The 119,751-nt window shown below is 36.2% G+C and overlaps 7 protein-coding genes and 4 long non-coding RNA genes across 14 annotated transcripts; 5 read left to right on the top strand and 6 right to left on the bottom strand.

The window, feature by feature from the left end:
* Positions 1-6,631: 6,631 nt before the first annotated feature.
* On the bottom strand, positions 6,632-17,091 carry LOC145233626 (fas-binding factor 1 homolog). Its single transcript, XM_080098391.1, has 24 exons — positions 16,966-17,091; positions 16,824-16,895; positions 16,607-16,699; positions 16,295-16,397; positions 15,877-16,023; positions 15,539-15,644; positions 15,343-15,461; positions 14,987-15,122; positions 14,816-14,877; positions 14,632-14,737; positions 14,157-14,211; positions 13,862-13,992; positions 13,104-13,285; positions 12,320-12,498; positions 11,766-11,929; positions 11,425-11,550; positions 10,438-10,577; positions 10,289-10,364; positions 9,874-9,934; positions 9,710-9,814; positions 9,053-9,415; positions 8,380-8,517; positions 7,520-7,717; positions 6,632-7,376 (listed from the first exon to the last, which is right to left on the bottom strand). The coding sequence occupies exons 1-24, from the start codon at positions 16,966-16,968 to the stop codon at positions 7,299-7,301; spliced, it is 2,943 nt and encodes a 980-aa protein (XP_079954517.1). The 5' UTR covers positions 16,969-17,091; the 3' UTR covers positions 6,632-7,298.
* A 679-nt stretch (positions 17,092-17,770) lies between these two features.
* Positions 17,771-40,847, top strand: LOC145232067 (uncharacterized). Of its 2 annotated transcripts, none has more exons than XM_080096569.1 (30): positions 17,771-17,974; positions 19,838-19,962; positions 20,500-20,577; positions 20,734-20,784; positions 20,928-21,002; positions 21,210-21,300; positions 21,456-21,594; positions 22,305-22,447; positions 22,814-22,932; positions 23,254-23,399; positions 25,502-26,093; positions 26,785-26,865; positions 27,270-27,409; positions 27,865-28,014; positions 28,596-28,942; positions 29,730-30,031; positions 30,308-30,592; positions 31,189-31,505; positions 32,013-32,186; positions 32,875-33,070; positions 34,178-34,321; positions 34,767-34,910; positions 34,968-35,034; positions 35,759-35,905; positions 36,398-36,461; positions 37,247-37,390; positions 37,638-37,777; positions 38,400-38,512; positions 38,838-39,007; positions 40,565-40,847. In XM_080096569.1, exons 1-29 carry the CDS (start codon positions 17,863-17,865, stop codon positions 38,976-38,978), a joined length of 4,767 nt encoding a protein of 1,588 aa, XP_079952695.1. In that variant the 5' UTR covers positions 17,771-17,862; the 3' UTR covers positions 38,979-39,007; positions 40,565-40,847. The 2 variants fall into 2 exon arrangements, with proteins under 2 accessions (XP_079952695.1, XP_079952693.1); XM_080096567.1 differs by having other exon boundaries at positions 21,432-21,594.
* A 153-nt stretch (positions 40,848-41,000) lies between these two features.
* Positions 41,001-46,840, bottom strand: LOC145232068 (protein phosphatase 1A-like). The gene is made up of 5 exons (XM_080096570.1): positions 45,895-46,840; positions 45,703-45,820; positions 44,798-44,921; positions 43,498-43,615; positions 41,001-42,442 (listed from the first exon to the last, which is right to left on the bottom strand). The coding sequence occupies exons 1-5, from the start codon at positions 46,729-46,731 to the stop codon at positions 42,425-42,427; spliced, it is 1,215 nt and encodes a 404-aa protein (XP_079952696.1). The 5' UTR covers positions 46,732-46,840; the 3' UTR covers positions 41,001-42,424.
* Positions 46,841-51,687: 4,847 nt separating this feature from the next.
* LOC145233734 (beta-secretase 1-like) lies at positions 51,688-58,129 on the bottom strand. The gene is made up of 9 exons (XM_080098508.1): positions 57,942-58,129; positions 57,567-57,852; positions 57,145-57,381; positions 55,933-56,111; positions 54,102-54,303; positions 53,800-53,973; positions 53,214-53,378; positions 52,811-52,906; positions 51,688-52,345 (listed from the first exon to the last, which is right to left on the bottom strand). The coding sequence occupies exons 2-9, from the start codon at positions 57,798-57,800 to the stop codon at positions 52,196-52,198; spliced, it is 1,437 nt and encodes a 478-aa protein (XP_079954634.1). The 5' UTR covers positions 57,801-57,852; positions 57,942-58,129; the 3' UTR covers positions 51,688-52,195.
* A 4,132-nt stretch (positions 58,130-62,261) lies between these two features.
* On the top strand, positions 62,262-65,229 carry LOC145233953 (tripeptidyl-peptidase 2-like). The gene is made up of 4 exons (XM_080098717.1): positions 62,262-62,447; positions 63,504-63,625; positions 63,992-64,111; positions 64,181-65,229. The coding sequence occupies exons 2-4, from the start codon at positions 63,599-63,601 to the stop codon at positions 64,268-64,270; spliced, it is 237 nt and encodes a 78-aa protein (XP_079954843.1). The 5' UTR covers positions 62,262-62,447; positions 63,504-63,598; the 3' UTR covers positions 64,271-65,229.
* Positions 65,230-65,436: 207 nt separating this feature from the next.
* LOC145233952 (uncharacterized) lies at positions 65,437-68,147 on the bottom strand. Its single transcript, XM_080098716.1, has 5 exons — positions 67,855-68,147; positions 67,494-67,541; positions 66,837-66,994; positions 66,389-66,554; positions 65,437-65,951 (listed from the first exon to the last, which is right to left on the bottom strand). Exons 1-5 carry the CDS (start codon positions 67,897-67,899, stop codon positions 65,667-65,669), a joined length of 702 nt encoding a protein of 233 aa, XP_079954842.1. The 5' UTR covers positions 67,900-68,147; the 3' UTR covers positions 65,437-65,666.
* Positions 68,148-71,690: 3,543 nt separating this feature from the next.
* LOC145234112 (uncharacterized) lies at positions 71,691-73,203 on the top strand. The gene is made up of 2 exons (XR_013861275.1): positions 71,691-72,167; positions 72,392-73,203. It is a non-coding gene; the product is annotated as an uncharacterized LOC145234112 (long non-coding RNA).
* A 1,011-nt stretch (positions 73,204-74,214) lies between these two features.
* LOC145234675 (uncharacterized) lies at positions 74,215-75,809 on the bottom strand. The gene is made up of 2 exons (XR_013861316.1): positions 75,251-75,809; positions 74,215-75,026 (listed from the first exon to the last, which is right to left on the bottom strand). It is a non-coding gene; the product is annotated as an uncharacterized LOC145234675 (long non-coding RNA).
* A 1,860-nt stretch (positions 75,810-77,669) lies between these two features.
* On the top strand, positions 77,670-106,122 carry LOC145232018 (SLIT-ROBO Rho GTPase-activating protein 1-like). Of its 3 annotated transcripts, none has more exons than XM_080096506.1 (24): positions 77,670-77,895; positions 84,961-85,147; positions 86,196-86,367; positions 87,029-87,166; positions 87,365-87,463; positions 88,433-88,561; positions 89,107-89,255; positions 89,682-89,859; positions 90,317-90,541; positions 93,266-93,350; positions 93,560-93,590; positions 95,518-95,545; positions 96,360-96,464; positions 97,246-97,414; positions 97,642-97,747; positions 98,294-98,426; positions 100,051-100,249; positions 100,772-100,958; positions 101,408-101,515; positions 101,847-101,980; positions 102,454-102,677; positions 103,260-103,316; positions 104,513-104,630; positions 105,058-106,122. In XM_080096506.1, the coding sequence occupies exons 1-24, from the start codon at positions 77,844-77,846 to the stop codon at positions 105,426-105,428; spliced, it is 3,384 nt and encodes a 1,127-aa protein (XP_079952632.1). In that variant the 5' UTR covers positions 77,670-77,843; the 3' UTR covers positions 105,429-106,122. The 3 variants fall into 3 exon arrangements, with proteins under 3 accessions (XP_079952632.1, XP_079952629.1, XP_079952631.1); XM_080096503.1 differs by lacking the exon at positions 95,518-95,545 and adding an exon at positions 94,608-94,737; XM_080096505.1 differs by lacking the exons at positions 95,518-95,545; positions 103,260-103,316 and adding an exon at positions 94,608-94,737.
* A 1,418-nt stretch (positions 106,123-107,540) lies between these two features.
* On the top strand, positions 107,541-110,289 carry LOC145233673 (uncharacterized). The gene is made up of 2 exons (XR_013861156.1): positions 107,541-107,617; positions 108,430-110,289. It is a non-coding gene; the product is annotated as an uncharacterized LOC145233673 (long non-coding RNA).
* Positions 110,290-116,043: 5,754 nt separating this feature from the next.
* On the bottom strand, positions 116,044-118,092 carry LOC145233674 (uncharacterized). Its single transcript, XR_013861157.1, has 2 exons — positions 117,140-118,092; positions 116,044-116,188 (listed from the first exon to the last, which is right to left on the bottom strand). It is a non-coding gene; the product is annotated as an uncharacterized LOC145233674 (long non-coding RNA).
* Between the last annotated feature and the right edge of the window lie 1,659 nt (positions 118,093-119,751).

Genomic DNA, 119,751 nt, shown 5'->3' with positions numbered 1-119,751 from the left:
CGAATTTAGAACAGAATACGTCACAATGATACAATGTGGTAAAAATGATCTTGAATCCAATGACGTGTGACCTAGCTTCCTGGGAAATTATAAAGAAGTAAAAGTGAAGAAAAAACTTTCAAACTGCCCCAAAATGGCCAATTACCATCTTTTTGCCACCTGTCCAAGGCAATAGCCTTCCTTGATGTTAGTTAACTGCGACAAGTTAAAGCAAAAATGTGGCAACACTTTTTACCACAAGAAGCAGCAAGGCCAAAAACAATAAACAGAACAGAAAATAAGTCGCGTTTAAACGTTTGTTTGCGACCTTTTTCCGCTTGTAAAAGTCAAATCGCTTTGACCACTGGCTAAGCTGCAATAATAGCTCACGCGTTCAGGATATTTTGTCACAATCGTGCAAAACGGTAGAACGGCCTGCTGAAAGTTGTGTACAGTGATTGGTATAATTGGGAATGGAATTTACAGCCTTGTTTCACGCGATGGAAGGATTTTGTGACGCATTTTTACGCTCATGCATGACGTTTGCTACTTAAGATGTCAAAAAAAGTATTTTTAGCTACATAAGGGGTAAATTTCGCAGCTCAATTATTGTAAAATGCTGTCATGCTATACCCAAACTCAATGCAATTATTTCCAGTTATTTTCTCAGTACAGATTTTTGCGGCCCTGCATTGCAACCATAAAATATGCACAAACAGGAGCTGCTGATTTTTTACAAGGTAATTACCGGAAATATATACTTCATGCACTTCACAATGGTGCACAGATTAAAGAGTCAATTTATTTTCCTGGTCCATCAATCATAAGGAGAGTCGCGTGGCAAAAAGATCTAATCGCAATCGAATGTTTTCAGGTTACACTTGTACAAAAACAGCCTTAACACATGTACACTAACTCTTAAAACAACAACGGCCTGATCTCGTGTTTATTTGGATAACAGAGGCCATTATTTCGTCACAGCGTGCTCGCTCGAGCGTGAAAATAGCAACAAATAGTAAAAACATGAAAGTCCGTTACATTTTTCAATCTGTATTTGCAAATTTTGTATCGCTTTATATAGGTAATGCCAGTTTGCAAAATCAAAACAGTTGCGTTTATAAATACACGCTTGCATTTTGTTGTGACAAACTTATAGTCAACTTTGCAAGCTTATAGCCTATACCTCTCAGGAAAGTACATCAATACAAACAAAATCTAATAAATAACTTAATAAATAACCCACTAGTGTTGTGAGGTCAAAACAGGGGTCAAACAACATTGTATATCTAATTTAATTCACTGGTAGGAAAGAAATAACATCAAATTGTTTTGTTTTCGTATTAAAGTGAAACAAACACTTCGTTCTAAAGCAACAATCCAAAGACCTTCACAACATTTTGACGTCATAGACGATCAGTTCACAATTAGATGAAGTTGTTTTGATAAACCTGTGAGCTTCCTTTATTGATAATATACAATGATGATTGGCAGGTTTGAACTCTTTGCAGACGAACCACTGTATTTTTAGCTCACTCAGGAAAAATTTGGTTTCAATAATAATTAGATTTACAAAATTTTTCTTAACAGTTATTTTTTATATTATTTTTTGTGGTTGAACTTAAACGAGCGGCGTTTTGTTGAAATTCATTTTAAATGTGTGTTCTGGACGCATTGCAAAATGTCAATTATTATCAGAAATTGCTGGTAACATTATAGATAGATTCCCAAATGAAAGTTATCCAACTATAACACCTTTCATTTATCCTCAGCAGGTCTTTAAATGTTCACACAAAAATATCAAGCAAAATATTTCCAAAACAAAAAGTGACATTGCACATTAAATGATATCATCAGTTGGTAAGAAGTTGGAGTGACTAGAAAATTGACGAGGTTAATTTTGACGAGTCGGGCAGGCGTTTTTTGATGAGATAACATCAAGTTCGAGCAGCAGACCTCGGCATAACTCATCGTTGTTGATATCGTGTTACTCATGCCCGTTAGCAAAGCCACCTGCCGTAGTTTCCTTCTTGTTCGCCGTCCTTTGTAAAAAAACGTTTCTTGGACCACAAACGGGTTTGGACGAAGCAACCGATATAGGGGTATTTCCCTCAATAAGTCTGCCGGCTTGGGCAATTTAATTTTTCTACGCAGTTCAGGTTGCAACGATTGAAACTTGTCGTCTATTGTTACATACCAAACATTCCAAGTTTGGTCAGTAAATAGCATAACTATCATTAGATGATCGTGTAGTGTTTGCAAATTACATTTTCTGCATCGAAAAAAACTTAAAAACTTAATAAAGAATATTATGACCCAAATAGACGTAAAAAGAGGCATGCTTTATAATTCGAACGTTTCGGCAAACGCTTATGCCATCATCAGTGATATGAGTGGCCACATCAGTTACTACCGTTTATAACTCCCTGAGTCGCATGAAAGATGGATAAAAGGTGAAAAAAACGAAACAAAAATCTTTCGATTTTGCGTGAAAATTGCTACCCCAAATTCCTAACCTTTCATTAAACCGGGTGCGATGCTGTCTTGGTGATGTATAAATGGGCATTGTCGCGAATAACACAGTTTGTCAATTAACGTCGGCGCTTTTTATTTCACTCGCCAAGGCGCTGTCACGTGATGTCGCATCCCGGGGCTGATAAGAAATCAACCAATGACGTTTGGTCTAGCATTTCGTCCTATGCTGATTGGCATCGCGCGTCATATACACAAATGACAATGCTCATTATTACATCATTTAGCCATGCAATGACGCCATAGTCATAAAAATCGCGTTTTCAGTGAATAATCACTTCGTTTGATGCGCTTGGCGCTTGTGGCATTGTGATGTCATATTTAGCCTCATTCCAAATTATTTCAAAGTGGAAAAAGGCCGGAATAAGATAGTGGAAAAAAGCTGCTTTTTACGTTAATTAATGATGTGTTTTTACTAAATTTCGATCAATTTAGTTGAACTTTATTGTCAATGTTATATAACTGCGTTATTGTCTCCATAGTAACAAAACACTGATGTACCATACAAACAACGCGCACAAATTATTTCACAGCCCAAAATTTCAAGGCGTCACTGCGACCCGCAGCAGAAACCCCAAACTTACAATTGTGACATCACAATGCTTAAGCTCAGTGCGATTTTATCGTGTGAATGGAGGTAAAGTTGCAGCGGTGTAAGGTGATAGGGCAGTTAGAGGGAATCGAATCGTTATTACTTGCCACGCAAGAAGCCTTCAGGGCGAAAGCACCACTAGCGTGAAACTTTGCAGCATTTACTTTCCACGTTTATTTACTTCACCTTGAATGAGAATGTCGAAATATATAAGATCAATAACAAACGTAATTAAATTTACAAAGAATCGATAAAAAATGTATCTATCGTTTTTATGTGACACTTGTTTCGCACCTTTTTTATCAATCTTTTACGTGACTTAAGTGGATATAAACAGGTGTAACTGATGAGGCCCTTCATATCACTGATGATGGCATGGGCATTTGCCGAAACGCTTGAACAATATAGCATGTCGCTTTTTACGTCTATTTGGGCCGTTATTTTCATATTTGTTTTTCTGTTTCAAGCTGTTTTTATTGTTTCACATTTTTAATGACTACGCGAATAGTTATGTTGAAGTAAAACTGTCCCGTTAGCTAAAAATATTAACCAAAATGTATTGGGAACTACTGGTTAATATCCATTAACCACGACATTATGACAAACTTATTTTCAGTTCCATGCTGTTATCATGGGTTTACGTTAACAGCCCTTGACCAAAAAAGATTGGAAAAGACCGGTTTGTAACGAAAAAACACGGGCCCAAAGTATAGTCCCATTTACAAACATATAGTTAAGGTTGCCTTACAGTTTACAGAAAACAAGAAAACGACAGTTTAAGGTGGGCAGAAACCGGCTTGAAAACACCGTACCTTCTGTCCTTGCTACAGCGAGCTTTGGTGTCGTTTTCAGTCAGTTTCAACAATTCTGATTAAGAAATCGAATACATGGCCCCGCCCAAACCCAGCCGTGCTCCCTATCTCGACATGTAAGGGCCGCCCCTTCTAACAAGAATTTCATTGCTCCACAATACACTGCTTGTGATGTAAAGTCTTGGGGCCGACAAACCATTTCGACTCCCAACTGTCTTTACACAAAACAGTTCAATGAAAGGCCTGCGCACGACCTAATCAGTTTTCTATCACATTTTGCCCTCCCTCGTAGCTCGGCTGCGGCGAATAATTGAAAAAGTTGATCTTTAGCACCACCTAGTGTCTGTTCTGGCGACTGTTTGGGAAATCGAATTCGTGAACAGACTTAAACCATGTGAAGGAGATGTTATAAACTACAAGTCATCATGAAAAACATTTTCCGTTTTGCGCAATTTAAATAAGTAATAAGTGCGTCGGACGTGGGAAATAAATTGCAAGAGGCAACTAAAAAATAGTTGATTAGGTTGAAAAGTTGATAAACATTACATGAAGGATCTTTCCCGCGAAGATTAGGCATTATATGCCGACGATCACTGATTATATGTGTAATTTTCTGGAGAATAATTGACAAAGCAACAGTGCTTCTTAAAATCAGATTCTATTCGAATAAGAGCGACAGATGATGCCCATATGGGTGATATAAATATCGTTTTACACTATTTGTTGACAGATTCTGATTTGGAAGCGCTGTTGCTTCGTCAAATATTCCTACAAGTTGACAAAAGGGTATCAATTAACAATTTTTGCTTTTAATATGAGTTTTAAGGTATCATATCCTGTTTAGAAATAAAAGCAGTTTCCTTGAAAACCAATATATAACAACCGCGCTAAAAAGTAATTTGAAAATAACGGCCGCAAAAATTAAACTGAGCTAACTTTTTAGAATTTCATGAAATTGTTGCCGTCGCTTTGAACCGCAAAACGGAAACCCCTTTACCCTTTACCTATGGGTGACAGGGATCTGTTAGCGAAGAATGAGCTGTCGGGTGAGTTTACCCATGAGGCAAAGTGATTCACCCATGGGTGGAAACAATTCGCATGTTTTGTCGAACCCCGAAAAATCGTTACCCACTTTATGCCTCCGGGCGCCACGCGCCAGACGGTTGGGGCTACATTTGTGGGTAAATGGGGCAGAACGGGGGTGGTTTTGTGTCGGACCCCGGGTGAAAAGAATAGGAAGTGTTAAAAATAATGCGAAAAAATAATCTGGCGCCATTTCAATTTTATTTACACTCGCGCGAGAAAAGTGTTGAATAGCAATTAATACATTTTTCGTAAAATATCTCACAACGACTCTTTTGCAAGCTTGTGGATCTTTCGTGGTCTAAATTGGTTTCTAATTTACAATAACCACACTTTCAAGTTTAATTATCTTTTAACACAAAGTTTTAAAAAAGTTTAAGACTATAGAAAAATTATAATTTTTTTATTTGATGTTTTATCTTGTGGTTTGAAATATGTATACCACGATATTCACCGACAGATTTCGTTAGGAAATTGTTGTCTATTCTTAAGACTACAGAAATAAAATAAAAAAGTAAATAAAAAGTTTAAAGCAGATAAAAGTTTGAATGAATTTGCGCAAGGCATTTTGTAGTACAAAAAATGTATAAAGTCAGTTTTCTACATTGCCTCAATTAGCCTACCAACTTTTTTCTCATAAAATCTCAATACAATTTCATGAGTTTGGAAACGATTGTTTCAAGGATGAAATCAGTTAGCTTTAGTATCAAGAACAAATATATTTTGCTTATGCAATCATCTTCAGTGTCTAAAAAGGCAACACAGAAGGAATTACGATTTTATGATTTTATGCTTCTAATAGCTCCAACAAGAAATCGATTCAAAACAACGTTAAGAAATTTGTCTCCAAATTGGGGAACACCTTGAAACGTGACATGTCACGGGACAAAACGCAACCAGGCAACTTTCGACTGCTGTCGAAAGTTTTCAGCTCATCTAACTGTCACGGGTGGCTTTTTCATTTCAATCGTATCGGCGCCCACTCGAATCGCGTTCAATTCTGGAACATTATCAATCGACGCCCGTCATTTGTCTCTACGCGATGGACAATCGAACACCGCGCAATGATGTTCCTTTATTCGCCCCTGAGCCCCTCATTCTATCGTCGGGCCCCTATTCCAAGCGCGAAAGTACCAATATCGCGCCCCCTAAACGATCTTATTGTCACGTCACAATTGTCATTTCCCGTTGACGGATTGTTTGTTTTCGTTGCCAGTTTGGCGACTGTGACGGAATAAAGGCGCGTGTCACACGTAAGTTTTCTATTCATTCCAGCGAGAATCTCTACTTATTGCGACAAACAAGCGTCCGTTTGAGCGACAATTTACCCGCTGCGACGGTTTTTAACGGAAAGTTGCCGAACTTTTTGACGGAAAGACCGTTGAGAATTTTCCACGAAGCGTTTTGCGTGAACTTTTTCAACCAATGCTGAAAAAAATATTTTAATTCAGATATTAAATATTAGTGAACGATTTTGCTATATTTATGAGTGTTGGACATTTGGTGACGTTATACATACGGGACATTTGATGACGTCACACACTTGGATATTTTATGACGTCATATAAACAGGGGCAGATTCCTGCTGCTGCTACACGTTATGCAATCTAAGTTTGTCTTTATAAATCCGAAAAACTAAAATGTTTATTTATTTATTTCCAAACACAATAGCGATGTATAGACGCAGGTAGAAGGCCAATTCACAGTGATGTAACAAACATAACACAATGTGTACTGTGACACAACAATGACCTGAATCAATCCGGAATTAGGCACTCAGATTTTTCCATTACTTCAGCCTAAACCGTACGTTTTGGGGATGTTATCCTTTTTTGCAATAATAACAATGTAAATACAGATTTCGCAATATTACATGTATAAAATAAAAAGAGTGAAACAAAAATATTTTTACCAACACATTTCTCTTTGGTGTCACCTAGCGGTTAAGGTACATTGTTAGAATCCTTCTTGTTTACTCACAAAATTACCATGACCTAACCCTTTCAACAATGCTACAACTTTGCCATAAGTCTTCTGAACAAAACAAATGTTTCCCGAAGTCTTTTTTGTAAACATTGTTTCCAATAAGTTTAATGACGATTATAACGACCTAAATAAACAAAAAAATCATTACCTTAGGCTTAGGTCATGGTAAACTTTTAAACAGATATAGTGTCCGCCTATACTGTTTTATTGTTTCCAATACTTTGAGGTAACTATAAGAATTTAATCAGATTTGAAAAAAATGGTCAAAACTGAATGAAAGATCAGGGAAGCACTGTATGGTATAGAAGGATTAAGACTCAAGTCTTTATTCCGTGGTAAGGAGAACGTTTGAGTGTTTCCAGGAAAAATTCTTCGTCCTCCAGAAAATCCCGATCCTACATAAAACAAAAAAAAAAACACTTTCTGGTCTCTCTTTTAGTCACTTGGTGACGCGCAAGGGCTATACATGGTCGTGACGTCAAAAATTAAACACAACAACTTTTATTACGTCACAGTAAGGCAGATTTTTTAGACTTACTTTGTCTGCTGCATGTTTCCATAGCACCGCGTTTGCGTCAGCGGTGGGCACGACTGGCGTCACAGAAGCACTGAGTTTTACCGGCGTGACGTCATACTGCTGACGTTGCTCTGACGCAATGGGGGACGCCCCTGGATTTGTAGTTCGTTGTGTAAATCGAGGCGCGTCTAAACGTTCGTGAACTAAAAGCTTTCGTTCCTGGAAACGAATGAACTTTAGTGAAATGCAACCACTACGTTTTTTCCACACTTATAATAAAAGTTGTACAATAAAGAAATATAAATTCATAGGTTGGTATTTGACATGTTTTAAACCTAAATTATAACGTAATCGAATAATTGCACATTATTTTCGTAGATTTCCTGACAAAAAAGGAAAAAAAGTGCCATTGCAAAATTTTTGCACAACAATCGTATTGAATTTAAATATTGTTCAATTTTGTTGACTTAAAAAATCCCAGTAAATTGTGGGAATCATTCCTTATTATATTGCAATTTCGTAACGATTTTAACCTTTCATATCATATGCCACAAATTTGGAAACATTTATTTCCAGGTTAAAAACAGTAAACCACGGTTAAACCGGATTCAGTTAATCCGGATCTTCGCCTAATTCGAACAAAACTTAAGGTACAAATGATTTGTAATGTGGTACGACTTGAACTAAGCCACATTGGTTAATCCAGATCTTCGCCTAATCCGGATAATTTTTTTGGCCAAACGGGTCCAGATTAACCGAGGGTTTACTTTTGCGCAGCCCGACAAGCAATTTGACCAATGACATCTACATGAAGCAATAATACTACATAAATCGTGTGGAAACATGAAAATTAAATGTCACACGAAATTTAGCACACGTACTTCGGCCAGTAATTGGCGCTGTCGAGCAAGCTCCTGAGATTGTGCGTGGATGTCACTCAAGCGTGACTGGTGTTCCCTCTCGATACGCTTGGCTTCCTGCAACGCTCGACTGCTTTCTGCGATTTTCTCAGCGTGGTGCTGTTGAAAAAAAATGTTTCGTTCCTTGTTTGGGTATCATTAATTGCTCAGCTTAATCTAATAGTATCTGTTATGTGTACTTATACAAAAATTGCACTGGTTTCCTTTTATTTGATTCTTTCTTTTTATATCTTTGAGATGAATATACATTCATAACTGGGATGAGCCCTGAAGCGTCCATGCAGACCAGCGATCATGGCACGCTCATATATAAATCACAGTAAGCCAGGCCTATTAAATGCTATACACCGAAACAGCCGGTCACCAAGCACTCCCATATGGCAAGGCACAGACTAGAAAACTGCGGTGGGATTCGAACGAACCCACCACAGGAGCCGGGACTCCTTGGTGAACGGCTGATTTGGATGACAACTTCAATGTGTCTGGCGTACTATATTTAGACTGATAATGTCATTTGATAATTGTGGCGAAATTGACATTTTGATACATTGTCTAAAAACTTCAGCTGTTTTGAGAGCTTTAATATTTCTGATATGTCATATTTTAAATGATAAAAAAAAAAAAATATTCCAACCTCCTGTTGTTCTTTGACATCTTTTTCCATCTTCATCACCACCTGTCTCCGCTCCTCCAGCTCCCTCTCCTCCTTCCTCATCAAATCGCTCTTCCGATCCGACTCCGACTTTTCAGCATTCAACCTCGCCTCCAGTGCAGACATACGTTCCGACCTTCCAGCTAACGAAGCCCGCTCTCGTGCGAGCTCTTCCGCCGCGTTTCGACGCTCAACCTCCCGCTGCGACATTCGTTCCGACTCGGCCGCTCTAGCTTCCTCCAATGCACGAGCCGTTGCTCGCATCTCTTCGTCTTTCCTTGCAAAACGGTCTCTCTCTTCGCGAGCTTCTCGCTGAAACGCTTGCTGAAGCTCCAACGCTTCGTTCTGTAACGAATATACGGTTTTTATTTGGAATTTTGGGGGGAAAAAGAAAACTAGGTATGTGAAGTCTGCAAGAGAAATTATGTAAGTAGACCCACAAAAATATTTTTAGTTTGTCTTTTTTTGTATCAGATTTTAGAAAATATAAGCCATACAACCAGACCAGTGCTTGGTAGAGTTACTAACACCTTAATTCACGACAGACCCACGCGCTGAAATATTTAATTTAGCAGTTAAAGAGGGATAAAGCTAGGAAAGAAAAATTTTGAAGTTTTTTTTTAACCATAAAAATCTTACATGGGCCTTTCTGCTTTGCTCTCTCTCAAGCGCCACCTGCTGAAACATCTGTCTTTTCTCGCTTTCCAACGAAGCTTGGGCAACCTGAAGTTTGTTTTGCTCCACCTAGCGGGAAAACACGTCGTCAAAACCATTATTGATTGACACAAGAAAAATGAACCCACCTGCATCGCGTATTGTAGTTCCTCGAATTTTCTGTTAATTTCACTCGCGACCACTTCCATTCTGTAAAAGATGATAAAGTAAATCAGAGTATGCCCGACTTATTAAAGTCTGGTGCACTATGATGTGTGTGTGCCGTGAGCGCTGGTCTGCATTAACGCCTTAGGACTGACCCAACTATTGAATTTATGTTTATCTTAACAGATGATAAAATAGTAAGTAGGATTGCTTTAGGATCACAAGGTTGAGGGTTCGAATCCGGTCTCAATCTATAAAGCGTAAAATACCAAAAGTGACCTTTTTGGTAACCCGCCTCAATAAAAAACGCAACCCGCAACTAGGGATAAAAACCCGCGACTCGATATCGAAAACCAGAAATAGTAAAAAAGAAGAAAAATGCCAACATGAAGCACAAACCTTGTTGCGGTTTGCTGTAGCACAGTGTGCGACTCAGCGTTGCTTCTTTGCATTGCTTGCATCTGCGCTTGAATCGCTGTAGAACATAAACCAATATATCAGTTTCTAGACTTGTACGAATGTTGTTGATGCCATAAATAAACACTCACTCGCTTGCATCTTGTTACTGGAGGTTGCCATGGTTTCGGATTGCTGAGTAATGACGTGAAACGCTGAGTCATACTTCGCCGCGAGTTTCTGCAACAGCTGGATGGCGCTGTCGAGCTTTTCCGTGGTTTCACCAACATTTCTATAGATAGTGGTGCCTTTATCGCCATTTTGAATAACTCGAATTGAAACAAAAGAATTGTAATAACTTAACGTTAAACATGCTAACCTGTAAGACAGTAAATGTGACTTTTTTGATCAATGCTTGTATTTTTTTAATGTAAGACAGTGGTTCCCAACCTTTTTTTAACGCGACCCAAATACTTACCAAAATTTCGTTAAGTGTTTTTTCGCGACCCATGGACATGTTATTTTAATTGTATTTTTATCTGTAAATTAAGAAAGCTTTTTGAAAATTGCTACGTCAGTTTAGCAAATCAATAAGCTTATGACGAACAAATGCTGTTGTTTTTTTCGACCAAACATTTTCATTCAGCCCGAACTAGGAGCTGAATCGAAGCATTATTAGCCAGACAACGATCAACTGTGAAGTGATGGAATTATAATTGGGCAACAATTTAAAGTATTGGGAAATATTAAAATAACGCCACAAGCCGAAGTCAAAAAGTAGATGCTCATACTGTCACTAAAACAGGCGACCCAACAGAATGTTCAGGCGACCCAACTTTGGGTCGCGACCCATAGGTTGGGAAACACTGATGTATGGATTGTGGTCTCATTTTGTTTTACATTTTTTTTCGTATTTATGTCGATTTACAAAGTGTGTAGCCTCTACGTTAATAGTTTTAGTTGGAGGGCCTTATTACATGCAAGTACTTTATGTGTTCAATGCATTTGCTCGTTTATTTACCACCCAACAACTAACAAACGATATGAACGTGTTCCTGCCTTTTATAACAATTTTGTATGTTTAGCATTGAAATTGTTGGTGCAGTTGAATGAAAAAAAATGTTCTACTTTAAACACACCTGGTGATCTGAGAAGAGTTCTTTATAGTGTCGATTTCTTGAGCGTGTGTCTTCTTCAATCTTGTCATCTGCAAATCATAATCGTGTCTGGTTTCTTCCAGCGCTTTCAGATGAAACTCGCGCAATCTGCATACAAAAAAACAATAATTTAGATAAACAATTTACGTTCAAATTTCAGCCTCGCCCCTAATCAGGAATTGCCAGATAAATTTTCCCGCGTAAAATTTCCCGTGTGTCGACTTTGTCAAATTGAGCACACATATGAAACTGCAAAACGGGTCAAAGTGATTTGGAGAAGCCAATCTGGGCAATACCAAGTCCTCCCAAAAGAGTTTCATTACCTTTTGATTTCATCCTGTTCGGCGAGGTCCCTCCCAGCCGCTTCTCTCGCATGCTCACGTGACTGCTCTCTCACTGCGTCCAACCTCGCCGCATAGGATTCTTTGATACTCTCCAGCTCTCGTTCTGAGCGATTGCGAACCTCGGCCAGTGAATGTTGCAGCAACTGCAAGAATGACCTTGATTACAATTGTTTCTAATCTGGCAGACTTTACTTGAATTTAAGAAGCGTGTGCAAAACAAAACTTTGCTCTCGGTTACTTAAGGCGAAGTTAGAACTTGGGTTACTTAAGGTCAGGAAAAAACTCGGGCAACGTAAGGTCACGATAAAACAGGGGTTTCTTTATCTCACGCCAAAGTTTACACGAGGTAAATATAAATTGAACGGTTACTTGAGGTCAAGATCACGCAGGGGTTACTTGAGGTCAAAATCACGCAGGGGTTACTTGAGGTCAAAACAAAGTTGGAGTTTAGTTAGGCTTTTGTCAAGACGTTAGGTAAAGACAGTAAAGGTTACTCGAGGTCAACATGAAGGTGAGGTTACTTGGTGTCATACCTCAACCCTTCCATCATAAGTCTGTTGAGTCAGCTCCAAGTCGGCGCGAAAACCGAGCTGGGTTTCATGCAAGAGCGCCCTCATGTGTTCGAGTTGAGATTCGAGAGATTGAATTTTTGTGTTTGAGGTCGAGGATACTTGTCTGGTGGGCTGACTCCCAGCAGATGGTAGCTGGATATCTAAAACAAAGTTATAAACGATACCTTGAAGATTAAAAACGACGTGTTGCTCTCTGCGTTTCTAGAATTTTGATTAGAAGTCTTGGCGTTTATTTTCTTTGCCCTTATCATGTCGTCGTTGCGGTTTTTCGTTTTGTTTATTGTGATTTTTTTTACTTTTAGAGGATTATTACCCGGATGAAGGCGACCTGAATAGGATCAATTTTATAAACCTAAAACAGAAGGACTTAATGATTGTTCAAGGCGTCAAAGTCAATGTGTTGTGGGTCTTTTGTGATCAATCCTACATTGAGTTGCCAAAATGATCGACTGTTTCGCGCCTTGTGCTCACAAGGTTGTAGGTTCTAATCCCATCTCAGTCACTTGTGTTTTTCTCAACAAAAATCTTAAACTGCATTGCTCTAACCCAAAAGACCTAATGGTTGCACTAAAATGATGGCACAAATTAGAAAAAAATCCCGAAAAGTCAATGATTCAACTGACTTGTAACAAACAGGCAGCTCGACGGCGGACTCATTGTGAGCTTAACGCATTCAGGTGTTGCCCGCCCATCCAAATGAAACGAACAAATACAAAGTTTAAATTTAAAATGACAATCAGCCAACCTCGTGCATCGAAATTTCGAATGGGAATTTTTTCTCTCCGTGGTTGAGTGATTGTGACATCATCATGATTACGTGATCGGGTTGGCGTTCGGTTTACTTGTTTTGGAGTGGAGGATTCGAGTTCGTCAAGTATATTTGCCTCCGAAACATGTTGAGATAGCTTTGCTGGTGTAGAAGGCTTGCTACAATAACAAAAATAATAATTGCAACTTATAATTACTAAATCATCTTTCTTTTCATTTTTTTGTGATACTTTTTGTATTTTTTAATTGGTACTACTAGAATTGAAATAAAATCGTCGATGTGTTTGTGCTGCACCCTTTCTTTCGGCGCCTGAAACTATCCAACAGGGTATCTTTTCCTATTGAACCCCACCCTCTTTCCCTAACACGGGTGGTTAGCTTTTAGGTCCCAACTCAACTGGTTCTACCAACGTTGCCCCCCAGTCTCGATGTCCCAATGCACCAACCTCACCCTCTATGTGAGTCCCTGCCATACAACGCTTGTAGAAACGGTGTAGCTGCAGCGCGTTTACAATCTACCCACCAATTGTGCCCTCTAATTGGTTGCACTTTATAACGTCTCAACGTTGCGCAGCTATTTCCTGCTTAGTGAATATTTTTGCTCAACTGTGTTGCTACGATTTGTTTCACCCCGCGAAATAAACTCAACTCAACTTTTTTTTAGAAATTTGTGGCCTTGAAAAATAGCTTTGGCTCAAAATAAGGCAAACACAAAAGTATAAAATTGAGTCCAACCTTGAGGGTTCTTGTACAGGGGCTGAAACTGCTGGTGATAATGGGGTAACCAGGGGTGGTGAACGGAACCTCGGTGGTTTCCCTTTTGCTGGAAGTGGATCCTCTGATGTAACAGAATCATTGTCTTCTCCCTGTTATTGAAATACATTTAATGCAGGATATATATTATGCACAACAAACAGTCCAAATAGCAAGCACAAAATATCTACCAGAAAGCCCTTTTCAAAAAGTATTGCAAAGCTTGCAAGTAATGTACAGATATTGTTAAGGTTTTTTGTTTTTTGGGTGGGTATACCTTGACAAGCGAATCTGCCTTTCTTGGTCTTCGGCTTACAGGAGTCGTTGCAGGTCTAAAACATCATTTTACAACATTTGCCTTTTTAATACAAAGAGCAAGCAATACTGATTAATTACATCAGGGTATAAATTGCAGTACTCCAGCTGTTGACCAAATTTGTTTGAAATAGCATTAAAATGTACAAGGGCAACATAAAAGTTTAGTGTTTGGTTGAATGTGGGAAATTTGTGGAGTAAAAAATGAAACATCAGTAACTGACCACACAGCATTGAATAATATACCTAAATTTAAACTGTAGTTTATAGATTAACTTTAACCATAGTTTGTCATTAGGTATGGAAATCTTCTAAATTTTTAATTAATTACACATTCCAATTAATTGCAAAAAAAGCTTGGCAAACAGGTGTAATTATCCCTTTGTCTGTACACAGTTAAACATAATTTATGTCATGGTGTAGATCGAATACCTTACCTTGGTTTGTCACTAAGAACAGAATCCAAATCAACTTCATCGCCAAGTCCAAGAAAATCAACCGACTTTGATTTTTCCTTAGCAGATGGGGTGGACTGTGGTCGATCTAAGAAAATATATGTTCAATGAAAAAACAAATATGTTGACCAATCAAGCAAAAACTTTCGCCATTAAAAAAGTTTACCGAAAGAAGTCTCTGAATTTGCACCATTGTCGGCCAAGAAATCAAAGAAATTATCTTTTTTCCTGCACACAAAAATAATTCAAAACATTATCATAATATTTAGCAACTTCCACAAAATACATCTATGATGGTTTTTAACAGAACTTCAAGAAAACACTGAATACAACCTACTTTGCATCACTTATTGGTTTTTGTCTTCGACCAGGAGTTCCCCCAGTACTGGAAGGTTGATATCCACCAAAAGAAACATCATCTTGTTGTGCAGGTTTAGGACTAGCTTTGGGAACTTGCTTAGCTTGGAAAGAATCTAAAATGATGGGAAAACAATGTCCAAAATGACCTTGAAATATCAACAAAATATAACATTCCACATCAGTTGTTCTTAAGGTGGCCCAGACATCTAATAGCCATTTTTTGTGAAAAAAACAAGTCAATATTATGGTAAACTTATGTGCATATTAGGGTAAAAACTTCAAGAAATGCTGTTCTACAACTTTGATTGTTGGGAATAGTGCTGTTTACCCAACCTTTTAAGAAGTTGCCATCTTTATCAAACAATGTTTTTCGTGGTTTCTCTTCTGTTTTTTTCTCTACAGGTTTCGTTGCAAGTAAATCATCTAATCGTGAGTGACTGTCATTTTCAGTTCTGCAGTAAACATATTTGTTTAATTGTCTGATCTGTTAAACACTATGATTTCTATTTTTAGTATTTGAAATGCTTACAGTTGTTTCGATGGCTTCTTTTCATCATCAAGCCCAAGAGCATCAAACACATCACTATCAGCATCAGCAAACATTGCTTCCTCAACTTCAACGGATGCTTTCTCCACTGCAAGGAACATTTCATTACACATAATCTCCTAAAACAGAGTCTAACCTCCAAAAATCAATCAATGGTCACTTAAGTACAGATGAATCCAGTCAATCTTATACTCAATTTGCCAAGCTTTTTTGCAATTAACTGGACAATGTTTTTATCAAATGGCTGAGTTTTACAGTCTCTTTTTAATCAAACAGATTATGCAACTAACCAATATGTGATTAACAATATTCCTTTGTACCTGGTTTTAACTTTTTGGGTTTTTCATTCTTTAGTGTTTCCTTGATGGGTGCAACCTTCCTTTTAGGAGGTTCATATTGAAAAGAACCATCATCATCAGAAAGAAGATCTCCCAAAGGGTCATCCAGGTCAAAATCAAGATCATCGTCTGTGATTTGTTAAAAAAAAATTAACAAACAAATTATTTCCTTTCAAGTTTTAGCATTTATTTCCACAAAATCACAGTTGTGTGAATAAACAGCGCAATAGCCATAAAATCCAATTTATTTGCATGAGCTTGTGTCTGTTTGTCATATAATGTCATATGCACTTAAACACAAAATGGCATAAAAATGATATAAAGGCAAATTTTACAATTAAATGTCGCATAGATTTACATACTCCTAGTGAAAATTAACCAAACTTTTAAAAAGCTTTACCCTTTTCTTCTTTTTTAGCATCTAGGAAACTATCATCATGAAAACTGACTCTTTTCTTCTCCCCAAATGTTGATTTCTTTATAGAACTTAAACTTGAATTCAACTGTAATATAAAATAGTAAATCAATGAACAACTGAAAGTCTTTTGGGCAGCTGAATACCAGATTTTTTTACTTGTTAATTTCACCAAAATCAGAACTGACTTTAAGAAAGCATTACACCAAAACCTTTAGTAAGCTATGTTTTGTAAGCTATTTGTCTTATTGATTTGTAATGGTTTTAAGTCCTTTGAATGTTAGTGTATTTATTTACCTGGTTGTTTTCTTTTGGTTTTACAACCCCTAAATCATCTGTTTTCTTTGACTTTTTACCCCCAAATAATTCTGCATCCAAATCATCCATATCCTAAATGCAAAAATAACTTACACAAAATGTAACATGCCATACTAGTCTGCATCAAACTTGACTTTCAAATTGCTACATGTTTTCATAGCATACAAAAATATCTTGAAAGACCAAAATTTATTACCTTTAGTGAATCAAGCAGAGCTTGAGGATCGGCATCTGACAATTGCATTGAACTTTCTTCATCACTACTATCCTGTAAAAAATGTAAAATGATACAATCACTTACAATTTGCCACCAGAAAATAAAGCAAAATAAATCTTACCATTATGTATCCAATAAATGTCAGTTTTCTGCGAACTTAAAGGGAATTAAACCACCAAATTGTCTTTCAGAAGTAAACAATTTTTCAGTTATAAATGTACAAAAAAGTTTGAGTTGTTTTTCCCTAAAAAATATAGAAAATATTGAAATAAAAGTTGTTAAAATCCAAAGTTACCGGTTAAACATTTGTTGACAATCGTTCCGCATCACTGGCGTCGTTTAGGTCACGCTTCGAAAGTCAAAAAATAGAAACAATTTACAAAATATGATTTTCTAATTTGTAATGAAAACTCCTCTTTGTAGTCAAGTAAAATGTTAAAAGTGCAATTGGTTTTTTAAAACAAAAAAAATTATCAGTTGCAACCAGAAAAAAATGGACGGTTGATAATGTTTTGATTTTTGTAAGTTATGAGATGTGAGAATATGAACACGCGAACCGCGGGAGATTTTTGACGCTTTTCCGTTTTGTTTGTGGCGTACTTTTTGTAATTCGAAAGTGATTGCGCGACTTATGTAATGTCTTTGCTCTCAATACTTTTGTCTCGTTTAAGGATGTCAAAAATTCAACCTATAGGGTAGATAATTAGATATTTCATATGTGTTAAAAATATTTGTAAGATAACTTTTGTCGGTTTTGTTTACAATAATGATTCAGAAAAAACAATGTTTTCGATTGTTTAAAAATAACATGTAGAAGATATTTTCCAAAAAAAATTTGTTAACTTGTTTAGCAGAAAAGTCGTGTGCCTTACTTAAATGTGTAAAATTATTTGTACAAAGTTACAAACCACTGTGACGATTTCTAATTTCTGTAGTGTTATGCTTAACATTTTGTTACAGTAAAAGTTATTTATACTAACTACTATGATAAAAATACCCTGTTAGTGAACTATATGCAATGGATGAGCCTTCATGTTCTCATTCTACACCGAAACAGTCCTCAGCGAATGTTAATACACGAACTCAAGAAAAGAATCCTGATGAAAAAGAGACAAGCTCATCATCTGAAGGTTTGAATAGTTTCTTACTTTGGTCTTTATTTGAACTGGTCTATTGAAGATGTATTTGCTACTGATTTACTGTACAACATGTCCTTACAACCTTGCTTTGCTGTTTTTTTTAACAATGTTATGACTTTTTGCTATATTCCTGGCCTGCACGTATGACAGCAGACATTTTTTTGTAAATGCACCCAGAAAATTGGTATGAAAGACATTTAACTGCTTGTCCACTTTATTACTTGCTTTTCATTCGCTCATGCTCCCCCTAGATCCCACATTGGATTTTATGGCACATTTCGCCGAGATCTCGGGTGTGCACGAAGAATTTTCAGGTGTGCAAGTGTGCGCGAAGAAATTTTAAGGTGTGCACGAACCAGTTAGGTGTGCACCTCGACAAAAAAAGCTAACCGATTTACAAATATTTAACAAAATCTCAAAATAACTGTCAAATGCAATTGCGCCACTGGTTAACTAATGTAAAACGAAAATTTGGAAGGCAAATTTTTTTCTTAAAGGGAACAAACACACCAGGTGTTGCAACCTAAAAAATGTCTCAAGTGTGCAATCAAACTTGAAAAAAATAGTCTTGGGTGTGCACTGCCATACTATCTATACTGGCCTAGATCCCGTCGGGAGCCGTCATATTCTGCAGACTGGCCTTATCTAATGTATCGACTATTTTTTTTCTAGTTTTTAATAGGGTTGGGCATTTAACCGGTCAAATAAAATCTGGTCAATTGACCGGTCAAATACTGGTCAAATTGGTCAAATATCGGTCAAATACTATACACCCTATTAAATTGCATTTTAAGTTAAAAGTTGTAAGTTAAATCTTCTTATAAACCATAAGTAATGGAAATATAGGTTTCAACTCATGTAAATTTGTTTGTGAAATAGGAAATGTTCAGTTTATATTATATTATAGACTTTTCGACTGTTTGCATACTTTATTTCATCAATGGCCCCACCTGTGTCACTGTAATTTTCATTCAGTAATCACATTTGTGAACTGGATTCTCATACTATTCTTTATACATCAGATTAAAGTCTAATTTTGACTGAGATTTAACTGCAAAACTCGCTTATCCTGCTTAAAGTCGTAATTTATTTGGTTGTCACATCTCCATTCATGAAAAAATATATATATACAAAAGCTTGGTATGTACACAGTTTATCCCAATAAGTACTGACCTGTAACTCATCCACAAAAATCTTTTCAGAACAATTATAAACTAAATATATAGCTACAAACAATTTTAGAATCAACTATAGAAAAAAGGACTGTAGACCTACAAGTTTACACAGATGCTTTAAATTACTAAGATTTTTTATATGTCAGTGCAACATTTGCAAAATGCTCAAATATATATATACTAATGAACTAACTTCCCCTCATGGACATATCACACTCGATTTTAATTAAGATAAAACGGTGCTAGAAGTGATCCATGTTTTTTAATTGCATTGTAAACCTTGCAAAGTTTGCCATAATGTAAATCAGATCTTAATTTAAAATAAAAAGTATCTCCTAATTGTTTTGGCATTCATTTCAAATGAACAAAACACATCTATATTGGCTTTAAAAGCACTTTAAAATGTGCTAAAAATGTTTAAAATTGAAAATAGTATTTGACCGCTTAAATAAAGTGCTGTCAATTGACCGGCTTGCCAACCCTAGTTTTTAATTCTGCGGCACTTGCAATATCAAGTTTATTCCCAATATTCCTAAGCAAGTTCAGTTTTGCAAAGTCAGAACATGTGCGAAAATATTTTTTCCTAATTGAACATATTTAGTCATGCCTTTATGGAAGCGATTGTATTGTTTAATCACACTGGATAAGATGATTAAATTTTTAATTTATTTGCACAAAGATGAAGTTCTTAAAATGGATGAAGCCCAAAAAGCTGCACTGCAAGCTTTAAAAATTGATGAACATCTTGAAGATAGATTGAAGAAGCATGGAGTAAATAGAAGAAATGTGAAAACTATTATCCATGTAGGTGTAAATGTTCCTACTAAAGTTAACTTATGTGCAACTTATTAAAATACTTTTCCTGAATCTTGTGATAATAACATTTTATTTAAGGCTCTCATTGTCAACGGGTTAATTTGGGGGACTGAAACGGTATTTCTCCAGCGGTTTCCCAAAATTTGGACTTGCAAATATGGCTATTTTTTGGTATTTAAATGAAACACTTGCGGTCTCTTAAAACTACTTAGCGGTCACCCAAACCAAACCTTAAAAAAAACCTGTCCAAGTTTGTTAAATGAAGTTTTAGTAAAACAAATTGTGGTTTATGACTAAGGTCGATTTGACAATCTATGACTAAAAGCTGTTAAATGCATCATAAGCAACTGACATATTCCATTTCAAACTTGGCACACCATCAAGCCTGTATATCCAGTTAGTAGTGCACCAACCTTATGTACAAAGCATCGTTGTTTTTGAACCCGCCAACAGCTGGACAGCTTTAATTGGGCCAATACCTAGTACAAGCATAGAGTGGTACGAAAATCTTGCTCTGTTTTGCAGGAACTGCTTAATGATGAAAATGTCAAAAACATCTTAAAAGCTAGCATGGAAGGTGATAGTGTTCCCCAAGGTTTGCCTGTAAGCATCTGTTTTTTACAACTTTTGGTTTCTAAAATACTCAAAAATAAAGTTCCATTCATCTTCTATGTTGATCCAGTGAAATATAATTTTGTCCAGTTTACAATTTTACTTTAAAAATTGCATAGTTTTCGATTGACTTTTTTGGTTTTTAAGGAAGCCAAGAACCTTCGCTCCAAGTTGAAGAAGGTTACAGAAAAGAAAGTGGTAAGTGTGAATGTCTTTCATGCCATATTATGTTTTGACTTACGTTGCGTTTTGAACTGGGCAACACAATTTTCAGATTTGAAGCGAAAATTAACTTAAATGTCACAACCTGTTCACAAGTAAAACTGTTGTACAATTTTCAGGCTCCCTCGTTCACTGAACTTGAGTTTCCTGATGAGGAAGAAGAAGAGGATGAAGAATATAATCCTGAACTTGAGGTAATTACCAATGTAAAAAAGTTTATGTTTAACTCAATGTTTTATCATGATATTCAACTCATCATAATTTTTGACTCGTTTTGTTGATCACAATGTTTGCCTCCTTGGTTCATTATGATGTTTGCTACATTGGTTCATCATGATTCTCAACTCATTCATTCATCATGAGTTTATCATGATTTTCAATTAAAGATCTGTTTTGAGCAGGAAAATACCTTGGATACTGAGGATTGCATGTCACAAGATACATTGACCTCTCATGCTGACCTTGACTCATCACTTGAAGAAATAGAGAAAGGTTTGTAAATTTGTTTTACATTTTTGAGGTTTTTCTTTACTGGGATATCGGCTATGAACAATTTTTCAGCAAATTGCACAATTTTGTGATGAACTGCAGCTAAAAATCCTAATTTTGGTTTGTTAATTAAGTGAAAGACACCATCACTGTAACAGGTGACAGCGGCCTTATGATGACTCCTTCAAATTCATTTCTGAGCGATCTCAATCAGATTGATTCTGAATTAATGGCTATCGATGAAAATGTAAGGCAATCCATGTTAAATGACGATGAGATAATTGCACAAAGAACAAGGTAACATTGCAAACATTATGTCAATGTGGGTGTTTGCCAAAGTTTTGCCAAACGCCTTCATTATAGATATTGTATCTATCATGTTACTTAAAGTTTAGGTGTTATTTTGATTTTTTTAACAAAGGACCCACTTCTTGAGCATTTTTTACTTGTAGGTGGACCGTACACACCTTGATATTTTATCTAGTTACTGGAATATGCAATTATATGGAATGTTTTCTAGAATAGACTAAAGATACAGGATTTGCATGCAAAAGATTGGAATTTTTAATTAACTAGAATCAGTGATATTAAAATAAAAGTTGGAGGCAGACTCTAAAAAGTCCTAATTTATCAGTTTATTTAGTTTGCTTTGTTTATATTTGTGTCGATAGTCCAGTAAATTAGAGCAGTGGTTCCCAAACCTTTAATGATGCAACTCAAATACTGTTTTCGCACCCCATATTTACTAGTTTGGTGAAAAAGTTTATTGTAAAACTGGAAACTTTTCGAAAATTTTGGGTTTAAACACGAAGAAATAGAAAATATTAAGTTTATACTTTAGTTACAAAAACATGAGACCTAAAATAATATAGTTATCCATAGTCTGGAAAACACTGTATCAGAGAATATTACTTAATGATGTGTTAAGTGAGCTGCGTAAAGGTTTTCATTGTGCAAAACATTCAGTACAACCATCCTTAACAATTGTTTTGCAATGGCTTTTGTAGGTCAAAGCATTCTTTAATGGACATTGCTCTTGTGGAGATTGAGACAGCATTCAAACCACCTGATGTTACTGAAGATATGTACGTACCATCAGGAGATACAGATTGGCACAAGTGGCTAGCAGAACTTATGATGGATGAAGGAAGTATGTTTGTGATATTCTTGAACTATCTAGCTTGATTGAACCAAAAAAAGAATCAGACCATTAAGCAAAACATACTTGGGAAATTTGTAAACAAAAAACAGAAACTAAAATTTAAAAAATTAACGTATTACAAAGTATTCCTTTTTACCAGCTAGTTTGGGCCAAACCAATGTGAAATTTGCACTGTCTGCAGCTTGTGCAGGCAGTATTTTACCATTTATTTATTTTACTGTATGTTGATAATTAGGTGGTTGTATTGTGGTTTAACAGGACATTGATAGTTACTGTGTTATCAACATGTAGACAAAACCACCACACTTTCAATATTTCTGGACAATTGTCATTTATGTTTTTGTATTTTTTCAGTCGTGAACAAAGCAAATGTTACTGAGGAAGATGACAAGGAATTTGATCCTGATTATAATTTTGTTGGATCAGAAGTTGATGATGTCGTTGAACCTGAAGATCTACGAGATGATCCTGCTGTAAGTAATGATTGAAGAATGTTGTACGCAAAATTATATGCAACAGGAGCTTATATACATATCTACTATGGTCCTTGGTGAATTAGGGACCATGTATGCTGAAACACCAGAATAACATGGATTACGCTGTAAGGTGTAAACTGATATAATAACTCTAACTCCATTTTTTTTTCTTGCTTTGTATAATTATAGTTAAAACTGTTTGTGCCTTTTAAAAAATTAGAATTTATGTCTAAAATCAAACATGTTTAATCTGCACATAAAGCTCTAATAACACTTTTATTTACGCAGTTCTCACGTCTTACTATGATTTGTTTGCAGACCCGAATCTCAAAGAAAGAAGTCCAAGAATTGCTGGAATTATTAGAGGTTCCAGCGATTGATTACAAGGGTCAATGTTTGGCCCCAACTCCTACCACACCCCCCAAAGAAACCCCACGCTCATCCAACAAGCAAGTTACTTTCATGTGGGTTTAAATTTCATTTTTTATTATGATCAACTTCTTGTATGGAGCATAAATCCTCGTTTTCCCTTGTACAGTGACCATCCCCCAGCAAGTCAATATCTTTTTTATGGGTCCCCTTCCCTGAAGGGGACACATATTGTTTTTGTCCGTATTTATTTTTTCTTTTTTCTGTCTAACGCTGGCTTGTGAGACGCGTTTGGTCAAGAAAGAGTGCTCCAAATTTATTCAAATTTACAGAGATGTTAGTTATTAATCCAAATTTGATCCTCCTGAAGTTTGACCCCGATTGACCAAGCGGTTCACCCGCAGGCCACTGACTAAGTACAGCATCTTGGAGTTTCATGCTTTGTTGTTTGGTGCAATGTAAAGTTTTTTAAAGAATTTTGTGTCTTTTTTTCGGATTCACCCATTTTTTACCCTTTAAACCCCGAAATAAACGGTTTTAGTTTTAAGGCAGAAATACATGCCCTATGGTGCAGAAAAATTTGAAAAAGTTAACAATTGTTTAAGCAGGATATTCGTTTAGTATTGAAAATTTTGCCAGTTACCTTTACAGCCCACAATATGTGTACGCTTTCAGTCTGATATAAGTCCCAGATAAAGATATAAGGGAGGAATTCACTGGTTTACGATTAAGGCGGCAGAGCGGGGGATGCTCAGCTTGACGTCTGGACAGACGTTTTACGAGACAGTCGTTTCGGTGATTAGTAATCAGCTGTTTTTTTGTGCAGCAATGCTGTGTCGTTTTATTGAGTTATCACGCGCATTTTCAGTTTTGGCGCAGGTTTTACACCTGAGACGTAATTCGAACTCGATAAACGTACTTCGGTTTCGTTTATGTCAGGCAAAACATCGTTGATCAACATAAATATGAAATTTAATAAACAACTTTTTCGAACGCCGCGATAAATGGTCTTTAAATTCTCGTTGTTAGCTTGGCCGTCTCATAACCATGGGTCACTAAAGGTCAACTTGTAGGCATTACAACACCGTTACGAATTTTTCGTCATAACGTATCTTCTTTATTTTTGACAAATCAATTCAAGAATCAGTACTTAAGTCATGTATAAATTAGGCCGAACGGTATTGTTGAACACTAAGGACTGCATGCTATTAAAAACAGTGTCAAAAGGTCATTAAACGGTCGTTTTTGCGAAACAAAGTTAAGTGAAAAACAGGTTGTTATGTATACCTTTGTAGCAAACGACTTTTTTTATATAGTGTCTAATACAACAGTTAAGGCTTTCTAGGAAAATTTGTGTTTAAAAACTGAACTTGAACCACAATATCAAGGTCAAAGCAAGAGATTAAATTGAATGTATTTTCCCCGTTCTTTTTTCACTGATTTTTTGTAATTATATGACAATAATGATGCTAAAAGAATATGGAAAAGAACTTTTAAAGTTAAGTTTATGCCTTGTCCTTAAGAATATAAAAATATAGGTTTACTGTAAATCCGCATAAACACGTGTGTGGGGACCCATTCGTTTTTGCTTGCAAAAACAATCATGTATGTAGATAAAATTGTGTACAGTGTAGTAAATTGATAAATATCGTATAGAATATATAAAATGGAAGTATATCAGAAAGCCACTTTTCTAGTTTATTGAGGGCTTTGTCTTTGCTTAAACGCATTGTCTTTTGTTTAAACCATGATATTTGCAATTAAAGACATTTTTAAGTGAAACCAAGTGTCTTGAACTCACCTTTTTGTGTTGATAAGACTTATATATCACCACTTGGGGGACACATGGCTTTACGAAGCACAAAATTTAAGTGGCATATGGCAGGAACTTGGCAAGCCTGACCCATATAGAGACTTAAAAGACCTAATCGGGATTTAATTAAGTGGCATTCATTATTTTAACATTTTAACAAACTATGAACATCTTCATTACCGGACTGTATAAAACACCAACACAGCACGTTATATGAACAGAAAGTAGGAATCTTGAAAAAAGTAAGTCCAACTTTTGACGAAAAAAGTTTGTTTGCAAAGCACAATATATAGGAAAATAATTTGTTAGTTGTACCATTTTAGTTTTACTTTAAACTCTACAAATCCCAAATGTTACCAACTAGAAAACAATGCTTTTTTGCAGGGACGAGAATGAATCACAAGCGAGAGCATTAAGTGACGCAGGAACTTCAGTCAAACAACATTTACAGATACTGAAACACCAAAAGACACAATCACAAACTAAACTGAATCCGCAAAATCAAAATCCAAACTTCATACAACAACCTTCAATGGTCAACTTTAATATATCAACCGCAGACATACAAATGGCCCAGCCATCATCACTGACACAAACTGTGCCCCAAATATCAACAGACCAAGTTTACCAGCACCAGCAAGTAGTTGGGCTTAACAAACAAGCGTTGGGGGAGCAATCGACCCCCCACGCAACACTAGTGACTCAACCGATGTCAGCTGAGGTTGTTAATCAACCTTTGGGGGTGCATTTGACCCCCCAAGCTACTATTGTTCAAGTTCCTCAGCAACAGATTGCAGTTGAGCTCCAGCAACAGACAATGGGGGTGCATTCGACCCCCCAACCTATGGTGCTGCAAGTAATGCCACAACCTGCAAATGTTCAAGTCATGCAAACGCAAATGCAAACCAATAATGCATTTAATTTCACCGCGAAACAGAAATATGAATTGGATCTTCAGATAAGACAACATGTCCAGGTAAAATTCGTGTTTCTAATTGATGTCAATTGTGGGTAATGCATTGTATCTTCCAAAATAGTGTTTTTTAACCTTTTTTGTCTGGTGGCCTATTTTAGAAACCCAACAGAACTTTGTTGTGCTGTGTTAATCATAAGTTTAAGATAGTTACTTTAAATTTTGTTGCCAATATAAATACATTACCTTTTTATTGTTTATTAACAGCCTTTGCGACATCTAGTAAAGTTGCAAAAGATCCACAGGTCATTAAGCAATGCGTAAAATATGTGGTCATTTAATCCTAGTAAATTGATTTTGGGAATCATTCCCTATTCTGTTATCATTGTTGGAACGATTTCCACCTTTCATAATATATATATATCATAAGTTTCGAAACAGTTGTTTCAAGGCAAAAAATAGTTAGCTTTCGTAAAGGACAAATATATTTCACTTATGCATATGTGCAGTGGTGGAATTCAGCTGGTTCGCACCGGTTCTATAGAACCGTCTCACAAAATTTTTTGAGATCAGCTAACCGGTTAGCATTACTATTTACTGTCGATGGACTTTTTGTAACAGAACCAGCTGAAAAATATGACTTTTGTGATAGAACACTCTGACAAAAGATTTGAATACCACCACTGCCTATGTACCGTTACCAAATTTGTAAATAATGTGGGGGTAATTTACACATAATTTTTTTTTGTTACAGCTATTGTCACAGGTAAACTTGTTGTGTCGAAATGCCGAATCATTTTCCTCGATTGTGCATGACACACATGCCCTGCTAAAGGTGGGTATGAAAAGTTTAATTCTAAGTAGTGTTTAAAATATGTTTGTTGATATTCGAAGCATGCAATGCCATTAAGTCTGCTCTCTGATATTAAAATACTGATATACTGATATACTGATTTGTAAGTGAATTGTTAACAGGCCACACAGAAACGATACATTATGTCAGTGATTCTTAAACTGTGTATGTGTGGGGGCCCATTAGATTATGCTTGCAGAAACAATTATGTTATAAAGTGCCCGGAAAAAGATAGGAACCCAATGAAATGTAGGTGCCAAATATATATCCATTATAAATATAGTAAATGGTATATGTGATACATCGTTAAATATGATGTAGTACAGTATATACAAACTGGCAATATATAGGAAAACCACTATTCTAGTTTTATGTTTTATCTACAGGAACTGCAACAATTGGGGGAATACAACAGAAAAGCAATGAATATTTACAAGTCTTCTTTTGATGTTTGTGGCTTAAACGAAGCACTGAATATTGCAAAACAGGAGATTGATAAAAGTGAACCTGTTACAAGATTAACTAAGTATGTGCAAATCGGTTGACGCACTATTATTCCATGCACAAATAGGTGTTTAATTTTTTTTCTGATACCACTAAATGCAACATTGGTTGTTAATGCTTTTGAGTTGAGTTAAGTTTATTTCGCTTGGTGAAAGAACACATAGCGACACAATTACACTGAACAATCACCAATCCGGAAATAGCTGCACAACTTTAAAACGTCGTGAAGCGCAAAATAGTAAATGACACAATTGGTGGATCATGATTAAACGCACTGCAACTATACACTGTATAATGAAGCGTTATGTGGCAGGAGCTCACCAGAAAGTGAGTTCGGTGCACTGTGGCTATATCCTAGCAATCATATTTAACAGCCTGTTGCGAAACGTTAAGACGCAATGGGGCGCTGAAAAGTGGATGCCACAATTGGTGGATCATGATTAAATGCTATGTTTTTGTGTTAAATGTGTATTGCAGATATGAAAGACAAAAGGGATTGCTACCTCTACCACGGAATATCGCCACAGTGATTGCAAGCAGTGGTGTTTTTCAGTTCAGCCAACTTTTACCGACGTCGGCTGCAACTTACGACCTTTCAAGACTCACTTTTATAACCCCTGAAGATAAGTGAGTGCTTTGCCCACTATATAATGAACTGAACAATGTTTAAAAAATTATGTGAAGTGTGATTTGTTTTTACTGTTTATTGGTGGCTATATTGGTTTCAGGTATTTGCTTGTCAAAGTTACTGAACTTTATTGTGTTTGTCCTAAATCAGCGATTGAATGGAATACAAAAAAATCTATTTAACCACATAATTAATGTAATTGCATGGGGATCGTAAGTCCTGATTGAGTTATTTGTGAAGAAAATAAACTTTTAAAAATTAAAATCCATTGTCTGCTAGTTTTGTAGCTTTCCGATGTCCCTTACGTCAGCAACAGTGTATTGAACTATACAGGCCCCGGAAGTACGCATTTTTCCACCATCTAACACATTAGGAAACATTCAAAGAAAGTGATGCTCAGCACCGGGTTCTGGCTCGGCTTGGCCCATCCCTATTGTTTAACATTTTGAGCATAGCAGATCCCAGTTTTGATCCATCCTGGTGTGAAACGCAAAGTATTTACGAGCACTATACATACGAAACATAAAAATATGCGTTGAATATGAAGCAGGACCTAATACGTTTGTGTTTTCATTTGCAGTCTTCTTGTGTTGGGCTTGGCTCAGATGGAAGGCCACCAAGTTCCGTGGCATATTTTAATCCACCAGTACATGATGCCGACTAAACAACCTGAACAAATCAAGTTGCGTGTCTCGAATGCTAACAGTGGTCACTATCGTCCTGATCACCCGATTAGACTCTTCCGAAGAGGCGGAAAGCTACCTTTTGTACCGCCTCTGATCTTACCGGATGCGGGTCCTGGAACAAACACTCCATGCATGATTTATTTGGATAAATGCAAGGCACCGGATTGGCTGGTTTTTCTTCAAAATGAACATCAGTCTATTCAGAATAACGCATTGCCATTAAATCAATCTGGATCCATAGGTAAGTTATAAGTAAATAATATTTTAAATCAGTGATGTTTGTTCATTTTTAATGCAAATTAAAACATTGCCAAATATGGCTATTGTGTATCACCCAATTGCAACTTAGGGGTTTATCTACTTATCACCGTTCATGATGTAAGTTTCAGTAGTTCTGGAAAATTTTATTCCAGCCTGTACGATTGAGACCTTATTGGTTATAACCAGTGGTGGGATTCAAATTTTTTGTCAGCCGGTTCTATCACAAAAGTCATATTTTTCAGCCGGTTCTGTTACAAAAGTCCATTGACAGTAACCAGTAATCCTAACCGGTTCGCTGATCTCATAAAATTTCGTGAGACGGTTCTATAGAATGGGTGCGAACCGGCTGAATCCCACCACTGGTTATAACAGTGTGCACTGTCTCTTTTGGGAATAAATGCTACGGATGAGCCAAAACTGCCAATGTTCTGTTTGGTTCAATAAACATTCAATAAACCATGCTAGTTTTGTAGCTATCCAAGGTCCCTTACATAACCTGCGGTGTCATAAGCAGTACAGGCCACAGAAATATGTTTTTCACCATCCAATGCATTAAAAATATCGACATTTTTGTCCTTGCCTATCCTTTCGTACACTAGTCTCATATGTTACCAGATCATGAATTTGCAAATTTCATGCTCGGGTCAGTATATGCAACTGCTTGACCAAGTACTTGGGTTGGTTTGGCTGGGCTTGGCCCATCACAGGGTTTTATAAACAGACACAGAATTGTGTTATCAGGCTTATAACTTTCTATTATATTTCAGTTACAGTCCCCAGCACTCCGTCAACACCAAATCCAGGCAAAGTTTCTACAACAAGTCTCTCTCAAACAACACTCCCACCTAGTGTTGGGATCGTGCCAGTGAGTATTGCCATTTCACCACAAGTTGTCCAACTGACTCCAACCAGTAACGCCGCAATGAAGCGTTCGCCTCTACTTACAAAAACTCCATCTGCTAAACTTGCAACGAATGTGAAGAAACGTTTTTCGCCAAAGAGAGAATCTGAGAGGAAGAATAGTGGAAGGGCTTCCAAACAACCTAGACTGAACCCAGATGCAAAAAAGGTTTGGATAGTGTTTGAAGTTGAAACGATTTTTGTTTTTAGGATTATAGTAAAACAATCAACAACATTTCATTAAATGGTAATAATTCTGTATCTATTTTCCTGAAAGGTAGTGTTCTTTTTTTAATTTTTTATGTCTAGTCAGGCTTTCTTTACTGAAACTGGCTTTTTTCAAGAGTGGTTCAAATGTATTTAAATTTCCTTGTGTCAAAAAAATGCTAACCCAAAGTTCTACAAACATTGGTTAATGATTATCTTATGTGCTCTTTAATTGCAGAAAGAACAATCACGTCCAAAGCTATCATCATCTGCAAGTAACCAGACTCCAAAAACTGTTACCACCACAAACACAACGACAGTAGGAGCTACTACACACACATCATCTACAGCAACACAAGTCTTTACAGTAAACATTACCTCAGCTAAAGCCAAGCAACTTTCTGAGAACAAAGGAAAGGAGCCACAGCAGACAAATGAAAACCCATCAGTTGTGCTTGTGGACAAAACTGTTCAAAACAGTGCAGAGGTCAGCTTGGAATCTGAAGCAACCACGTCGAAAATGGTAAAATCCGTGTTGGTGCGAACTACCAGTGTTTTGTTTTGCTCAAGGTTGCAAAGTTAGTCTTTTTCAACAAAAGAATCCATTCAAATTTTTTTGACTTCAACCAAAGTGTTACCCATTTTTTAAAATGCTGTTTCTTTAACAAAACTGGTCAAAAGTCAAGGTTGTTAAATGTATTTCGGTTCAGGCTCAACAATATTCATTTGAAACCTACTCTGAAAAAACCTAACTTAAAAAGAGTGACTCTACTGACTTGGAAGTGCTTTGTTAAGTTCAACCAATATGCAACTTAAATTAACGTTTTGCACCACAAAACATGAATGTGTTTATAGTGTTCAGGAAAAAGTTAATAGTGTATTATTGGCAAACGAGACACACAACAATTATTGCTAAAATAATATGAGTTGCTTTTAACATATTATTGATATTTGTCAAAAATGTAATTGAAAATTTTAGTGATTAATACTTAGTCTAAATTTTACATAATTTCTACTGAAATTTTTAACAAGAATTTTAGTGAATGTAATTTTTGCCTTGTTTTATTCAAACACTACCGTTAAGCGTACAACAAAGAAATATTACAATTTCGTTTTCAGGATACAAATAACACGAATCCTGATCCGGATGAAATCCATGATGCAGATGATGAAGGAATGACGGAAGATGATGAATTTGATGACATGGAGGACACAGAGGAAGATGAGGCTCCTGCAAAGTCCTCAGGAGGAAAAGAAGATCTTCATAGTGATGAGGACACATTAACTGAAGAAGACATGGCTGAAGAGGAGAGATGCGAAGAGAAGAAGACGAAAAAGGTGGATGATAAAGATTCAAGATGGAGAGAAAACCGAAGAGTAAGATGGAAAAATCGATCTTTCAAAAAATCTAAGAAGCTTGGGGGAAGATTACACAGGTGAGCAGATCAGAAGACTAATTTTATGGATTCACTTTCCTGGACAAACACTTTTTGTGTGAAGGGTGGCGTATATTAAGGATGGCCCGAGCAGAGCCAGAACCCGAGTACTCGGTACCGAGCATCGATGTTTTTGATGCTCGGTGCTCGGCCAAGCAGTTGCACAAACTGACCTGAGCATTAGATTTGCATATTCATGCCCTGCTAACATACGAAACTAGTGTTTGAAAGGGTGTCCAAGAACAAAAAGGACTGTTATTCAGGCGAATAAACTCGGCACACCGACGTGCGGTATATCACTAGTTGTTATAACTATGATATGAATAAATTCATACTGGGATCAGCCCTGAAGCTTCCATGCTACCAGCGATCACGGCACACTCATATATAAATCACACTCACATTACTCGCGATCCCCAACTTCGAAGCTGACATGTGCATACTAGGCAGGCAACAGTGCTTGTGGTTCGACTTTCGACGGGTTTACCTTGCTTTCTTATGTTGCAGACTACATCCCGGTTTAGCCGGTAAAAAAGCTCGCATCGCTGATGAAGATAATTTGAGCAGGAATTTAAGGAAATCGGCTGAAAACATCCGATTACTGGAAGAAGACACGATTGTTCAACTCGATCCAAGCAGAGTGGAAAAAGAAATGTTATTTGCACAAGGATATCTTAAAAAGTAGGTTGGATGGTTGGTATTTGAAAAGGTCAACTTATTCTATTACCTTATTCAAACAGAAAAGATAAAAAATATAATTTATAAACATTGATAAACGTAAGCATAAACAATAAACATATATACACAGTGTTTAGCATACACAAGCCTCAAAAGGTCGCCCAGCCACAAGTGGATTAAACAGATTAATTTGAAGTAGAACCAAATTGCCATGTGTACAAAATCAGTCACACATCAAAAACGCAAGATAAATAAATTTTATCGGGAAACAAAAATATTCAGAAAAAAGAAAACAATTTAGAAAACACTCAAACTAACACATGTCTGCCCATGTACATTGTGAATATATGTTACACGCTTTTAGCTGTTGCTGTTATTGCCAAATTGTTAACATCACTGTCGATTTGCCAACTCCAAAGCGGTTGTACAATTTTGTCACATATTAGAATTAGGACATTAGTTACAGGGGCTGTCAGCGGACCCAAAACCGACAGTTAAGTCCCAAAACCCGACCCGAATTCGAAATTTTAATTAGGCCCAAAAGGCCTAGTGTAAAGTCAGACCCGATTTAATCCCGTTTTATTTTAACTTAAAAATCCTGAAAACCGGTCTACCTATGATCTATTTTGTCCTACAACGAAAACAATCTTGATGTAATTTGATAAGGTTTTAATATCTTATTGTTTTTCAGAATGGAAGAAGCGTTGAAAGATCATCCTGATGTTTTGGTGAAAATCCTTGAAATCCTCTGTCAATTTGACACCGATTCGAGCCAGTCGCCTTCCTCACTCTTCTTACGCTTATCAGAAATTCTCCACCCATGGCCGACTCTTCTTAAGGGCTTTGCGCCTTTCCTGCTCCCCGAACAAGCACATGCTTGCGGCCTGGTGGGTTGATGAATGTTAACATTTTTGTGATTTTTTTTGTTCAGAAAGGGACGATCTGTGGATATGTGATTTTTATATTTCCAATTGACCTTTATAATTTATACCCTAAATATAATTTTGGTCCAAGTAATAAACGGTAACGACTGATTGTTTTAAAGTTTTATTCGAATAATGAACTGACTTAACCAGCATAAGGCGAATATTTATCGACTTTTTCTTTTTCTTTTTATGATGTCGTAACTTAAAATGTAGCAAATTACGTTTAAATCAGAAACTCCAACGTGATTCAGCCATAATTGCTATAATGATTTAATTATGTTTAGTAAGCCGCTAATGACTGGTTGTCACTACGATTGTGTGTCTTCTAATGACAAACATAAAACAAAAATGTAAAAATATAATTACTGCCCCAATACAAGCGATTTCGGTTTATCGCATATTCAAGTAACCAAGCTATTTCGCAATTGGTGAGGGCCGCACCTTTATATTACACAAATTGATTTTACTTTGTTTCAGACCAAACACGCTTATGTTATGCTAACAGCTACCAGTGAAATTTGCAAGTCATATCTGATGCATTGTTAGGTCGCTGTAAAGCAGGGGTGGGCAACCTTTGTTACTGTAGGGCCACTTATAAATGTCAAAATTGGATCGCGGGCCGCACATGTGCATAACACAAAGTGATTTTGCTTTGTTTCATACCAAATATGCTTAACTACAAGTATAATTTGTTTTTGATTCTAGCCACATTTTGCCAGATCGCAGAAAAAACTAGCATCAGGCGCATTAATCAGCTCAAAATATGTAATAATTGGACTCGTTTACCGGTACTTTTGAAATCCAAGCGTCTCTGCGGGCCGCACATCCTTTCATGAAGGACCGCATGCGGCCCGAGTGCCGCAGGTTGTCCGCCCCTGCTGTAAAGTAATACGGAAAGCATTGATCTGCTCTGAAACAAAAAAGCGTTGTAGTAACACAGTTTACCCGCCATATCTCATAAAATCAAAGCTTTCTGGGTAGACCCTTCGGTATGCAATACATCAAATTTGCTGTCAACAGGATGCAATAAGGCGTATTTATATTTAACCCACAAGTTTTCGTCGACAGCTTCCAGAGCAGCAAGTCTACGCTCGAGCTCGCAAGTTTCTTCGTCAATTGGAGATTCGGTTCCAAGACAACCCTCCCCATTTGAACCGGATCCTAAACGCTTTCCATGCAGTGGCTGAAGGCTCCATACACACTGAACAAGAGGTGGGGAGGAGTTGTAAAAATCTTATTTCAGTAGATTTAATTCAAAAAACACGAGCACATTCGTTCATACGGTATCCAGTAAACCTCGGTAATTCCGGATTTTCGCCTAATTTGGACAAAATGTGAGGTACAAATGATTTGTAATGTGGTAAGACTTGAACTAATAGACATCGATTAATCCGAATCGTCACCTAATCCGGACATTTTTTGGTCCAAACGGGTCCGGATTAACCGATATTTTGCCTTAACAGCATCACCAGTAACTCATTTAAATCAAAAATTAGAAACAAAGAAAATATATTTATAAACTAATAATCTGGACTAACCAATTAAGGTTTAACTGTATCTGTATTATCAATATTTTAGATTGTTAAAATTTTGCTCCTGTTTAATGTTTAGAACGTGTTTTCTTACTGTCTTTAACTTACAGCTTGGGTATGTTTAGATGAAAAGGGTAATAATGAGCTTACTCAAATCGGATCCATATCTACAAGAACAATTCTTAATGTTTTTTGATGATGAGAGACCTCCAGAAAGCAGGCTGCACGGAGACTACGAAGAAGTGATTTGGAGCGACGACCTTCTCAAGGTCAAACACCCTAAAAATAAAAATAAAATGTTTTTTAACTGTGTGATATTTTTTCAGGATGCGGGAAATCCAGTTGAGCATGTTTATATCCCATCAGCTGAGGGTCAGGAAAGCCTCGAGGAAGGTATGATGTTCAATACAAGTTTATAGGGATAACCTGACATGTTCTGTTGAATGCTGTCTTTGTGCTGGGTTCCGTTTTTCCCTGTTTCCGTTTATCCTTTTCCGTCCGGAATGGTCATCACTCATGAAACATGTCTCTTGTACAATTATATGTCAATTTTCATGATTGTAAGCTGGTGTTTTCGGGACAGGTTCGTGCTCAAGTTGGACCAAATCCAGGCCCGACTTTACACTTCGCATTTTCACCAACTTTTGGGCCTATTTAGGCTATTTTTATTGGCCCTAGCTTTCGGGCTTGTACTTTTGGGCTTGGTTTCGGATTAAGGCTTAAGTTTACATAAAACAAGCTTGGCATTTTTAAACAACAAAATCGCTTTAGATTTGCTTACGACTCTGGTTAAATGTGTGATTGGTGCACCGCATTTTTATTCGGAAGGTTGGAGGTTCGAGTCCCGTTCGAGTTCTACCTTCCATTTATCTCGGCAAAAAACTTGTGTGGCATTGTCGAACCCGTTGTTGGTTCTATTTGATTTTTAATATGGAACTGATAATACGAATATTATTCCGCCGTTTTTCTTCCTACCTTTTTGTTTCCTACCAACAGTTTTAACCCATTAAACACTAAACAGTGATGGTCATTTTAATAGTTCAATACTAAAAAAAATATTTTTTGATTTTAACTAAAATGTTTTAGTTTTAACATTTCAACATTTTTTATCACTTAGCTCATGTTGATGAAGCTCCGAAAAGTCCTCCAAGCCACAGAACGCGGGTTAAACAGACAGATGTGAATTTCAACACTGAAAAAGAAAACTTGGATCCACAACAAAATGAAACCATCGTAGACGTTGCACCAGCTGCTACACAGAATGGTAAGTAACATTGGTATGTTATAAAACTGCAGTGCTCAATTTTTTCGACCGAGCAGTTATGAAGTCACACAAACGTATATGACGTAACAATTATGTACCGCCCGTATTCTGTTTGTTAAAGTTAATCTGTTTATGATTGTGTATTTAATCGCCAGGTTTTAAAACTAAAACGTATTGATTCCCTATCTCTTAATTCGTGGCCGAAGACTTTTTTTTATCGTTGTACATAGTTCAGGATAAACTTCTGCCGTGGGTTTGAATCCCACCGCAGGCTTGATTTTCTCGCTTACGACATAAGAGAGTTGTAATTTGGACAGGGCTTTCCGTGTCAGGTTTGGGCTTGAATAAAACAGGCTTGATTCGGGTTTGACTTTACACTCGGCAAAAATGTGCCACTTTTTTATCGAAAAATCTGGTTCAGGTCGGGTTTCTGTCACATATTACTTCTGGAAGGACTGATATACTGTGATCGGTGTTTGTTTTGTTGTTCAGACCGCGCATGGGAAGAAGCTGCAAGATCGGAAGTTGAAAGTGAAGAAGACGTGGAGGAATTAGAGTAAGTTGTAATGCGAGATAGATGGAACGGGACCAATTACGTGTTCTCAAATTTGTTTGTAGCAATGCATAAATATGTATGAAGTGGTCCTTCATAAGCAATCGATATGTGGATTTCTGTATATTTGACTTAAAGGGTTTTCGGGCTTAAATTATAATATAACGGGCCCGATTTAGCCTTAACTTTACGCTCATAACTTCCATGCTTATTTCGGGTTTTGTTTGAAAAAATCGGTTTGAAAAAAAAATCGTGAGCCTGCTTTCAACACTAGTTTAACGACGACTAACAATTTCTACTTGTAAACATGATGTATTGATCGCACAAAGAATAGTCATTTTAAAACTGATCCTATAAGAACATTTTTTGTGACACAAGTCAAACGCGGTTCCGTTTTATTATACGTTCTGGAACGTCATTTTTTGAAGCATGTTTTTTTCACTAGTTTTTTTTTTTTAATGGATAAATCTGTATCAAGCGTCCCTTTAAGAAATTAATAGTTTGTTTTATAATTTTTTCAAAAAGTATAAAAAAGTGCATAATTTATGTTTATTGTTTAACACAGGTCGCAAGTCGGGTCTGGTTCGGGTTTGAGTACTATTACAACATGCTTGATTCGGGCCTAACTTTACACACATGTGTCATTTATGCAGCAATTTCCCAACTTTCGTGCCTAATTCGGGCTTTGTTTAAAAAAATCGGGTTAGGCCCAAGTTTCAAACCCGTTGCAATTCTAGTTTAACCACAACTGACAATTCCCGCTTGTAAATACGAGTTATTTTTCACAGCCGCATAGAACATCCAGCACCGGCATTATGCCTTCCATCTGACATAGGAGTGATATCAGAAGACGCGCTGTCGTGCAGTCCATTCAAACGTCACACTACTGCTGTTTCGCCCAAATCTACACACCAGCAAGTTACCATAGACAGGTTTGTACTGCACCGAACGTTTCTAAGTTGTAGTTATCGCTTGCTTAAACCCACGACAGGATACTATAGAAATGTAACAAGAACGAAATTGCCTTTGCTCTGTTTCGATCTTTTGTTAGCTGAATTTAAGTTAAAAGCACTGTTTTATTATTGATATTATTTACAGTCATTGTTCGACATGGGTTTTACAAAAACAAAAAATTCATGCTCTCCTAACTTAATCTCCCAATAATTTGTCCCCGCACAGACCGAAAACACCCACAAACACTTTGGAGCACCACGAGACGATATCCCTTCCGGATGGTGGCACCCGCGAGTCACAGTCCTCATCTTTAGGTTCTAATTTACCCAGCACTCCAACCGGATCACCGAGAAAGGACGTTCCATGTAAGATGAATTTTGTGGTGACATTTTTTTGTTGTTGTCGGTTTTGTACTTGATTTAAAGAGATATATATATTCTGACTAAATCTAGGAAACTGTCTGTACGATTAGAAAGAAAAAGATTAGTAAGCTGCACACTGTTTCGACCAAAAAGGTTTTATCTGTGCGGCTGGTGGCAAGATAATGACCGTGTAGACCAGTTTAGCCACATTACCGCACACGTACATAAGACACACACAAAAATGTAAGAACCTGTGGGCTAGTGGACCCCAAAGGGGAAGGAATTTACTATAATTTTTACATGTGGTTTGTAAATAGACACTTCAGCTCTGCAAATATAACCTGAGAAGTTGATGACCCAATTTTAAATGATCTGAGTTTGGTTTAGCATCAACTATGTAGTATATTAGGGAGGAATGAAAATGTTTTGAAGTTTCGAGTGAGGAATTCGTCGATAAAGGCTGGGAACCACTGCTAGAGATGGATTGTTTTATTGATTACGGATGTTATAACGATTTAAAAAAATATTTTCCAGATGTGTTTAAAATACACAAGCTTTTTTGTGTGTAGTGTTAATGCCTTTACCCCACATACAAAAGCAATTTAAAATGTTTGCATCTTTGCAGTACGTCAAACGAAAGAAAAAAGCAATGAAGAGCAACCTTGGGCGAGAGAGGACGATGCTATATTGCTGAGTGTCTGTAAAGAGCTTGGACCTTGTAAAGAAGCCTTTAAAAAGGTAAGTCGCCTTTAACGCTTTTCAGAGCTGTTGCTTTATATTCCATTGCAATAGGAATTGTACGGTTGCCATGAAGACTGTCATGCCGAAAATGTATTTAAGCGTTTAGAGTACTTTTTGAAATGCTTGGAATAATTTTTGTACGATAAATGTTATTGTAGCAACATCTAGGGACTTCTTTCAAGGGTGACGTCCAAATAGATTTGGATTCATTATGCTTCATCCACCTATCGACGGCATAAATGAAAATATATTTGGGTATAAAGTACATTTAAAAAGATCTTCAATTTAATGAAAATCTGTTTTTTTGTTTCGTTATGTATAGGCGTCAGAACTACTGAAGCGTGATGACACCGAGTCTCGTTTCGGACACTTAATGTCGCTGTTGGCCGGCGACGATCTGACCGATGACACCGACACTGCTAGCCAGGACGAGAGCGACGAAAGCGATTCTGCCGATAGTTGATTAGCCCAACACAGGTTTTCCCCGTCAAAGTCAGTTTCACAGTCAAAAAGTTTTTATATTATTTATTCTTTTAAGTCAGTAGTTCTCAACCTTATACGGATCGCGTACCACCCCACTTTTCTATCGCTGAGAAGCAATAACAGAGTTATAAGTCGGGCCGGGTTCGGGCTTAGGGTTTCTACAAACAAACGGGTCTGACTTCACACTCTGTGTCAGTATTTTTCTTGAATAAATTTAACTAGCTTAGTACAGTGGTGAGATTCAATTTTTTATCAGCCGGTTCTATCACAAAAGTCATACTTTTCAGCCGTTTCTGTAACAAAAAGTCCATGACAGTAACCAGCAATGCTAACCGGTTCGCTGATCTCATAATAGTTCGTGAGACGGTTCTATAGAACCGGTGCGAACCGGCTGAATCCCACCACTGGCTTAGCTAGTTGCTGGACCTGACCTAATGTCAAACAGCCCTTAAACGCCTTGTTCAAGTCCGATTGTCTATTGCAGCGGTTCTTAACCGTTTTTTGTCCACGCCCCCCTAAGGTGTTTGTCGGGCACTTCACGCCCCCCTGAAACAGGCAAAAAACGACACTTTTTTTCGAACACATGCAGCAATGGAACTACCAGAAGTTTTCGTTGCCTATTTTGTAAACCAGGGATCACCTAATTACGGCCCGGGGGCGTTAATGATTGTGCAAACATTCATATAATACATTTCAGTAATAATTTTACCTGGTCTAACAGGATAACAAGGCATAAGTATCACCCAAAAGCAGTTTGTTATGTCACATACAAAAGCAAAGAACAGTAATTGTGTGCGAACAATTGCCTTTTTAGTTCTTTGTGGCTATGAATAAGTTGGTATGTGGCACTTCGATATTTTGCATAATGCATAATAATTTTACAATTAAACAGCGGCACAATCTGAATACAAATAAGATCGTAGTAAGACATGGACCCTTTGCAGTCTCGTCAAAATCGCCTAGCGAGTGCCAGTTTGGGAGAGGCTGCTTCAGGGCTTGTAACCGATGTGGCTCTTGAGCGTGATTATGAAAATTATCCGGCCCGCAGTTAAAAAATTTCGTGACCCCTGTTCTAACTGACAAACTAAAAACTTTGGCACGTAAGTCACTATTCAAAATTTGTGTTACGCCATAAGGTATTGCATCAAAATATTCGTTTCTTTTTAAAAACGTTTGTGCTCGCAAACAATACACTACACTTGCAAAATTAATTTTAGGTGTAAGTGAGTCCGAAATTAAATAAATTTGTTTATTTAACTTTTGGCTCACGTCCCCTTTGGAAATGTCTGGCGCCCCCCTGGTTAAAAACCACTGGTCTATTGTATTTGTTGTCTTGGTCTTTCGTGGGCTTGTCAATCAAACTTTCGGGCTTCTCAAAAACGAACCAGATTTGGGTCAGGTTTCGGGCTTGTACTTTCGAGTTCGGGCTCCAATTTCAGGCCCGTTTTCAACTCTGAGCAATGGACTTTATCAGAAAAGAAATTTCTGCAATGAACTAAATTTGTTGAAACATCTGCAATATAATATCCTAATATTTTGAATCGTTAAATTGATTTTTTTTTTCAGGTAAAAATGACCACTTAGTCACTCAATTGGCGACTGCATTGAGCTATTGAATCAGAGACTTGTGTTTAATGGGTCTTTCGTACTACGAGCCTCTTCACATATTTTCACGAAATATTGAAATACTGCCAGATTTTATTTCGTTTTCACTGTGTTTTGTCTTTGATTTTTTACCTTTTACGAAACATTTCGTAAATCGTACATTTTTCCAATACAGAAAATGTTGCAGCTCCTCGCAAATGAACAAGGCAAAATGTTTGCCGCAATTGCTGCTTGAATAACATGATTTTTTATGCTTGCCAAAACAGGTGCACACAGACCTTCGCCTGGCTTAGTTTCCATTCATGAAGAGATTTTGCTTTCATCTCTACGCTCTGCTATCGTGTGTTTGTTGCACATTTTTTGCGTTTTTTGACAAAACTCTAGTAGAACAAGCGGGCAACATCGTGTTTTTCTATTGTTGGCGATTTTAAACGTTTAAAAAAACGAAAAAAAAAGCATTTTTCAAATCACGCGTCACACACAAAACACACACGCACACTAAAAAGAATTACGTTTTTGCCCAGCGCAAAGAAAGACAATCGCATTTAACCAAAAAAAACAAGACTACACGACAAAAAGACGAGCTGACGTCATCGTGTCTCCAGCTGCTCCATATGACGTCACAGGCGACAAATTATGATGACGTCGTGGAACGGGAAAATAAAGAAATTGGCCTGCCAAGTGCGTATGACGTCATATAAATCGCCCAAAAGTGCGTGAGAAACAACAAGCAGGTCATGTGGAAAACATGAAAACAACTGAGTCATGCTTTTATCGACAAAAACGCTGAGTCAACCAGGCGTGTCACGTGGTTGGGGCAATCCGAGTTTGAACTGAACAAAAGTTCACGTTGGTCGCGTGATATAACAAAGCATTAAGCGAGTTCATTTTGTGCAACTGACTGCTAAAGTGGATTATATATGCACGACTAGAGACCAAGGAAATGGCTTTGTGGTTGAAAACAGAGCACATCGTTGCTTGCTTTTCGCAAAATTCATGTTTACAATGAAATATCGCTGCAAAGAAAATATGAACAAAGCCAAACCTGGTATCACAGTTAACAAATTTCACAAGAAAACGTCAAAAAACGTCAGCCACTTCATCATTCATATGTTGAAATTCGCAGATAATAGAGCTCTATATATTCTACTACATTTGATTGAGGAATAAAAGCAGTGTTTCCCAATAAAAAAGGGGCGCGAAAATTAGGGTGAAGCACTAGCGAGGGGGGGCTACTACGGATGGTTAAAGATGTGAATTTACTGTGAAATATTTTCATTGGTTGTTGAGCTGCACCAAAGCGAACAAATTAATCACCAAGCATTTTGCATTAAGAGATGCTTGGAATTGTAAATGTAATACATCAGTTTTTTCACAAGTACACATTTTTATTGCTGTTGACCAGAAATCATTGTAATACTATTACATGCTGAGTTGGCATATTGACATGCGGACTTATCAAGCAGAAAATCTATTAGAGAGGGTGGCATCATTGTGGAACAAACAAAACAGTGTTTTCCAGTGCTTAACAAGGTTTTGCGCTGAACAGAATCACATCTGGTGGGCAACACTGAATCAAAATGCACATTGGAAAGGATAGAAACAACAGCAATGGCCCAGGTGCATTTGGTTGCTAATTCCCCGACCCATTGAACTTCATCGTCCTTTATGGTGGTTACTAAGAAACATGGAACGCATGACGTGACACACTAGAGGGCGCAAGAAAGCAACATAGCTGAAGATTTTTTATGAGACAGGAGACGAAGTGTTTCTTCGATGTCCGAGTTTATCTTGAAAGAAAACTGCCGCAGAGTTTCCGTTTTACACTCCAGACTCAGACTGAAAAGAAAAAAATTATTTAGGACGCCAATTCTTCAAAGTGAGCCTATGTTTTTCCAAGTGGTGCTTGCAAATAGAAGGGGGTGCTAGACAATATATAGGCAGGTGCATAGGTAGATGAGATTTTGGCACTTAGAGAAAGTTATACCAGGCCCGTTTAGACCAAAAAATTTGTCCGGATCAAGCTAAGTCTGGATAACTGATGTCAACTAGTTAAGCCGTACCAGATCACAAATCATTTGTACTTGTCCAAATTAGGCGAAGATCTGGTACGGCTTATTAACCAAGGTTTACTTTATGTATATCTGTTTATCTGCCTAACATAAGGCAATTTGGCAAAACATTTTTATAAAAATGGCCACTAACATCAAATCCAAACTTGATAAACTGGTATCAGTGTTTGCACCTAATGCATTATGAAGTTTTTCTATTAGGAAGGGATTTTAAAATTAACGCTGCTTTAAGGGGATTGTACAGAAAAGAGTCTCTTTGTACAGAAAAGAGTCTCTTCTCCACCAGGCAAACTGGACAATAGAAAATAAACTAGTGATGGGACGGGTACCCGGTACTCAGTATTGATGGTATCGAATGATTTCAGTGGTATTGATACTCATACTCGGTATCAAAATTTTTTGTCTCAGTTTTCGATACCAACGTGCGAGTACCGAAGGTCGATTTACACCAAAAGAATATATAAGCAACTTTATGCCAATATTTGCTTCGGACAGCACAAAATTGGAAAAAAGTCCTGCCAGGTTAGGTATATTTTTTTCACTATCGTATGGAGATTACATTTTTCTGCATGTGTGTGTGCACGCCTGTACCCCGGCCAACTAAGTACAACACTATACTTAAGTACTCGGTAATCGTACTCAGTATCGAAGGTATATACATGTGGTACTCGTACTCGGTATCAGTACTCGCTTCAAAACTTGGTATTGTCCCATCACTAAAATAAACCAACCACTTATGTGTGTGAATAATAGAGAGATTAGTTGACTGAAAGCATATATAAGATACTGGAAAGTTTGGCATGGCAAAACCTTTTCACCTACCTCCATAGGGACAGAGCTGTTCTGGTCAATTTTGTTGCTGATTTCGGATTCGTCGTTACCTGACATCGATTCATCTTCAGGACAAAATTCTTTGTAGACTTTCTCGAGGAATGTCCGTCTACAAAATTATCACATTACTTATTTTAGCAAAAACCATCATCCCAAAATTTTATGCTAAACCATGTTCAATGCCACAAAACACAATTAATTTTTTGCTAAACCAGGCTAAAATGGAAATTTGCCTGAAAGCTTGAAAGGCTATGAAACACAATTAATTGGTCTATTTTTATCTGATAATAATTCAACATTAGTATGAAAACAAATCTTACACGTTGTTGCTAATATACACCAACTGTGTCATTCAAAAACCTTTTTATTGTGTTTTTTCTCCTTAGCACTTACGATTTACAGTCAGAATGAGCCCTAAAACTTAACATGCTCTAGGGTAAAAAAAAGGTAAAAAATCTACTCAAACATGTCATTACATGGTAATAACCTCAACACATTAATTTATTGTGCTTAAAATAAACGTTTTGATGGTTCATAATCTAGCCACAGTTTTATTTGCGAATGAAACGGGTAAATGATTAATCCAACAAACAGTACCTTTATACACACAGTGCAAATTTGTGCTTTCTTTTCATACCAAATTTTCATTCACTAAAATTGGTCAACTTTTTATACCGCAAGCTGTGGTGAAAATCTGAATGTGTTTCTTTACAACTTCTGGAAACTACTGTTGTGCTTATTGAACAACACAACAGACGATGTTTACAAAGTGGAGGTTTTGAACTTTGAATTGAATGCCACGAGACAAATTTACAACATGGTGTTTGCCATTTGCACAATGATGGGATATCCTCGCATGGTCATGAAATGCAAGTCTAGGTGGTGTTATTCTATACCCCAAAGGTTACAAAATATTACCATTGTTCATTGTGTAACTGATATGCCACGATATTACACATACTTTGTGACATAATGAACTTTCTAAATTTTACAGTGATAAATTGCTTTATGTACTCAAATATAAAAACTGTCCAAATTTTCCAATTCAGACTTCGTTAAAAAAATTCACCCATTTTGGAGGGCTAGTGAGGTAAATAGTGGGGCTCTTGAGTAGCACATCTACATAGCGATGTCTACCATCTGTGAAAGTTTTATCCAAATCCATCAAAAATTTCATACCAAAAATGCATGGACAAATTTCATTGCCAAAAAAGTGAAATCAAGATGCTTCGCCTTTAGGGAAGGCGAACTAGAATAATTCATATAAATGTGAAAGAGGTTTAAAACATACTTAGCGTATATTCCACCACCAGGGGGCAGGCCAACAATCTTTTCCTCTTGACTCATTATAGCTTGTAGGGCATAGGAGAAATCCAACGGTTCGCCTCTGGAGGTCTTAGGGTCTTCGCAAGCCTCTGTACAAATGGAAAATCACAGATACAGAAAATCAATACAACAAGGATTTATCTTGTGCTTAAACCTTAATGTGATTGCCCATCAACAAAATTATTTGTAATCAGTGCTTGGGATATGGGTTCTTAAACCAGGGGTAAAATTGCTTCGAAGTCTGGCATACTTGGGAGATAAATATAAAAAAGCTTTTGACAGTCCTTGGACAGACAATTTACCAAGTAACTTTGGCTATTTAGCATTCAATACCAGTTTGTTACCTGAAAAGCCAAACATATCTTTTGTTTTGACAATTTTACAGCCTTGGTTTGATATGAAATGAAACAATCAACACCAATTTTTGCATTGTATTTGTTCCTTGCATTGCCAAAGCCCAATTTTTCCAAATGCTAATGTTCTAACTCAAATTTATATTGTGTCAATGAAATAACTTATAAGCAACTTGAAAATTATGGAAAAAATAAAAAAGTTAACTAAACGCTGACCAGAAATTAAAAACAATACCTCATCAAAATGCTTTGACATATATATACACTTTAAATGTGAAGCATAAATAAACAAACATAAAAAATGGCTACTTGACATCAACACATGTATTTTAGATATATATATACTTAATAGTTAGTTTTCAGTACAGATAAAATGTCACTTTACTGAACATAGTTTAAACAATAAAAATAATAATTATCACCAATTACAGTTAATATCCAACAAACCAGTTGCACTAATACCATGACTCTGTCAGCATAATCATACAGCCACTATTGAATCCATCACATACTGTACCTTTCATCATTCCTCTTAATTGTTCTTCTAGTTTCATTTCTTGTTCCTGAGCTTGCTCATTGGGTTTGGGAATGGCAGGAAGTCCAAGAAGAACTAGAGTCATATTGTCTCTGCTTCCCTATAAATCAAAACTTATGTAGATTAGTGACTAGTCCAAGCTTTTATCCTAGTAAAAACTACAATTAATTTTACCTTGTTTAAACTCATATCCACAACATCATTACATATTGATGTCAAGTCATCAGTGATAGCCAGTCTTGATGAGATATACTGAACCAGCTCTTCGTTCGAGGAAACATCAAAAATTCCATCACATGCAAGAACCAAAAACTCATCCTCTTTTGTACTCCGGTCAATGTCCGTAATGTCAGGTTCCGGTGACACTAACTGTTCTGTTGGGCCTTTGTCCTCTACATTTTTGTACTCGTAATCACCTAAAGCTCGAGAAACTGCAAGAGAACCGTTGACTCTCTGTATCATGACACTGCCACCTGCTTTTTGAATTCTATCTCTCTCTTGTGGATTACTTGGCTTGTGGTCTGCAGTGGCAAATTGAACAGCTGAATTGCGACAAAGCAGTCCACGCGAGTCGCCGCAGTTGATGAAGTAGTACCGTTTAGGGGAAATTAGTACACAAACAGACGTGGAGCCGCTGCGATCAAAGCCATTTCGTGCATCTGAAATGGTTCGCATTTTTTTGTCCAACTCCAAAAATGATTGTTTGACAGCTGCCTCAATAAGTTTTTCATTTTCCTCCGCACCATTCTCTATTTTTTTAATTTCTTCATGTTCCATGATAACATCAAGCAAATGCTGTGAGGAGTACTCGGCAATCTTTGAACCGGCATGTCCATCAAAGACTGCGAAAAAGGACCACCCTGGCAGTTTTGGCAACTGTAGTTTTGCAGTGTGGCTGTCTTCCATGTCAACTCGCCATCCCTGCATACTGCTAACGGCATACTCGAGGTGGTTTCCCTTTCCACCCTCATTTTGCTTCTCTACTTTTGGTTTGTCCAGAAAGGCCCCCATCAATCTTGTTTACACTTCAGCAATATAAACAATCTATACAAAAATATCATCCATACAAAATCTATGTGCACATATAAATATCTGAAAAAGGAGATTTTGAAGTGGTAGTGTTAAAACTCAAGTTCAGCCAGGACCTAAGCACTTGGTAATAGTACTGCTATTTTGGGCATAAAAATGTCATCAAAGTGATTTTTATAGAACTACCATACTTCGGCTACACTACGTACTGTTAAAATATGAACAAAAATTGATTTAGATGTTTTGACTGAATGTAGCTGGCATTTTGTAGAAAATGATTCTAAAACTGCATTTATAAATGTTACTGTGAACTAATGTTATTTACCCATATGCGCCATAATTAATATTTTGCACATAGTATTAACGCATTTTTAGCTTATGATATTGTGAAACTGAAAATGAACTATTTTAGTTGCAGTTTGTAACATGTCACAAACAGGTTTTTGTAAATTTGGCTACCAAGATTAAAAACAGTGATGATTTTGCATAATACAAATAGCTTTCAACATATAACAAACATTTTGACCTTTATGTTAGTGTTAAGAGCATTTACCCGCACAAAACAACAGTTTTTAATGTTTGAGTTTAAATACAAAATAAATCAAACACATTCAACAGGGGTTCTTTTTGGCGCAAAGAATAGGCGTGTTTCCCAAAAAATGACAATCAAAACCTATCACTTCTTGTAAAAATGTATGAAAAGTGGCCATTGTTACGAAATCTTGTTTTTCCCCTGTTCATAAACTTCGTGCACACAAACAACGACATTTTCATTAATGCTTCAGTGATTTTTCTCGACCCTAATACGCATGCGCGAACCAAAAACTCCCGGATGAGGAACATCACGCATGACGTAATTGTTTGCCGAACGGTTGCAATTTGCTTTTTTATCTGATTTTTGCACTTACTGTGTCACTTTTTAATAATATTTGACCTAATTAAATACAAATATGGCTTATGTTTGGTCTAAAAGTGAAAAACAATACTTGCTTTTCAACATTTAACAAATTCAAAACATTACGTAATGCAGTTTGAAACAGCTAGTGACGCAATGCAAAACGCGCGGTTGTGTATGTTCAATTTCAAATTCTATTTTCCAGATTTGTCTTTCTCTCATGATTAATTAAAACATTTGTCCTGTATTTAATCATGACTAATTGAAAATCAAAAGTTGTTTGAAACCTGGAAAAACGTTTTGCACCACCAAGGAGTTGAAAAGGGACTTTCCCATGTACTGAATTGGCAACTGCGGTCAGCCTTGATAAACGAAATCTCGACTTTGTACACTTCAATAGCACAGTATGTTGTGTTATTTGTCACACTATTTTATATTTTTAAAACACACAATAGTCTTGCGATAAACTACCGCCAAAATACCAACCAAAACGAACAATGACGTTTTTTCTTGAATAGGAAGTCAACAAATCAGGTAGTCTGTCATTAAATGGAGGCCACTGCTTAGTGCAGTGGTTCTCAAACTGTGGTACGCCAGGACTTTTCCGGTGGTACGCGAGCAGCTCCATCATACCTAATTTAAGTCTGAACTAAAATTGCAACTTAACTGACCCAATTGATCAGTCCTGGTTTAGGCGAAACTTGTGTCTTGTACAGTCTTTTAAAATTACGGAATATGCTAAACTATGTCAGGGCGAGAAAATGGGCCTATTTCTTGGTCTATCCATTCAAACAGGTTTTGGAGGTGGTACGCAGTGATAAAAAAAGTTGTCAGGTGGTACACGGTTCGTATAAGATTGAGAATCACTGGCTTAGTGAAACCATTTTTCAAGGCCAAGACAACTTTTTCGTTTCTGAACATATTTTTCGGAAATTTTGTTCTTTATTGCTATTATTTAAAAGACATAGGGACTAAGACTTCCTTTTTTAATCCAGCACTGTAGCCTAAACTCCCACTTTAAAATCTCTGTCTCAATCTAATCCAACACACTCAAAGACACGGCATCAAAATGATATTCTAACGACAAGTTTCCATTTAATGATTGTGTTTTGGCTATATATGTCACATTCACTTTCTGCCTGTCGCAACAATATCTCTATGATGAATAGGCTACCCGCTTTTAACAGACCCGCCCGACCATCAGTGGCTTATTGTGACATGCGATTTCGTAACATTGTGCAACATATCCTTTCGATACAGCCCTTTTCTGTGTATGTCTCTTTATTTTTAAACTGTGTTTCATTTCTCTGTCCACAAATCCTTTTAATTTTCCAGATTGTACCTAACTGGAATTGTGGAAAATATTATGTGTGATGAGAAACTGAAACCTGCCCACAGCCATACAGACCCATGACACGTACAGTGGCTATCACAAAATCAATATAAAAGCGGAACAACAATGTCAACAATTAAATCAACATTTCGATTGCCCTACCGGGGAAATCCCAATATAATTCTACCTGGGGTCTTTCTAAAAAAAAGTATCAAGAAACTTACCTAATCGCCATTTTACCCCCATACCAGCAACAACAAAACGTGCTTATACTTTCAGTGTTATTTGAAATTATAGAGGGTCACCAACAGCATGGTAAAAAAATGTAGTTCCTTTTTTGGTTGATGAAACAAAAGCCCTCTTGATGATTGCGCCATTTTATTGTTAGATAGCCACCACGTCATTTTCATTGTGCTGTTTATTGTTACGTTTGAATGAAAGTGTTATGAACTATTTTTAAACGATCACAACTCAAAGTTTCGATTCGTATTAGGTACACATGCATCCTGGCCTCAAATAGACCAATCACTGAAAGTAACTTCCTTTTTGTAGTTTTTTTATAGTTTAGCTCAGGGGTGTGCAACAGGCGGCCCGAGGGCCACAATCCGGCCCGCCAAGCTATTTAGTGTGGCTCTCACCAACACACTGACTCACAGAAAAATGCAAATGTTTAGGGAATTCAGCAAAATTTTCCACTAGTTTTTAGTAAATCTTCCAAGTTGCTATACTATACGTAACAAGTTTAAGCTAAACCAGTGTTTTCAAACCGGTGGGCAATACAGCAGTTTGTAAGTAGCCTACTTCAGTTTGCAAGTAATAATTGTGTGGCCCTCACGCTTGATGTCTGAAATTGGTTATATGGCCCACCGACCAAAAATAGTGCACACCCCTGGTTTGGCTTTTTTTTGCAATATATCTCGCTTGCAGTAAAGACGAAGGTGTTAATAATAAAGGTTGGCAACATATAGCCTATGCTCTGAACCAATCCTTTTCAAGGAGGCTACATTTACATTTTATAAGTTACCTTTACAAATTACTTTTTTTTGCGCAAAAATGGTAAAACTATTGAAAAGTCTCCAAATAAGAGTAGGCCTACGTCGCCATAGAACAAGACTGCAAAAAACGCAAGGCTATTGCTTTGACTCAGCAGGATAATTTTTAGTTTGTTTTCAAAAGTGCAGTTTCATAGTGATATACATAGCATCAGAAGAAGTGCAATACATAAATTGTTTTTTTGTCGAACTATCCGTATTCTCATAATAGTGTTTCGCTTATACCCAGGGTTGCCATACCGTCCTTCTTTCTAAGATTTGTCCTTATTTTAAAGGGCAATGTCTTGAAAAAATGTATTGTCCTTATTTCTAAGAAATTTACTTCTTTTTGACTAATGTCCTTCTTTTGTCAACAATCACAAGTCACATCCCTACTGCAAGTAGGAGTAAACCTATAGACCTGAGCTGTCGTGAGATGCACGAAGTATTTTCTAAGATCAATGAGTTGCTGGAGCAGATTGTTTCTGGCCTAACACATGGCTTGTGATATGTCTAGTAACTAATTGTTGTGTCTAGAAAACATGAGCCATGTTGTCCGCAAACTATTAATTGTTTTGTTCAGTTTACGTTCTGTACAAGTTGTTTGAAATGTCATAAATGAGTTCGACTGCATCGGTGCTGGATTAACCATTAGGCAAAGTAGGCACGTGCCTACAGGCTACTTTAAAATCAGTAGAAATTTGGTCATGTTTTCAAAATAATTATTTTGTGTGTTGAAAGCGATCTACTCCGTTAGATCAGGGCTTCTCAAACTGTGAGTCGCGACCCCAATTGGGCAATTGGGGTCGCGAAACATTATGGGTTGTTATGTCAGTCGCAATAAAGAGTATACGTGCGTACATTTATTGTTGAAACATCATTCATCATTCCTGCTCTAAACACATTTTGTACAACTTAAAAGAGTGTTATCAGCCTAGTAGCCATATGCGCCAGACGTTTTTATGCCTATTGTGTGCAAACAATGCGGAAAAGCAGATACCACACGCGTAACAATATAGATTATGACGTCATAAAAACTATGACTGTCAATCTGTGTATTAAGTTAGAAATTAATTTAGGCCTTTTAGGCGCCATTAAATGGTATATGTATAAACTACAAGTATTTCTTTACATCATACCCATGAAGGGGTCGCGTAGAAATTTCTGTTTTAAAATGGGGTCGTAGAACAAGAAAGTTTGAGTAGCCCTGCGTTAGATTGACCTCCAAAAACTAGTTCACGCGTTTTCAATCGCAAAAACGCGCAAAGTTGTTATTTGGTTAGGCATATGACCAAGTTTTTGCACGGTACCCTGTGTTATAGTTGCAACAACGGTCTTTGTGACAATGATTTGGCAACACTGATAATTCTAATTTTTTAGTTGGCAACCCTGATTTTCGGGCCACTTATAAAATGTGCCTACAGGCCAGCAGACCCTTAATCCGGCACTGATCAACAACACAAGATTCGGTTGAAAACATCCATCAGAAAGGGCATTTTGGGTTCGACGTGATTCGGCCTTTAAAGCGGGTTAGATACATCACTATAGTTTTAAGTGTTTTATAACTGCAAATATCGTAGCAATGCGCTGTAATGCAGTATTGGAGATATGTTGAAACTAGCTAGCAAAAATACTTACATTTTGTTAATAGTAACCGAATTAGACACTTAACAATAATATGAACTCCCATATGAGAGTTTATTGCATTCACTTGATACAGAATTTCAGCACACACGATATAAAACAGTAAAAACAATCAAACATCAATTGCAATAGCAAAGATTACTAAAATATTTACACTTTAAAATATTGAAGTATCATAGAGAATTTTTAATCCCAAATCGGTTATCCAAAAAGAAAAAAATGAAACTACACAAATTGAAACTGATATTCAAATATGTGACATATTGTGTAGCATAATATAAGTTACTCTTTCATCCGAAAAGGGTAAGTAACAAATATAGTTGAATTGTTTGAGCTAAAATCTAAATGATAAAACTTTGTGGGTTACTGCAGGTTTTGTTGAAAAAAAAATCATTTTTAAGGTGTATAAAAAGTATGAAACTGGTAAATATAAAGGAAAGGCAAGTAACATACAATAAAAAGGAAGAACAACAACAATATTGTGCATATATAGAGGGTTAGTATCAAAACAATATTCGGATAAAATTTAAAACATCAAAATGGTTAGTCCTCCATAGGTAAATAACTATGGTCAGATAATAATCCGGATTTATTTTTACAACAGTATTTTCCAACACAATTGTTATAAATGCACATAATGCATATTGGTATAGCGGTCAAAACCAAAAGTCCCAGTAATACGTATGATGCAATCTGTAATAAAAAATAGAAATGTTATGTTTTTGCATTAATTCTTAAAAAATATAAACAGTTTAAATCTTAACGAACAAGTTTTTTTTTAACAAACATTTTTACTTTTTTGTTTTCACACAAAGTAATAATGTAAAAATGCTGCAGAATTATAACAAACAGTAACGATTCTACAGTTAGGTTGATAGATTCTATTTGAATAAGAAAAGTGGCTATATCTATGCTGTGAAAATATGTGTTTAATTAAAAACACCAAGATTGTATTTGCAGATATTCTTAAAAAAGCAAGTATATACTGTATATCTTAACAAACAAGTTTTTTTGAAAAGTCTATAGTGGCAAAATATGTGTGTTATTTAAAAACAATATTAGTTATTAGAAGTATCATTAAATTGCATGTCGTACAGTTTGGTATTTAATTTAATACATGCAGACATAATGACAGGCAAAAAATAGTAAATTTCTCACCCTTAAAGATGATGCTCTTGAAGATTTTTCCAAACGACATGTTGTTGAATTGATGTACCTTTCAATTATGGCAGGAGATGAAAAATCTGATGGAAACTAAAAATAGTAAAGTTCAAATTTGAAACAATATTATGTACATTTGGCCTTCTGAATGATTTGTTTGACTAGCTTGTTAAACATTCATAACTAATGTAAAACATTCAAATAACATTCATACTGTGTCATAACTTTAGTGTCAAAAACTAAATTGTAAACGTTACTGTCTTCTAATGTTAAAATATAAAAAAATAATGCAGGTTTTAGTGTATCTTGCATTGTACAATTCATACCATTTTTTCCAAGTGTAAACCAAGCACACATTTTACTCAATACAAACAGGATAAAAATACAACAAACAATTTACTGTTCCACAAGATGAGCGAGCGAATCCGACAGTCCCAGCACTTCTATTAAACACAACATAATATTGCTCCATTACAACTGTCCCTAGCACTGTGCCTGTTGCTGATGGAAATATTGCAAATTTGACACAAGATTCAGTACCCAGAGCACCTGTACCAACTGCGAACTGCATAAAAAGTTAAAAACATGAAATTCCATTTTCTAGAAAAACTGTTGACATATTTGTGTACAAAGCACAACTTGAAGTGTGAATATGTGTGCGATTTTAAAGACCATTTTGTCATTCTTTCTTTAATAAAATATTGGGCAAGTGTTGTGTAAATCAGCTATACAGGGATAAAAATGGCACCAATTCATGTAATCTTTGCTATGAAACTTAATCGATTTTCAATAACTGCTAGAGAACTTGTGAAAATAGAATACATCTTAGTGCAGACATTTAAACAATTGCTATTGTCGTCATCAGCGCATGTTGTCAACAGCGAATGGTAAAATGTCTGCACTAAGACATATTTTACATGAACAAATTTTATACCCGTTATGGTTTTTATTCAATAACTTTTAAGTCCATGTATAGTATGCCCCACCTGAAGATAATTTTGAGGAAACAAATACAGTGGAAAAGTCACATTGAAATCAACAGATGGCAAATATATTGTTATGTTTGGAAACCATGAGTACACTTCATTTATGTTTGTACTGCAAAACATCTTTTCACTTGCATAAAATTCATCAGTAAATGATCTTTGTGTCACAAGTTCCTAAAAAAAAAAAAATTTATACAACATATGACAAAAATGGCATATACAATGAAAATATGTCAAAACAATTGGTCAATGTCGTAATTTATTGATTGTAAGTTCTTCAACATAAAATACATACAACTAACCTTGATCATTTGAACAAGGACAGCATATACTTTGGTAGGAAACCTTAGATTGGAAGTCCCGCTGTCAACAATAGTTCTGTCGTCATTAAAATCAGTGCAGTCGAGTGCAACATCTTGATTCCCTACTTTCATTCCAATAATAACAATCTCATAAAACCACTTCTGAACAATCTTTGTCCATTCAATTGGGCCAGCACTAAGGCTAAAAAACGAGTTTTAAAGTCACACACGTAAGATAAGGGTAATAACTAAGCTTTTTGGGAAAAAAATGGAATATATTAAATCAAAAAGGTTGTAAAGGTTAAAAATACCCTATTGTTTTATTATATTTGCGCAATGTGTTGTTGCAGCTACTACCTTCATGTACTTGGGTCAGTACAGCCGTTTTTAATTTTTTTGTATTGGGGGCCTGTGGGTTACGTCGAACCGCTACGTCGTTTTGGGTCAAACTTCAGGAGGATCAAATTCGGAACAATAACTAACATCTGGGCAAATTTGAATAAATTTAAAGCACTCTTTCTTGACCAAACACATTTAACAAACCAGCGTTAGACAGAAACGAATATTTTGCGGTTTAAGGGGTGAAAATGGGTAAAAAAAATTTTAAGGTACAAAATTCTTTGAAATACCTTATATTGCACCAAATAACAAAGCATATAACTCCTAAATGAAGTACTTTAGCAAATATAGTCGTTTTCAAAATTTCGTTTTGGGGGGCCAAAAAAATTTTCATTTAAAGTGGGAACAAATCCGCGTTAGACAGAAAAAAAATATAGACAAAAACAATATGTGTTCCCTTCAGGGAAGGGGGCCCATAAATACCCTATTGTTTTATTATATTTGCGAAATGTGTTGTTGCAGCTACTACCTTCAAATCATCTGCAAAAATGCACTAAAAAGTTCTGTGGAAAAAAGGTCCTTTTCGATTTATCCCAGTAAGTATATTGTCTGTGAATTGTACAGTTAAAAAAAAAATGCAACCATAGTAGAAATATTGTATGCCTCATAAACTCCAAGCATGCCTCATAAACAATGCCTAAAAACAGAGCAATTAAAGTACAGAATTCCAATCCCAACATTGTAGAATCTCAACAGAGCTAATTGGAACCCACTAATTTTGTGCATTTAAAAACAAACATTTACAGTCATAATAGAATGTTGTATGCCTTATAAACTTTGAGCGTGACTCGCGAGCAATGCTTAAAAATAGAACAAATAAAGTAAAGAATTCCAATCTGTGCACTAGGGAATCTCCACAAGGCTAATTTGAACCAGTCATGTGGAAATATGCACCCAGACGTGATGTGACTTAGGGTAAAATTACCAGCAAAACAATACATCCACTGGACCTTAGCATTTTACCACGAAGGCAGGTTTCTTAGCCCTTTCGAGGAATTAACTATTGTTAAGCTGTTCAGGATTTTTGCAACCTTGGAGCATAGATGTATATCTCAATAGCTCCTACGTCAGTGGTTCCCAACCTTTCTGTGGTCGCATACCACTTTAAGATTACACAACGTTACTACCTACTGCCCATAACCCATGTTTAAAAAGTGTTTTCAACAACATTCTGAATCTAAAAATGTAGTTCAACGAAGGGCGTGGCTCTGAGCACACTAATGCACAATCTATTTAATCCGGGGCAAAGCATTTTGTGACACAATATTTTGTACATTTTTTCGTAATTTTTTTTTTAAATTTTTAACATTTAATACCGTTTTTGCACTTGCAGTACACTCTAATTCCTTGGAAACTAGTTGTTTGTTGAGCGCATAATCGTTTTTGTCATGTATGCCTACCACCGGTTGGAAACAACTGTCCTTTGCCCTACCTCAGGTCTGCTCCACCAATTATGAATGATCCTCTAGTTGCTTCTTGATCAGCAGAGGAACAAAGTTGAATAGAAAAAACATCCTCCACTTCTGCACTTGACACAAAGCTGTCCATGATTGAAGGCAGATTTAGGCTTTGAGGTTGTGCTAGTGCCTGGTAGCCCATCCCCAAAATACCCTGAAACAGGATATTATTTTTTGCAATTACATGAACATAAGTTTTAATGATAGAGGATAAACAAAATTAAATCAGAATTAAATTCTCATCACAGATATCACATTAAATGCATTGTTTGCCTCATTTTAAATAATTTAGGCCAGTGGTTCTTAACCTTTTTTCTTGCTGCACCCCTTTCAAATCACCAACCAATTTTCGCACCCCCCTGGGTTTTTGTATTTATATAGAATATACCTAACAGAACTTAGTGATTCAGCATCCCCGCACCCCCTAGGAACAGTTTTCATACCCCTTGGGGGTGCGTGCACTCCTGGTTAAGAACCCCTGGTTTAGGCTGATATTAAATGAGCAATTGAAGAGGCAACATAACCTTTCAAAGGTACATCTTGCTAAAAACATTTACCACAAGTGTAAAAACAGTTAAACTATACTAAACTCTTCCGAAAAATGTTTTTGACACATTTCTGTATCTGTGTTGATATATAACAGACAATACAATATTGTAATTTGCCAAAATTTTGGGAAAATTAAATGACGAACAAAAAATCCACTACAAACGATTCTTAAAAATTTCAGCACATTGGGGCTCGTAATTTGACCTAAAGGGCTGATAAACCGAAAAACAAAGATTTCAGGGTTAAGGGGTGAAAAAAGATTGAATCCGACTAAAAATTACAAATTCATTTAAAATACTTTGCAATGCACCAACCAACAAAATATGAAACTCCTGGATTATGTACTTTAGTAAGTATAGCCATTTAATAAATTTCACAATTTGGGGGCCTGTGGGTGAACCGCTGGGTTATCCTGGGTCAAACTTTAGGAGAAACAACTTTGGATAACTAACTAACATCTGCATAAATTTAAATCAGTTTGAAGTACTCTTTCTTGACTAAACACATGGAACAAAAGGGAAGAGGACCCATAATGACAAGTAGTCCAAAACATTTTGGTCATGTCCAAGCCATAATGAGAAATAAAGGCTCAAAATTTAAGTTTTAAAAATACAATTCACAAGCAATAATTTACTCACCTCCCAGTTTGATTCTGTTACAAAAAAACTGTCAGATGAAGTAATCACAGCCATAGGAATGGTGACTTTATCAACTAATCCAGCAGATGGAATTGTAATGACATCATACACTACTGAACCCTTCCAAGAGCCTTCAGTGTATGCGATAGTTATGTCAGATGAATCAACTCTTCTGGCTGTGGTGGAGTCGGCCACGTTGTAGTAACGAGTGATAAATTCATGAGGCGCTCCAGCAATCTACATAATGGATTTTTAAATGCAAATATTTCAACCAACTAGAGCAGTGCTTTTCAACCTCTTCAGTGACATGAAACCCTTAAAAAGAAATATTGCACAAAAACAGTAGAACTATATAATTGCTCCAACTCTCTACAAATTTTAGTTTAGGCAACATACATATAAATTTAACAAGACCAAATTACCGCAAAATTACTGCTTCCAGTGTCCAGAATTACATTGAACTCTTGGGGTGGGGACCCCAATTGCACAGTAACATAGTAACCAGTTGTTGTGGTGCCATTTAAGTTCGGCAAAGTCACATCGCTTAAAGCACGACGGAATTTGACTGGAAAACGTAGCGATGAAAGCGAATGGCATTGCAAACAACAGCATGTCCAGAGTACCAGAAAGAGTAAACAAATTGACAACAATGCCATGCTATTGGAACTGCAACCTACTGCTAACTACAAAATAAACCGTTGTCCATTCCTGAAAAATATCCCATCAACTTATCACAGATTGAAAATAAGAATGAACAAAATTAGTTACTAGAACAGTACTTTTTCCTGTTAAATCACCTTTAATGTAACGTGTTGACTGGATATGCTGTAGTAGGGTTGGACGGCTACTCTATATATTGTTCATGCATTCAGTGAAGTACATGGCTAAAATGTTTTAATCGGATTGCCCTTCCCCTATGTCACATGAGAAAGATTAATCGCTGTCAAATGGTATACTTCAAGTCCTCATCACAACTTAGGTAAAAGTTTAGGCGTTTCTATCACATAACAACTCCATTAAAGCGCAAAAACAGCAAAAAAAACACGAAACTTGCGACCAACAATTCATCAAATGTCTTGTTTGTCTACCACCAGGTGGCGTAACGAAATCAACACAAAATTATTGTCGTCATGCTCCGCTGCGTTGTTGGAGGGACATAAAATTGTCGCCTTGGTAGATAAATAATTTTTGTAGATTATTATTTTATCTTGTAGGCAAGGCATATGACTATGATCCTTTCCTAGACTCGCGCTCCACCAAGACAAAGCCGTTGGTGAGCCCGTCAAAGTCGGATCAAAAGCACTATTGACTGCCTCGTATGTTGCACATGCCAACAGTAAGGGATATCCAATTTGAACAGTATTCACTTGAGATAAACATAAGCGTTCATGAAGACCAACGATCAGGACATCCTCATTTATAAATCATAGTAGCCTACGTCAGGCTAATTGAAGGCGTTATACCAAATCAAATCGGTCTCACAAGCATTCTTACATGGCAAGGCATAACTAGAATAATCCAACATGCAGTCAGATTTGAACCCACGACAGGAGCCTTTTGTTGCTCAGTTGGTAGAGTCCCGAAAAGGCTTAGTCTATATTTACACAAAAGTTGTCGTCTTAGAACAATCATACACAAAAAGCCATCGTATTGAAACAAGCTCACAATAAAACAAAAACAAAAAAACATAAAACGCATCGTTCAAAAATTTGTGGTAGCCTGTAAGTGGCGTAACATTGATAGACTTTCCAATCTTATGAATTCAGACATGTCTTTCCTAATTTACCGAAAGTTTATCGCGACTTAGCAGAGTAAAAAATGCTGTAGGCTACAGGCGTTTTCGTCCACCAGGTTGCATATTTAACAAAAGTAAAGCAAACAATTCGAATCTGGTTGTAGCCAAAAAGTTTTTTAAAAAGCATTTTTTAGAATAAATGATCATTGCTACGTTAGAAATCATAAACTAAGGAATAGAGAAAAGTATTTTTAGTTTTTTAGAGCCCCAGTATGTTATATCTCCACGGGTGCATAGTTTCCAAATCCCCTGCGCGGGTGTTTTTTAAAATTCCTTTTCAGTTGTAATCTTATATGATGCCCTAAACTGACTCTCTCGTAAGCCGTCGAGCACATTATGTTGCGTAATAGCGGTGTAGGTTAGCTACGCACTTAACCTTGATCCACAAATTGGGCTTTTGTTTCGCTTTCCTCTCGGTTTGTGTCCCGTTTACAGTAACTCTCAGTTATGCTCAATCTAACCTTACTTTGTTACTTCTGTTTACACTACCACCTTTGAGGTGTATGTAAGCTTGATTATGTTGTTTAAAGCTATTCTTTTAGATCAGTGGTTCTCAACCGGGGGTCCGCAAAGCGTTTTCAGGGGGTCCGCGACAACTTTCTAATTTTGCAGACAACGATATTGATAAAGCGCTATTTAAAAAATATGTCTTAGCGTATCAAAATAGCATGAAACATGTTGAAAATCGTTCTTCGTAGGCGACAAACCAAAATGCATTGTGACATTTTAACCCCCTTGTGATGCAACAGAGGTAAATTTTCAGTGGCAAACAACGTCACATCACAATGCAATGGTTCTTTGTTATTGAGTTCCGATGTCGCAGCCCAGTCAAAGTGATTGAAATTTTGGTCCAGGACCAAACGTGGTTGGTATATCCTGCACCTTTTTTGGGTTGCTTGTTAATAAAAAAAAGGACAAAAAAACCTTCAAAGGGGTCCGCGATTAGCTTGACAGTACCAAAAGGGGTCCGCAAAGACAAAAAGGTTGAGAACCACTGTTTTAGATAGTTATCATGTCACAGTATATAATAGTACCTTAAACAGACAAATATTAATAGACAGATGAATAAAACTAATATAACTTGTTCAAAAAACGATTAGCCTGTAAAGTTGTCTGACAGTTCTCCATTTTGTGGCTGAGTCATTTTTTTGTAAACGTTCACTCAATTTCAAACATTTTTTAAATGATTGTTTTGGGTAACTTGTATTTTGCCACCACAACACTGTCCAAACTCCAAATACTGCGAACTATAAAAATCATTATTTTACGCATCATTGCTTGCCCTTTTTTCTTAAAGAGTCTGTTCGAGATATTTGAGATCAATTACGTTTGTGTTGCAGCTTGAGACTAACGAACGCACGCAAGTCTATCATGCTTTTGTGATTTGCCGATGACAAATTGTGTTCGGTCTTTGCAGCGCAATAAGTATGAAAAATTGCTATTTCTTATTATTGTCAGCCTATCTAGGATATATTCTTTGGAAAAGCCGTATTGTTACGATGATTGATTTGTGCCATGGTTTAATTATGGGTCCCCTTCTATGAAGGGGACACATATTGTTTTTGTCCGTGTTTTTTTTTCTTTTTTCTGTCTAACGCTGGTTTGTTAAACGCGTTTGGTCAAGAAAGAGTGCTCCAAATTTATTAAAATTTGGACAGATGTTACATATTAATCCAAATTTGATCCTCCTGAAGTTTGACCCCGAATGACCCAGCGGTTCACCCACAAGCCCCCGAAACGTAAAAATTTGAAAACGGCTGTAATGACTAAAGTACATGATCTAAGAGTTTCATGCTTTGTTGGTTGGTGCAATGTAAGGTATTCTAAATAATTTTCTAATTTTGTATTGGATTTACCCATTTTTTACCCCTTTAACCCCGAAATAATCGTCACCCCTTAAATCCCGAAATTTAAACCCCGAAATAATCGGTTTTAGTTTTAAGGCAGAAATAGAAGCCCGTTTGTGCAGAAATATTTAAAAAAAATTACCAATTGTTTAAGCAGGGTATTCGTTTAGTATTTAAAATTTTGCCAGTTACCTTTACAACCCATAATATGTGTACGCTATCAGACAGATACAAGTCCCAAGGGAGGAATTCACTGGTTTACGATTAAGGCGGCAGAGCGGGAGCGCTCAGCTTGACGTCCGGACAGACGTTTTACAAGATAGTCGTTTGGGTGATTAGTAATCAGCTGTTTTTTTGTGCAGCAATGCTGTTTCGTTTTATTGAGTTATCGTGCGCATTTTTAGTTTTGGCGAAGGTTTTACACCCAAGATGTAATTTAAACTCGATAAACGTAGTTCGTTTTCGTTTTTGTTAGGCAAAAAGTCGTTGATCAACATAAATATGAAAAAATAAACTAAACGAATGCCGCGATAAATGATCTTTAAATTCTCGTTGTCAGCTTGGCCGTCGCATAACCACGGGTCACTAAAGGTCAACTTGTAGGCATTACAACACAGTTAAGAATTTTTCGTCATAACGTATCTTCTTTATTTTTGACAAATCAATTCAAGAATCAGGGTATTGTTAAACACCAAGGACTGTATGCTGTTAAAAACAGTGTCAAAAGGTCATTTAACGGTCGTTTTTGCGAAACAAAGTTAAGTGAAAAACAAGTTGTGATGTATACCTTTGTAGCAAACGACTTTTTTGTGTCTAATATAACATTTAAGGCTTTCTGGGTGTTTAAAAACTGCTTGAAAACTGCATAAACTTGAACGACAATATCAAGGTCAAAGCAAGAGATTAAATTGAAAGTATTTACCGTTCTTTTTTTACCAATTTTTTGTAATTGTGTCACAATAATGATGCCAAAAGAATACGGAAAAGAACTTTTAAGTTTTAAGTTAATGCTTTGTGAAAAATTTGTCCTCAAGAATCTAAAAATAACCGCAACATTTAAAAAACACGCGTGTGGGGACCCATTCGTTTTTGCTTGCAAAAACAATCATATGTGTAGATCATCGAAACAGCTGATGAGGCGATTTCCCAAATCGACACCCACAATTTATCCGCAAACCTTGGAATAAAATCCAACCCAAGGCCTGACGTGGCCAACATCAAGAGGAACGTCATACACTATGACGTCATACACCATTGCGTCATCCGTCGTGACGTCAGAAACTTATGCATAATCCATTTACACGTACATCATCCATTTACACGTACATGTTCTGAGTTTAAAGACGTCACGTTACAAACGCATTATCCTGACGTCATCCATAGAATGTTTACTTTTTTGTGACGTCAACTTGTGTTATTAATGGGTTCATTTTTTATCGAGTGTTTCTTGATGTCACTATAACTTTTTCTGATTTTCTGACGTCATAACTTGGTCACAATAGCGTGACGTCACAAAGAATTTGACGTGTTTGTGTTTAGCGAAAATGAGAAGCAGAAAAGTCACCTGATCGCAGCTCTCATCCACAAAGGCTGCGCGCTGGCCGATAAACTGGATGAGCTGGAGGCCTCAGCGTCGCGACAAGAAAACGCAGAAAACCAAGGTAGGTCTGAAAAATGGATGTAAAACGCGCTATAACTTAATCGAATACATGTGGCAAAAGCACAAACCTCGCGGGTTCGAATCCCATTGCAAGCTGGATTCTTTCCTGCATATGTATTATTGGATCCTGGCTAAGTTTGGTACAATGCCAAGGTCTTGTTGCTTATAATTGTCCAATAACCGCATTTTCTGCACATGTTCTGGCTTTCGGAGCTCTTCTGGCAAATGTATTTTTATTCCGACATTTCGACGTCCTGTACAGGTCGTCTTCATCAGGGTAAATAACACTGAATGCGACTATGACCATCTTAACTGATACTGGTCAATCTGGCGATCCCCTACTACGAAGCTGACATGTGCAGCATACTAGGCAGGCAACGGTGCTTGTGAGCGCGAGTTTATATATGAGTGTGCCGTGATCGCTGGTCTGCATAGACGAGGGGCGGGCAACATACGGCCCGCGGGCCGGATCCGGCCCGCGACGGGATTTTGAGCGGCCCGCAGACAGTTTCAGGTCTTACATGATAATGTGGCCCGCGGCCACAGTCTGCCACAATCCCCCACTACTTGCCTACTGCGTCAAATTACAGTTTTAACGGACAGTAACGCTCCCCAATAGCAAAAACTTTCCCGCCGTTGTTACCAGTGCACCATACGTCCATTGTTACGGCATAACTGCCAACCATGTGTGTGGCCTGCTTTCACGGTTTCTTTTGTTTCCACACGTGTAGCCTAGTTAGTGTTTCGGCAGTATCTAAGTCTGTGGTGTATGTATTAAATTTGCTGTGTTGAATAATTTTATGTTATATCAGTTAGATTGTTTGGACTGTATTGTATTTGTGGTGTTCTTGAATGTATTTGGTTTAGGTGGTCAAAAATCCGTTTTAAATCACTGGATAAATACGCGATTAACGTGTCGATCCAGGCCCGTCAAGTACTTCATTTTCCTATATCAGGCCCGCCGACTGGAGAAGTTGCCAGCCCCTGGCATAGACGCTTCATGGCCCCAGTTATGGATTTATGTTCTTCTTCACCGTCTTGAAATTTTATTTATCAGATGGTGAAGCACAACAGAGTGGTGACAACGTTGCCTTGACAACCGGCTGTGCTGACGTCAACGAGAAATTAAAGGAAACTTATGAGACTTTACAGATGTTTGCAGATCTCAACGATAGCAAGGTAGCTTAATTTTTTAAAAAAAAATTCCAGTTAAACCTGCCCGATTTTAAAGTTTTACCCAAGATCTTTGTTTTGAAATTACTGGGTTAATATAAAGATTTGTCTAAATGCGTTTGTTTTCAATTTTGTAAAAAAAATATATTTTTTTTCTGTTTGGAATATTTTGTAAGGCGTTCTATTGTGGGCTTTATATCAATGGTAACCCTTCCTATAAGTATACATCGAGTACCAAGCACCAAAATACATTAAGTACCTACTAACCTAGCACCAAAATACCGTGTAACTGTATGTACTGGCGCAATCATGTCCATTTCTTTAAACTTAAGTGTACGCCTGCCACGTTTTGGTGATTTTTATACATATTAGCTGCTACCATTCGTTTTCAAACACGCAACAGCCACGAAAAAATTCGGTTTGGCCGCAAAAACTTTGTTGAAACAAAGCGACGAAAAAAAATGCAAAGAGACTGATCTGAAATTCATAAAGGTAAGTAAATGAGATAAATAAAAAGTTTGTGCACTGTTGTGTGGGTATAACCTTTTTTTACTTGTGTAGGTCTGTCGAAGTCTTGGTTGGGAATACATAGCTTTGCATTTTGAGAAATCAATGCCCGTCAAATACCCTGTATCGTTCATTCCATTTTAACCCTTGTTTTGTGCCGAGGAAATATATTCTGTAGGACAGTCTCTACATTTTAAATCTATTCAATTGTGAACACCGTTTATACTATTTGAACTTTCTTCAAACGTGAAAGTGCGTTTTATTAAAAATTAAAACATTTGAGAAACGCGAGTCTGCGATTTAGCGCTCCTAAAGCGGGTTTTCTAACGAGCTTTGTGCTATTAAACATAAAACCGTCTTGTAAAAACAATTCCCATTTAATATGTAGTATTCCAAGACAAAACATGAAAAAAGTTTTGAATCGTTTAGTAGCAGTTAGCTGCACATAGCCCGTTGAAAAATCTGCTTTAAAACTTAAATTAAGTCTCATATCAAATGGTCTACTGGGCACACAAGTTTGTCCCCCATAAGTTCATTATATTCCCTTCCCCATGCAAGTGCATTAAAGGCTTTACTGTTTCAAAACTTTTTGAAGTTTATCTCATAATGTATGAGTAGCGAAATTGAGTGTCGTTGTTTTCACCCTGTTTTGTGATTTTACTGATATTTTTACAAGTGTTTTTGCTACGTTGGAGCGTGATTGGCACAGTTTTGCGATTTCAACATACACTACAAGCATTGAACTAAAAATACATTTGAAAACTCGTTCATGCGGTTGCAGATTCCGCTAATACAAAACATACATCGGTACACTTTACAATAAAACCATCTTTTGCCATAGTTTTGTAGTTTTATGGGCCTCAGAAAACAATACTAGCTAAAACTTACAAAATGTTGAAAGTATTCGATTATCCGGAAAACGTTTTACCTACATTCGATTATTCGGTTGACTTACTACTTTTTGACGTGACAATAGTATAACAAAGGAACTGCACAATACCTGTTTCAATGCTCATTTTATTCTTAAAAAAACGCTTCATATTCGGTAAAGATAGCTTTATATTCAGAATACAGCGATAAAGGAATTGTTTTATCTCTTGAAGTTCATTTTTGAATAGGAGTTTTATTTTAACAATAATAAAAACAGTCATTTGTTTAAATACACGAAAGATAACCGTGAAACACATAGTTCTTTTGTGTAAATGCGTGCGGGTGTAACAGCAAATAAACATGTGTGAAATGTATTTCCTATATAAAAAACAATTTACACATTTGATCTAGACGCAAAGAAATTTCAAATATTTGCGAGAAGTTGTAAGAGTGCTTAAATTAATTTTGTGCTTTTAAAACATTTGCAATTAGTTTTGTTTTCGTAAAATGTTTGTAGAAGAGATTTAGTTTTAAAACCAAATATTTGCACATAAGAATCCTGCACAGGCAAATCAAAAACTATTTCATTTCTGCAACATCTGTTAAACTTATGCAAGTGAGTTTTAAATTTGTTTGTAAAATGTGATTGATTTTAAGGAAGGAAACATTGTTAGTTTGCTCGATATGGTACAGCGCGTGCATAAACCGGGTGTTGCGGACGAAATGTTTGCCTGAAAAACCTCATTAAATTGTTTTTGATTTCAACAACGTTTTCTCTGCATATAAAAACTAATAACAGCAGCAACACTCCAAGGACAACCCAAAATGCAATCCATATTGTCGCGTCTTTTTGCTCTTGTGTTGTCGTACTGTGTTCAACGTGGTGGTCAATAGGCAAGCTTGGGGTAGGCGAAGGAGTTGAACTATGTACTTTGTTTTCTGGTGTCACTGTAGTCTGTAAACATTAAATATACGCCACTATAGGTCTTGATCATGATTGATGTTAATCTACTCCTAGAATCATTTTTTAGTCCAAACAAATTCGGTTATTTGCATATTTCATTTTTTTGCATGACGTATTATATTAAACTTCGACCTATCATTAGTTACTGAGTACGACAAGCCCATTGAAGGCGTTGTACCGAACTATTCGACTTAAATCCCTTCAAACGGCCTGGCGTACTATGGTATGACATGAGTGTGCATAAGCATGGTCTTCAGGGCTGATCCCCGTTATGAATTTATGTTCATCTTAACCAGATGCGAAAAAATATCCGGGTAAATGTTGATTCTGCTGGAGACTTGGTCAAATGATCTTATAGGTGCTTGGCCCAAAGGTCTAGTGGTGTTAAAAAAATTGAGCTTTTAGAATAACGCTTAATGGAAACTTACAATAACGTGTTCCCTCGCATAAAACGTCGTGTTGTCGTTACCAGTTTCGCACGGAGCTGCAGTTGTATCCATTGGCAAAGTGGTGGATGTGTTTGGTTTCTTTGCCTTAGGTGTAGCTGTAGGTGTTGTAACATTCTTAGCCCAATAGCACGAGCCATTAACGTTCCTGCCGAAATTAAATACTCTGCCAGGTACATTAATAAACTGATTAAAAAAACAACTTTGTGGTTTTATAATTATTACAGTTGTAAATTGTCTTGCTGCTTTTTTGTATTTTGAAGCACATGTTTAATTTCATTTGAAACACCAAATATTTATTCTCATATATACCGATTGCCTTAATTGTTTAATACCCAGTACTGAAGGCTTTAGCACCGTTCAGAATATAGAATTTAAAACAATAAAAAAAATGCATCACAAGTTAAATTTTTGATTTTAGCCTACATACTTGTCGTAAAAGCATGTCCGAAAAGTATTTTCACAGCAGTTGGTGCGGCTTCCCGGGCAGTGCTTGCAAGGTATCCATGGGTTAATGTAGAAATGGTCAGGTGGGCAATAACCTGAGTATCCTCCATCAGGTCCAAGCATGTGTTTCGGTTTGTTACCCTAATAACAATACACGTCATGGTTAAACGCTTTTGAATTTTGTTTGTCAAAGTAAATTTAATAGTCATGTAGCAAAATTTAGGACACGTGTATATTTAAAAAATGTAGGCAGTAAAAAATGCCATTACATGCCTTAAGCAGGGTTGCCAATCTTTAATGTGGAAAGATTCATTTATTTGTTCAGGAATGAAACATTTTTGTTGGTTTTAAATAGTCATAAAGTGATTTTAATTCAGTATTTACTGCCGCTAAACATGGGCGCCGAGTTTTCAAATATGCATAATGGCGTAACCAGGCGTCTGGCGTCATTTTCAACCTGACCAGCACGTGTGCGTACGTCACTGAGGTATGTCTTGATGTGGTAATCTACGGCTCCACCCCTACGTCATGGCACACTCGGCGCCTCTCCACACAACGTATTCAGACTTCAGAGTCAATAGTCCGTTTGAAATGACTATCCACCTAAACCTAAACGATGCTGTTAAGCGGTAAAAAATACCTTGATTCTGCATTTTCCCTTCATCCAAGTGACCCTTTCTGTCAGGCACTGTTAAACCAAAAAATACGTTAAAAAAGAAAACTTATGACTGCTGGATTAGTTCAAACGCTACCCTATATACTCTCTTGATAGACAGCTCGTCACGCGAGATGCGCTTTGGTTAGGTTAATGATGAACTGCCCTCAAGCTCTGTTTGTGATTCACACAAATGTATTTAAACTATATATGTTTTACAGCGTTCAAAATTTTAAAAACGCATTGGCTGAATTTAGATCAGTTTAAAACAGCTAAACAGCAGCTAATTTGGTTTTGCCTTCCTGATCAACTATATAAGCCAATAGTTTAGAAATATCGTCCTTACCGAACTTGCTAAGGTTAAACAAACGAAGATCCCAACTCCAGACATGTTCACAGCTTGTTCTAAAAGCGAGAGTGGACAAAAGACTAGTTTAATAGCGTCGGCGCGTTAAGCCAATGAAACCCTACCAGCTGTGTAAGAACCCGGGAAAAACCCAGGTTCTGCAAATGTACCGGAACATATGCTTTCTTCTGAAGATAAGGTCTTAATCTGGTGTTTGTCGAAATGCTCCGTTAGTAATAGACTTGTATATTAATAACCTCGTTATTACCACGACAACACTGTTAGTAATTTAATTTTTTGGTTTGCAGAACTTCCCAAGTTTCATGTGCGTACAACTGGAACAGCACGTTGCGCTTAGTCTAGACTACTCTGTGATGGCATTTGACATTGCAGTGCTACAAATAAACATTTGTTGAAAATGACATACAGTGACTGTTTTGAAATTCGACCGGTCGAATCGAAACGCTATTTGCTTCTTATTGCGTCAGATTCGTGTCTGCGTCTATCTTACCTGTTTACCTTTTGAGCCTAAGTAACCAACAAAAGTCCTAAAATCCGACTATGTTTGCTATAGCGGTTTCTACTAATCAGACATCGTTGAAGGTGAATAAGGTTAGTTCGGTTAGAATGCCTCGACTTTTTTGAAATCCTGATAATGAATAAACTTATGTACATCACGTCTGATTTTCTATTTGTCTTGTGGCATGTGTTCCCACTTGACATCGTGCCGATAATCTCAAACGTATTAGTTTCCATTTTGCATTGCGACAGACACGGCTTTGTCAAGTGGCAAAAAAACTTTTTGTCCACACAGATTTTGTTAAATTCGGCGAAACATAAACCATTGTTAAGCGTTACAAATTAACAAAATTTGTGGAGTGAAGTTGTTTTGTCACTCTAACTTGGATGGTTGGCTATGCTATCTGTTAGCAGATGAAAGTGTGGTCACTTCGAACCCGTCGAACCCACCCGCTTTTACTGGCAGCGCGTTTGGTTACTTTTGGGCTAATTTCTCCCTACAGCCGTGCTCTCTTTCTCTCAAGTCTCACCCACAAAGCGCTTTACTGCTATGGCGGTGTATAGCTGCAGCGCGTTTGGCTGTTGCCTCTCAAATGTGTCCTTCATAGCGTTTCAATGTTGCGCTGTTGTTTTTTCGGTCAGCTAGATATTTGATATTAATTTCACACAATCGAAAAGCTTTCGATTTTTTAGATTGGGCCGAAACCGAAACATTGTAAAAGGCTCGTATTTTGTCGTATTTCAACCGCAACTTTGATGCATCACCAGTACACATCAATACCTTGCTGTCAAGAAGCGGCTTCACACAATCTTTAACAGTATTTTTCCAAGGTAGTAAATTTTGTTTTGCGCATTGTGTTGTTTATTTGAAAGTTACAACGCAACAAATCGTATTTCCTAGCATGATATACAACACTATCACTGAACACATCAAGTTTAGGACAGTGATTTTTTATATATTTAAGGCAAAAGCTCTTTATCGCTACTTACTGGGCAATGCAAAGTAACCCAACACAGCCAGCAAGAAAAGAACTAGCAAAAGAATAGCTCCATAAGGCACTGGTTTGTTTGTCTCATCTTGTTTTGTTGTTGTAACTTCTGTTGTTGTTGATTTTGTCGTTGTTTGTTTGCTTTGTATTTGTTCATCAGGATCCTTGTCACCTTTCGAAGCAGTTTGTGGAGTCGAGTTGATTGTGTTGCTTGAAGGCTGAGTCGAAGCCTTTGCTGGGCAGTCCTTTGGTAGATAAAATTTTTCTGCTGGCTTATTTGTTCAATGTATTAAATCGGAGCTCCAAAAAGTATCTTGACCACTTTCATAAAGTGCACCCCTTTAATTTTTATGACAAACCCCCGAAAAAATAATGTGAACATAAAGTTTAATGAGTGTCGTTTTAATGACTTTGTTAGCAGTGAAAAAAAAAACAAAAAAACTAACAAGTAAAATTCTGATCAATTATCATTCATGTTGAAAACGATTTTTAGTGTTTTAGAGCCCCAGTATCAGTGGCGGCTCGTGCCTAAAATTTCTGGGGGTGCTGCTCCAATTTTTAGCCTTTATTGGAGAAATATAAGTTGCCAATATATAGAAAAGCTACATTTCTAGTTTTCTAGTCATTGTTTGTGTAGAAAAACAATACAAATCTTAATTAGCAACTCCATTGTGACGTAATGGTTGTTACGCAATAATGTACACGGGTGTAAACAGCAGACGGTATCATTGGGGAATTTTGTTTACTTGCACAGCGACGGGCCAAACTCAATAACATGCAGTAATAATGTGGCACAAAAACACACGTGACACAGTCTCGAAACAAAGCGGTTGTAAATACGGTAAAACACAACAACAGTATAAAGAAAAAAAATTATTAATAAATGAGTCGAAAAAGGTCGAAGTATTTCAATTGGACAACATTTAAGAAAAACTGGTTATAACAATGACTACTAACTAACACACTTGCTATTCAGTCATTACTATGGTCATGTATCATTTAAGTAACTTATAGCCACAGTCAGCATTTTCAACATATTCCATTACACGTCACAGATTATAATTGCCACACAAAAAAATAGCCATAAAGCTTTTTATTTGTATCATAATTGACAAATTCAACAACCACATTACATTTGTGTCAGAACTTGTTTATTCAACATCTTTTCTTAATTTTTGTGTACAACTATTAATTGTTTGTAAGTTTCTTAACTGCTAAACTTGTTGCTTTATTTGGTGGTTAATAGCTTATAATTCCTTTTTTGAAGTACAAAACTCTGCAAGCTTTGAAAATTACAACACTCTCACTTAAACTTAAAACATATTACTAAACCTTGTGCTTTTATTTTACAACCAAAATGAATCATAAAGCTATAGTTTAAGCAAAATAATTGATAGCTTCTTCCTTGATTTTCAAATGACAACCAAGAAACTTTTTTTTTCTATTTAGTGCTATCACTGCAAATGCAAGTCTTTTTGGAAATAATGGTGTTCCTTAGAAAAGTTTGAATCCTTTTCAGTGTTGACATCCTTTTCAAGAACCGTTTTGCCTTTGAGAGACTCATGGAAATTGCTGGCTAACTGGCTTTTCCTTTAAAAGTTTCAGTAACTTTTCTAACAACAGGATATGTTTGGTGGTCACTACTATCTCCCCTGTAGAATGTTCATTCTTAAGAAACATTTCCTGTGAAGCAATTTAGCAGCTACTGTTTAAAGAAACATAACATGTCCATTATATCCATACACAAGATTGCACTTATGGTTGCAAATACTGTCCACATGGTGTGTTAAAAAACCAAAACTTGAAATTGTCACCACTAAGGTATTTCAAAATTCCTGTTGATTGTGCAATTGTTTCTTCTGCATTTAATATTGCCTGAATTTCAGTGAGGCATTTAACTTCACAGTGTGAGTAGTTCTTGTGGTTGCTTATTCCTGCATGACATATTTGGAATAGAAGATGTTTTATCCCAGTTTTCTTAACTTTGTATTCAGGTTTTTCTTATAAATGTTAATCGTGACTTTTCAGTGTTAGATGACCTTTCTCTTTTTCAAGGTGGTAGATACACTTTCCAATTCAATGATAACTGCAAAAACTGAAGCCCACTTACAGTCATCTTAAAAATTCACGACTAACCTTCAAACAAATCAATTAAAACACGGCAAAAAATGTTTAACTGTACTCACTGTCGAACTTAGAATATAGCAAACGGGTTTGCTTTTGGAGCACAATATAGACCCGGAACAGACAACACAACTACAACGGCCGGTTCACACGCTGCGTGATTGGTGGAGCTGCGCGAGCCGCAGCACCCAGTCGCCTATTTCACCCGATCCGTCTGGAAGTCCCCGATTAAGATCGGCTGTGTTACGCAGAATAATGCGTTTCTTATCGGGCGGGATTAGAATCTTTAGAACCTGTGTTATAACACAGCCCGATTGCGGACGGTTTTATCGGTAATGGCAGTGGAGCATTAAATTTGTTTTTTATTGGCAAATATTATTTTTGCTGTGATAATAATCGCAGGTAAATTGGGTTTTATATCAAAATGGCAGTTAATTGTAAAACAGCAAGACAAAAACAAATGCATTCTAAGCTGTGAAATGAATATGTTAAACACTAAAATGAGCCAAGAATCAATATTGAAGTACCTGATTGGCATCAAGGTTCTGGCAATGAAGCAATGCAAAGGGACCTTTCAGTGAGAAGAGTTTCCAGTTCTTACCTTTATATGAAGCAAAGTGAGGACCAGCACACTGTCATATGAGGGACTTGTAGATTGGATTTGAATTGAAATGATTCACAGTAAGTGGCTGCCTTGTTACTGCCTTTCTAAACTCAACTCTTTCTGTATTTCTGGCTGATGTTATTTTGAATTTTTAGCACAGTTAAAACCCCCAATATTGAATATTAACTCTGTTTTATGACACTTAGACTGCTTATTGGTAGCTAAACTCAAGCCTCTTTTGTTTAACCCATAATTGTCAAGTCAAATGAGCATACGCTTTATCTTTATTTTTTTATTGCAGTTTACCATCCGGAAAAAATGCTTACGCTTGAAAAAATCAACAGGAACATTCCATATCAAAAAAATTGAAGAAAGTCTTTCATTGCGGAAGAATTTTGTCAACAAAAACAGCTCTCTCTTAAAGTGTCAGCAAAATCATTGATGTATACAACCTGTTACTTGCCTCACAGGAGAAAATTGTATGTCGAGATATGCACCACATACTTTAGTTTTACATGAATCAAATCGGAATATGTGTTATTTCTTTTCCACTGTTCTACCTGCCTGCAAGTTTATTTATTAGTTCTTATACCCAAATTAAGAATTTGTATTCAAACATTTGTAGGCGTTGATATTATTTTACCTCCATGGTGATTATGGTCTCATGTAAATTCTGAGAATGTTTTGCACTCTGATGTAGAATCAGTCAGTAAAAGTGATTCATCAGACATAAATTGAGAACCTCTAGTTTTGACCAGTAGTCTGCATGATAGCATGTTGTAACAATTGTGTGGTTCAACCTCATTTTCATATGATATCCGGTTTAATTTTCTTGATAATTCATCAAATCATTACATTTTCAGCTGTACAATATTGTTTCACCTTTTTGTTTTATTTTAGTCTGTTTACTTGAAGATCCTTGTTTAGTATGTACTACTTGTAAATGCAGGTTTTAACTGACCAATCAACCAATTGCTGTGAATGTAATTATTTATTCTCTTCCCATTTATTTCTGCTTTCATATAACAATGTGACTCAACTTGAAAATGTTGAAGTGTGGAAATTGGGTTCATAAGGTGCTTTTTCCATCAATAAAGTGTTGTCCTCACTGTGCATTTGTTGTTTCATCGTTTTCATTAGTTCAGGCTTTAACGTGTTTGAGACCACTAACGGCTTGAGGTATATGGAAACGGTTTTTACACGCCAACTCTAAACAACATTCAGCAAACGCTTGCAAAATATCGTTAAAATCTTATCATAACGTCGAAAATGAGAGGCGCACATCATAAGCGAATACATGGCATAACCGCTTTAAAAATGATTTTTGCGCTGTCGAATTATGTAGCTTATAAAAGCTCCAGATGACAAACGGTTTAAGGTAAACACAAACGGTTTTCACAGGTCAACTCTAAAATACAGCTAGTAAACGCATACAAAACATCGTTTAAATGTGACAATAACTTTAAACGATTTAAAATCTGGAGCCTGTACATGCTATATGGGTAGACCGCGCAAAAATCATTTTTAAAGCGGTCATGCCTTGCGTTCGCTTATGATGCACGCCTCTCATTTACGAGGTTATGATCAGATTTAAACGACATTTTGTATGCCTTTACTGGATGTATTTTAGAGTTGACCTGTGAAAACCGTTTGTGTTTATCTTAAACCGTTTAAAATCTGGAGCTTTTATAGGCTACATAATTCGACAGCGCAAAAATCATTTTTAAAGCGGTCATGCCCTGCATTCGCTTATGATGCACGCCTCTCATTTACGAGGTTATGATCAGATTTAAACGATATTTTGTATGGCTTTACTGGATGTATTTTAGAGTTGACCTGTAAAAACCGTTTGCGTTTACCTTAAACCGTTTGTCATCTGGAGCTTTTATAGGCTACATAATTCGACAGCGCAAAAATCATTTTTAAAGCGGTTATGCCATGTATTCGCTTATGATGTACGCCTCTCATTTTCGACGTTATGATCAGATTTTAACGATATTTTGCAAGCGTTTACTGAATGTTGTTTAGAGTTGGCGTGTAAAAACCGTTTCCATATACCTCAAGCCGTTAGTGGTCTCAAACACGTTAAAGCCTGTACTAATGAAAATGATGAAACACCAAATGCACAGTGAGGACAACACTTTATTGATGGAAAAAGCACCTTATGAACCCAATTTCCACACTTCAACATTTTCAAGTTGAGCCCCATAGTTATATGAAAGCAGAAATAAATGGGAAGAGAATAAATAATTACATTCACAGCAATTGGTTGATTGGTCAGTTAAAACCTGCATTTACAAGTAGTACATACTAAACAAGGATCTTCAAGTAAACAGACTAAAATAAAACAAAAAGGTGAAACAATATTGTACAGCTGGAAATGTAATGATTTGATGAATTATCAAGAAAATTAAACCGGATATCATGTGAAAATGAGGTTGAACCACACAATTGTTACAACATGCTATCATGCAGACTACTGGTCAAAACTAGAGGTTCTCAATTTATGTCTGATGAATCACTTTTACTGACTGATTCTACATCAGAGTGCAAAACATTCTCAGAATTTACATGAGACCATAATCACCATGGAGGTAAAATAATATCAACGCCTACAAATGTTTGAATACAAATTCTTAATTTGGGTATAAGAACTAATAAATAAACTTGCAGGCAGGGAGAACAGTGGAAAAGAAATAACACATATTCCGATTTGATTCATGTAAAACTAAAGTATGTTGTGCATATCTCGACATACAATTTTCTCCTGTGAGGCAAGTAACAGGTTGTATACATCAATAATTTTGCTGACACTTTAAGAGAGAGCTGTTTTTGTTGACAAAATTCTTCCGCAATGAAAGACTTTCTTCAATTTTTTTGATATGGAATGTTCCTGTTGATTTTTTCAAGCTTTAAGCATTTTTCCAGATGGTGAACTGCAATAAAAAAATAAAGATAAAGCGTATGCTCATTTGACTTGACAATTATGGGTTAAACAAAAGAGGCTTGAGTTTAGTCACCAATAAGCAGTCTAAGTGTTATAAAACAGAGTTAACATTCAATATTGGGGGTTTTAACTGTGCTAAAAATTCAAAATAACATCAGCCAGAAATACAGAAAGAGTTGAGTTTAGAAAGGCAGTAACAAGGCAGCCACTTACTGTGAATCATTTCAATTCAAATCCAATCTACAAGTCCCTCATATGACAGTGTGCTGGTCCTCACTTTGCTTCATATAAAGGTAAGAACTGGAAACTCTTCTCACTGAAAGGTCCCTTTGCATTGCTTCATTGCCAGAACCTTGATGCCAATCAGGTACTTCAATATTGATTCTTGGCTCATTTTAGTGTTTAACATATTCATTTCACAGCTTAGAATGCATTTGTTTTTGTCTTGCTGTTTTACAATTAACTGCCATTTTGATATAAAACCCAATTTACCTGCGATTATTATCACAGCAAAAATAATATTTGCCAATAAAAAACAAATTTAATGCTCCACTGCCATTACCGATAAAACCGTCCGCAATCGGGCTGTGTTATAACACAGGTTCTAAAGATTCTAATCCCGCCCGATAAGAAACGCATTATTCTGCGTAACACAGCCGATCTTAATCGGGCACTTCCAGACGGATCGGGTGCCTATTTCGCCCGGCATGTAGCTTTTCCAAGTGCGCATGCGCACAAGTGCAAAACGTCACGATTCGTCATAAAACTGGAGCTGCAGTTCCACCATAGATAACATATTAATGCCATAATTTTTTTTTCAAAAATGAAAAAATGCCGATCAAGGCGGAAATTATACTTATAAAATTAAACTTAGGAATAAAAAATAAGTATCACGAAAGTTATCTGTATTGTTGTGGTAGGAATATTAGGTGAAAATATCTAGGGAGTGCTGCAGCTCCGCAGCATCCTAACACGAGCCGCCCCTGCCCAGTATGTTACATCCCCACGGGTGCATAGTTTCCAAATCCCCTGCGCGGGTGTTTTTTAAAATTCCTTTTCGGTTGTAATCTTATATGATGCCCTAAACTGACTCTCTCGTAAGCCGTCGAGCACATTATGTTGCGTAATAGCGGTGTAGGTTAGCTACGCACTTAACCTTGATCCACAAATTGGGCTTTTGTTTCGCTTTCCTCTCGGTTTGTGTCCCGTTTACAGTAACTCTCAGTTATGCTCAATCTAACCTTACTTTGTTACTTCTGTTTACACTACCACCTTTGAGGTGTATGTAAGCTTGATTATGTTGTTTAAAGCTATTCTTTTAGATAGTTATCATGTCACAGTATATAATAGTACCTTAAACAGGCAAATATTTGTATGGACAGATGAATAAAACTAATATAACTTGTTTAGAAAACGATTAGCCTGTAAAGTTGTCTGACAGTGTTCCATTTTGAGGCTGAGTCATTTTTTTGTAAACGTTAACTCAATTTCAAACATTTTTTAAATGATTGTTTTGGGTAACTTGTATTTTGCCACCACAACACTGTCTAAACTCCAAATACTGCTAACTATAAAAATCATTATTTTACGCATCATTGCTTGCCCTTTTTTCTCAAAGAGTTGATTGAGAAATTTGAGATCAATTACGTTTGTGTTGCAGCTTGTCACTAACGAACGCACGCAAGTGGATCATGCTTTTGTGAATTGCCGATGACAAATTGTGTTCGGTCTTTGCAGCGCAATAAGTATGAAAAATTGCTGTTTCTTATTATTGTCAGCCTATCTGGGATATATTCTTTGGGAAAGCCGTATTGTTACGATGATTGATTTGTGCCATGGTTTAATAAATTAGGAGTTTAGGACCATAGATGTACGAATTTTGCAAAAACTTATTCTCTGAGTTGAACCTAAGGGTTCAGAGCAAGTTATAGCTTTCTTGAATGACATGAACAATTGAAACATGATATAGACTCTAGGAATTCCGCTGCTAATGGCACTTGTCTTGTATTTCAATGACATCAATGGTAGTTTTTGGTTTGTGCACAAAGCAATTTAAGTTTATTCAAAGTATTTGGTATTTTTACTCAAACTTGGTGCAGTAGGCAAACCAAAATATCTGTTAAGAAGTTAGTGTTTTACACAATATGGTTCAGCAACAAGCAAATAATTTGTTTGGCAGCAGTGTAAATTACTGAACGCAAACAACGTTTGACCTGTCTTAAATTTGTGCAAGTACCTCGGTTACTATGTTAAATGAGCCAAACTTTTGTTTTCTGCATAGATTTTATAGTTTAAATTAAAAGCGCTTTGGTAGTTTTTATTTATTTTTGCTCTGTTTTTAGTACAACACAAAAAATATGTTTTTGAAAGCAAAATGACTTTTATTTTGCCCAAGTTTTTATTGGGTATTCTTCTCTGAATTGCAAAGCCCAACAAACCAACTTTAGTAATTAAAGGCAACTCGCAAGTATTAACAACTGTACAGGGTGAAAAAGTGTTTTTGTTTCAAAAAAACTTTGGACCATGAAAATGAATAATGTAGTGCCTTATTTAGAACAAAGCTTCAAAAACTTTTTAAGCACGTAGGTGATGAACATTTGCTTAGATGCCAAAATGTATGTCATTTTTAATCATACCTTCAACGAATATTTTCAGTATAGCTATTAGTTTGTTTATGGCTTCATTTAGAGGATAACCAACCACTGCTGTTTAACGATGAAGCCTTCAATCTGATTTGAAAAAAAAACAAAGGATATAGCACTTGTCTGAAAAGCCTGACTGACGAACGGAAATACTACACAACAAAATGAATGCCCGAAAGGATAAGCAGCTTTTGGAATGTGACTCAAAAATCAAGGGTATGTTCGAGTTTTGACAGTGTGTTGCATAATGCATGAGAGCCTGACTGGGTAACATTTTAGCCTGGTTGTATCTTGAAAGTATAGCCTAATGTGCATATATTTGAAATCCATATGCTTGAATTGTTTACGGCTGTTTTTTAGCTGCAATATAACAAGTGTTTAAAGTTTTATGTCCATGGTACAATAAAATGTTCAAAAAAAACCATACCAACTTGGTATGCTTATGGTCAATGTCAAAGTTATTTTTTTACCCGTAATGGAAAAACAAGCAACTGCTTTGACATCAATTATGTGACTAACTGGTATTTGGTACGTGTACTTGTATTTAAACATAAAATTTCTAAAGGAATCTAATAGGTTAACTGTTACCTTTCTCTTTTATAAATATTTGCTAAAATGATATGCAACAGTTAAAAGGTACAACAACTTTTTATTTCAGTTTACAATGGCATTTATGAGTAGATATGTGTAAAGTTTGAGGCATATGAGTTTCAAACAAGTTTTTTTACCCAGATTTAGGCAACAACTCAGCAAATAATCACAGAATGCAATATAAAAGAACAATAATCTTTGTTTCTACAAGACACAAATGAAAGTACAAGGTCTGTTTCATGTCATATCAAGCATGAGATACCACTTTAAACTTCAGCCAGAAATATCTGTGCAGCACTCAATGTTGAAATAAAACATTCATGACTTTGTATCAAGATTCCTGTTTACGTTAGTAAAGCATTCAGGCAGCATCCCACCCTTTCATGTGGTTCACAAACTGTGACCGTGCGTCTTTGTGTTAGGGCAAGCCTGAACGCTTGAACAACTTCCCACCAGTTGAAAGGCAAGTCGCATTCCTGGAGCGCTTGACAAGTTGTCAATGGAAATGCCATTGTTCCAGATCGGTACCTTGCTGGCCTATGCTTTTCCCAATGACATGCATTTATCGCTAGTGCAAGCTTTGTGTATTAAAATCGGACACTTCCAGCTGTGCCATTGTTTATGTTGACGACGGGTCGATAGTCGGATTGCTGAAATATCCTCGTTTGAATTCCCACGACCCCTGTCAAGAGATTTGGTGACACGGGTCAGTCTTAGTGTGTTTTTTCAGCCGTTCTAGGTATAACAGGCACACTGCTTTGGTCATTTGTACGGCTTTACACGTTAAAATCAGACAATCAACGTTTGTATGAAAATAGCGAAAACGTACGTCTGTAACTCTTATAAACGTTAATACTTTAATCCTTAAAGCCTTATTGAAAAGCAAAAATAATTTCACAAGGCATTTTTAGGTTCATACTTCATACAACAATAAAAACGTTAAGCTTTTAAAACGATTGTGGGTTCTGTTTGAATAAGGAACGAAAGATACATAATTTTTCTCTTACTTAAAACAGGGCAATTTGTTTTATTGTTTTAATGGTTTTGACATATTTTTATGAATCAAACTTGTTTCAAAACTTACATCCACTACACACAAACAAAACTATGCCAAGACGTAACATGCGCATGCGATACCCCTAAGCCGTTTTTAGCATCAAACGGGTCAATATGCTACCTCTTGACATAACAGAAGTAAGTGTGTTTTACCGTAACCCGTAATTCAGAAGAGCTGCCAAGTAGTAAAACTGCCGGGAAATTGTTGTTTCTGTTCGGTTATGCCTTCCTGAAGCGCCCTAGGGTAAGTTTTTCGATGACACAAGTTCACGATGGTGTTTGGACTTGGACAGGGCGCGGACTAATAAACCGATCAGTCGATGCTAATAGGTCATAAGTGGCTGCGAAGAGCTGTACTGACGTTACTGTTTTACACGAGTGGCTAAAGTTTATTCGAGTCTGCTACGTGAGGTTTACATCATTGCGCTTGAAGTGGTGAAAACTTACGTTAAATTTCCTGTCCAAGAAACTGCAATATTATATTTTAACTAGACGGTATTTTTTTGCGACGGTAAATTTTTTTTTGCGCGCACATAAAACTATTAATTGGCTTTGGGAAGTGTTTCCAATTCCATTGTAATCCTTGTCAACGATTTCCACCTCTCATACTTTATACAACAAGTTTGAAAACGTTTATTTCTACGTCAAAATATGTTAGCTTGCTTATTTAGGACCAACATATTACGCTATAGAAACATCGTCAGTGTCTTATACACAACATTTATTTTTTATTTCTATATTTTCAAAAAATGCACAAATTCTAATACATTTCCGCCTTCATAAAGTAATGGATCCACTGACAGTAACTCACAGCTAAGAGAAAGTTTGCATGGCCAATGTCTGTTTCGTGCAGTGACGCTTTTGCATTCCACACCAATCATATCGCGACCACAAAATCACGTGACCATACCGCGCAGATCGCAATGACGTCATTGACCCGAAACTCAGATGGGTGTTAGGGATTTTCGGCTCAATACAGTCTACAATCCACGGGGACTGTACAATTGTTTTCGGTTCTCGCCCGTTTCCGCTTCGGTTTATATGGTCTTGTGGGATTTTCAGGAAAGACTGCTATCGTTAATTGTGAAAACTGACCCGGAAATTTGAGCTTTTTCGCAACCATCGTAAACTTTCATTACGCGAATATAATTTCTGTTCCAATGCGTTGGTTTGATCTGCAAAATTTCGCATTTACATCAGCTGCGACAAAGTTAACACCGGTCACTATTCAACATAGAAACATTGGACACAAATGTAAGATATATCGGTATCGATATCATCAAAACTGTAGTGAATGCAACAAATGTATTCATTTTATTCGGACTTCATTTTACACTGATAATTTGAATAACAACTGCGATTGTTAAAATTGCGAAATGGAGCGATTGTTGAAACGCAATAAAATATATTAATTGCTTACATTTGTACCCTGGAAGTTTTGTTATTTTCGATCACTGGTAAATAAGAAAAATGTCTTCCTCTTGGTTATAATTGCCCAAGCCAGTCCAGGCTAAATTATTTGCCCGCTTGCGAAGTGTTTGTTTTAGCGCCTAATGAAATCGCCGTTAAACTGTATGTTGTGTCAGCGCCACCTCAAAACCCACTCCAAGTTGTTGCCCTTCGTAGCTCGGTCACGGTTTAACGCGTGCGCCCAGTCAACCGTAAAGACGCGGGATCCAATTTCGTGACGCCCACATCGCCAACGTCACACTGTCACTTTCCGCATATTTGTACGTGAGCCGTTTTTTGAACAACCCTTTGTAATGACTGTTAGCCCTCGTGAGCCAGTTTATTGCCAATTGTAGGGCTTTAAACTTTTTACTTCACAAAAATCAATAGCATGTCGTTTGGACTTTAAAATTATGCTCGAACAGTCCGTGGGCGTAAATTGTTTGCTTGCGGGAGGCTTGGCCGCTCTTTAGTTTTGCATTTTGGACAGTTTTATATTTTTTTTATTTGCTTAACAAAACTTCCTATTTGGAAATCATGCTCTAGTATTGTTACATGCACCGTTAAAGGAACCATTGCTGAAATGTTATGTTCCGCCAATAAAAAAATCCATAATATCGTTTTTTATGCTTCCTAAAAGACGTGTATCACATAAAAATTCTGGTTTCGGCTAAACTGGTTAGCTGAGTCATAAAAACGTCATCGTTACCAAACCCTAGTTTTCTTGAAAATCCAACTAATGTGTGTGCGGTAGCAAGTCGAATGACCAAGCGTCTTGCTTTTCATGTGCTCGCTTTTCTTGACACGCGTCATCCAATCATGATTTTATCAACGACGCCGGTCAAATGATTGTTGCTGTACATTTGGTCGTAATTGAACTGGAAAAGCCGCCGGTCCGCATATGAAACGATTAATTGAAGGCCGGATGTACATCATCATTTGCAGTTCTTGCTTCGTGTGCGTGCCAGATTTTCCCAATAGCCGAACCTTTTATGTCGCTGGATTAACCGATATATGCTGGCCGCCTTTCGATGCTTATCCACGCCGGCGCGACTTTGGAATCTTTGCAGGCTACTTATCATGTGTGATGGCCCTGGCGAACGGCGCGTCAGGCGCTATGATGATAGTGGTTCTGGAAATGACAAGCTATCTGGTGACATGCCAACCACGACAAATTACCAACACGCCAATTTTTCAAACAGCCTCCCGACCTTTGTAGATAAATTATATATTTTTTCTAACCTTGTATTGTGGTGGTGGGTATGATTTTATTTCAACACACCTTAAGTTGACTTCTTGGACAAATAAACCATACACAAAAGTGGTGACTTGACTAGATTGCCCCCTTCTGGTCAAATTACGGTGACATTTTCGGATTTAAACATTCCATTCGAATAAACACCCTTGGACGGGTACTTGGTTTCGTCCCTGAAAGCATAAACCCAGCAACGCACAATGTATCATGTCAGTATGAGGCCACATTCCTAAGCTGACAAACGAAATCTAGGGCGGCTTGTGATTGCGAGACATGTCAATCAAACTTGATGTGATGACAGTTCGGCTCCTTTGATCGTCGCAAATTTTTTATCGAGGTACAAGTCCATGCATGGCCAACATTTCACAACACATCGTGTAAAGCAGTGGTTTCCCAGCTTTGGTACACATTTGGACCTTCCAGTTGGTACAAAAGCATTAGTAACCTACTTGAGTTTAGTCAAATTCGTAGCATTTACAAAACATTCTGAAAGATGCAATGTGCATTATTGCGTCATAATTACTGTTATTCTCGTTTTACACGTTTCTGACGTAAATCAGAGCATTTACTGGTGGTGTTGAATGTAGCCTTTGTTTTTCGATACAAGTGGTTTGCGAACATATTTTTTTGGAAGTAGGTGAACCCGAACACCGTACGAAACCTTTGAATCGTTTGTGCATAAAAAATGTGGGAATTAACTAATGTAAAGGCCAATATATACACATTACTTCAATTCCGCTATGACCAACTACTGATGCGTCTAAAGTCGGTCCTTCAGTACGGTTATGCGGAACTTGGACTTATGATAACATATATGAATAAGCAAGACGTTCAAAGTTGAAGCCAAAACGAGTGTCTCCAATTTTGTAACTTGGAAAGAAAAGTTGTTTCGTACGAAACATTTTTGGTTCCTACTCATAAAATGCCTCACGTTGTGCACTAAAACCGGCTAGAAGTTTGTTGATTTGCGTTTTACGTGAGGTCAGTCAGTCTGTGACGAATTGAATCTAGCACGGTCCTCGATTTTCAGCAAATTTTAAGCGAGTACTGACGCATTTTTGCTGATAAAAGTTGTTTGTTATTTTTACACGATGTATATTAGCTTCAATGCAAAATAGCATAAACATCACGTTTTTTTGTCCATTGACCCGCTAGTGCTGCAATGCGTTATAAGCATCCGGTTATAGCAGCCCACACATTGCTGTGTACACTGTAAAAGTAAGAGAGGGCGCTCAATGCTACGGTTCATTCCACAAACGCATTCCAGCATTTGACTCCCTGCAGAGCAACGTGCAGTATTCTAAACAGCCACTCGAAACAGCTTTGGAAGCGTCAAGTGGCTCCCTGAGCTAGCGAGTGGATGGCTTCTCTCTACCCTACTGAATTGCTTAGTGGTTTCCACTTGACCACGTTAATGCCTTCGCTGTTAGGCGTGCATTAGACAGAGCTGTTATGAAGGCTGGTATTTTGGCCATTACTGGGGCACAAAGTGAATGAGTTTGTGTTTTGCAACAAACAGACAACACCCCTTTGGGAACTACCTCTCTCTTTCTCTGCCCATTTTCTTATCTCATATTGTCACTTTTTGACCTCGGAAATGTAGGTGTGTCTTTGCTGATGATTTAAGCAAAGTTTGCTACTTTTTATGTTTACATTGCTACAAAATTAATTCTTACAACTGTTCATGGGGTTGCATTATTTGTGAAACATATAAAAAAAAACACTGAAACCACTTAAAAATAACTATTCTGACCTTCAAATCTTTAAATCTATTCAAAATTGTGTTTTGATCAAAGATAAAATACCGGCATATTTTTTCACCAACAAGCTAATTGTATGCTATGGATGTATGATTATGTTGGTATTTATTTTTACATCACAGTGCTTGAAAAGTTAGATGAAGTTGCTCTCCATGCATTACAGGCTGTGTTGCATTGATCAATGGTCTTTCCTGTCAATGCTAATCATTTTTGATCTTATCGGCACCCGCTTGGCTATTTTTTATATCACTCTACACTGAAAAGCAAATGTTCAGAAGCCTGTAGATGTGCCTTAGGGCTTATGTGAAGGAATCATATCCCTGTCTAGGATTTCATGCTCACATTGAATTTTTGCTTTGTTGGGTGTTACCGATGTTTGATTACGTTGTTGTTTCAAATATATACTTATTCTCTTTGTGAATTCTACATTGATAAATTATATATTATCTTTGTGAATTCTACATTGTTTTGTTTACAATACATTTTTGAAACATTATTACCATGCACTTACATGTGACTAAACAACTCCCTATGTTTGAAGATATGAAACAAAAATATAATACAAAAAATAGTATATTAAACTTTAAGACAGTTATTAATCAATTGTAGTTGCCTAAAAACTTGTTGATATGAAAGTAGCAAAGCCCTTTGGTCGTATATTTAGATTTTTGTGTGATATTCTTGTTTTGCTTCATGAAGTATTTATAGCATGGCTTAATGATTTGTAGCAGGGCGTAAACAATTGACGGGCGCCTGTAAACGCTGACTTTTACATCATAAAGTTGCTGGTTATTAATGCTTGCAAACATCACGTTAAAATCAGGAAGTTAGTTTACTTCCTCAAGTCACGCCACGATATATGGAGAACGGACTGCACGGCGTCTGCACCCAGAAAATAAAGTTTTTGTACTTTAACGTGAATTTCCTCTTACTTTGGAAGTGTGTTTTCACAAAATTGTTTAAAGCTTGCATAAATATAACATGCAACTTGCATTTTTTAAAAACTTTTAGTGCACATATTTTGCAATAAGTTTAATATTTGCTGATTTGTTTGAGATTTTAAAATAAATAAAACTTTTTTACATGCATTACTTTCTTCCAATTGTTCCAAACATTTATGACAATCTCATATTATTGTAAGGTTAAACATTTGCTGATTTTATTTGTCAGAAATCCGAAATCAGTTGAATGAGCAATTAAAATGTTTCGACCAGCACACTGAGTCAAGAGCGGCACTGCTCAGCGACATACAGGAGTTTTTTAAACGGAAATCAGAAATCGAATCGGAGTATGCCAGAAAGCTGGACCTACTTTCAGAAAAGTACATGACGAAACAGCGGAACCTATATGCAATTAAGTATGTCGTTTCCTTTTTGAATTGGTAGTGTTTTTGAGTTGCAATGCAATGCAATGAATGTTGCTCATTTACTCAATTCTAATTCCTGGGACTATAATATAGTTGTACAGTTTGCTTTTTTACATTTATGTTGTAATTCTGGATTTAAATTAAATGAGAAAATTCTGGCCCAAATAGACGTAAAATTGATATGCTTAGTATTTGAGCGTTTCGGCAAATGCTCATGCCATCATTAGTGATATGAGAGGCCACATCAGTTACACCCGTTTATAGCCACTTGAGTCACATAAAAGTATTTGTAGAAATGCTGGAATAACAAAGCGTGTCGCTTTTTATGTCTATTTTGGCCATTTATTTTCTTATTAAACTTATGAACAGATCCGTGCACTTAAATTGTTTAATGCAGGGGTGTCAAACTCGTGGGGTTCGGGGGCCACATTGCAGTTTGGAAATTATGCCGAGGGCCGCATGTGATGTTTAATCTAAATCCTTATGTCACCAACATCCGCCAATTACCTGCTGGTTTTTGTTTCAACATTACAGATGTAGAGAAAAAGGTTTATATCATATTTATACCATCTATTGACGCCCGAAAAGCTCAGAATAATTTCCAACTTGATGCACAGATTGAGCTGCACAGTGTGAAAATCAGTTTCTGTTTATTACGTCATAATCTATATTGTGACGCTTGTTTTTTTCGCATTGTTTGAACACAATAGTCTGACGCATATGGCTGCTAGGCTGGTAATACTCTTTTCAGTAACACAAAAACAATTTATTATGATTAGATAAAAATCTGACAAAATACTACAATTGTTGTTGAGTGTTTGTGGGCCGCATTGGAGGGCTTCGTGGGCCGCATGCGGTTTTTGACACGCCAGGTTTAATGAATTAGAAAAAATTGAAATTGACTGGTTCTGACATTCTAACTGTATATATTTACACCCCACTCAATAAATATTACCACTGTAAGGTTATTTATTTTACCAATGATCACACCAACTAAGGTTATCAAAAAAAACACTGCCAACGTAACTGTTATGTTTAGGAAAGAGCAACCGGATCTTGATCTGCAATCTCCAGTGTTATGTTGGTTTCAAATGCTAGAACAATGCCAACGTGAGAGCAAAGATCATGGAACACTATCCAATATTTACCTCAACCATGTAATACCGCGTTTGCAGATGACATCTGAAGACGTTGGAAGGTTACATAAAAAGGTAACATCAAGATCATGTTTACTGTCGCATATTTTATCAACTATGGATAAAATAGTATCTAAATAAGGACATTTTTTGACTCTAAGGCTTCGTTTGACAAATATTTGTTTTAACCATAAGGCTAAGAGGTTTTCTGCCAATTTTTGACTGAAAATACTGCTGGTGTAATATATATGATTGACAGTGGATATGAAAGATATAAAAAAATAATATAATGAACCTATTTATAGACCCAATTTAATATCTTCACTATCTATATGGACATAAATTGTGAATATTAAAATATATTCTTGTTCTATCAATAAAACATGGTTAAAAATATTTTTGTCACAAAAATTCCAGTGTGAATAGCTCTGTTGGAATTTTATGTTTTATATATTTGTATGGATACTGCTGTATACTTTATTAATTTAAGAAAGTTGCATTAACTTTCAAAAGGACTGTTAAAATCACCTCACTGCGCAAAAAGGAAATTAGGCACCTTTGATCAAAAAGCTTGTTTTCTAAAAACTATTATGTCTAAATTGCATTTTGTTATATTTTTTTGGGGTTGTGTTGTGCTAAAAAGTTATTTTCTTTTATGATGGAATCATGCTTGCAATATTTTGTTTGTGCAACTTAAATCTAAAATTTTTATTACTGTTTTTGATTGTTTGTGTAGACCAGGGAGATTTCACAAGATTCTCATGAGGATTTACTTAAGGATCTTCGCAAGTTGTACCAAGCAATGCAGTTGTACCAAGTTTACTGGGCAGAATGCATGCAAGCTGAGAATAAACTGAAACAAGCTGAAAAACAGGTCAGTTTTACCCCACAATGTCTGTGTGTTCGTCTTTCAAAAATTAAAGAAAAAGTTACCCCCAGAAAAGCATAACAAAACAAACAGGTGTTGCTTTTTAGTGCAATACAGTCTGTTTGTCTGTCTGTGTTTTGTTGTTGATGTTGAACCAGCAGATCAGTGTAGGCATGATGGTATATTGATTTTTTTGTTTCGCAGTTTGACAAGCGTAACGACAGATCAATGGATTCGCCAAAGATGGATAACAAAGTAAAACGATCAACCTCCTTCAGAAAATTAGAAAAACTAAAAGAAAAGGTGTGCTTGCATTTTATTTTTGCTTTTTCAAATATAGTACATGAATATTTTTGTACCTTTTCTAAGTCTGTGTATTAAAAAAAAATATTATGGTATAAACAATGGGTGCACAACCGCATGTGGCCGCAGGGACGAGGTTTTGCGGCCATGAACATGTTTAGTAAAATATATGTACTGGCGGCTGTGATGTAAATAAAGCGTTTTTGCAAAATAATTGTATTATGAAACTGCCCGAAAAGCATTTTGTGGGGCTGGAGATAGTATTACCAGCCTCATAGCCATTATGCGTCAGACTTTTGTCCGCCTATTATGTGCAAACAATGAGAAAAATGGCAGCACAAGCGTCACAATACATATGATGCTGCCATAAACAGTTAACACTGATGGCGATGCAGACTGCACTGCTCTGTGCATCAAGTTAGAAATTGTTCTGGGCTTTTAAACTACAGGCGCCATTGAATGGTGTAAAAATATGATATAAACCTATTTCCAGCGTTAGTAAAGTTGAAACAAAAACAAGCAGGGTATTGGCGGCCGTTGTTAAAATTAGAACCTGCGATGCGGCCGTCTTAGCGAAAAGGTTGTGCACCCCTGGTATAAACCCATATCACTTATGATGGCATGAGCATTTGCCAAAACATTAACATATTATAGCATTTTTGCTTTTGTAGTGTTTTAAATTTTGAGTTTACAAAATGTTACCGGTTCTATGTCTCATGTTGAGCTTTAACCATTTGACTCTTTGTGCCATAAAATTTATGTTCGCAGATTTGTTTTACGATGTCAACATAGGTGTTAAATTCTCCAAATGTGGTTGTTTTGACCTGGCATACAAAGGCAATCATAAATCAATAAACCTGTCAAAAAGCCTGTTGTTCTTATTGTTTGATTTGTACAAACAAACTTGCTAAGCACTGATGGACTCACTTTGACCTTGTTTGACTTTCAATACTTAATGTATTTCTGCAGAGGCTCAACAAGTATTCAGAGAGCAAGCTAAAATCTGTGAAAGCCAGAAACGAATACATTTTGCAACTTGAATCCACTAATGCCACCCTCACTAAATATTATGAAACGGATATAAACAGTCTCGTCGAGGTAAGGTTGTTACTGGCTAAAAAACAGAAAAATCTGTGTTTTTTTTGCTGTATTTAAAAATTTGCTGAAAATGGCTGGCTGTTTTTGCACAAATTTAAGGTATGGATCAGTGGTTTCCAACCTTTATCAACAAATTTTTCACTAGCAATTCGAAACATTTCTCCCTAATATACTACATAGTAGATGCTAAACCATACAGAGATCATTTAAAATTGGGTATTTTATTAACTTTACAGGTCATATTCCCAGAACTTAAAGTGTCTATCTACAAACCACACGTATAAATTAAAGTAAATTCCTCGCCTCAAGTTGTGAAATTCCTTTCCAGTTGGGAACCACTGGTTTACATAACTTAAGTGTCCAATGCTTTACTTAATAGTAAAGGCATTTTTTAGAAACATACTTTTTCGTATGTATACTTTAAGTTTTTGTATGTGCATTTTATAATTAGTGTTTAAAATCAGTTTAGAAACATCACACCAACATTATATTTGTCTTAATTGACAAGAATGTAGACCAATTTGTGATTGGTATGTGTTTTGTAGACAATGGGTACTGGATACCACAGCTCAGTGCAAAGAATGTGGAGATCATTAGGTGAAGCTGAAGCCGCCGCAGCCAACTCTCGACTTAAGGGATTAGATATACTTCAACAGTCTGTGGATGATATTGAACCAAATCGAGATCGCCAAAGGTGCACTGCTGTAGATATTTTTTTGACTAATTTGACATGAAATTTAGCTGAAAAATTCCTCTTTTGATTTGTCAACAATCGTATAATAAACTGTAAAGAACTTCGTAAGGTAGTTTTTTTTATTAAAACACAAAATTCATACGCGGGTTATTGTGTTTTTTGGCTAATTAAATCAGCTAAACAGGTCATGGTTTGATCCAGCATTACTTTAATAAACTAAAAAAACTTTTTAAAGTATGATTTTTAACTAAACCCAAAATGCATGCAAAACCATTTTAATATTCCAACAATAATACATTTATTTTAAAATTTTGTGATTTTTTATTGTGAATAAACAATATATTATAATCATTAAGTCCGAAAAAAATAAAACAAACAATCACAAATTGCTTTCTAATAAAACTCACTGTGGTAATATGTTGTCAGATTTTTGGAAAACAATGACAATTCATTTGCACGCCCTCCCAAGTTTGTATACGGAGGTCACCCTGATGACGACATGAAAAAAATATCGTTGGCGCTCCCCCAATTGCACAAAGAAACTGATAAACGATTCATCGAAATCGAGAGGACAGTGAAGCAGATGATTACTGACCAAGAAGAGGTACATAGAGACTACAAATTTAAAGATTTTGTCTTTGTATATAATTACAACTAGTGGTGCCTTACAAGCAAGGTAAAAATTTTAAATGCAATGCTTTGTTTATTGCAACAAACATTTTTCTGACAATAAACATTTATTTGAAGTATATATAGTGAACCTTGCTTAAAACCAGATTCAGTAAATCCAGTTCTTTGCCTAGTCTGGACAAATCTTAGGGCACAAATAATTGTTAATGTGGTAACTAATCAACATCGGTTAATCTGGATCTTCACATAATGCAGGCAGATTTTTTGGTCCAAGTTGGTCCGGATTAACCAAGGTGTACTGTATGTGTCTAACAGTCCTATTGTCAGTCTCCTAAAGCAATTACAAAGGGTTATATTTAAAAAAGTGTGCCCAAAATTTTATCAACTTGATCTAGTTTGGTTCTATGGACTTACATGACAAACTCTCCTAGGTTGTCAAGTCAGTCGAAGCAACCAAGAGTTCTATGCATCAACTTGCATCCAGTATCCGGACTGACCTTACGTCACCTTTTTCGCACACAAGGTCGCCAAAAGAAGGGATCAGTGCCCTTGCAGTCCCTGTGCTTGCTTTTGCCAGCCTTCCAACTCCATTCTCTGGGAAAGATGTCGCAAGTACCAGATCAAAAATTGTGGACACAGAAGCCTATTTTTTTCTGGTAAAAGTTGTTGCATGATACAGTATTCTGTTTTGAAGGTTTCACACATTGTTTAGGAGTTGCCAAATACTGTATAGCATCAAGTTTAAAGAGCTCTTCTGGCAAATGTGATTTTATTCCGACGTTTCAACGTCCTATACAGGTCGTCTTCATCAGGGTAAATAACACTGATGAAGACGACCTGTATAGGACGTCGAAACGTCGGAATAAAATCACATTTGCCAGAAGAGCTCTTTAAACTTGATACTATGCCTGGCAGCAATAGCTTACATACTGCATAGCATTTAGGAACTTTTTAAGGATTTTCGCATGTTACCCCTTTGAGGCTAATAGAGCTGTAACATTTAGCATTGTGGCTTCTGTTTATAAATACTGAAGTTAGGAAGTCCTTAAAAAACATTCTTTATTTTCCCGTGAAGTTTTGATAGTTGTGTTTACAACTTTGCAATTTCTTTGTATAAGCAAACAGTAGCTAAATAAGATAAACATATTTTGTTTGGACTTCGCTTAAACCAAGTTATAAATGGTTGACCCAAAACAGTTCTTACTTTAGCTTTTGTTGTTATGTTGCATTAGTGTGGGTTGTCTGTTGGTTTGTGCCAGACTAAAAAAGTGATTTAGTTTCTTTAGTGGGTGCACAGGGTTAACCCTATATTATTGGTACAGTTTTTTCCTCTTTAAATATAGTCCTGCTGTTAAAGCTAACAAACATCTTGCATAAGTAGCTGATAATTATCAAACATACTGCTGTACACATGTATACTTATTACCAGCACTTCGAAATGGTACAAGTCTTGTTTTCGTACAATTAACGTAGAGACATACAGGTTAATACCAATTGTGAAACTGGTTTTGTGTCTTGGCATACACACAAGCTCGCTGAGCACACTGAGGACCACTGTAAGCAACATTAAATGTACATGTTGTGGCCATGCACCAGTTTATGTGCAGTACAGATGCACTAAGGCCTATTGTTACCACACACCCATTTATGCACGCCATAAATTTTCATGTATCTCGAGAGTAGATTTTTTATGTGTTAGAATTGCGGAGAGACAACTAGAGGGGACATTGTTTGTTACATATCCTAAAATCTATACTTAAACACCATGACAGTGGGTCAAGAGCTTGCTGTAATGGCTTGTTTGGGTTGACAACAATGTTATATTGAGTTTGTGTTGGCGATTAGCTCATTTTGTTGTGGTGCCTTTTGTGTCAAAACAGGAACAGGTTCATTTAATCGCTGGCATGTGGCCATGTGTTGACTGTAAACTACAAAAACATTACCTCATGTTTAAGCCATTCGAGCAGACAACATTGTAAATTTATGAAACAAAAACATTTTGCGCTCGTGCGTGTCATGTAAGTAACTTAATCCCATGCTAGGATATGTAAGATTTGTGATGTAATGTTATACGGAGGCATGGGGTCTTTGATGTGGGTGACACATTTTTTTGGAACAGGAACTCATTAGGTAATAAGTTTTGTAGTCAGTCCATGAGAAATGTTTCGCACCTACATGCATAGCAGTTTAAAATAAAACATTTTTTTACATAAACTAGGAACACATAAATGTATATGTACTGCAACTGAAGTCGAAATATAATATGGCATGATAACACAGTTGTGTATAATAGTTGTATCTTTATTGGGTTGTGGTTGAACATTATGTTCTCATGTTAAGTTTCTTATTGCCATTCTAATAAAAAATGTTGTTACTTTGAGTGAGTTTATGCTTTCTACTAACTTGTCCTTTCAATAATAATAATCGTACAGTCTTTGTATGGTAATCAATTTCCATAAACATGTGTGTGACCCCAATCATGCGTATAGGTCAAATGGTGTGTATCATAAATATATAAATAGGGTACATAATATATAGTGAAAATATATAGCAAAGCCATATTTGCGTTTTTTGTGTGTTGAGGATCAGTGACTCATAATTTGGTACAACCCACTTAAGTTGTTTGAGTTCAAGCAATCCCACTTAAGTGTTCTTGATTAAAACTCACAAACACCTAAAGACAGTTGAAACCATTAACCCTAAGGTTACATGCACAGTTCACAGAGAACGGTTGTTTTGCCACATCGCTACTCAAATTGTGCTGAACTGTATTGTAGATATATTAGTCTGCTATTGGCCCTTGTAGTGCATGTGTTGACCAAAGAAGATCATTTTTTAGATCTAACAAACTGTTGAATATTTTTTGTCCAAACTTTTACATTTAATTATCCATTATCATCTGTTTTTTCCAAGTGTTTGGTCAACAAAGAGTACTTTAAACATATTGAAATTGATACATATGTTAGTTATTGGGCCTTCCCAAAGTTTGACCCCGGATGACCAAGCAGTTCACCCACAGGCCCCCAAAACGTGAAAATTTAACACAGGCTATACTTACTGAATTACATAATCTAGGATTTGCATACTTTATTGGTTGGTGCATTGAAAGGTATTTTAAATAATTTTGTAATGTTTAGTTGGATTCAACAATTTTTCCTTTACTCTCAAGTTCTAGAAATTTTTTTTACCTTTTTATGAACATTTTGTGTTTACCAATTTTATTGAAAACTGTTTTATTGTTTTAGCATCTAAAAACACATAATAGATAGATAGATGTTAGCTGTAACTTACTGTAACTTTTTATTCTGGTTGATGCAGTGGTAAACCCCAAAGCTGGTAAAACGTAACATTTTACTCAACATTTTCTCTTTCATTTGCAGAAATATGAAGAATTCTTGCAGAAGGGCAACCAGCTGAATAGACTTGAAGTGAAACAAAATATTCTTAAGAAGGCCCTTACAGAAGGTTGGTTTTAATATATCATGAGTTTGAACAATTGCAGACAAAACTCTTTCAACCCAGCTTAATATCAAGGGAGTAAGCAAAACACTTGACCTTTTAGTGTTTGCTTTGCTGTTCTTTAAGAAGCAAGCCAATTGTTAAAAGTTTAATTTTTTTGTAGTTTTATTAGCTAAAGCTGTGAGTATTTAAATTCTTTTTTTTTTGTTTTTCAGAAGTACCCGTTGGAGAAGATACATTCACAAGGTAACAGAAACATAATTTTGACATAAAAATACTGTAGTTGATATAAGTCTTGAAATCAAATTTAGTAAGTGTACAGTAAACTAATCCAGGCCCCTTTCGACCAAAAAATAGTCCAGATTGGGTAAAGACCTGGATCAGCTGATGTCGATTAGTTCAAGCCTTACTACATTACAAATTATTTGTACCTCAAGTTTTGAATTTGGCGAAGATCAGGTTTAACCAAATCTTCTTTAGCCGGGGTTTATTGTACTTTTATTGTAAAAAGTTGATAAGATAACAAAAAAAATCAACAAAAAATACTGCCTTTGATATGAATCTTAAATTACCAGATTTTGTAAACTTACTTTTATTGTTGAAAAATTAATATGAGTGATAAAAAATCCTAAAAACTGTGTTGCAAAAAATGTAAAATTGGACTAGAGTAACCCTGCAATAGTGATATCTTCAAACGAGGAAAGATTTTGTACAAGTGATAATTAGAACTACTAGACATGCCAATCAACGCTAGTGGGAAGTAATTAATAGCCCGCCCACATCCTATAAAGTGACACTTCAGAAAAAGCCTTTGGTTTTTTTACTATGCTTTGAACTGCTTTACCTCTGAATTTAGAGCTTTATTTGTTATCAATAAATGCATGATATCAATAGTTTAAGCTGATGCATGTTTGCCATTAAATGTCTTGTCTAACAAAAATAAATTAGTAAATCGCTAAAAATTTAATCTCTAAAACATATTAATATTTAGACAATATTTTAAAGTATTATTTCTTTTTATCCCAATTTGCAAATTCGAATTGTGGCTTTTGAATCAATATGTCCAAAGTAAACAATGGCTAAATTATTTACTGATGTGTAAAAACCTTGTTTTCAAAGCATTAATATTCATAAACTTAAAAAAACTGACTTTGGCAATGCATAAATTGGTTAAAATGCATATTAACACTGGCATGTTTGCTTTTCTTAATGTTTCCTGTCGCCGTTCCGTGTGTGTTGTCATGGTGATGGTGTGTGGTACAGGCCGGGTCCACCAAGGGTTCTGCCAAAACCTAGTATGCGGTCAACGGGCCGCAGGAAGCGTTCTAAGCATAGTCCGGCTCCAAAGGGCGCGGCGGGATATTTCAGTACTAACTTAGAAGCTTATTTAAAGGTAACTTTATCAGGTGCCCCCCTAAAGCAAAGGTTGCAATGCTTTGAAATCATAAAAAGCAAAAAAGTTATTCTGATTTGTGACAAAAGAACAAAATCAAAAAATGCATTTAAGTGGCAGGCAGTGCACACTGTTTCAACCTATAAGGTTTCATCAGTGCAGCTGGTGACAACAGATAGGTTATTATCATATTTTGGGTATATGCATTAAAACAGTTTTTTTAGTAGCCTTCCTTACTGAGCCTTCTTCAGTTTGAAAAAACACTTGGACTAATTTGAATTCGTATAACATGCTATTTTAAATCAATCCTAAAACACATAGTTACAAATATTATTAATATGAATGTAAAAGTTTTGAACAAACACATTTTTTTAACACACTTGTGTTTTTAAAGAACAATATTAGTAATAGGAGGTAATGGTAAAAAAATATATGGCTCTCAAATAGCATGTCACTTTTCATAAAGGATTTTTATTCCTCCCTAAAGGCTAATAAATATTTCATGAAAATGTGATTTGCCTTATAAGTCATTTGGGATCTTTATCATATTTCTGTCAGCTGTGTTATGTATTCATTCATAAAAGTAATACCTTAACTCTACAACTCCTAATCTGTATTATAGGGTGAAATATAGTTCTTTTTGTCGTAAAAATCCAGGTTTAAACCTAAACAAATTGGAAAAAAAGATTCGATTCATGAAAAAAAGCATTTTGACCTTTGCTGGGCTATTTTTATATTTTATACATGAATCTTAATTTGCGTTTTTTGTTTTATTATAAGGCCTCGCAGGTCCTTAAGAAAATTACAGGTAAGTTTATTGTACGTAGCATGGTGCCTTGGGTTTGGCAAAACATAAATCTTGTTCCACTAACCAAATGTTTTTGGTGTTTTATTGATGTGTTGTTCATTCGTAACGGCATTGCATTTGTGCAGTCATTTTTCTGTGCACTACACATGGTAAAAAACACTCTGCCAAAAAATGCACTGTGTATGGATTTTATAGATGTGCTTAAATTGTAGCTTCCACAACCTTGTTGCACATGTTAATATATTTCGCATGACCATGCTAAATATATTACACAAAAATGCATTTTCGTGTGAAATGTCATGAGTGTATGTGCCCAGAAAAATTCTGCACTTCGTGTACACTGACCCTAACAACGTTTTTGAGAAATAAAATCTGTACCATATACATATATATATTGTTAAAAAATAATATGTATTGGATGCATAAAGTAGTTAAATATTTCAAAATGCATAGATTACTTATCTGATATTGCATGGCTTGAAACTGGTTTTCAAGTCACCTTTTTTAAGTCAAAGGGTTTACTTTTACTTGTAGCAGGGATTTGACTGTCATTTTACCAAGATAGAAGTTTTGTAATTGTTAAAAATAAGACAAAATAAGGACCCAAGTCACATACAAGGACATTTCTTAGAAATAAGGACAAATCCTATAAATGAGAATGGTGTGGCAACCCTGGCTATAACCATGATATACTAAATAAGACTAATATACCTAAAAAAGTTGGCAACTATTGCATTGACATTATACTTTATGCATCCATATGTAAAGGCCTTATGCAAATTTTTACTTGTACTGACAATCTACTTACTTGTAGGAATCTGGTCGTTCGATTCCACTTGTCGTCGAAAGTTGCATTCGTATCATTAATTTGTACGGCCTTCACCATCAGGGCATCTTTCGAGTTCCTGGTTCACACCAGGTTAGCATTTGTGTAAAGATTTAGAAATTAATTGCTGGTTTTTAATTTTAAATACAGTTAAATTATTTTTCACAGGCGAAAACCATAAACCGATAACTTAGCAAAACCTTGTAATTTTTACAAAATTAAAAAGCTATGTGTTGAAAAAACTTTTTTGTGGTAGAATAATGATTTTAATTCTTGTGGCACTAATACTTTTGTGGTGTGGCGTTTATTTTGATGTACATCTAGTTCTTTGAATATAACTGTGCTGTTTTTGGTCAGCAAATTTGTAATCAAAACAATATTTGTCAGTCTGCTGCAAGCATAAGTTTGAGCATCAGTACATTAATCAATAATCTATATTCATAGAATGGTTTAATACAGTTAACATATCTGAGTGGGCTGAATTCCTGACAATTTCAATAAATACCTTACTTGATACTAAACTGACGCCATATTGTGTTTGATACAACCGTGTATCAAAAACCGCACAGACGACAGTAACTGTAAACCGCTTTAAACATCCGTGTACACTAAAAATAAAGAAAAAACAATCAATCGGTTTTGAATATTAACAGGATAAGGCATTTTCCCTCTTGCTTGAATCACACCAGCAAATTTCGGCCACTTTGAAAACTTGTAGGCTACCAGTTTTTTGGACATTACAAGTGTATTTAAAAGTCACAGATTTTATGCCGGAATTCCGGACATCTCTGGGCGTCTGGTAACCCTATCCTATAATTTAATCAACATGCGGCAATGTTGATTAAGTATATTAAAGCCTTGTCATTTTGTACAGGAAATAACTGAGATGAAAGGACTATTCGAAGCTGGTGAAGATCCCATCAGTGAACGAGAAGATGACGCAGATATTAATTCAGTTGCAGGATTACTTAAGCTGTATTTCAGACAATTAGATGAGAAGCTATTTCCACAATATATTTTTGAAGACCTTGAAAAATGTGCACGTAGGTTTTTTAACTTTGTTTTTCACAGTAGTATGTGATCGAAATAAATATGTAAAAATAACTGTGATCATTGTGGAAAAAGTTAGTTTAAAATTTGTCAACAAATTTTTTTTTTACTAGGACCTCTTTAGTTTTTGCCGAAATGTTTCTATAAGTCGGTGGAATATAAAGTCGAATTTTCTTCGTTTTTGTGTGGTTAACTGATTTTTAAACAATTTTTTCTTTAGATATTAGCAACATTGAAGAGAGGGTGACAAAAATCCGACAAATCATTCTCAACATTCCTGAGTCAGTCTTGATTGTGATGCGATATCTATTTGCCTTCCTAAACCAGTAAGATATTAACTTTGTTTCAAATTTGTGGTCTGTAATATTGACAACAGCCCTAGCTGGCAAAATTATAGCCTTCAATAAAACAAGAAATTTTAGTAAAAGTGCCAAGATTAAAATAGAGTGGATTCATTTTTGAAAATACATAAAATAACAAAACAGTCCTGGCTCATAGAAAATGTTTGCAAAAAGTTGTGTCAGTAAGAAATAATAAAATACATGTAAATTGATAATGCTAATCACATTTTTAAATTTTAATTAAATAGTTTCCTATAAAGCGTTGGATTTAACTGAAACATCACATGACATTAGATAAGTCAATATTAGTCAAACTGTTTATAATGTGTAAATGAGTATTAATAAAATCATGAGTCACCAGAAAATAAGTATAGACTGTAAACTTTAATGTGAAGTCATTCATCACTAGCCTATTTTATCAAAGTGTATAGTAAACTTAGCTTCAGTACTTACTAGTTCATGGAAAATGTATGTAAACATGTGTATGTTACCTGAAATCAAAGATAGTAACTTGTCATTTTGTTTGCTCAGTTTGTCGCAGAACAGCGATGAAAATATGATGGACGCTTACAACATAGCGGTATGTTTCGGTCCTACCCTCCTACCAGTGCCTGACAACTGCGATCAGGTTGCATGCCAGGCTAATGTTAACGAAGTTATTAAGGTGGGTAATTGCCTTAAACCAAAAACTAACATTTACTTTGTATGATTAATTGCAACATGAACTAAGCTTTGGCTGGCTGTGTCAATGATTGTGTTTGAAAAGTCTTAATCACAGTGTCAGACATAATCACCCTTTTTTTATCATGTGCGTTGATTTTTTAACTGCACAGATTTATGATAGTTCAGTTAATACTGATGCAACTACAGAAAATCTCGATTAAACCGGGTTCTGTTAATCCTGATCTTCGCCTAATTCTGACAAACTCGAGACACAAATGATTTTTAATGTGGTAAGGCTTTAAGTAATTGACATCAATTAATCCGGATCTTTACCTAATCCAGACAATTGTTTGGTCCAAACGTGTCCAGGTTAACAGAGATTTACTGTATTCAGTCCTATATCATGCATGTGTTCGTTAAAATTATCCTTCTCAGCATATTGCTGGCTAGTGCAGTGTTTCTTAACCACAATGGTCTCAAAGGGGTTTGCTAGAAAAAATGACACAAATTGTGCAATAATCTCCTGTGCCGAGCACAACTCTAAAATTCCATCAAATGTTGCAAATGAGGACTATTGTTTACACACTGGTCTAATAATTATTATTTTGTTTAGCCGTGTATTTGATACAATCAACTATCTAGAAATGAGAAATATGTGGCATATGGTTTTTGGATATTTTTTTTATATTTTTTTTAAGGCTTCTGCAAGGGTAAAAAAGTTTAAAAATGTTGGGCTTGTGTTTGTGAATAACAACTAAAAGTGTTAACTAAACCTAAATTCAGAAACTATTATTACCCAAGTGCACTTCCATGCAGAATGTCTCATTACAAGACCACAAGGCTTGTTTGCCAATTGTTTAAGGCGCTCAATTATCGCACATCTGCCATTCACAAACTTTTATCTCTGCGGCAGGGCGTAAGTGCTTTTGGTGCCAGTAGCAATGGTGAGGTCATCTCTCAAGAGATTTGTATTTTACCACGCTGCCATTTTCCTATCCTACTGAACATCCCCAAAGCCTTAACTGTTAAAAAGCTGATTGGTTATTATGAAGGTCATCACTTGAGTTAAAATGGATAGCCTTTGGTCTCTGGAGGGTTGACTGTTAAGTACCTATTTTACAGTGTATATTTTTTTCGCATCATGGTTGTACCACATGTATTAAATAGAATTCTAAGGAAGAAACTTTCTGCTATAACTCGAATACCCTTGAGACTTTACTGTAACTTTTTAGGATTTTGTTGACAACCTGTACTTTATATTAGGAGTTCTCGACTTATTTGCCTTTTTCAGAATTAAGACAGAATTTAACCCTACAGTTTCTTGACAAAAAGATCTCTCAAAACTGCTGCAATAGGAAGTCTAATAGAATCATTTCTGTCTGGGACTTTGCAAACTAGTATATGTACATAGCATTTGTCGCTGGCATATATACATAACATTGTAAACACAATATGTACAAAATCAAGCAAATCCTTTTTATTGCCCCAGGAAATGTCAAAACTGATTTTTTTGGCCATTTACTCCTACTTCGAAACCTCAGCTTTTAAACGTCCATCATTTTAACATCATAGAAATATGCGCAAATGCGAACTTACACAACAATCGCTTGTTTGACATGTTTCAGACAATAGTATTGCACCATGATGAAATATTTCCCTCTATGTTGGATGGTCCGCTGTATGAAACAGTGATGGCATCTGATGATTTTGGGCCAGACGACACCGTTTCCACTGTGGCTGACGGAATCACAGCAGACAGCGACCAAACAAATGCAGAACATCATTCTGCGACCCATAGTGCACATTCAAGTGTTAGTGACGACGGTAAATGCATCGAAGTTTTTTATAATCTTTAACTTGTGTTATTGATTTTTTCATGAAAATTGTAACAAATATTTTAAGACTGTGTTTTCCATAATATTCCTGTAAGTAAAGGTTTTATCAGAATGACATTATCATTGTAAAACGTAAAAGAACACTTACTTTTAAGTTTGCCCAGTTTAAAATTTTTGCTTTGGTAAATATAGAAAGAATTTAATTAAAGATAAATATTATGAGTATAATTGTTATTTAATTGGTATTGCATTTTGTCCCATACAAAGAAAAAGTGTATGTGAAAAAAAAACTATAACTCCCTTTTTTGTTCATCCGGCAAACATAAACAATCCTCCGACTCTAAAACCTATTAAACTTGATTATGTCTGGAGTCTCTTGACAATGTTCAAAATCAGAAACTCTGTTGAAACAAATTTCAAAAGCACTTAGACTGTGTGTAGCAAAGTCTGAATATATTTGCTTGTAGCTTATACAGGCACATACAATTGCAATTAACTTTTTGTGTTTCAGAATCTGAGCAAATAGTTGAGGGAGTGGCTAAGTACGACTACAAAGGTCGTTCAGAACGCGAGTTGACCTTCTTCAAGGGCGATAGTTTGACCTTGTATCGTCGAGCATCTGAAGATTGGTGGGAAGGAAATTTTAAAGGCAGAGATGGACTCGTTCCACATGCATACATCATTGTGCATGACTCTCTGTAAGTTGACCTTAGTAGAAATTTGTTTTTTGTACAATTTTAGGCAAAGCAATCTGTTTAAATTTCTCTTGCCACATATTTTCTGTGAACATGCAAATTTTTTTTATTTCTGCTTACAAAATGAGCATTTGCCGAAACGTTTGAGCAATAATGCATGTCATTTTTTACATCTGTTTAGGCTGTTATTTTTATCTTTAAACTTATGAACAGATCCATGTATATTGTTCTACAAACAGAAATGCCTTTTGTAAACAAAAAACCTGACTTGTGTGATAAACGTGCCTGGCTTTGGTTTTGTTTAAAATTACCTAATTTTGGTATTACCTAAACACGAATCTTTTTAACTGTGTCATTTATCCTTTTTTCGACTATACTCATTCGTGGTGATTACAGCAATTATCAGGGCAATTTTGATGCTTGAAGAATAGGTATAACTTTGTGCATTACAGAGATGGAGATGTATCAAGTCGAGCAGAATCAGAAATAAGTTTGGACAGTGGAGGAACGCCACAATCTCCATCACAGAAGGGAGCTCCTTTCTTTAACCAACCCTCAAGGTATTAAATCTTTATATTTGTAGCTTTAATTTTTTGCAAAGTATTCTCAAAAGGGGGCACATACTGTTTTTGTCAGATTTTTTTGTCCAACGCTGGTTTGTTCCGAGCATTTGGTCAAGAAAGAGTTCTTTAAACTTATTCAAATTTACACACGTTAGTTAGTTAATCAAAGTTTGAGCCCGGATGACCCAACATTTCACCTGCAGGCCTCCAAGACTTTATGTTACAATAATTGGCTAAACTTGCTAAAGTACATGATGCCTTGTTACTTTTTAATCCCAAGTTTTTTTGATCCTTGGTACCAGTACACAATGTTAACTGTTTTTCACAGGAGATCTAGTTCTGACCCAAAACCAGTTGATGGTTCAAAACTCCCGATGAAAACAAAGTCGTTGGATCGATACAACAATGTGCAAGATTACATTCGACAACAGAGGATTATTGCCAATAAGGCAGTGAAGGCTGGTAGGGCTGCTTGTTATTTGTTCTATTCTGCTGTTAATGTTTTGTTTGCGAATTTTTGAGGATAAACATATTTTTTATTTTTCTGTATTGTGCAAACAAAAATACACTATGTGCCCAGTAGAGATTAGGGTTGTGATGATTTCAAGAATATGTTGTATTGATAAGAAATTCAATGTGTAAGAACATAAGAAAATGATAGCTTACAGTTTATGAGCAAAGGTAGTATTGAAAGCTACTATATTTCTGTCGTATTTGTTAAATTTCCAACATTAACTATGACAAAGTTGAAATTCAGGCCCAAATCTAGCCAGAAATACATTCTGCCTTCCTTATCCTATTAGGAAGCCATTTCTGAATATTTTTGATGTTTGAAATACTGTGCAAGAACCTGATTAGTTTTTTCTGCAGATTACTGTAATTAAGCCCAATTGCTTTGTCAAAGTGATAAATGTTTTTTTCTCTATGATTTGCAGGACTGGTGGTGACACCTGAAGCTGGTAACAAAGTGTACAGATCGGGAAGTATGAGAGAAACTCTCACCACAGACACTGACGAGCAAGCTGCAAAGGACAATGTATTCACGTCGAATCAAGATGTAGACCCAGCTTCTATGTCGGTTGCCGAACGCATTGCAAGGTTTAAGCGTGGTGGCAGTGGTGCCGCTGGTCCACCTGGTACAGAACCAGACACCATACAGGTTGGTGTTTTTTGCATTGGTGTTTGGTAAAAAAATGGTGCATGGTTGAAGTAGTGGTGTTTAGGCTGGTGGTGATTTGAGCTGACCATCTCAAAGCATTTTTCAATGCTTTGGGTTTTTCTGATATGGCTACTGTGTGTGTTCATGTTATTTGCCCACCACATTATTGGTTCAAATAAATTTACAGATGAAACTGGTCAATAGCAATTCACATTTAATGGAATATTTTTAGAGCTGATAGGCTATAGTTTGGGATGCATTATGCAATAAAAAGACTTTGCCATTAACCAGAATCAAGGTTGAAAGATAAAATACCAGGACTTCAATTTGTCAAAAGTTTGGCCTAGTCCATATACGAAAGTTAATATAAAGTTTTGTACTTTTTTGTACCAAAATTAATGGTTTTGTTCTGATTTTTCTGGGTTAAATGGTCTAGCTTTTATACACACATGGCTGAATTTATTTAGAAATCAGATGCTTTGGTCAGTAAGTAGAGCATTAACTGAAAAGATGTGCTAACAGTTTTAATTTGGAAAAAAAGCCTTATTTTTGTTCAACATCTCTGTGTTTTCCTCCCTACAGAAGAAACCTTACGGCACCGTGCCTCGTATTTACGTAGAAACCGGTGCCCCACGTAAAGTAAGCAAAAAAGGCTTGCCGACGTATATATTGTCATCACGCTTTTGTTTTCAATCATTCCCTAATTTTCGACCATACATGTATTAATTTTTATTTCAATCAGTTTGTTATTTTCAATCACACCCTTGAGTTTTGTACGAAGTCATACACAATTGCTGCTGTTTTTGAGTGTGCTCTCTGTATTGTATTGGCAGCATGGCTGTTTTATTTCTTGACTTTTCTCTTTGATCTAGCCAATTAGTGGTTCTCAACTGGTGGGACATGGACCTTTCTTGGGTGGTCCACAGGACGTTTACTATATTTGGGGATAAGTAATTCTAGAAAATTGTGTTTGAAAAAAATGTAATTCTGGTCAAAATGATAAGGGTAAATATTTTATGTTGACTTCTGCAATTTGTTTTAATAAAATATATTTCAAGTCAACTACTTGTTGTGTATGCTTATTTTATCCTTACTTGAAAATGGAATGGTCTACAATATTCTGTAATTGGTTTTATGGTCCTTGGCCTAAATCTAGTTGAGAACCACTGTCCTAAAAACTTCCTAATTTAAGCATTATTTTTGTGACCAAATTATTAAGGTTCTAAAACTATTTTTTACTTATGAGATATTATCACCATAAAAGCACCAATAAACACGTAAAACGTAACAAAAAGAAATATGTAACCAAGAATATAACCACATTAACATGAATACAAATGCAACTAACAATTTTACAATTTAGGCTGTATTAAAAAGTTGACCTCTTAAGAATGTTAGAGCTACTAACAGAAGAACTCACATTAAACAAGTTTTCCTCACCTAATAACTTACATTCTATACCTTTTTTGTGCAAGTGCTTATTACGGCACCTAGCAAGATTTAGCAGACTTGTCTGAAGGAATTTTGTATGTTAGTAGCTCTACCTTAAGAAACAATATTAGTAATTTGTAGCTTCTTGGTTTTAAATTAACTTTTCCAATAAAATACACTTCATAAAAAAACTTCTGCTTTCTGCATTTTCGTTCGCAGCATGCGCTTATATAATTGTTTTGTGGAAATATATGTCCATTACTGATGTTGTTTGCATGGCCGTACGCATGCAGAAGCTTCTTATGTCTGTGTATTTTTCTGCTTACCTTGTATATAACCGTTTTGCAAATCACCTTTTTAACAGTGTGTCCATAGCCAGAAAATTAAAACTCAGCCATTTGTAGGTGATTGAGGACACAATGAAAAACGCCTTGGACGAACTTAAAGCTTTGGATATTCACGGACCGATTCAACCACATGAGGGCGCCCCAGATGTTGTACTGGACACTTTGGAAAACCGTGGTACATTTCTGTCCGGTTTTTTTATACCAAACCAAAATAGGCAAAAATGGGTTAAATTTTATACGACTCGGTTCACAGAATGTATACATTATACTATAGTTAGACGAGGCAATACATTATCTTGCTTGTTATGTCGCACATCAAAACGAGGTTTGTTTAAAGCAGCTACTTTGTTTGTTTTTTGAAATGACCAATTTCGAGATTTCCAAAAGTTTTTCCAAAGTACATGACTTAGGACTTCTTGCTTGATTGTGTTGAAAATCATTTCGTACCCAATGTAAATTCACAAGTTTGAAAACGTTTATTGATTTTAGCCTGGAAATAAACTATTCCAAACTTGTGATGCTCAATATTAAAGGTGGAAATCGTTACAAGAATGGTGTAGTTGAATTCATCTATGTTTTATTGATCATTAAATATTTTGTAGGTCATTTATCCAGTTCTCGTTCTGATTCGCCTATCCATTCGAACGCCAGCACCTTATCGTCATCAGATAGCAGACATGAAAAATCCGGACCTTCGCCTCAGTCGAGTGGAAACTGGAAAAGCCAACTCAGAGGCTCAAGGGAAAAACACTCAAAAAACTCAAACAACAATAATAATAACAACTCTTCTTCTCACTATCAAGTTCCTACACACCGATACCAAGGAATGTCGAGCCTGGTTACGCAGGATTTCGGTTCCTCGGCTCCGGAGCCTTCTAGAACCCCAAATCACGAACCGTTACGTATGACCTACTCAACGAAGACGAAGTACGCTCAACAAGTGAAACAGAGCGTCAGAAAAACGGCATTGTGACGAATTTTCTGAAGACAATGGCGACGCTCTTTATCTATTGTACGTTGTTGCAAATTTATTGTAACAGTTTTATGTTTTGTGTATCTGGTTATAATATTAATAATAATATTGTATTCGACTTGCCGTCTGTGTTTTTTGAGCGATGCTTTTGTTTGTTTGCGCTTTGTTCAAATCAGTTTTATCCTTGTGTAAATCGACTTATTGTTGCAAGCACTTTTCTTTGTGTGAAACTTATCCGCTGTTTAGGAACTCAAAAGGAACTAATTTATCATCAAACAAATTAGTTTATTTGCATGTTTTAAGGGTACTTTCTATGAGAGTGCGGTACTTGAAAGGCCTGTACCATTTTTCTTTCAAACATTTATTGAACTTTTTTGACATGAGTGTCTAAGTATCGATGCAAACTTTTCTTGTCATCGAACTTATTTTTGTCAGCTGCTTTGCCTTGTTGTCATTTAAGGTTGAATGCTGGTTCATCTTCTTACATAGACCTGATTCTTTTCCATTCTGAACTGTTTGTGTTGTGATTTAAAACTATGTTCGCAAAAAAATCACGATTTCGTGAGTGCCCGACTGCCATGAGACTTTCACGTGATCATGAGGTCTTCGTGAATAGTTATTATTATTATATCATTGTTATCATCATCGTCATCGCATCACTTGGAATGAAATGAAAGTAAATTTGTGGTTTCAATACTGTCTGTTCTTTTAGTACGGGAATCTGGATTTAGACAACATTTTAAAATATATTTTTATTTTAGAACTTTATAGCGATTGTTTAGTTGTCACCCCTTACCATAAAGCAGTGGTTCCCAACCTTTTTCGACGAATTCCTCAGTTAACAATTCAAAACATTTTCATTGCTCCCTAATATATTTTATAGTAGATGCTAAACCATACAAAAATTATTTAAAATTGGGTATTTTATTAACTTCACAAGTCATATTCCCAGAACTTATAGGTATCTATTTACAAACAACTTGTGAACATTTAAAAAATCATCCCCTCAAGTTTTAAAATTCCTCCCGGTCGGGAACCACTGCCATAAAGTGTTGATAAAATGAACGTGTATGAGGCCAGTTTTTAAGGTTAAACCGTCGGTTACTTCGAGAAAAGCGTCTCGGTGGAGCTGCCAGAGAAACGTAGAACTTTTTAACAATCTTCTTTTGACCAAGAAATTATCTTGTCGGAAGTATCTTTTAAAAAGCCAACCTGAAAAATGCCAATAATAATACAAAATAACTATGTTTTATGCTACTTCAAAGACGATTTCGTTGCTAGTTATAAAGCATTACTTTAACCAAGTGAGCATGATCGTGTAACTGTAAATAGTCTAATCTTTAATAAAATCAGTTACTGAGTTACTGAACAAAAACATACCTGAACAAGACTTTGCACCAAATAATCTTTGGATTCTTGTTTAGGAAGTACTAATAAAGGAACACTTGTTTTTTTTGATGTTTTTCTTTAACGACTATTTAAAGTTTAACTGTTTGTTTTTTAAATAAAATATTGTGAGACTATTTCTAAAGTTATTTTGGGTTCTATTTTCGGAAATAAAAAGAAATATTTTGTTGCTCAAATTAAAATTATTATTGCGTGGGAAATTGTCATCTGCGCTTTTGGGATTTATCAATTTTCCATGGATGATTGAACATGCAAACGAGCGGATGTTTTGATTTTGTCATTAAGGTTGAATTGAAGGTCAATGGCGATTTGTATCCGGTCATTATCAGAACGATCAATGTCGAGCAGAAATTATGTGTTATCAAATCGCAGTTGTCAACGAACAACAGTTATGTTAATGTGCATGTTCTCAGTTAAAGAGTAAAAATAGTAATGTTATGAATCAGTCAAACTTTACCACTAAAAACAAGGGGGTTTTAATTTGTGCGTACATACCATGTAAGTTTGCTTATCGTGTCAAAACCAAGACTTTTCGAATTTTTAAGTAAGCCACGTGGAGTTAGGGTTTAAAATTCATGCACCACGACAATTTTTTTAAGTTCAGGTTTTCGCATACATATATATTTCATAAGATTGTCTAAAATGTGTTTGTCCTTGAGCTACTAGATTGTGGTGTAACAGTTTGAATATCTTTTTCAGATTATTTTTAAACCTAAAATTTTAACATTTATTCTGAACTCAGAATGAAATGACAACGGGAAAACAGAAAACTGACATGAAAGGTATAAAAGTGGTTTATTTATTTTCATTTAATTATTTTCAATCCTTGATTCTTTGACATGTTGGTAATATGGTTTTCCTCAGTGGTGGGATTCCAATTTTTTGTCCGCTGGCTCCATTACAAAAGTCACATTTTTTAGCTGATTCTGTTGCAAGATCCATTGACACTAACTAGTAATGCTAACCAGTTCGCTGATCTCATAAAATTGAGACGGTTCTATAGAGCCGGTGCAAACCGGCTGAATCCCACCACTGGTTTTCCTCATTGTTTATACCATAAACAAGAAATGGTGCTTCAAACTTATTTAAACTTAAACACGTCTTAGTTTGTGAATACAGGCCCCTTAAACAAGATTTTGTTTAAGGCTGTATTTGCTGAAATGTATCTATGACCTAGGAGTTTCATATTTTGTTGGTTGGTGCAATGTGTTTTTGTCCTATTTAAACCAAAGCCTTGTATCTGTTGTGAAATACAACAGTCTCTGAGATACATTCTCTTTTACCCTGTAGTCTTAACTTTTACCTAGTTACCTGCTTAAAACTGGTCAATTTTAAGGTTGTATGAAACTATGACAGTTCGTAATTTTCCTCATTGTGATTTACACTAGTTAATATGCTTTCTACATTCTTTATGTCCAAGGAGGGTCAATTGTGACAACTTTGGGAGTGCCCATTGTTTTAAATTAAAATAACAAAAAAGTGATTGTTTGCTCATAATTATAGAAAGGGATTTTTTGGTAAATGTTAAATTGGTTGTATGCATGTAAAATATGCATATGTTAGAAAATTGACTAATTACAAATGTGATTTTCAGCTTTCCCTCAAACTGTCATCACAGAAGAGATTCATCAAGCTTTTATGAAGTTGAGTCGTCTCATGACATTGGCAAGGTTTGTTTGAATTGTTTGTTTAAGTAATGCTCAAATAATAACTATATATATTAGTTTGATCAAGTTTAGTTACAAAGCTATGGTGTATGAACTAGCTGTATTTTAAGTATAATGTTGCCTCCGAATTTTGGGAACAGTTGTATTACATATTGTTTTTGTATGTTTGTGTTGATATTTTGTAATGTCTTATGTGGGTTTGTTCCTTCCATTTGGTCCAGCATGTGGATTTAAAATTATGATTCTTGTTAGATATATATCCATGAAATTGTTCTTCTAAATTTTGACTTCATTTGACCCACAGTTCACATCTTAAACATAAAATTAAAGCAGCAATACCTACTAATATATATAACCCAGATTTTTTATTTGTTGTGAATATATATTTGTTTTCTTTGTGGTTTGGTGTCTGTTTTATCTGTTGTCACTTTTTTGGTCAGAATATTTGTTTTTGTGTTCATGGGTTATTTCGACTAGAATCTTTCTAGTCCCTCATTTGATTTAAACGCTGTAGTGTACATGCTATACACTGTGTTCCCTAGGGGCAATGAAGTGATTAATTATGGGTCCCCTTCCCTGAAGGGGACACATATTGATTTTACTCAAATTGTTTTGTTTTTTTTTCTTTTTTTTTCTTCTCCCCAAAGTTTGTCCGACTCGTTTTTCCATCAAATCCTTGATGGATTTGCATGAAATTTACACAGATGGTAGATGTAGTTATGTAGATGTGCATCCCACTTTGTTTTTGTTGATAACCCCAGTATTTACCCCGCTAGCCCCCTAAAATGGGTATTTTTTCCCCAAAGTTTGTCCGACTCGTTTTTCCATCAAATGTTTGATGGATTTGGCTGAAATTTACACAGATGGTAGATGTAGTTATGTAGATGTGCATCCCACTTTGTTTTTGTTGATAACCCCAGTATTTACCCCGCTAGCCCCCTAAAATGGGTATTTTCCCCCGAAGTTTGTCAGACTCGTTTTTCTATCAAATCCTTGATGGATTTGGATGAAATTTACACAGATGGTAGATGTAGTTATGTAGTAGATGTGCTTCCCACTTCGTTTTTGTTGATAACCCCAGTATTTACCCCGCTAGCCCCCTAAAATGGGTGAGTTTTTAAACAGTGTCAGAATTGGCTGAAATTTGGATAGCTTGTAGAGTATGCCATTTATAGATGTCGATTGGTGTGTTCAACCATGTAGCCCCATCATTTACCCCACAAGCCCCTAAAGTGTAAAACGTATTTGTATGTTACTGGGCACCACAAACGAAATATTTCTGTTGCTCAATAGTGTTACAAGGGCAAGCAGTTGTATGTTACTCTTTTATGACTTTGTGGATTGCTTGGTGAACGTTAGTTAGGGGGTTGTTAACAGCCCTATGACATCTGAAACATTAACGGTTGTCGCTCAAAACACCTCTAGTGGTCGAAATTGTAAACATTGGCGGATTGGGCTGAAATTTTGCAGTACTATTGATTGAGTCATTGAGATTTCATATTTTTTTAGTTTGAGTGTCTGACTCCATTAGTTACCCCACTAGTCCCCTACAATGGGTCAGTTTTTTAAACAGTGTCGGGATTAGATAAAATTTGGGGTAGTATGTGGACTATGCTATTTGTAGGTTTCAGTTGATGTGTTTTACCTTTAACCCCAACATTTACTCAACTAGCCCCCTAAAATAAATGAACTTTTAAAAAACATTCTAATTATATGAAATTTTGCAAAGTTTATTAAACATACTCAAATGTTATGTTTTTACATAGTATTATTATTTAAGCCCAGTGCCGATCACTGCGTTTACCTTACAACACCAAACTTTCACATGGTTATCTCTTGAAATGCATTATCTACAACTTTGCATGTGTGGGGACCCATGAGCTTCTGCTTGCAGAAACAACTAAGGTTATAAAAGATAGTGGATGGTATGGGACCCAATATAAAATAAGCATAGGAAATATATCAATGTTTTAAAATAGGTTATAGTGTATATGCAAGGGCAATATGTGCTAAGCCACCCTTCTAGTTGGTTTATGATTTGGAATGATCTCTGCCTCATGCATGAAGCCATGTACCACCTGGCTTTAGGTTAATCAAACAGTCGGTCTGCACTCAAATAAGTGTGTTACATGACAGACTGTATAGTATGGAGATTAAAAGCAAAATAGTGTTGTTGAGTAGGGAGTGAATGAAATAAAATGATACTTCTAAGTACTTGAAAGATTCTGAATAGATCAGGATCTTGTTAGCAAACAAGTCATGAATGGCATATCTTTGAAACTGGGTAAAGGTCGGCTTTGCTTATGCACAGCAAGTAGTAAATGCTTGACGCAACATTTTTGTGAAACACAAATAGTAATGATATGTTGCAAGTATTCTATCTTAAACATGCATGAGTTTCATACTTTATCAGTTGGTGCATTGTGAAGTTTGTTAAATGATTTTCAGGGATGTTCAGAGTAGAATATGAATTTAGGTGTTTATATTAAGTAATTGGAACCAATATAAATGTGTGCTCTGGTCATTGTAAAAATGTGAACACATGTGTTCCTTGATGGCGGTTTTTGCAGTTTATTGGGAAAATTATTTAAACAATGTTGAATTGGACAAATTTGGATAGTTGTAAAATTAGACAGTTTGCAGATTATGCTATTTTGAGATGTCAATTGTTTTGTTTTGAACTGCAGCTCCACTATTTACCTAATCAGCCTTCCAAAAGGAGAGAATTTTTTAACCAAGGCTCGAATTCATTGGAATTTGGTTAATTTGTAGAAGATTCCATTTATAGCTACTAATAGCCGTATCGCAGGTTCCTATTTTACAAACGGCCACCAAATGTCTCAAATTGTTTATAATCTAGTGATTTAAAGAATTTTATGTCTAACCCAAAGATTTTTTATTTTTTTCAAAAAGTTTATGCCTAATCCATAGATTGAACTGAACAGCTTTAATGACTTGTTTCAATTGTTAATGACGCCACTATCTAAATTGTTAAGTTGTTTGTTGCCTGACATTTGGCATTGTTTGCACACAATAGCATACAAAAAGTCTGTCCTGATTGCTACCGAGTGTAGCCCCGAAAAATCTATTTATACCAGTTTTATTGCCTAAAATTAAGTTCAACGCATTACCGCCAACACATATACTTCCATATACAGTTTCGCGGCCGCACTAATTCGTCTCCGAGTACGCATACGGCGGCAGGTTGTAGAGCACTGTGCTTCGGTAACATCACGGCATAGTCTATTGGCATAGGCTTTGGAATTGGGGTTTGCCCGATATCCAGTTTTTAACCCGAGGCCTGACAAATCGTCGATAAAATTGCTGATTTGGCAAATCGGTCTTTCGGCTGTCTCATATGTTCTCAGATACGAACAGCAAACGTCCAAACCTGACGCAGAGATTGTGTTGCAACTAGGCCTACCATTTGTCCATCCCCAAAGAGGAGGACACATTGTTGAAAAGAACATGAAAAAACAGTTTAAGCCGTGCAAAGTGACCGTTCGCAAAATTAGTTGCAGAAATGACAGACTAAAGCACGTTTTACTCGTTTATAAAAGTATCGGTATTTGTAAATGCCACCTAAGTATTGGATGAGTAGCGATGCCACAAATAGCATCAGGTAATACTGTATTATCCGGCTAACTCTAAATAAACAACATGTATTGATTTATGTTATACGACGATTTGAAATTATGACCTGAGCATATTTTTGTGGCAAACGTTTTTTGCCAAAATATTGCGTCTTTTCAAATATAATAGCTACAATCCGTTGAAACTGTTTGTGCGGCGTGAGTGACATGTTGTTGAGTGCATATGCGTTGCAAATTCTTTTTGAGACACGTGTGCGATTGCACCATACCCACGACGATCGCGATAGTGCCTCATAAAATATGCGACTAACGTAATTCGGTCGAGGCTTGACTCGAGCGTGTTTTTCGAGAATATTTCTGTGAATTAATTACAAAAATATAGACCACCTTTAGTTGTGACTACAAACTGCGGTGGCGCACTTTATTGGTCGCGCGACTGTGCGACCGCATTTTTGCACCCCTGTTGTATTATTATTTTTTAATATATGTCACCAAAACTAAGGTAGAAGGTCAATAATCGTTTGTTTCTGCAATGATGTTAAAAGAAGAAAGGCAAAATTTTTAAAAGTTTAGGGCGAAACTTTTTGTAACTTGTCCTTTAGAATCTAAAAATACTGACATCATAACAATACTGTTACTAATTAGCACATACACATACATGGGGCCTGTTCGTTTTTGCTTGCAAAAACAATACATATAGTAAGTCAATTAGTGCATATAGTTCATCATTGAATAGGACAGTATAAAATATGTAAATTGTCAATGTAAATGAAAGCCGCCTTTCTAGTGCAACCAGAAGAATGTTTGTTATGTAGGTGAACTGCTTGTATTAGTTAAATGGCAAATTTGCTAGTGTCATTTACCATTTGACACTGAATTCCATGGGAAGCAAACCAGCCACATTTAGTTTTTTTGTAAAAACTTTTAAAACCAAACCACTTCACTACAGATAATAATGCACCCCACCACATCAAGAACTTTCTTCCATCCCTAATTATTACCCACTGTGGCTTAAACATATTGTGACATCATAACCACCAAGTGAGCTGGATAACATGAATTGTGTCAAATCCCAGTTAAGCAATTTTGTGAGTAAATGTATGTGTTTATCACTGACAATATAAGTGATAATAAGCTATGAACCTTAACACTTGTGTGGTAAAGCCAAGGGGGCCGTGTAAAAATAACAATTTGTGTCACTTAAATATGCCACCTCAGTAAAGACAAAGCACACTAAACAGTGCCTATTGCCCTTCTAATGTGATTATTATTGTTTTTACCATATAAATCAGTGTTTCATAACAGAACGGAACATTATTCTGGAACGAAATAAATAATTTGTGGCTCAAATGGCGAAATAAAAAATATTCGAAATACCGGAATGGAACGAAATACCGCTACTTCTTATTCCGGTATTTCATTCTGGACATTTGACATGAAACAACTGCTAAAAATTTCACGTCGTTAAGCTATAATAAAAATCAAACCTCCTACAATTTACATCCGTTTGACTATCATTGGCAAATGTTATGTGACATAACAACAACCGACAATAATTCTTGTGTGTTGCATCTTTCTTAATTTTTCGCTTAATAGTTGTAAAGACCACAAAGAAACGTTCGTTTGGTAAGACTGAACGACTGAAAAATATCGCTATAAATTTATTTCAATCAGACCAGAACGAAATGAAAATATCGGTCCAGAACGAATCAACGTCATTTGGTTTCGTTCCGTTCAGGTATGAAACACTGGTATAAATCTATCCCTTACCCCAACTATTCCCTTAAAATGAGACCTGATTTTTTTTGAAAAAACATTGTCTATTTAATCCCAAAAAAATAGTAACGGTGTATGTCAATGGGTACATGTGCTAAGCAACCCTTCTAGTTTAGGCAGAAGACCTACACAAGCCTTTGGGTGGCATTTTCCGTTGCTAGTGTTCAGAATTTGTTTTTTTCCAGTGTTTGTAAAGGAGAATCTTGATCCCTAGGGTTAATCAGAATGTATTTGTTTTACGAAACAAATTTGCATTGTAGCCTTACAAATTTTAAGAGACTATATATATATATTGCTACAGTGGTTTCTAACCTGGTTTAAACTTTAGGCCAGGGGTGGGCAACCTTTGTTACTGTAGGGCCAATTATAAATGACAAAATTGGATCGAGGGCCGCACATGTGCATCACACAAAGTGATTTTGCTTTGTTTCTTGCCAAATATGCTTAACTACAAGTAAAATTCGTATTTGATTCTAGCCACATTTTGCCAGATCGCAGAAAACTAGCATCAGGCGCATTAATCAGTTCAAAAATATGTAATAATTGGACTCGTTTGTCAGTACTTTTGAAATCCAAGCATCTCTGCGGGCCGCACAAGCTTTAATGAAGGGCCGCATGCGGCCTGCGGGCTGCAGGTTGCCCACCCCTGCTTCAGGCAGACTTTGGACAACTAGATGATTATGGATCCCCTTCCCTGAAGGGGACACATATTGTTTTTGTCCGTATTTTTCTGTCTAATGCTGGTTTGTGATACACGTTTGGTCAAGCAAGAGTGCTTCAAATTTATTTAAATTTACACAGATGTTAGTTATTTATCCATACCTGATCCTCCTGAAGTTTGACCCCGAATAACCCAAGGGTTCACCCACAGGCCCCCAGAACATATTTTTTAAAAACGGCTAAACTTACCAAAGTACAAGATCTAGGAGTTTCATGCTTTGTTGTTTGCTGAAATGAAAGGTATACTAAAGAATTTTGTAACTTTCTATTGGATTCACTCATTTTTCACTCTTTATATCAGTGTTTCTGAACCTTTTTTGCGCTAGTACCCTTTAAGCTTTCATCAAATTTTCTCGCACCCCCTGTATAAAATGCCCTACAGAAGTAAACAAAATTGCAATTAAACTCAGTGTATTTATAATTGAGGTGTTGAATGCATGCATGAAAACAGTATTGTAAGTAGTACAAAGTAACTTGTTGCGCATTCTTCACAAATATGCCTAAATAGCATATAATTTCACCCTGCATGTCGTACCCCCTGCTTTGCCATTTACCTTTACAACCCATAACATGTGTTCGCTATCAGTCAGATGTAAGTCCCAAGGGAGGAATTCACTGGTTTACGATTAAGGCGGCAGAGTGGGAGTGCTCAGTTTGACGTCCGTAAAGACGTTTTACGAGACAGTCGTTTGGGTGATTAGAAATCAGCTGTTTTTTTTATGCAGCAATGCTGTGTCGTTTTATTGAGTTATCACGCGCATTTTCAGTTTTGGCGAAGATTTTACACCTAAGACGTAATTTAAACTCAATAAACGTACTTCGGTTTCGTTTATGTCAGGCAAAACGTCGTTGATCAACAAAAAATGAAAAAATAAACTTAACTTTTTCGAATGCCGCGATAAATGGTCTTTAAATTCTCATTGTCAGCTTGGTTGTCACAAAACCATGGGTCACTAAAGGTCAACTTGTTGGCATTACAACACAGTTAAGAATTTTTTGTCATAACGTATTTTTTTTATTTTTGACAAATCAATTCAAGAATCAGTACTTAAGTCATGTATAAATTAGGTTAAACCAGGGGTGCACAACCTTTTTGCTAGGACGGTCGCATCGCAGATCTTTATTTCACCAACGGCCGCCATTTGCCTTTTTGTTTTTGTTTCAATATTACTGATGTAAAAAAAATTGGTTTGTATCATATGTATGTACCATCTTATGACACCTAAAAGCCCAGATTAACTTCCAGCCTGGTGCACAGATTAAGCTGCACGGTATGAAGATCTTACATGTTTATGATGTCATAATCTATATTGTGATGTTTGAGGTACCTGTTTTGTTCGCATTGTTTGCAAACAATAGGTGTACAAAAAATCTGATGCACATGTCTGCTGGGCTGGTAATACTCTTTTTAGTATTAGAAAAACTGTTTGGAGCAGTTTAAAAATCAAAATATTTAGCAAAAAAGTTTTATTTACGTCACAGCCGCCAGTACATCCATTTTGTAAAACATGTTCACGGCCCGCACAAACTCGTCTCTCCATCCGCAGGTTGTGCACCGCTGGGCTAAACGGTACTGTTGAACACTAAGGACTGCATGCTGTTAAATACAGTGTCAAAGGGTCATTAAACGGTCATTTTTGTGAAACAAAGTTAGGTGAAAAACAAATTGTTATGTACCGTATGTACTCGCCGATAGGTCGCGCTATTAGTTTTGTGTCAAAAAAGTTTAATTTAGAGTTGACTGGCACATAAGTCGCACTGAAAATCTAGGGATTTAAAAGGCCCTTTTCCTAGCTTTTTTGTATAGATGACTTCCTCTTTTGTTTTGTAGGGCTTAATACTAGTGATGCACCGAACCCGCCTAAAAAGGTTCGGGCCGAAACCGAATATTCGGCCAAGAGGCCGAATAATTTCGGCCGATTCAGGCCGAACCGAAAAATCCCCGTTTCTATAGATGTTTTCAACTGAACCTTGTGTCGTTAATGCGAGTGAAGTGAATTATGACAAATCAAAATTACTTCCACAATGCGGAAGCTTTACTAAACTTGTAATATTTTGCAGACAACGTGGCTCGTATTGTAATAAATACAACAATTAGATGATTTATGACGTTTTGTATTGGTGAAAATGATAGTTTGGGCATTAATTCCATGCAATTAAAAAGTTCGGGCCGAAACCGAAACATCGGAAAACAGCATATTCGGCCGAAATGTTTCGGCCAACCGAAACTTCGGTGCATCACTACTTAATACAATCAAAATATGTTTACATTTTTTCTCAACGAAACTGGAAAATCCAACGCACGCTGAGCGTGTGCGCTCATGAAACTGTCTCGCATTGGTATGTGCGTGCACGAGCGCATGCACCCGTATTCGATAGAACCACAGTGGCAATAGCACATTTCCACTAAAATTCGCGTCTATAACGCACACCCTTAATTCTTTATAGAAAATTAGTATAAAATTTTGCGCGTTATACTCGAATAAATACGTTGTATTCGCCCAATCAGCCAAACCCAGAAAATTAGGACGAAAAGTAGGCTTATTACCTGGAAAATACGGTACTTGCAATAGCCGAAAACTTTCAATTTTGTTCCGACTTGGTGGCGATTTGCACTGATGTTGAGCGGATTGGTCGCACCTCTATTTTTTTGAAAAAAATATAAAGAAAAAATTGTGACCTATCTGCGAGTATGTACGGTATACCTTTGTAGCAAACGATACCTTTGTAGCAAACGACTTAAAAAAATTTCTGTATAGTATAGTAAACTGGTAAATATTGTATAGAATATATAAAATAGAAGTATATCAGAAAGCCACTTTTCTAGTTCTATTTTTAATTTGTAAAAAAATGAGATGCTCTATTTTCATTTCTCATCTAATTCAAAAAACTGAAAAAAATCTAGTTGTCCAAGTCTGTCTTTAGGGCAGGAGTCTCAAACACGCGGCCCTCCAAGGGTTTTTGTGCGGCCCGCGAAGGTACTTTTAGAATTTATGTGTTTTACTCGGTTGGAATACCCTGTAAAACCAGTGAGTTTACACCAGTGTTTTTCAACCTTTTTTGAGCCACGGAACACTTCATGCATTAAAATAATTTTGCGGAACACCAAACGAAATTTTGATGCAATAAAACAACCAGGCTCTGACACTAAAACGCTAAATCGCGGGAACCGCTAAATCGCAAATCACGGAAACGGATGAAAACGCTCATACAAAGCTATTGAAGGTGAGGGGAGGTTTTATGAAAACGAAAATAAAACTAGTATTGTACTTAAATACAATACACGCCCCGCACTGGCTGTTTCTTGATTCATCGTTTTCCGCGCAAACAAATTTGCTGAGCGTCAAAAAACTGGTTGAAACTCGTTTAGGCGGAGACAGGGTTTAAAGGTTATATTATTCTTAAAGCTTACCCAGCTAAATTGCACTAACCGTCAGCAGTTTAGTCGCAATTTAGCTATGTTATAATTAGAGAACGAGTCTTATTATATTAAACCAGTGATTTTGGACCGGTGTTAGACATGAAACATAAGGTAAACCATAGAAGTCTAAAACATTAGAATCCTATATTCAAACCAGCAAGTTTCTCGCGGAACACCTGATGATCTTTCACGGAACACCGGTTGAAAATCACTGGTTTACACGATATAATCATTCTCTGATAGGGGTATTTGCAACGTTTAAATGGCATGATCGAAATAGTCCATCTTTAGAATCAACAATTGCGATTGTTGCATCATTTTTTTCATTGTTGTATCACTGTATGTCATTGTTTTCACACAAAGCATCAAAGCAGAGTTGGCACTTTCATTCTGCTACACTTGTTTGTTATTTATTATGGGTCCCCTTCCCTGAAGGGGTTTTTACTCAAATTGTTTTTGTTTGTTTTTCTTTCTTTTTTCTCCCCAAAGTTTGTCCGACTCGTTTTTCCATCAAATCCTTGATGGATTTGGATGAAATTTACACAGATGGTAGATGTAGTTATGCAGATGTGCATCCCACTTTGTTTTTGTTGATAACCCCATTATTTACCCCGCTAGCCCCCTAAAATGGGTATTTTATCCCCGAAGTTTGTCCGACTCGTTTTTCCATCAAATGTTTGATGGATTGGCTGAAATTTACACAGATGGTAGATATAGTTATGTAGATGTGCATCCCACTTTGTTTTTGTTGATAACCCCAGTATTTATCTCGCTAGCCCCCTAAAATAGGTATTTTCCCCCGAAGTTTGTCAGACTCGTTTTTCAATCAAATGTTGGATGAATTTGGCTGAAATTTACACAGATGGTAGATATAGTTATGTAGATGTGCATCCCACTTTGTTTTTGTTGATAACCCCAGTATTTACCCCGCTAGCCCCCTAAAATGTTTTTTCCACGAAGTTTGTCCGATTCGTTTTTCAATCAAATGTTGGATGAATTTGGCTGAAATTTACACAGATGGTAGATATAGTTATGTAGATGTGCATCCCACTTTGTTTTTGTTGATAACCCCAGTATTTATCTCGCTAGCCCCCTAACATAGGTATTTTCCCCCGAAGTTTGTCCGACTAGTTTTTCCATGAAATGTTGGATGAATTTTGCTGAAATTTACACAGATGGTAGATATAGTTATGCAGATGTGCATCCCACTTTTTTTTTGTTGATAACCCCAGTATTTACCCCGCTAGCCCCCTAAAATGGGTATTTTTCCCCCGAAGTTTGTCCGATTCGTTTTTCAATCAAATGTTGGATGAATTTGGCTGAAATTTACACAGATGGTAGATATAGTTATGTAGATGTGCATCCCACTTTGTTTTTGTTGATAACTCCAGTATTTATCTCGCTAGCCCCCTAACATAGGTATTTTCCCCCGAAGTTTGTCCGACTAGTTTTTCCATGAAATGTTGGATGAATTTTGCTGAAATTTACACAGATGGTAGATATAGTTATGTAGATGTGCATCCCACTTTGTTTTTGTTGATAACCCCAGTATTTACCCCGATAGCCCCCTAAAATGGGTATTTTTTCCCCGAAGTTTGTCCGACTCGTTTTTCCATCAAATGTTGGATGAATTTGGCTGAAATTTACACAGATGGTAGATATAGTTATGTAGATGTGCATCCCACTTTGTTTTTGTTGATAACCCCAGTATTTATCTCGCTAGCCCCCTAAAATGTTTT

This window comes from Phallusia mammillata, chromosome 6 (assembly GCF_965637545.1).
Source record: "Phallusia mammillata chromosome 6, kaPhaMamm4.hap1.1, whole genome shotgun sequence".
Classification (NCBI taxonomy): domain Eukaryota; kingdom Metazoa; phylum Chordata; class Ascidiacea; order Phlebobranchia; family Ascidiidae; genus Phallusia; species Phallusia mammillata.
This window is presented reverse-complemented; position numbering and strand designations above follow the sequence as displayed.

Coding starts and splice junctions, on each gene's coding strand:
- LOC145232067 (XM_080096567.1), top strand. CDS start 17,863: ATGGATGAGCCTTCATGTTCTCATTCTACACCGAAACAGTCCTCAGCG. Junction 17,975..19,837: donor GACAAGCTCATCATCTGAAG/GTTTGAATAGTT, acceptor ATTTGCACAAAG/ATGAAGTTCTTAAAATGGAT. Junction 33,071..34,177: donor AAGCACATGCTTGCGGCCTG/GTGGGTTGATGA, acceptor TTTCGTCGACAG/CTTCCAGAGCAGCAAGTCTA.
- LOC145233953 (XM_080098717.1), top strand. CDS start 63,599: ATGTTTGCAGATCTCAACGATAGCAAG. Junction 63,626..63,991: donor CAGATCTCAACGATAGCAAG/GTAGCTTAATTT, acceptor TATACATATTAG/CTGCTACCATTCGTTTTCAA. Junction 64,112..64,180: donor CTGATCTGAAATTCATAAAG/GTAAGTAAATGA, acceptor TTACTTGTGTAG/GTCTGTCGAAGTCTTGGTTG.
- LOC145233734 (XM_080098508.1), bottom strand. CDS start 57,800: ATGGCATTGTTGTCAATTTGTTTACTCTTTCTGGTACTCTGGACATGC. Junction 54,304..55,932: donor ATTGGTGGAGCAGACCTGAG/GTAGGGCAAAGG, acceptor CTCGTTTTTTAG/CCTTAGTGCTGGCCCAATTG. Junction 52,907..53,213: donor CTCGCTCATCTTGTGGAACA/GTAAATTGTTTG, acceptor TACTATTTTTAG/TTTCCATCAGATTTTTCATC.
- LOC145232068 (XM_080096570.1), bottom strand. CDS start 46,731: ATGGGGGCCTTTCTGGACAAACCAAAAGTAGAGAAGCAAAATGAGGGT. Junction 45,821..45,894: donor TGGATATGAGTTTAAACAAG/GTAAAATTAATT, acceptor TTTGATTTATAG/GGAAGCAGAGACAATATGAC. Junction 43,616..44,797: donor GGTGGTGGAATATACGCTAA/GTATGTTTTAAA, acceptor ATAATTTTGTAG/ACGGACATTCCTCGAGAAAG.
- LOC145232018 (XM_080096503.1), top strand. CDS start 77,844: ATGAATGCCCGAAAGGATAAGCAGCTTTTGGAATGTGACTCAAAAATC. Junction 87,167..87,364: donor TGAAACAAGCTGAAAAACAG/GTCAGTTTTACC, acceptor TTTGTTTCGCAG/TTTGACAAGCGTAACGACAG. Junction 89,256..89,681: donor CCAAATCGAGATCGCCAAAG/GTGCACTGCTGT, acceptor ATATGTTGTCAG/ATTTTTGGAAAACAATGACA.
- LOC145233626 (XM_080098391.1), bottom strand. Junction 16,700..16,823: donor CTCTGCTTGATTCACTAAAG/GTAATAAATTTT, acceptor TTTTGCATTTAG/GATATGGATGATTTGGATGC. Junction 9,416..9,709: donor AGCAAAGCAGAAAGGCCCAT/GTAAGATTTTTA, acceptor TATTCGTTACAG/AACGAAGCGTTGGAGCTTCA.
- LOC145233952 (XM_080098716.1), bottom strand. CDS start 67,899: ATGTCTGGAGTTGGGATCTTCGTTTGTTTAACCTTAGCAAGTTCG. Junction 66,995..67,493: donor AGGGAAAATGCAGAATCAAG/GTATTTTTTACC, acceptor TATTGTTATTAG/GGTAACAAACCGAAACACAT. Junction 66,555..66,836: donor CGGACATGCTTTTACGACAA/GTATGTAGGCTA, acceptor TAATTTCGGCAG/GAACGTTAATGGCTCGTGCT.